The sequence below is a fragment of the Artibeus jamaicensis genome, unplaced genomic scaffold, assembly GCF_021234435.1.
Source record: "Artibeus jamaicensis isolate MK-2021 breed Jamaican fruit bat unplaced genomic scaffold, CSHL_Jam_final contig_559, whole genome shotgun sequence".
In the NCBI taxonomy this organism is placed as follows: domain Eukaryota; kingdom Metazoa; phylum Chordata; class Mammalia; order Chiroptera; family Phyllostomidae; genus Artibeus; species Artibeus jamaicensis.
The window spans coordinates 7,584,269-7,728,447 of NW_026521887.1; the positions used below are offsets into that span (position 1 = coordinate 7,584,269).

General features: G+C 36.7%; 1 protein-coding gene across 3 annotated transcripts; it reads right to left on the bottom strand.

Moving 5' to 3' along the window:
• Positions 1-7,449: 7,449 nt before the first annotated feature.
• TPP2 (tripeptidyl peptidase 2) lies at positions 7,450-112,574 on the bottom strand. 3 transcript variants are annotated; one of them, XM_037143621.2, is made up of 30 exons: positions 112,327-112,574; positions 104,689-104,817; positions 98,667-98,762; positions 96,830-96,934; positions 93,877-94,001; positions 84,537-84,700; positions 76,346-76,500; positions 75,670-75,746; positions 73,568-73,695; positions 71,361-71,460; positions 67,061-67,209; positions 63,528-63,643; positions 62,811-62,979; positions 61,972-62,129; positions 61,593-61,669; positions 57,334-57,440; positions 40,167-40,321; positions 38,603-38,719; positions 38,251-38,351; positions 37,562-37,658; positions 36,435-36,572; positions 34,859-35,103; positions 34,527-34,605; positions 32,659-32,697; positions 23,550-23,701; positions 15,829-15,925; positions 15,326-15,456; positions 12,780-12,987; positions 10,391-10,510; positions 7,450-8,378 (listed from the first exon to the last, which is right to left on the bottom strand). In XM_037143621.2, exons 1-30 carry the CDS (start codon positions 112,489-112,491, stop codon positions 8,289-8,291), a joined length of 3,789 nt encoding a protein of 1,262 aa, XP_036999516.2. In that variant the 5' UTR covers positions 112,492-112,574; the 3' UTR covers positions 7,450-8,288. The 3 variants fall into 3 exon arrangements, with proteins under 3 accessions (XP_036999516.2, XP_036999517.2, XP_036999518.2); XM_037143622.2 differs by lacking the exon at positions 32,659-32,697 and having other exon boundaries at positions 7,451-8,378; XM_037143623.2 differs by lacking the exons at positions 7,450-8,378; positions 10,391-10,510 and having other exon boundaries at positions 12,857-12,987; positions 15,315-15,456.
• Positions 112,575-144,179: the final 31,605 nt, after the last annotated feature.

Sequence of the window (144,179 nt, forward strand, 5' to 3'; positions counted from 1 at the left end):
AGGGATATCTCAGAAGATACCAGACCCTTATGAGGTAAATTTTACTTCACATGGTCAGGACCTGTACAGCAGGTTGTATACAGTGGTTGAGGATGACCCTTATGATAATCCCACTGCAAGGTTGACCCTATGCATAAACAGACCAGTAGAAATCAAGACTCAATTATACCAGGAGGGCCAGAATACCTACACAAGGGACATTCCTAGAACACACAGGACAGATAATCAAGGAAACTGTGCCACTGGGTCTCACAGGACATCTACTACATAAGGTCACTGTACCAGGAGTGGGAGTCATAGCAGATCAACCTAATACATAGAAACAAACACAGGGAAACACCCAAAATAAGGACAAAAACATGCCCCAAATGAAAAAACAGAAGTCTCCAGAAAGACAAGTGAAATGGAGGAAGCAATTTACCAGGTATAGAGTTCAAAACTATGGTTATAAGGATACTCAAGTAACTTAGAACTACAACAGCATGAAAAAGGACATAGAAAACATAAAAAGGAACTAGCCAGAAATGAAGAATGTCATATCTGAGATGAAGAATGCATTGGAAGGAATAAACAGTAGGTTGGCTGAAACAGAGGACTGAATCAGTGATTTGGAAGACAAGGTAGAAAACACGCAATCAGAGCAGCAAAAATAAAAAATGGAAAAAAATGAAGATGGTTTAAGGGACTTTAGGGACAACATGAAATGCAACATCCATATCACAGGGGTACCAAAAAAAAGAGAGAAAACAAGGGCTTGAGATCCCATTTGAAGAAAGAAAGACCAAAAAATTCATTAACCTGGTGGAAGAAAAAGACACACAAGTCCAGAAAGTGCAGATGTCTCAAACGAGATAGTAACACCAAAAATGTTTCAGGCCAGAAAGGAGTGGCATGAAATATTCAGAGTAATAAAAAGCAAAGACATCCAACCAAGACTACTTTACCAGAAAAGCTATGATATAAAATTGAATAATAAATAAAGACCCTCAGAGACAACAAAAAGCTAAAGGAGTTTGTTAACACCAAATAAGTCCTGCAAAAAATGTTAAAGAGCTTGATTTAAGAAGAAGAGAAAGGAAAAAATGGAGGAAAACAATCTAACAATAAAATGGCACTACATCTGTATCTATCAATAATCACCTTAAATGTAAATGGCTTAAATGCTCTAACCAAAAGATAGGGTAGCTGAATGGATAGGAAAACAAGACCCATATATACTCTGCTTCCAAGAGACCCATCTCATCTCAGATCAAAGGATACACATATACTAAAAGGGACTAATAGCTTCGCCTGAAAAAGCTATTTCATGCAAATAGAAAAGAAAAAATCTTGGATAGCAGTACTTGTATCTGACAATACAGATTTTAAAATCAAGGCCGTAGTAAGAGACAAAGAAGAACACTACAAAATGATAAAGGGATGTGAAGCAAATCTTGATAGACATAAAGGGAGAGATTGACAGAAATACAGTCATAGTCAGGGATCTTAACACACCACTGACTTCAATGGACAGATCTTCCAGGCAGACCATCAACAAGAAGACAGTGACCTTAAATAACACACTAAATCAAATGAATTTAATTGATATCTGAGGAGAATTTCAACTCAAAGCAGCAGAATATATGTACTTTTCAAGTGTACATGGAATTTGTTCTAGGATAGACAGATGTTAGGACATAAAACAATTCCCAATAAATTTAAGATCAAGCATCTTCTCTGACCACAATGCTATGAAACTAGAAATCAATCACAAGAACACTGGAAAACATGCAAAGATATTGAAGCTAAATAATAGGAAGTTAAACAATGAATGGGTCAACAAAGAGATCAAGGGAGAAATCAAAAGATAACTTGAAACAAATGAAAATGAGGACAGAACAATCCAATATCTGAGGGCCATGGGAAAAGCAATCCTGAGAGGGAAATTCATAGCATTCCAGGCCTACATCAAGAAACAGGAAACATCTCAAATGAACAATCTAGCTTCACAGTTAAAGGAACTTTAAAGAAAACTACAAAGTCCAAAGTGAGTAAAAGAAAGCAATAATAAAGATCAGAGCAGAAATTAACAAAATAAGAGTCTAAAATATCAGTACAAAAGATTAATAAACCCAAGAGCTGGTTCTTTGAAAACATAAACAAGATGACATATCATTTAACCAGACACATCAAGAAAAAGAGAGGACACAAATAAAATTATAAATGAACGAGAAAAAGTAACAACTGACATCAAAGAAATACAAAGGATTGTAAGAAAATATTACAAGCTATATGAAAACAAATTTGACAATCTGGATGAAATGCATAAATTCATAGAAACATACAATCTTTCAGAACTGAATCAGGAAGAATCAGAAAATCTGAAAAGATAGATAACAAACTAATGAAGTTGGAGCACTAATTTAAAAATTCCCCTAGGGGGAGGGGGAAAATACAGACAACTGTAATTGAACACCAATGTAATTTAAAAAATAAATTAAAAAAAAAAAAACTCCCCCAAAACAGGTGTCCTGGACCAGACAGCTTCACAGGTGAATTTTACCAAAACATTCAAAGAGGAACTAGCACCTAACCTTTTCAAACTACTACAAAAAGTTCAGGAGAAGGAAAGCCACCCCAAGCTTATCTTATGAGGCCACAATTATCCTAATTCCAAAACCAGATAAAGACACATCAAAGAAGATAAATTATAGGCCAATATTCCTGATGAACATAGATGCTAAAATTTTCCAACAGAATATTAGCAAACTAGATCCAGCAATATTCAAAAGATTATACACCATGATCAAGGAGGATTTATTGCAGAGATGCAAGGTTGGTACATTTGCAAATCAATAAACATGATACATCAAATAAACTAAATGGAGGATAAAAGCTACATGATCTTATCAATAGATGCAGAAAAAGATTAGAGAAAATCCAACACTCATTTAGATTAAAAATTCCCACAAAGTGGAAGTAGAAGAAACATACCTAAACGTAATAAAGTCCACATATGATAAAGCCACAGCCAACATCATACTTAATAGGCAAAAACTACAAGTATTTCCCTTAAAATTGGAAACAAGACAGAGATGTCTGCTTTCACCACTCTTATTCAAGATATTATTGGAAGTCCTAACCATAACAATCAGGCAAGAAGAAGAAATAAAAGGCATCCAAACTGGAAAGGAAGAAGTAAAACTGTCATTATTTGCAAATAACATGATACTGTGTGCAGTTAGGGGCATGTATGAGATCATGGCCACTTAATTTAGAGGTTTGGATTCGCAGACAATAAAAACCCCAAGTCGAAGGTGAATAAAGTACTTTATTAAGCGAGAACAAAGAGAAAAGCAAGAATCAAGCGCATACACCACCAGATGGGAAATCATCAACATCCAAACATAGACCCTGGGGAATCCCAGGGACAGCATTCAAGGTCCGAATGAGAAAACTTCTGATTGAAGTGGCCTTCCCTCAGGTGAGATTCCAAAGTCTCACTTTGGAGGCTATGGTTAAATGTGTTTTAGACAAAAGTGGTTACTCACCAAGGGCTTTGTATGACTTGACTAACCAACCAGTCCCTCTGGGAGAAGGGCCAATTCTCCCTGAAGCAACAGTTAAAGATCAAAGGTACGAATCTCCTGGGGAGAAGGGCCAGTTCTCCATGGGAGACAGCACTGTATTTCACTCTTCCAATGAAGGTCACAGCTCAGGCATAAACAGGGAGGGTTCTCAAGGTACCTTTAACTGGTCACAGTGTATACAGAAAACCCTAAAGAATCCATGAAAAAACTAATAGAACTTATAAATAAATTCAGCAAAATAATGGGATACAAGATAAGTATCTAGAAATCAGCTGCATTTTATGTCAGTAATGAATTATCAGAAACGAACACTAAGAAAACAATTGCATTTACAACTGCTTCAAAAAGAATAAAATACTTAGGAGTAAATTTAACCAAGAATGTAAGTGACCTGTATTCAGAAAATTATGAGACACTAGAGAAATTGAAGAAGCTACAAGTAAGTGGAAGCACATACCGTGTTCTTGGATAGAATTAACATTATTAAAATGTCCATACTATCCAAAGCAATCTATAACTTCAGTGTAACTCCTATAAAGATTTCAATGATGTATTCCAAAGAACTAGAATGAGTATTTCATAAATTTGTATCAAACCACAAGAGGCCCCACATAGCTACAGCTCATGGATAGAGAACAGTCAGAGGTGTCAGAAGGGAGGAGGGGTGGGTGGCTGGATGAAAAAAGTAAAGGGATTAAGCAAAAACAAAAACAAAAACAAACAAAAAACAAAACCAAAAACCCAAACCAACAAACCAAAAACTCAGACAACAGCATGGTGATTATCAGAGGGAAAGTGGGGTGGATGGAGGTAGAAGAGGGTAGGGAGACATAAATGGTGCTGCAAAGAGACTTGACTTGGGGCAATGAACACACAATACAGTATCCAGTGAATGTATTAAGAATTTTATACCTGAAACCTATATATTCACCAATGTCACACAAATAAACTCAATTAAAAATCTCATGTAAATTTGCTTTCAAATCTCCTCTCAAGCCCATTATGTAGAGAAATTTGTTAAGAACACTATAGCATTGGGACCTACTCTCTTAATCTTAGACTTACAAGTGGTTATCTTTCGTATTTCCAAAATAAAGTGGTATGATGATCCTATGTTTATTTTCTTATTTTCTAAATGGATACTCTTAGAAAAATCAGACTGACTGCAAACTGTAACTAACTAAATATATAAAAACAGATGAGTTGTACACTATACATGTGAAGTTTATTGTATGGCAACTGTAGCTCAATAATGCTGTTCAAGTAAACAGACAAAAGCACTAGGAATCCCTACCTACATAAAAATTTTCTACTTATGGCTAGTCTTATTTCACCTAAATCTCCACCCATTTCTCTGTTTCTGTATTAATTAGAAGTAATACATCTCTCTCCTTCTGTATATTTTCATATCTATGTGATATGTAACCACATTATCACATCTAAAAATGTTTATAAATTTTTTTAATACTATTAAAAATTGATGTGTTCCAATATCCAATTGTCATACACGTTATGATAAATTTGTATTTATTTTTAGAGTTTGAAGATCCAAGTAAAGTACATGTTTGATTAACAGCATGAAGCTGAGTTGTCTCTCCAGTAACATTTCTGTCTGCTGCATTATGCTGACTCCATCACCAGAATACCCTTTAATATGTCCCTGTATCTTCTGTTCTTCCTATAAATTATACATTTTCATGACTTGGGTGTGGAACCATACAACTGAAGCCTAGCTTAAATCAAACTCTAGCCAAGTTATACTTGAGTGAAAACTAGCAAATTTAAAATAAAACAGCTTGGTACACGGAATCATTGATACATGTTAATAACTTTTAAATTCATACATAAAATGAAAGTTATAGAAGATATTTCCAGTTGATCTGCATAACATTTATTCTGGATATGACCTGGCATACTCTGATTCTAGCATTTGGTTTATATGAGTGGAAATGCAGATAGTCCTATCTGCACAGTGAAAACAGTGACATCTAGCTTTGATATTGGAACTGTGGTTATTCACTTTTGACTCTTGAGAAGATATGGCTTAATTATACATGTGCTTAATTCTTTGAAATCCTCTCACACAAGCAGGGGCGATGTGATACTAAAACAATACCGTGGCAGAATGGGGTGCAGCCAGCTCACTGCCATGCAGTGGTCAGACTGTTTTGCATTATAGTCAGGCTGCCAATGACCCAACCTGTCAGCAAGGCCCATTCACTTACTGCACCTGGAGCTCCAAACCTTTCTGGGAGAGCATACCCAAAACTCACCATAGTTTTAAACTCTTACTTCCACATTAAAAAAAATATTGCAAAACAAACAAAACCCCCTGAGAAATAAAGTGCAAAACTTGGGGGCTGTGGACCAATGGTGGTTTTGTGTAAAAATAACTCATATTTGAAGTACCCTAAAATTTATTATATTTTGACATAACTCAGAAGGTAGTACTTCAACATAAATGTATTATCATAAAGTTTCTAATCTTAAAATTGGATATTAAATTCGTGTGCTACAAAGGAAAGTGTAATGTCACTGAAATGGCAGACCATTTCGTCGGTGCAGAACCACCTCTGAAAATTCTCTTCATTAAAGCTATGGGGAAGCTGGCAAAAATTATCTGAACTTTTCAGAATTCAGGAAATTAACCAGATACGTAGCAATCTGAGGTAGTTTGCTACCTAGTAAAATGACTGAATCTTAGTAAGAGCAGTGAGTGTATTTTGTGATGTTTTTAAACTGCCCTGTGCCCCTTCCATGGTAGTCTTGAAAAGCAGCAGCCTGGCAGTTAATGGAGAGAGTCAAAGAGGGTTGGGAGCTCCTCCAAACCTCTATTTCCAGAGAACTGTCATTATTTGACTTACATAGTTGTTCCCTAGAAGACACACCCAAGCGCAAGGCCATCTTTATTAGATTGGTCTCAGATCTCTTAGGACCAGAAGCCTTTTCTCTAGCAGTGGTTGTTCAGATAATTACAGGAAATCGTGTAACTTTGTGGCTGTCTGAGATGGTGGATAACAGCTGTAGTTCACCAAGAAGCTTAAAGGAAAGGCTGGGAAATATGTAGGAGCTTTAAAATCTGACATATTCCTGAGCATCTAGAAGGCCATGCAGATGGTAGAGCTGTACATATCCTTAGAAAAGACCTGAGAAGGACCCGAGCTCTTTGGCTGAACCACAGGCTCGGTGCAAGCAGGTAGTACTTACCAGAAAGGGCAAAACCTGTATTGTAAAACCTGTACTGTAATTATCAATCAATAGTCACTCAGCAGTATGACCTTGGAAAATCTCTCTTTCCTGAGCTTTTCCGTTTCTTTATCAGACTGAACCTGTGTACATAGAGACCTATATGTATGTAGGTGAAAGTACCTATGTTTGTGAGGAAACAGTTATGGAGCTATACATTGATGGACTTCAGACTCTAGATGGTTCAAAAATTATATGCAAAATGTTTGCATGCATATTTGTATTTTTTCATAAAGGCCCTATGTCTTAGTCATATAAAGGAATCAATTACCAAAAAGTAGTTATGAACAACTAGACAAGATTGCAGGTAGGTCTTCTATAGTAGTAAATTCTAAGGGAATAACATTAAAAATCTCTCTCACTCTCACCACACACACTTGCTATAAGTGAGTAGAGGCTTTTAATATTGTCTATGTGTCTGTTTATTTTATGAAGGATGAGAGAGGCAAGGATTATAGCCAGAAAGATAAAAATAATAGGTTAAACATACAGAAAAGTTCATCACAATAAGAACTGGAAACATTCAAAAATGATTGTAAGCCTATAAGAAACACTATAAAATAAATTATCTCATGTTGAAATTTTTGTCTATGGATTTAATATTACTTTTGTTGTAATTCCATATATTATTTATGAAAAATTAAGACCAACTTTAAGAAGCTTCAATATTCACTTTATTATTTATAAAAAAATTAAGGTATCAGAGTGTATATGATTTACTGTGATCTTGGTTTTGCACATTTATTCACGTGTTTACATTATTTCAACTTTAATAAACATGTGTATCTTTACAATACTTGATAAAGATTTATCAGTCTGGCACTTATACATGTATTATTAGTTCATTGTGATGCTCTGTGCATCAAGACGATGTTAAAAATGATTCACTTGAAATTATTTTCAAAGATTTATTGAAGCAGTTCTGCTCCAGCAATTGCCATGTATTTATTTGTGCCCCTTTAATTTTACCCCTTAATTGAATGTAAATGTTTGCCCCCAAAAAAAATCTGGAAGTGAAGTTCTGTTACTTTTTGTCCAATAAATAATTCAGCTACACTTCCTGTAGCTTTTTTAAGGCGTTCATTCAACTAAAAAAAAAAAAGTCAAGCATGTTAAAACTATTAATTTATAAAATAAAAAATAGAATTTTACAGGTTTGCAGTTAAAAGTTACTGTTCAAAACCTATCATGCATGTAACAGCTGCAATCCAAACAAAAGTCCTTGGTACTAGCAGTCAGGGCACAGCCCACTGCCAGCAATATGAGGCATTAGAAAAACACCATGATGTCAGAAGTATAGATTTACATGTATGAAGCCACAAGCCAGCAAAGTCTCTGATAAATACACATCATTTTAATCTGTATTTGATAGTGGATGAAAACATGCATTAGACTAAAAATGCCACAAATTTGTTTTTATATCCATTCACTATAAAATTTGCTTTTTAAAAATGTAAAGACTTGGTTCCCACTTTAGAATACACAATAATCAGGAGGATACATGATGGGGAGCCAGTTTTCAGTAAAAGATGCACAATGGGTCCATCCAAGTAACTTCATCAGCTGTAACAAAACAGAGTAATATAAAAAACAGATTTTCAAGTTCAGTATTTAAGGTAAATTCTGCATTAAATATTTAGTGGTAGCATGTACAACTCTCCTTCCATCCAACCCAGCTGCACTTTTCTACCAGCCAGTTTATCCTGGTGATATTAGCATCCCTGCCAACCTTCCTTCTTTCCCTTCTTCCTACTAGCCTTTCTGTTTTCCTTACCAATTAACTTACTTGCTCCCTTCCTTCCGACCAATCTAGTTTCCCTTCATTCATTTTTTTCTGAGTGCCCACTCTAATTCAAACAGTATTCTAGGCACTGGGAAAACAGTACTGAATGAACTCACTTCTCATTTTAGAAAATTTATGTTCTAGTCAGGAAAACCAATAAAGCAGCAAATTAATATATGAATAAATAAGTATATAATTAAGTTATATATCAGGTATACAGTAAAAATAAATATATAATACAGTGTGACTCGGAAATTAACTGGTCAAGAAAGGGATTGCTCTGGAGGTAACATTTAAGTTGAAACCTGAACAATAAAAAGAAATGTTCTCTGTGTAAATCTACGGAACAGCTTTCCATATAGCTGGAATACCTTTAGTTAGGTCCTCCTGTGGGAAAGGGTATGGCTGTGTTAAGCCTAACTGAAAGGAGGCTAGTGAGTGTGGCAGAAGCAGAGTGAATGGGGTAAGTACATTCTGAGACATGGCTTGAAAGAAAGGTAGGAGCCAGATCACACAAGGCCTTATAGGTCACATTAAGGAGTTTAGATATGATCTGAATTTTAAAGACTTTATTTATTTACTTTTAGAGAGAGCGGAAGGAAGTGAGAAAGAGAGGGAGAGAAACATGGATCAGTTGCCTCTTGCATGCCCCCAAGTGGACCTGGCTTGCAATCCAGGCATGTACCCTGATTGGGAATTAAACCAGTTATAATTCCCAATTATATTGGGAATAATTCCCTGATTGGGAATTATTCACAGGCCGGTACTCAGTCCACTGGGTCACTTTAGCCAGGGCTCGATTATATTTTAGATGTGATGGAGATTCGCTAGTAAGTATCTAAAGCCATCATTTCTGATTGCTGGTTGGAAAATAAGGGGAAGGAAGAGTGGCGGAGAGACAAGTTACAAATCAACCCTGAGGTGAATGCCTGGGTAGTTCGCTGGCTTTACAAATAGAAGAGTTTGCAGATTAGAGCCTACACAATGAAACTGGACTTATTAACAATTCCAGAGTTCTCCTAACCTATTCAAAGATCTGAAGGAGCTAATTTAAAATATCGTATAACTTAGAGTGACTGGTGAAGGTACAAAAAAAGGGTCTAAAGTAAAGATAACCTATAGTTTAATAAAAAATTTTCACAGGAACCTAATGGACAGTTTTATATCCAAAGAATACCTTAAATATAAAGAGCAGACCCTTGGCTGCATTTGACAGGGCCAACATTTCCCAACCACCCAATATCCTTTAAACATAAATAAACTATGCATGTACAAAGACAAGGTGAAGCTAAAATAATTTCTGTGCAATTCAGTTAGTTTTTATACTTGACAATTAGCTTCTGCAAAAAGGATAACCACAGAATTTCTCTGCATATAATACAATATATGGAAAAATAACATAATGGCCTATTATCTCAAATGAAGAATAAAATTAAATAGAAAACTCTTAAAAGTTAAACCATTTTAGAATTAGGCCAATATGCATTTAAAGGAATTACTTGTTTCTTTCATAAAGGAGAACTTCATCTTTCTGTACAAAATTCATAATGCATTGTGCCTATGCTGAAAACACCTGAAGCTAAATAAAGGTTTTCTTGACAGGAGTGCAAAATTTAAATAGCTACTGATTGTTTCTTCATGAATTTATTTTACAGTTCAAAGTACATTAATCAGTGTAATAAGTCACAATAAAGTCAGTACTATTATATCACTACCATGAGGCTTTTTAACTATCTTGTTACTATGCAGTACTGCATTGACCCTTAATGGTGACAATTTAAGCATCACTTACTTGAATGCAATTTTTCCAGTTTTCTTTTGTTGGTTTTTCTTCCACAAGTTTAGTTGCAAATTTAAGGCCTCTCCCATACATTTTATTTACTAATGCATGCTTGTAAGCAAAAGTCAAAACCTATAATGTAGAATAAGATAAAGCTTATCTATGAAATATTTACATTGTAAGGCATATAGCTTTAATAATGAAAGGGTTAAAGCTTTTACAGAAGTATTATTTCAAAAAATAAATGTCATATTAAGTAAATTTCAAAAAAAAAATTAAAAGAACAATTTATGTCTTCAAAAGAGGTGGATATTCCACAGAACAGATAATGTATGATAATTTATCTTGGGGATAAAAATTATTATAATAAATCACTAGCTGTTGAAATTCATGCTAAAATACCTCTTCAGGAAAAAGGAAGTAGGGCTAACCTAAATGATGGCTAAAATGCAAATTATGGTAGAATTAAAAACTATAGTCATTATAAATTACCAAAATTACAAAAGAGGATAGAATATATATATATATACATATATATATATATATATTCAGATTACATAAACCTTCCACTACTTTGTTTTATACAAGTTCTGTACCTTTAACTATTGTGTCTATCAAATATACTTGTAACCATTTATTTATATTTCTGGCCTCCACTTTTAGAATGTGAAGAATATTCTCAAAGAAAGAAATCCCATCACATTTACTGGTGTTCTAGAGCCACGCATAGTGTTCAACAATTGTTGCTATAAATATAAACAGGTCACTAATACAGTAATATTATAGAAAAAACAGAATTGTTTATAACAATTTTATTATGATGCTCATCAACTTTCTATTGGACCAGGATCTTAATTGGTCTTTTCTTTTTTTTTTTTAAAAGCAGGCTATTTTTTAAAAAAGATTTTATTTATTTACCTTTAGAGGGGAAGGGAAGGAGAGAGAAAGAGAAATATCAATGTATGGTTGCCTCTCGTGAGTCCCCTGCTGGGAACTGGCCTGCAACCCAGACATGTGCCCTGACTGGGAATTGAACCGCAATGGTGTGGTTCACAGGCCTGTGCTCAATCCACTGAGTTAAGCCAGTCAGGGCTTAATTGGTCTTTTTTCTGCAGCAATCTTTTTCTAGTGTTTGTTATAAACTAGATATACAATAATTACTTGTAAGAACAGCAAATATTGTTGAGGTTCTCCCGTATAGTTAATATTCATAAAAAGTTATGAAAAAAGGTGTCACTGACTATCCTCACTCAATAGAGGAAAAACTGAGGCATCAGAATGAGATCACATAGGTAAAAGTAGCAGAAGCAGGATTCAAACTCCAGTGGTCTGATTTCAGATCAAATTCTTCACCTCTGGCGCAGCTTCCCGAATATAACCAAGTTCCCCCTACATATACACTACTGTATTGTGGTAGAAAAATGGGAAGCACACAGGAAGAATTTTCCCCTTAATTCCAGAGTTCTTTCCTAGAAATCACCATAGTTCATCCTAAAACCAAGCATCTCTCTATTAAAACAACTGTTTCTGCTGGGTGAGGAGAATTCCACTGATTTCAATCATTTTTTAAAAAATTTCTAGAAGCAAAAAAAATGTACAAAAACTTGTAGTTATATAATCTCTACTTTAAGAGTTATGGTAGAGAGCTTAAAGGATTTAAAAATGTTTTTAGCCCTGGACAGGTGGTTCAGTTAGTTGGAGTGTTGTCACGTGTACCAGAAGGTTGCAAGTTCAGTCCCAGGTTGGGGTGAGGATAAGAGGCAACCAATCGATGTTCCTCTTTCACATCCATGATTCCCTTTCTCTCTTTCTCTAAAGTCAATGGAAATATCCTCAGGTGAAGATTAAAAAAATGTTTTTAAACCAGAATCCAAACATTTATCAATGTTACTTTTTCCAAACTGAGTTTTAAAATTAATCAGTTGTAAATCAAGATCATAATTATTTAGAAGTCAAAGAGTTTTGTAAAAAATAGTATCTAAACTAACCAGGATACCATCTCTCTCCACCCCTGAGAAATTGGCACATAAATATATGTGGGAAGGCATGAAGACAATTTCTAGAAGATGTTCTTAATTTTAGCTTAATACATAACTGGCTGGCTTAACAACTAAAAGACTACTCTATACATCCTTAAACTGTTTTCTAAATTAGTGTTGCTAAATAGCCAATTTGCACACAGATTAAAATAACAGTAAAAACCAGTTTTAAAACAGGTATGACAAATATAAGGCATCACTAACATGTCTTCTTCAGGACCAAGCTTAGCCTCATTACATTTATTCTCTTCTTCTTCTGGCCAGTAACTAAGAAACAGTGAACAGTAGGCAACAGGGCACAAGAGAAATCTGTAAAGTAACCATCAAAAAACTGTCCAAAAAATAAGAAGCAGAAAGGTTACCTTAGTGTCAAAAAGATCAGTCCATTTTGTAGTTTCCCAAAAAGTTTCTGTTAGAGAATCCAAAGTACTTTCTCCTTCCTCCTCTCTTCCTTCTGTATCACTTGAAACAGCCCCATCTTGATCCTGTGCTTGAAGAAGATGGTCAGCCAGGGCACATCCTTTTCTACAAAGAGCATCTACCAGGGTGGATTTTTGTTTGTCCATGTCACTGTACAGCAAGTCAAAAAAAATTTCACAGATAAGTGACATTTCTTTAAAAGTACAGCCTTATCTGAAATTAAATCCATGCATTCTTTTGCTTAATAGTTACAACTGCAGAAATCTTATGCAGCTATCTCTCTCTCTATATAGTACATCAAATAAAATTCCTTATTTCTAATAAACATCAAACAAGCCACTATTTTTATACAGATTAACTGAGTTAGGACAGCTGGACACTGTTGAAACAGAATGCCATAAGCAATAGGGCTTAAAATTCCTGGATTCTAATTTCTGTCAACTATATAACTCTTAATCAGAACAGTATTTTATAAGTATTTGGATTTTTGATAAAAATAAATTATTATGTATTTGTGTCTGTACAGATGTTCTTCTAGTCATGAGTATAGGACAAACAAATATAATGCTTACTGTGAACATGCCAGGAGTAACTGTTTTACCATTTTAAAATATTAACTCACTTGTACTCAAAACAATTCTATGAGTAAGATATTATTAATTATCCCCATTTTGTAAAGGAGGAAACTGAGGCACAAAGCAATTAAGCAATTTGTTCAGGATCCTATAGTTAGAAAGTGGCAGATCCAGGATTCTAAGTTACTTAGTCTGTTTCTGGAATCCCTGCTCTTAATCACTACTGTAAACTGCCTTGCTTCAGGGCAGGTATCTTTATTTTCTTCTAATGTATTCCAAATGCCAGAACAATGCCTGGCATGAAATAGGCAAGTCACTGTTGAATGAAATGTAGTAACAACCTATAATCCAGGGGGCACTGTTTATCTCTAGAATGCTTGCTTATTTGAACCATTTTATCCAACTCATGTCGGATGCTTGTAAAGACAATGAATCTGTGAGAAAAGATGAGGCATTATAATTGTTTCAAGATTAGGATAGCAATATAAGGATTTGCTTATCAAGAAATGAAAGGGCGCAGGCTGGGGAGACAGATCCTCAGATGAACACTAGCTTTGCCACTACCTAGTACTGTCCCCATAAGCAAGGCATTTAATCTCTCAGAGCATCAGTTTATTCTTCTGTAAAAATGGGATAAAAAATGGGATAAATATGTCCCTACTTTGCATGTTGTTTACAGGTTTAAATTTAAGACATTATATTTCATATGTCCCAGTAATCCCTTATACCTTATTGGCACTTCATAAATAGTGGCTATACTGTTCCCTACTATTGTTATTAATAATAACAATGACAAAATGGCAGTATTTTGAGACTGTTCTTTTGGAAAGTGTGAAAGGGTGCAGATGATGGCCAACAACCAACTTCGAATAAATTTTATTCCACTTGAAAAATATTACTTGTGAGATTCATAAGATCCCATAATATCAGTATAAACAATGTAATGCTAGGAGCTCTAGTGGTTTAGAATGTCATTATTTGATAAAGAAAAAAAATTCTGATGGAAGCTGATGGAATCTGTAAGGGAAATTACGGTACTATTAAGGAAGCCTGAACAGTTTCAGTTTATTACTTACAATAAACTGATTCCTACTACCATGCACATTCCTACTAGTAGGCACATTCCTACTACCATGATTACTATGAGAGATTAAAGTTATCTACCCTTATAATTCAATGATCCCCTGAGCTGAAAATAAACCAAAGTGAGAGAGAAAAAACTGATATTGGGAGAATCACTATGAAGTGTTGGTAAGAGTTCATGGAAAGTTAAAGGTGAAAAAGTTGGTGGACTATTGGACCAACATTTGGAAATCCACTCTCATATGCAGTGAATCATACCACTCACTAATACACCCAGCTCAGCTTCTGTTTTATCTATTATGTTAGGGTACATAAAGGCAAAACTATAAACTCTCTCCACCCCTTCTCCCCAAGTAATACTGTTCCATAAAAACAGAAGTTGCTAGGTAATGGATTTACTCTAATTTTAATTTTCATCATTTACTTTACTAGGCATTACAAAATAAACATGTTTTTTTTCATGCTATTGCCCAACTAACAGTTTGAAAATTAATTTTATAGAGTGTTATATGTTTGCCCTCTCCACAAAGCAGTTTCATATTAATCCCCACATAGCTGGATTGGTTGACCACAGCTACTCTAATCTCTCCACCAGGATAGCATCTGATGGTAAAGAAATCATGTTAAGATAATTTTCTTTCTCTACCATCTTAACATGATTAAAGAAAATTATTAAAAAGTATCTAAGGAAGGAGTATCTAAATATTGATAACTTTAATTATGAGGATATAACAAATACTAGGAAAAATATTCTCAATAATATCAATCCCTACTTTTAAAAAAGTAACTAAGAAATGAGATGCAAGAAAGATTATTTACTGGTCAGGTACTTTTTTATCGTAGCTGCATCAGGTCTGGGGTCAGTCTTCATTGCAATATAAACTGCTAGGGCCGTTTGATCTATGTGAGAAATAACAGCATTTGCAGCTTCAACAATTTCACTGAGTCTTTTCATTCGTTCCTGGAGAGGAAAGAAGGAAATAAAGAAAATGGGTGTATCAATGAGAACAATGAAGCATTTTCATTTCTATTGTCACACTGTCTCAGTGTGAGGGGTACTAGCTCAGGCAGCCTGCACTGTCTCCTTCCATGACCTTAATCACTGTCAGCATTTCTACAAAAGCTGAGCTTAGACAGGAAAATAGATAATTTATATTCCCCACTGTTAAATAAATGGTGAGAGTAAGCAAAAGAATATTAAACTTATAGTAATGACCAGGTTCCTTAATTAGCATAAATAAAAAGTCAAATATAACTGTCTTTTAATTCAAAATATTTTATCTAATATTACACACAAAATAAGATATTCATATTGAAAATGATCACAACCAACCTTTTCAGCATCCAATTGATGAAGTCGTGCAACGTATAAAGGAAGATAATTAGGATAAGTTTCTTTCAATTCATTATAAATGTCACTAGAATCCAGCCTATGTATATAAGAAAGAGAAAACAATGATTTCTTTTAGAAAGAAAATTTCCATCTTTCCTATTATTTAACATTATTTTAAAGTTCCAGTCATAATGTAAGGCTTCAATTTGAAATATAAGTATACCTAATGACAAGAATTATCATTATTTGCAGGTAGCATAAATATGCTTACCTAGAAAACTAATAAAATAAAAAATGAAAATTGTACCAAATAAGAGTTCAACAGGATGAAAGATAAAATAAGCATCAAGAGCTTTCCTATAAAGAGGAAAAACAATCATAAATGACAAGAAAAAATAAAGACCTGGAAGTGTCCAAGATACAGAAGAAAAATTTAAATTTTTGTGAAAAAAACCTACAGTCTTGAATAAATTAATGTTGGGAATTGTACTGCCTAGTTTCAGGAGCTGTCACCCTATAGACAAGCAACAAGGCCCCATGGCTAGGGGACCTTGGGACCATAAGCCAAGGAGACAAAACTTATCCTCCCAGCAGGGGCACAGCCTCTGCCCTCTTTACTTCATCCTGCTTAGTCCCTGGAGGATGGTTGGATAGTCAAAGATGGGTAAGATTCCTCAAGGAATGAACAACCTAAGACAGACACAATCATGAAGGGGGGCCATCAAGGAAGGACTTAGGGGATTGTGGAGAAGGGATAAAAAACCCTCGCCCCTCGGCTTTTTCATAGCCTAAGTCCTCATTCTATCTGTAAAAAGTTCTCCTAATCTCTTGGCTGCCTTGCTTCCCCCACCAGATTCACATCTGAAATAATGCCGAAGAGGGGTGCAGCCCTGTGCCCGAATGGGCGGATCCTAACAGGGGTCGATCAGGCCTAAAAAAAGAGGCCTTAAGTCCTATAAAACCTGCTTTGCTAAGAATGTCCTCAATTTAAATGTTAAGGGTCCAAGCACAAAATAAGTTTGTTTCCCAAGGTTTTACAGCTGATTGGCGTCACCCTGTCTACCAGACCCTGACTCAAAAGGACCCACGTGATCCCAGAATGTTACCTGTAAACCATACCTCCTTTCTTTGATAAGGAGAAAGAGTCTGCATCCCTATGCAAGCTAAACTCAATAAAAGCCCACTGATAGAGAGGCTAAATGCCTTTCTTTTTTGAGAGACTGGCCAGCCTTTCTTTCCCAAGCAGATCATGTCTTCATAGACTTATTCTCATCCCCAGTGGCCAGGGGAGTTCTATGGGTGGAGCACCCCCACAAATGAGAAATTCCATGTTCCCAGATGGGAAAACTGAATAAACCTACCTAAGTTCTTCATGATTGTGTGGAATGGGAAGCAGTAACCTGTAGTCCTCTTGGCTTGCCTTGCCTGACATGAAACCACTGCCTCCTGAGCTGGAGCAGGGATAACAGGGGGCTTCAGCAGTGCCATAACTAAGGCAGACAAGTAGGAGCTGAACACAGGAAAAGAGCCCCCACTTCTTGATCACATTTGCCTGGAATTTAGCCTCACCAACAGCAGCTGGGCTAGATGAGAAAAAGTGAAATACCACTCCTCCTAGGAAGAAAGACCTCTGACTGGGAGCTGAGGGGAACCAGCCTGGAATACAGTTTCTGCATCACTGTCATGACAGAAGTCAATCTCTACAATCTCACTTTTGAATGATTTACATGTATTTTACATGTTATAACTGTTTATAACATGCTATGATCAGCCAGATACAGACCTAAAGACTTTAACTCCTGGTGGAGAAACAACCTATTAATTTTAAGTGGCAAAGTCAGTCTGAATATGAACTGACATTATAATGGAAATTATTTTCAAAATATGATGTCTGCTCTTTCTGTAAGACCTCCTAACTGCAGGGGCACACACATATTAAACTATGAGGATTCCAACAGAAAATCAGTGGTAAAATAAATATTGTACAATACAAATGGAAAAAGCAATCAATTTGACTACATAAAATAAATTTCTATGTAATAAGTAAGCTGAAGTCAAGGATAAACTGGGAGAAAATTCTGTGACAAGTACCACAGAGCATTAACATCTTTTATATTAAAAGAAAAATCTTGAGGAACAAGTATGAAAGACACAGAGATGAGACTGGGGGGGGGGGGAATGGGAGGGAGGGGGGGGAGACCGGGGGGGGGGAAGAGAAAAAAAATGTACTTGAAAAATAAAATTTAAACCCCCCCCCCCCCAAAAAAAAAAAAAGAAAAATCTGATGTACCAATAGTAAAATGGTCGAAGAACATGGTTCAACTGCCAGAAGCTACATGAAGAATGAAATAATAGCATTCAAAAGCTTAAACTGAGAGAGAGCGGCAAGATGGTGGCAGAGTAGAAGAGTTTATCTTGCACGGCTTACCAGAACCACACTCAGAATAAAAATAAAGAAGGGAATATTCACCTGAAATAAATAACTGAGGAATACCTGAGGAGCAGATACTTAACCAAGGATGGGTGGAAACCACCTTGTGACCAGCAGAAAGGGCAGGGACTTAAAAAGGGCCAGCACTGCTGTTACAGGCAGCAATTGGCACCAATTTCCCGGATGGTGGTCCAGGAGGTTGCATGGCTGAGGGATTTTCCCCCAGAAAGGAGTGAGGCCCAGACATCAGACTGAGCTCATAAGCACAGAGTGCCAGTGTTGGGATCACTTGCTCACACAGAAAGGATTTTAAATTTTGTCCACCAGAGAAGGTTTGAAGCCTGTTGAAGACAAAGCCACCTTTCCCCCCCTTTTCTTTTGGTATAAGGGGCCAACACAAAGATTTTGTGTTCCTGGCCACTCACTTTTGGTTCAGTTGAAGGGTGGGCAGCATGATCTGCAGTTGTAGGGGGAAAGAGAGGAGTGGGAGTGTTGGGGGAGAGGCATGAGGGAATGGCTGCTAAGCTCCTGGGGCTGGGATATAATATCATACCAGAGCAAGCCCCTCCCATGGGAAAAGCAATGACCACATGCTGTGGGAAAACCACCCACCCCAGCCTCTGAAAGCCTCCTAGCCCAATACTGTAGGATTCCACCTGCCAACCCTTTGAAGTTCTGCTTGCCCCACACAGCATCTTTCTGACCTTCCCCCAATCTGCATCTTATCCCAGCTAGTAGACAGCAACACAGGCATATTCAGGGGTGTTAGAGACTGGCTTTAGGGCACAGCCATTCCATATACTTTCCTGGGAATGAAACTGATGCTGAGCCCTTATAGGAGAACTTGGGAACCCCACCCCATCATACCCAAACGCTGGTCTCTGGAGGCCCCACCTACTATCCTACCAGAGGCATTGCCCTGCTGAGTTCAGGAAAGTAATCTGAAATCATATCATGCATGTGCTCAGATCACAACACCTTGAAACTAGAAACAAATGTCAAGGAAAAAACTAAAAAAAATTTAAATACATGGAAGCTGAATAACATGTTATTAAATAATGAATGGGTTAGCAATGAAATCAAGGAAGAAATCAAAATGTATAGGGAAACAAATGAAAAATGAACACACAACAACCCCAAACCCATGAGACACAGCAAAAATAGTCCTGAAAGGGAAGTTCATAGCACTACAGAACTAAATAAAGACAAAAAAATCCCAAATAAACCACCTCATCCTGTATCTGAAAGAACTAGAGAAACAATAATAAACAGAACCCAGAGTGAGAAGAAGGAAGGAAATAATCAAGATCAGAGCAGAATTAATTGACATATAGATTAAAAAAACAATTCAAATGATCAATGAATCCAGCAGCTGGTGCTTTGAAATTATAAAAAATTGATAAACCATTAACAAGACTCATCAAGAAAAAAGACAGAATCTAAATAAATAAAATGAGAAATGAAAGATGAGAAGTAACAACTGATACCACAGAGATACAGAGGATTGTAAGAAGTTACTATAAACAACTATATGCCAAGAAATTGGACAACGTGAGTGAAATGGATAAATTTCTGGAAACATACAATCTTCCAAAACTGAATCAGAAAGAAGCAGAAAACCTGATTAGACCAGTAACACATATCGAAATTGAAGCAGTAATGGAAAAACTCCTGACACACAAAAACTCTAGACCAGATGGCTTCACAATGGAATTTTACCAAACATTCAAAGAGTTAACTCCTATCCTTCTCAAACTATTTAGTGAAATTCAGAAGAGTGAAGATCCTCCAATTCTTTTTATGAGGCCAATACTCTCCTAATTCCAAAACCAGGTAAAGACACAAGGAAGAAAGAAAATTACAGGCCAATATCACAGATGAACATAGATGTGAAAATCCTCAAAAAATATTAGCAAACCAATCCAGCAACACATCAAAAAGATCTTATATCATGATCAAGTGCAATTTAATTCCAGGGATGCAAGGACGGTACAATACTGAAAATGTAAGACAAAAATCACATGATCATAACAACAGATGCAGAAAAAGCCTTTGATAAAAATCCAGCACCTGCTTATGATAAAAACTCTCAGCAAAGTGGGAATAGAGGCAGCATACCTCAACATAACAAAGGCAGTATATGACAAACCCATTGCCAACATCATACTCAATGAGAAAAACTTGAATTTTCCCCCATAAGATCAGGAATAAGACAAGGGTGTCTGCTTTCACCACTCTTATTCAACGTAGTACTGAAAGTTCTAGCCACAGCAATCAGACAAGAAAAAGAAATAAAAGGCATCCATATTGGAAAGGAAAAAGTAAAACTGTCATTGTTCACAGACAACATGATAGTGTAATAGAAGCCCTAGAGGCTCCACCAAAAAAACTACTTGACTTAATAAGTGAAGTCAGCAAAGTAGCAGGATACCAAGTCAATATTCAGAAATCAATGGAATTTTTATACACTAGCAATGAACGATTAGAAAGAGAAATCAAGAAAAAAACCCCATTTACTAATGCAACAAGAAAAATGAAGTACTAAGGAACAAATTTAACCAAGGTCTTATAAAAGACCTATACCCAGAAAACTATAGGACATCAAAGAAAGAAATTCAGAAAGATACAAGTAAATGGAAGTATATTCCATGTTCATGGATAAGAATTAACATTGTTAAAGACCCATACTTCCCAAAGCAATCTATTGATTCAATGCAATTCCTATTAAAATATGAATGGCATATTTCACAGATCTAGCACAAATACTCCAAAAAGTTATATGGAACCAAAAAAGACCCTGTATAACCTCAGCAATCCTGAGAAAGAAGAATAAAGTTGGAGGGATCACAATGCTGATATATAAGTACATGACAAGGCCATTATAATCAAAACAGTCTGGTACTGGCATAAATAAAGACACATGTATCAACAGAACAGAACCTGAAAATAAACCCATGTCTCTATGGTCATTTAATATTTTAGAAAGGTGGCATGAGCATATGATGGAGTAAAAATAGTCTCTTCATATATGCTGTTGAGAAACTAGACTGGTACATGCCAAAAAATGAAACTAGACAATCAGCTTACACTAAAATTACTCAAAATGGATAAAAGACTTAAAATATAAGTCATAACACCATTAAAGTCCTAGCAGAAAATATAGGCAGTAAAATTTCAGGTAATATTTTTGGTAATATATTTCCTAGCGTAAGGGAAATAAAAGAAAAATAAAAGTACTTACATTAAATTAAAAAGCACTGCACAGCTAAAGAAAACATCATCAAAATGAAGATAACCAAACTGTATGGGAGAACATTTGCCAATGGTACATTGGACAAGGGTTTAATCCCCAAAATATATAAAGAGTTCGACACCAGGAAGACAAACAATTAAGTTAAAAAATAGGTAAAGGACCTAACAGACACCTTTCCGAGGAGGACCACAGACACATGAAAAAATGTTCAACATCCCTAGCCATCAGAGAAATGCAAAATAAAACCCTGATGATATATCACTTCACATCTGACAAAATGACTATCATTAGTAAATCGATAAACAACAAGTGCTGGCGAGGATGTAGAGAAAAGGTAACCCTGGTGCACTGTTGGTGGGAATGCAGACTGGTATAGCCACTGTGGAAAACAGTATGGAATTTTCTCAAAAAAGTAAAAATGGAACTACCTTTTGACCCAGCAATTCTATTCCTGGGAATATACCCTAAGAATTCCAAAAGATCAATTCAAAAAAATTTATGCACCTCTGTCTTCATAGCAGCACTATTATAATAGCCAAGAGCTGTAAACAGCCTAAGTGACCATTAATAGATGAGTGGATTAAAAAACTGGTATGTTTACACAATGGAATACTACACTGCAAGAAAAAAAGAGAGAGAAGGAATTCCTACCTTTTGCGACAGCATGGATGGAACCAGAGACAATTATGCTAAGTGAAATCAGTCAGTCAGTGGAAGACAAACACTGTATGCTCTCACTTATTAGATAAATCTAATGAACAAAATAAACTAAAGAGGAAGAGAACCAGAGGTACAAATTCGTGAAATCGACTGACAGTGGTAAGAAAGGAGAAGGGAACTGGGGACTGTTTAAAAGAAGGTGCGAGAATTCTAAAAGAACATATATGAAGAACTCATGGAAATGGACACTGGCGTGGGGACTGACTACAGAAGTGGGATTGGGGGCCAGCTGGGTGGAGGGTGGTGAAGGGAAAAAGTTGGGATAACTGTAATAGCATAAACAATAAAACATTATAAAATAAAAACAAAAATCTTGAATTTAACAACTAAAGAAATGCAATAGTGGCCTTTTTACTTTGTGCCCCCTATAGTAGGAAGGCTTTATTTATTTATTTTTTTACTTTGTTTAAAAGGGGGGAAGTGAAATATCAGTGTGTGGCTGGCTCTTGTGCACCCTCCACTGAAGACATGGCCTGCAACCCAGACATGTGCCCTGACTGGGAATTGGACAGGCGATGCTCTTGTTTGCAAGCCACACTCAATTCACCAAGCCATACTAGCCAGGGAGAGCAAGGCTTTATTTTTAATTAAATGGCTCATGGTTAGCAAAGGTACAAGGAATAACACAGGCCTCCCTGTACACTGCTCAGTGGAGTATATATTGTTATATTTACTCTAGAAAGTAATTTGGCAAAACATAAGATGATTTTTTAAAATTAATTTGATCCAATAATTATACTTTAATGATGCTATCTGATGGAAATTAAAAATTAAACCTCATGTACAAAAATTCCCATCACGGTATTACAAAGAAAAACTATAAGTGTATGTATGAAATGGAGTACTTAAATAGGTTATATTTCATCCACAGGACTATTTACTACATAGTTATTAAAAATGGTATTTTAAAGGATTGTTTAGATGACACAGAAAATACTTATAATCAAACAGTAATTGGAAAACTAGGAGATAATATCAATATAATTTACACAGCTACATTTATAAATATGGAGATAAATAATAATAGCACAATGATTATCTTTGGAGAGTAGGCAAAGTGATTTTTATTTTTTCTTTATACTTCCCCCCAAAATTATCTTCTAACAGTAAATCAGAATAAGTTATTAACATAAAACTTGTAAAAATTCTTATCATAAAAGGGAATTAAAAATATAGTTAGAAGAAAATTTAAAAGCGCCTTAATCCTACCACCTACAGATAAGGTTTTTGAATATAGCCAGTAAATATACATACAATATTGTTGTAAATGGGAAAATGGAAGTAAACTTAGAGGATTACAATCCATTAAAAACTTACTTTGTCATCCACTGAATTTTAAGATCTCGTAATGCTTCAGTAAATTCTTCTTTGAAATCTTTCTCTTTTTCTAAATCTTTTTCTTTATCTTTGCTGCCATTCTTAGTCTTTGTTGGTGGAGGTATTAGGTAGTAATGAACAGGGGTTACATCCTATAAATGTGGACAGATGGTCTTAGATTAGCATGCTTAATTTCACATATTTTAAAGTCATCTCTAATAACTGAATAAGGCATCACAATACATAAAAATATTCCAATCTGCAATCAAAATAATTTTCTACCCAACTTTAAAGCACCATCGTTTCTGCTATCTCCTTTAAAATAAGGGAGAAAAGAATGCACTTTCTGTGGGTTTGGTAGTCTTAATTTTTTTTACTTGATAGACTAATTACAAAAGTATACTGAGTGTTCCACATTTTATATCTTACAAAAGGAGAAAATAAGTTAGAACAACAAAAAAATCCTCTTTTCTAAGTACATTTAACAAGAAATTTATTTCTTCACTTTGCCAACAGGACTCTTTGAGTCCTAGATATGCCAGGTAATGCTCTGAAGGGTAAAGAACAAAGCAAACAAGGCCCTTTCTTGTGCTCAGGGAGCATATATTCTAGTGGGGGAAGACAGAAAACAAACACATAAATAAATAAAGTCATATATTGATGCACGACAAAGAAAATAAGACTGCTAGGTAAGGTGGGAGAATCACTGTAGAGAAAGTCGTTATGGAAAGCCACTCTAAAGAGGTATCAACCAATCTAAACGAACCTAAATGACCTAAAAACACAAACCACAAATAAATAAGAGGAAGAAGTGTTTAAAGGTAGAAGATGTGCTTGTACAAAAACCTGAGTTTCATGCATGGAGAGCTCAGCATGGAGAGTACTGAGCAAATGGAGAGCAACCATATTAGATTGCGTTGATAAAATATGGTAAATAATATATAGATTTTATTCGATAAAATATGGTAAATAATATATAGATTTTATTCTAAGTGCAATAGGAAGTCTACCAGAAGAGTTTTACGCAAGGCAGTGACATGATTTTGCTTTTTGTTTGATGAACCCTGTATGAATTAAAAGTTTTGGTTTGCTTTTAGAGGGCAAAAGTAGAAAAATAAGTTAGGCAACAAACCTAGGCATCCCAACACTGCCTTCAACTAACAGGCTGTATAAAAAATGATTGGACTTAAGGTATCTGGTGACACTAGAATCAATAGTGCTTGTTGATGATGTTTAAAACTAGGGGATGAGTAAGACTTGGTAGGGATGGCGGATGGGGAAGAGTAAGCCTGGGACTTGGTCCAAAGCATTCTGTAGTATTGGCCAAAAAGTCCATTTAGATTTTTGGTAAAATAAAAACACATTTTTCATTTTTACCAATAACTGTATTGATTTGGATATTCTGAGTATGTTGGCTATCTTCTGTTTTATACATTATAATGTAGATTGTTGTCAATTTATGTATTGACTTGATTGCTATCAAAGTTAACTGGTCTACCTGACCATGGAATATCATCCAGCAAGAAATCTCTAGCCTGAAACTTAGCAAACCACTTTTGATATATTCAACAAGTCACAACACCTTCTCCATATACTGCACAAATCTTTTTTGCATTTCAGTTGTGTTTTTACTTTTCTTGAAACAATAAAGCATAATATGCTGAAAATGTGGCATATTTTCTTCAATATTAAAATGGCTGCACAAAATCATTGCCAATTTTGATGCTTTTTAAAATGCACACTTATATACATTTAAAAAAACAATACAATCACAATACTGTCACAATATAATCTAACAAAATTGTTTCAAATCAAGTAGACAACTAAGCCCTACTACAGCCATCTTACAAAAAAAACCCCAAAAAACAAACTTTTTGACCAACCCAATACTTTCTAACAGCTCTGTGACTGAAGGAGACAGAATCTAGAGAAAATATGAGGTCACAGCAGCCATGAGAAAAGCCAGTGTGAAGAAAGAGAGGTCAACTGAGGCCTGTAGCTGAGAGGTAATGTAAGACAGGAGGATGAAATAGCTGGAAAGCCTGGCAGCGGCGGCCGCTGATCACTATAACAGGACCAGTTATGGCCGACTAAGAAAGAAATAGAAGCAAAGTAAACAAGCATGACAGATCTTTTGAAAAGTTTTGCTTTGTAGAGAGAAGAGAAATGTGCAACTATATCTAACTAAATCTATTTTCATTGATTTTATTAAAGAAAGAAAAACAAGTTAGGTAACAAACCTAGGCATCCCAACACTGCCTTGAACTAATAGGCTGTATAAAAAATGATTGGACTTAAGATATCTGGTGACAGTAGAATCAATAGTGCTTGTTGATGATGTTTAAAACCAGGGGATGAGTAAGACTTGGTAGGGATGGGGGATATTAAAGCACATATGTCTTATGAAAAGTAATGCATTATCTGGGAAATAAAATCATATGTTACACTTACTAGTTCTGTTTTTAACACAATAACTATGTTTCCTTAATTAAATCATTATATATTAAGACAATTTCTCAAATTCTATCTTCAGGTTTACATTAAAAAATGTGGCTAGATTAAATTCTTATATTTGTTTTAATTTTAAAAATTTCTGAAAAGGGAACAAGTTTTGTTACCAAATTATACTCTAATTACAGCAGAAAAACCTTTATACAGATTGAGTCAAAAAATAATATTATAAGCCCTCATTTTTTCCAAAATAGAATTTTTAGCTGTAAATACCATATAACAGGCCCATTTAAAAGTTTTCACAATTAAGCTTTATTTGGGGGTATAATTACAATAGTAAATATAAGGAGCTACTGTTATAGCTGTGCTAATAGTATTTCAACATAAAATAATTACTATTTCAGTATGATTCATTTTAAGGACAGGAAACCACTGATGCAAAATAACCACACAAATCCATTTTTAGCCATTTAGCATTTAGGTGTCTCTCTCTTTCTCTCTCAGGTCAGGGAGCCAGAGCCTGCAAGCTAAGATCTTGATCTTATGTGAAGTGTGAGACTGGGAAAACAGATTATTTTGCTTGCTCTAGCTCCTCTGGACTCTACTACCCACCCTTTTCTCTTTCTTGAGGTTCATTCTCCTAGGTGGGCACTGCCCTGGGCAAAACCAAGTTAAAGTGTTTGCACAATCTGAGTTGATAATTTATCACCAAGTTCTTACCTGAACAGACTACTTAGTATCACTTGTATAGCACAGATAACATCATTGAGAACTGAAGGTATAAATGGTCTCCAACTATCACTTTCCCATTCTCTCTGGAATCATGGTTCTGAACTATCTAATATGCTAAAATATGAATGACACTTGCCTGGAAAAGGAAAGCTGGCAGTCTACATTGATTCTAACCTAATGTGAGCCTTCCATTAGTTTTCCATCCTTCTTGCCTGATTAAGAAGAGAGACGAATTTCTATATGGTAAGCCTCTGTTGTGGGCCAATTCTTCCTCTAGCTCAGGGACAAGTCCAAGAAGCACAGAGAATCCCAAACAAATTGGACTCAAAAAAGACCACACCAAGACACATCATAATAAAAATGCCAAAGATTAAAGATAAAGAGAGAATCTTAAAAGCAGCAAGAGAAAAGTGGAGTTACCTACAGAGGAAGTTCCCATAAAACTGTCAGCTGGTTTCTCAAAAGAAACTTTGCAGGCTAGAAGGGACTGCCAAGAAGTATTTAAAGTGATGAAAAGCAAGACCTAGAACTTATATACTTCATCTGGCAGAGCTATCACTAGAATTGAAGGGGAGATAAAACGGTTCCCAGACAAGGTAAAGCTAAAGGAGTTCATCATCACCAAGCCCCCATTCCATGAAATGTTAAAGGGACTTATTTAAGAAAAAGTAGAAGATCAACATTGTGAACATTAAAATGGCAATAAATTCACAACTATCAAAAGCTGAATCTAAAATACAAACTAAGTAAACAAGGAAAACAGAAACAGAACCATAGATATGGAGATCATTTGGATGGTTACCAGTTGGGAAGGGGAAGGGGGGACATCGGGGAAAAAACACAGGCATCAAGAAGTACAAATTGGCAGTTACAGAATACACAGGTAGGGTGTTAAGCATAGTGTAGGAGATGGAGAAGCCAAAGAACTTAGATGAATGACTTAGGGACATGAACTAAGGGGTGAGGACTGCTGGACGGCATTTGGGGGTGCTGAGTGGAGGCAGGCAAAGGGGAAGAACTGGGACAACTGTAATAGTACAACCAATAAAATATATTAAAAATAAATTGTAAATGTTAATGTAATCCCATGATGCATATCAGGACAATAACTTTTTATTACTAAGAATTATAAGCATGGTAGTTTTAATTCCTAATCCAAAGAAAACTAAAGTTATTTTTCATTTGCTTTATCATGGTCAACTGCTCTTTTTGACAGTAAGTATTTTTACAACTGACGTCTAAGGTCTCAGAATAGGGTCAATTTAATAGAAATGATTTTGTACCAGTAAATCTTGAGAAGTTTTGATTATGATTTTAAAACATAGTCAAGAATAATCTTCAGAGCAGAAATGCTAAATTTCTCTATACTTAATAGTAAGTTTTTTTAACATACCATTCCTGCTACTCACAAAGTATTTCAACAATGTATGCATTGAACACTAATATTTAGGAAGTCAAATATACCCCCAAAATCAGTAATGAATTATTCTTTGGGTGATATAAAATAACACCATTGAAATTTTAGTTTAAAAAACAATTTCCTTAATTTTTAATTTTTTAACAACTAAACTTAACACTGTAATACCTTCACAGAAACTAAAATAGCTATTTGATTAATATCATATTTGAATATAATGCTCTGTTAAAAGTAACATGTTTTCATACTACAATGAGTTAAAAAAAGTAAAACATGGATCGTGACAACTTATGGCCAAGATGGAGGCGTAAGTAGACACACTGTGCCTCCTTGCACAACCAAAAGAAGGACAACAACAATTTAAGAACAAAAACCAACCAGAACTGACAGAAAATTGAACTATATGGAAGTTCGACAACCAAGAAGTTAAAGAAGAAACATTCATCCAGACTGGTAGGAGAGACAAAGACAGGTAGGAGGGGCGGAGTTGGATAGGAAGGGCGGAGTCTGGTAGCTGGGTGGAGAGGACTCACTGCAAGGTAGTGGCTGGTGGACCAGGCAGTCCCCCATTCACATGCAGATAAACCAGGAGGAATAACTGGGGAGCGAGACAGACCACAAAACCCAGGGTTCCAGCACAGGAAAATAAAGCCTCAAAGCCTCTGACTAAAAACACCTGTGGGGGTTGGCACAGCAGCAGGAGTAAGTCCCAGCCTCACAGGAGAGTTCGTTGGAGAGACCCAAAGAGACCTAGAATATACACAAAACCACATACCCAGGAATCAGCACCAGAAGGGCCTAACTTGCTTGTGGGTAGCAGGAGAAGTGACTGAAAACTGGCGAGAGCAGAGCAAGCATCATTGTTCCCTCTCTGACTCCTCCCCCACATACAGCATCACAACACAGCAACCTGGGTTGCCCTGACCTGGTGGACACCTAAGGCTCTGCCCCTTACTATGTAACAGGCGCACCAGAGACAAAAAAAAAAATTGGCCCAAATGAAAGAACAGATCAATGCTCCAGAAAAAATACTACTAAGTGATGAAGAGACAACCAACCCATCAGATGCACAGTTCAAAGCACTGGTAATCAGGACGCTCACAGAATTGGTTGAATATGGTCACAAATTAGATGAAAAAATGATGGCCATGTCATCATTTTCCTAAGTGAAATAAAGAAAAATGTATACGGAACCAACAGTGATGGGAAGGACACTGAGACTCAATGGTGTGGACCAGAAGGAAGAAAGAAACATTCAACCAGAATGGAATGAAGAAACAAGAATTCAAAAAAATGAGGAGAGGCTTAGGAACCTCCAGGACATCTTTAAACATTCCAACATCTGAATCATAGGGGTACCGGAAGGCAAAGTGAAAGAGCAACAATTGAAAACTTACTTGCACAAATAATGGAGAACTTCCCCAATCTGGCAAAGGAAATAGACTTCCAGGAAGTCCAGGAAACTCAGAGAGTCCCAAAGAAGGTGGACGGAAGGAGGAACACATCAAGGCACACACATCATAATTACATTACCACCCAACATTAAAGATAAGGAGAGAGCAAGAGCAGCAAGAGAAAAGGAGATAGTCACCTATAAAGGAGTTCCCATCAGACTGTCAGCTGATTTCTCAAGAGACTTACAGGAAAGAAGGGGCTGGACAGAAGTGTTCAAAGTCATGAAAGGCAAGGACCTACATCCAAGATTACTCTATCCAGCAAAGCTTTCATTTAGAATGGAAAGGCAGATAAAGTGCTTCTCAGATAAGGTCAAGGAGTTTCTTCTCAGTTAAAGGAGTTTATCATCACCAAGCCCTTATCATATGAAATGTTAAAGGGATTTATGTAAGAAAAAGAAAAAACATGAACAGTAAAATGACAGCAAACTCACAATTATTAACAACTACATTTAAAACAAGAACAAAAACAAACTAAGCAAACAACTAGAACAGGAACAGGAACAGAATCACAGAAATGGAGATCACATGGAGGGTTATGAGCAGGGGAGTGGGAGGAGCAGAAGGGGGGAAAAGGTACAGAAAATAAGTAGCATAGATAGTAGGTAGAAAATAGACAGGGGGAGGTTAAGAACAGTATAGGAACTGTAGAAGTTAAAGAACTTATATATATGACGTATGGACATGAAATAAAGGAGGGGGGAAATGTGTGTAGGAGGGGGTGTGTGAGGAAAATGGGACAGCTGTAATAGCATAATCAATAAAATATATTGAAAAATAAAATAAAAAATGTATAACACATTGTGAAATAAAAAGTCACTGAAACCCAAAGAAGAAATCCACAGAAAAATCTAGTTCATATTTTATTCAATGAATAATGTATTTCTGTAATGTGACTATAAATCTATAATAGTTATTATTTTTAAAATAAGAGCTTCACGTGTACCTGCACTGAAGAGAAAGAGAGCAATAGGAACAGGTTATTTTTTTTAGGTTTTGTTTTGATTGTATTTTTCCATTACCATTTACCTTCCTTACACCACCCCCTACCCAACAATCACCACACTCTTGTCCACATCTGTGAGTCCTTTTTCCTATTGCTTGATCTCTCCATTCCCACCCCTGCACCATAGCTGCCATCCTGCTCTGTTTTCTGCTTGTCAGTTCATTTTGTTCACTGGATTCCACATAAGTGAAATCATATGGTAAGTTCTTAAAATAAAGCTTCACTGGCCATCAAATAATAATAATCTTTGTATTCATTTGGTAGTTTTCTATCTCATACAACCTTATGCAAACGAAGTCCACCAAAACTTCCAAAAGATCAACCAAAATATATAATAGGGAGAAAAAAACCCAGCTATGCCTTTGTGATATGCATCTTTAATTTTTAAAAATTATTTTATCTATTTATTTTTTTAGAGGGAGGAAAAATGGAGAAGAAAGGGAGAGAAACATCAGTGTGTGGTTGCCTTTCATGTGCCTGGTACAGGGGACCTGTCCCACACCCCAGGAATGTGCCCTGACTGGGAATTGAACTGAAGTCCCCTTGGTTTGCAGACCAGCTCTCAATTCACTGAGCCACACCAGCCAAGGCTGCAAATTCTGTTTTAAATAGGCTCCTAGAATACCTTTCCCTCATTCTGTAGAGCAGTGGCTTGCAAGCTATGTTCACACCACCCCAAAGGATAATCTATAGATAAAAATTTATGAGTCTGGTGAATGAACATTTCCTACTTTCTTCTGTTTTCGTTTTAATGCTGGTTATGTTTCATTAAATGAATGTACATAGCATAGCCCACAAATGGATCAAGAAGCTCTGCTGAAAAATACTGGTCAACAGAGAAGCAGATATTTTTATTTTTAAATCTGGAAAGGTGATTATCAGTGGTATAATCTGCTTGAACAGAGTATTTATCTTTACAAATAATATAGACATTTCAGAGGACTTTTTAATAAAGGAATTTAACCTATTATAAAATGGTGAGCCCCAGTTTTACATCACTATGAATTAAGAAACAAAAAGGTATCTTTTATTTATACCTTAAATTATTAATTCTCTCACTGCAATGCTTCCTGCTTGAACACACAAAATCACTAAATGCTAAATGATGCGAGATTTTCACTACAACGCTCATCAATTTTGTATCTCTTTCTCTAAAGTACATCTATAGTAGAATTTTTCTTTTTTGAGTTTTAACCCTGGCCCTAGTAGTCAATCGGAGATTATCAAATAAGTTGCAGGAAAACAGATTAATTACTTACTAGTTATTCCTTGAAAATTTGTTTATGCTCTTAGTGTAAGTTTTAATTTTGGTTCAACAGTCCTTACTTTTGTTCTTGCTTTGTCCATTACTCTGTTTGTCTCTGCCCTTTAAGAACTAAGAAGACACAAGAGCTAGGAATAAACTTCACTTGTAATAATTTAAAAATATTTTTGCCCTGGCTGGTGTAGCTCAGTGGGTTGAGTGCGGGCCTGCGAACCAGACAATCGCGGTTCGATTCCCAGTCAGGGCACATACCCGGTTGCAGGCCGGTTCCCTGCAGGCCAGTTCCCAGCAGGGGATGCATGAAAGGCAACCATACATTGATGTTTCTCTCCCTCTCTCCTTCCCTTCCCCTCTAAAGATAAATAAATAAAATCTTTAAAAAAAAAATAAATAAAAAATATAAAAATATTTTTAATGAATCATCCAATTTAAGAATGTTTTTAGATTTAAAAAATAATTCTTTGGCCTATATAGCTGAAAATAAATCACATTCTCTCTATAAGATTTTACATATGCAAAATTTAAAATATTATTACTTATCTGTAGTAAGAACTGAATAGTGTTAAAAACTTTTATACACACATAAAACAGGGGTGCTTCAGCAATTTATGGTAAGAAAAGAAGCTTTATGTCAACATTGATAAGAGCACTATTCTGCAGAACTTAAAGAAAAGAAACTAAGGGAGAGGTTTTTTTTAAAAAAAAGATTTATAATAGTGACATAAAAAATTTTAATATGCAAATAAGGCTTTAAGACGTCTTTTTTAAGAACTGACAATCAGTACCTTTTTAAATTTTCCTTGTCGTTTTGCTGCAGACTGCCCCTGGGAGTCAGAATGACATTCTGTAAGACAACATGCATAATCTACACAGGATGGAGACACCACCTCTGTCTAATTTTCTCCCAGTTTATATTCCACCTGTATGTGTCAGAGTACTTAGAACGGTCAGGTCTGTGATCAATTTGGCAAGCCTTAAGAAAGCAACAATGCCACTTTCATTTTTTTTAAAAATAAAAACACACTGAAATGTTATTCCTAAGGGTGAATGTTTTTCAACTGTTTATTTCAAAAATTCAGTAGAGAAAAATTTTTATCAAAACACTTTTGGAAACATTAAATTAAGCTGACAGTCTACAAAGTCTGATTTTTAAGGACACCATGACAATCACACAAATCCATGCTCTCTTAGAAAAGGCAGCAATCAAGTCAAAGAGCAGTAAAATTAACCTTCCCAACTACCAAAATAATAAGAAATGTAATATTACTGAGGTAAGATTAAATAAACAATGTGTTGGGAATTATAATTAACTCTATAGTTTTAGATTTTTGCTTGCCCTCAATAAAATCTATCCTGATTAAGAAATAACTACAGTTAATCCCACAAGTTTGTAATTTCACAACTGCCTCTAAAACAATGCAGCCAGGACTCAGTAACTATTTCTGAATTGCTAAAAACATAATACTTTTAAAAACAATGCTTTCTGTCACATGCATTACAAGGAAGTAGACACTTCAGAAGGGCTACATGGTTGTGGAACTCTTCACTGAAGGCTCATTGCTGAAGCCCCACAGAGGAAGAAGCCATGCAACCTGGGAAATGAAGTCTACAAAAAAGACTACTGAGACTTCTTAAATCAGCGCATCCATTAATCCAATACAATTAACTAATCATTCACTTCAAATCATACTAAAGAATATGTAAATAAATAATAGTATAGACTGGGATGAGACTCAAGAAATGTCTGGGGCAAACAACTTTTCCTAAGCACAAAATTCCTAAGTTACGCTTCTGTGACAGCAAATAAATCATCTTTGGTCCAATAGTGAGAAGAAATGAGTGTACTTGTTAAGATGTATGAGATCTACTCATTTTGATAACAGCATTTATTAACTGCAGCATTGGTGATAGCTTAGTTTGTAAGAATTAATATTAAAGAGAAATACAAAATTGTAAGAATGACAACTTGTACTGGTTTTGAGTGAAAATGATATGACAAAATGTGATAGAGCTATACAAACACTATTCTTATAATAAATTGGTAATGAAAATAGATAGAAAAGCTAAAACAGGTACTTATAAATACTGAACTCTAAAATATAACAACCAGAAACATGATTTTAACAAAAAAACCCCATAATTTTGAAATTTTTGGTAATGCCTTGAAGGCATTACCAAAAGAAATTTTACAGAACCCCTTATAATTATCAGCACAGGTAAAACGCCAACAAGAAATTGTACAAAGTGAAAATTTTCATTCATTAGTAATTGTTCTGACTAGTTTTTATAGGTAACCCCAAAATATCTACTATTATATTGGTTAAATTTCTATAAAATGTTCTAATTTTAAACATCCTATTCATTTAAACCAACCTTAATTTAGATGTATATCAAGATAGGACAGGTTCAGGGTCATAGTAACTCATATTTGGCCAAAATAATATTCAATATTTTAAAATACAATTATTAACTGACCTCTGGTAGTAGTGAGAAAAATATATAATTAAAATAATTTTTTTTTGCTAGTGAGATATTCTCTTTTATCCATCCTGAAATGTAGAATTAATTCCCATCTTTAAAGACAGGGAAATTTTATAGTAGGTAATTTCAGTGTAAAAATAAAAAAACAAAAACAAAAAAAATTAGTACTTACAGCTTTCTTCCCAAGTTCAGTCTTTGATAATGTTAAGGATCCTGCAAGGTAGCATCCAGGTCCTGCCCCTTTAGGTATCCTAGTAAGAAGATTCAGAAGAGAAAAAGAACAGAAGAGAAAGCTTCACAGAGATAATTAGGGGGGAAAACAACAAAACAACTGCATTCTGAAATAATTCCTATAGCTAAGATTTCAAAATCTTAGGGAGAAATAATTTCTGCATAAAATGGTAAATGACAACATACGACAAATTTAGCCTAATGTCATGAACTACCATTAACATGTTATAGTGTAGAAGATGGGCATTAAGTGTAAGCAATGTCATCACTTACTTGTCATCAGGTAAGGAAGTAACAAAGAATGGCTGGTTGTATTTGGGTGGTAGTGTTAAATTACTACATTTCTTCTTTCCTAGAAGTGCAAGGTTATGATTTTCATGAATATCTAAGCTCAAGGTATTAGACAACCTATGAGAAACAATAAATGGAAGATCTTTAAGACGTTCCAAATCACTGATTTGCTCATGACGAATCTGTAGTCGAATTGTATAATCTCCTTTCTCCAGTTTCAAAGAATACTAAAAAGAGAAAAAATATTTAGAAAAAGTTTAGCCACGTATACAGAAATTACAGTAAGAAGATAAATAGAAAGTTACAACTTAGTGCTTACATTACATTACATTATATGACTGTTACATCATAACAGTACTACCTTTACATACACACAAAATCCCAATACTGCATGTGAACAAGCAGGACCAGAGACATCAGTGAGCTATCCAAGGTCACATATAGAGGACAAGAGAGCTGAAGGCAGGCCTGACTCCCAAGCCCTCATTCTTCCCGCAACTATACACTCTCAGCTAAATCAGTCTGTTCTAGACTGAGAAAAATTATGATTTTCTAGCTTATGGTTACTTAAGACATGTATAAAACAACATCTAAAATAGCAAAACTGAGGTGCTGTATATTACCTAAAAAGGATATACACAAATGTATGTCTAGACATGACTGGAAATTTTTCTATTATAATCAAAATGTTACATCCCTTTATTGCTGATAGGAAAAACAGGAAGCCAAGAGTGATCGAGGAATATAATATAAGTCTATTATGTTCCATCTAATTAACCTGCTAGAGAGGACAGGACACTCTTTCTGCATTGGCAGTTATATCTGATGAGATTTTAAAAGCAACCAAAGTAATGGCTCTGCAATAATTCAGTCTGTACTGGGGACATGTGACTGGACCTTGCTCTGAGAATGAAAGGAAATCATTCCTTGAAACACTAACCAAAATAACTTGCATAAATTATTTCTATTATTTAAATAAAATTATAAATGTTATAGGATTTACCTCATTGTAACAATATTCAATTGTGGATAAAGTTTCTGTAAAATATCATTAAAAGTTTTTTCTTCAATACAACAGTAATAAGCACACTTCTTAGCATTTAGGAAAGGCCCAATACACAGTTGTCCAATGAAAAAATAAATTAGAAAATTCTAATAAACTGAAGACACTGGGCACTGCTGCAGTGCTCTTTATCCAGGTAAGGCCTAGGATCATTTCCAGGTGCTCATATATATTAGATGATTTGTTTTTAACCTTCAGATGAGAGAAAGGAGTGTGTAGGAACAAGAAATACCAAAAATAAAAAGCTATGCTGGGCAGTGCTATGTCATCCTTGCCCTCCTCTATTCCAACACTCAATTCAGCTAAACAGCATGGCTGAAAACTTGTCCCAGTCTGTTCTACAACAAACAACTGAGCTACCAGTGATGTGTCAAAGTACTAAATGCAAAACTATGATATTAAAAAAACCCAAATGTTACCATAACAAGAAATCAGGAATTCATTAGTTCAAAAAATATGTTCTGCTAATTCTAAAAATCACTGCCAATTTCATACCTGATGTGGATAGGCATCGCCTGAACCCATCTGTCTTTTATTCTGGTCAAATATGATCCACAGTTGGCTGTCATATTCTGATTCATATAATAATTCACAAAGTAGTGGGCAGCTTGGAGTTACTTCCCCACTCTTAGGCTATAAAAAATAAGAATAATTACTTGACATGGTTTACATAATTTCTAATGTAGATTTATAATACTATTATTGATAAGATTTTTACAATAAAAGTATTAAAATATTTTCTGGTGGTAGCCTATTATAGAAATGTAGAACATCCAGTATTTGGCCACTAGTAACAGGTACTTCTCTTTTACAATTTAAAAATACACACATTTTTTAAGGTTTATTTTCATTTGAAAGAGTGGATAAGGGGAGTGGGGTGAGAGAGACAGAAAGAGAGAGAGAGAGAGATGAAAGAAAAACATTGATTTGTTGCCTCTGCAGGCACCCTGACTGGGGATCACACCTGTAACCTAGGCCTGTGCAGACCAGGAATCAAACTTATGACCTTTCACAATTACAGGATGCACCAATCGACTGAACCACACTGGCCAGGACAGCAATACATATTTTCTTTAAAAACTAAAAATTTTATAATTCACTGAAGTCAATCATCTCCTGAACATTATAATCAAATATTATATATATTAATAAGAATTTTACTGAAATCTTATGGATTCTACATAAACTCTTTGTTCCAACATTTATCATTCATTCAACCTAGGAATTATTCTAATGTCTTGCTGCTTTGATGCCTGCTTTTCAGAAAATAATTATGCCAACTAGTATCATAATCAGAAGGTATCTGGCACTCATGAAACACCTAACCACTGGACAGCTAATACTAGATAGGTACCACTGAACAGATTCAGTAATTACAATAACTAAGGCTCAAAGGCCAGAATTTGTAACTTCAGATTTGAATGGTACTTAGATCACTGCAAATCATAATTTTCCCAAAGAAGAGTTTCAAATGAACCACTGTTGATTAGTAACCAACATTAATTCTACTTCATATATATATATATATATACTGAATATACCATCCTTCCATTTAAAATTATATGATTCATAAAAACACAAAAGTTCATCGTAAAAGTATATTTTATTATAAAGACACTTACTTGATGAAAGTTATAGGTAAGGATCATCTCATAAAGTTGACGATTATTTGGCAAAATATCTCTTGATCCTAAAGGTTTTGTTTTTGCACTCAGTGGGCTGTAATTAGACAACTGCATAAATGATTTGATTCAAGAGTTCATTTAATGAGATACAATTATAATCAACAAAATCTGTAACCTATTACAAATGACAAACAAGCATTTCTAAACACTGTCCTTTTCAGTGCATTTTATATTTTAATTACTAACTTACCTAATTCTTTACTCACTTAACCACAGCAATAAATATAAATTTTGCAATATTACAAAAGTAATCTTTTTATGATAAAAACATTTTCAAATGTCAACTAAAAGTTGTTAATATAAGCAGGTCCCAATGCCAGGGCAACAATCACTAACAGTGCTGAAGGACGGGTTTTTACTGCAGATGGTGCTGGCTTCTCACAGGATGAGTCCTGCCAGATACACCGAGAATTTTACATCCATGTCATTTAATGCTAGAAACCACTGCCAGGCTTGCCTCTCAGAGACCTGCCAGGATTCCTAGGCTTGACTGTCATATGCTGATTTTTCATTTTCAACATTTAGATGGATTTAAGAAAATGACCTTCTCTTCAAAGTGTAAGAGATCCTCCCACCCCCACCACAGGAATACCTGACATTTATAGCACTAAAACATTTAATGATACCGTAGTGTTTGGACCCAGCTCTTCAAAGTTATACAGGGAGCCAGATCTTCGTATTTCAAGGAGGACTGAACATCAAAACGGTTGATTCCTTCTGATGCATGCTATGAAGGATATTCATCAAATTAGTTTTTCAAACTTAGCTGAAAATGAACTATTTTAAAACAATATTTGGACCTTAAATAAACATCTAATGCAAAGTTTATAAGCACCCACGAACAGGACTACTTTTAAATTACCTGTGGTTATTTTTAGAACCAGAAGTAATTTCCCCAACAAAGTTTAAATTCAACAAGTGAGATTTTTCAATAACATGAGTAACTGATATTAAAAATAATGAAACTGTGGTACTCACAATGTTTAACTGAGGAGCAGTACACACTATACCATGGAAAGAAATGGTGTAATCAATATTGACATCACTAAGACTTGCCCACCAGCGAGCAATGCAAAATTCAATTGCTTTCCCACTCTGCAAAGAAAATTATATATGTGTAAATAATCTGTTCTCAATTTCTTTCAAATTACAGAAAATAATAGGTGTGTCAAAGTAATTCTATACTTTCAAACTTTTCCTATTTGTACAGCAAGAAAATGCAAATAAATAACCTTTATCAGCTATGTGTGGAGTTATGAAAATTACAGCTGCATAGGTACAGTATAAAAATTTAAATATATGGTTATTTACTCATAATCTTACACTGCTTGTCATAAAAGATCTGAGGCAGCTTTTGGAAACATACACAATGAAATAATGATGAGAACAAATTGGACTAAAACCTAGGTCCAAAGGAAAAGTAATTAAGAACAGTAACAGGAGGAAAGGTATGACAGCTTTATAAGGCATATTCAATAGCCACAGCTGAGTTTCAGACTCAGAGATGCCTGGAAACCAGAGCAAAATGATATTATGGTCACTTATAGCTTTCTCCCCATTAAAATAATAAAAAACAAAAACTGTCCCTAGTGCTCAGTTTTATACTAAGTTTTCCAGAAATCAGTATTTTAGAAAGTTTAAAGGTGAATCATAACACTGATTCATACATGAATGGAAGTGAAAGTAATCGGAATCATAAGACATAGGAAAGATCATATGACCAACTGAAAACATGGCATAGTGAGTTTAAGAAAGAACAACAGTACATTCACCTTCTATGGAGGAAGGTGAATCATTATTGTTAACACTATAGGTAAGAATGGAGATCTGCCATATTTAAAGTGATTTCTGTAGGAAGTAGTAGCAGTTTCACCTATAAGGTAAATTATCCTCATGGATTCTTTACAACAGAGCAGTAATAAAATAACTTAAGTGACATGTAGAACTGTCTTAACTAAGAAAATATTCTACTGTGGAATGAGGAAACAATACCAAAGACAGGTGATCTAATTAGGGTACTTGAGACCAAGTCCAAGGTAAATATTAATCTTTTTTTTAAATTTCTTTTTATTTATTTTTTTAAATTTTATTTAGTTATTTTTCAAGTACAGTTTTTTGTCTATTTCTCCCATCCCAGCCCCCCGGCCCCGTCTCCCATATCAATCTTTTTTTTTATTCTTAAATAATTTAATCAAAATAAAGTTTTGGTCTGCTAGATACTGGTGCCTTGCACCCTGATTGGTATTGTTTCCTCATTCCACAGTAGATTATTTTCTTAAATATTCTAGCAGTATCTAGCAGACCAGAACTTTATTTTGAAAAAATAATAAAAATTAAAAAAAAAAGATTAATATTTACCTTGGACTTGGTCTCAAGTGCCCTAATTAGATCACCTGTCTTTCTACTTCATTTATTTGACACTAACAAAATACACAGACCCAATTAACTATGAATATAAACTATAAAATCAAATTAAAATCCTTAGCCCATACCAAAACCCAAAAAATCGCTTTAGGATTTTGAGTTGTTAATTAAAACTTACTAAGACAGGAAAGGCTTCAGTCAGTGTTCCTTTTTCTGGAAGGGAACAAAACTTATAAAATTCATGGCTTCGATATGCTCTTTGCTTTACAAGCTGTACTGCATGAAGAACAAACTTGGCCGACACCTCTGAAGAACATGAACACACTGTAACTTCTACAATAAAAAAGAAGCAAAATTTTAAACTGGTAAGATTTAAAATGGACATAAAATAGTTTCAAGAATGCTTACTTATCAGGGAATAATATATCAATAATAAAATGATATATTCAAATGAAATCTGTGTATTTCCTTAAAAACAAAGCATGGAATACTGTGGCCCAGTCCCCTATCCATGAAAAACCACAAGAAGGGAGAAAAGCAAAGCCCACCCCCGCCGCCCGCAGCATCCAGGAAGACTATCAGAACTCCCTTCACCAGTTTAAAGTCAGTAGGAGGCTTCCTCCAACTCCCCCTTTTTTCCCAAGTGAGACAGTAAGACCTGGAGTTGTGAAGAGTCCAGAGACAGATGAAAAGAGGGAACACGAGGCTAACCCCAACAACTGAGAAACGGAGACAAATCTGACTTTGTTATCCTATAGAATTTGCATTTTATTATCTGTATTATTATTTTTCATTATTTTTATTTTTTAATTTTATTAGTATTTTTATTCCTTTTCTTTCTGTTTAAAACTTCTTCTTTGTTTAAATGCATTGTTTGACTGGTTTTCTTTGTTCTCTCTTTCTCAGAATATTTTTAATTTTCCTTCTTTCACTTCACTTCTGTTCCAATAACACGCTACTCTTGGTTCTGTACTTTCTATTCTTATTCAGATCATATATTTCCTGTCACATTATTGTTAGTCCAGTATTATCATAAATAATTGTTGTTCCATACAATTGTAAATACTACACAGCACACCTCCCTGGTTTTAGCCCATTTCATTACCTTCCTGAGCTTTATTACTGTTGTAGTTAACTCTATTCTCTCAAACCCTAAGCCTACTTTCTATCCTTTACTTTCACCTTTTCTCATTATCAAACCTCCCACAGGTGGTACAAGCAGTGTTTTCTGGATTCAGCTCACAATCCTTCTCTTCTCTAACAAGGGTCTTATCTCTTATTCACCTTTTATTAAAAGTGGCTACTTGGTGAAATAACATGGTTAATACTATACTTATCCAAAGGATCTCCTATCCCTTCTCTACTTGTTGGCACTTTAAATCCAATAGAATACTCTCCCACTGCCTTAACCCATTTTGCCTTTTCCTTGCCACTGATCACACACAAGATTAAGTGGGAGCTGTGAAAACCAATATACCTGCTGATGGAGAGAACCCACCAACAAAGGAACCACCAACAGGTAAAAACCCAAGCACAAAAAGAGAACCCACACAAACAAGAAGAAAAGGCAACCCTAGAGCATCTAGACAAGGATATCAAAGAGACCACACCACTGAACCCATAGAACTCCTATCATAGAATCTAGTTCACCCTGATGTTCCAGCGAAACATCAGGAAGTATGGAAACAAACAAAGTCCCCTAAAATGGGGAGACAAAAAAAGAACCTGTAATCAAAAGAAATGAAAGACTCCACAGTAAATGGAGGTAAGCAAACTACCAGATATAGAATATAAAATAATGCTTATAAGGATGCTCAAGGAGGACTCACAGACAACTACAAGGAACTGAGTGAGAACTAGAATAGTATGAAAACGGAAACAGAAACTTTAAACGAAAACCAGGAATAAATGAAAAATACAATTTCTGAAATAAAAAACATACCAGAAGGAGTTATAAGCAGGCTGGATGAAGCAGATTACGGAATTAGTGGTTTGGAAGGCAAGGTGGAAAGAAACACCCAGGAAAAGCAGCTACACAAAAAATGACTCAAAAAATATGAAGACAGATTAAAGGAACTCCGAGATAACACAAAATGCAACAACATTCAAATCATAGGAATACCAGGAGAAGAAAAGGAACATGGGATAGAACCCTGTTTGAAAAAATAATGACAGGAAACTTTCCAAACCTGGACAAAGAAAAAAACATGCAAGTTCAGGAAGCACAGAGGGTCCCACTCAAGATGACCCCAAAGAGGCCTACCCCAAGATCCGTCATAACTAAAACACTAAATTTTAAAGACAAGATAGAGAATCATAAAAGCAGCAAGCGAGAACCAAGAAGTGATATAGAAAGGGGATCTGAGAAGGCTAGCAGCTGACTTCGCAACAGAAACATTACAAGCCAGGAGAAAATGACAAGCAATATTCCAAATAATGAAAAACAAAAGCCTACAACCAAAATTACTCCATCTAGCAAGGCTCTTGATTAAAATGGAAGGCCAAATAAGGAGCTTCCAGACAAAAGAAGGCTGAAAGAATACACTTCCACTATACCAGCATTGCAAGATATGCTAAATAAACTGCTTTAAGAAATGAAAGAAAAAGAATGAGAGGAACACAGGTACAAGTGGAGAAAATGAATAAATACTTATCAATAACAACATTAAATGTAAATGGATTGAATGCTCCAATCAAAAGGCATAGGGTAGATGAATAGATAAGAACTCATGACCTACACATATGCTGCCTACAAAGAAACCCACCTCAGGACAAAAGACCTACACAGACTAAAAGTAAAGGGCTGGAAACAAATATTCCAAGCAAATGGACAAAGAAAAAAAAAAAGCTGGGGTAGCAATACTCATATCAGACAAAACAGACTTCAAAAAGGGGGCCATAAAGAGAGACCCAGAAGGTCACTTCATAATACTCAAGGGAAGAATCCACCATGAAGACATAAATATTGTAAACATATATGCATCCAACATAGGAGCACCCAAATAAGGTAAATCCTGGAGGACTTCAAGAAAGATATAGACAGCAACACAGTTATAGTAGGGGATTTTAATACCCAACTTTCTTTTTTTTTTCTAATTTATTTTTTTATTGATTATGCCATTACAGTTGTTCTATTCCCCCCTTCATTCCCCTCCACCCTACCCTCCAGTCCCCATCATTACCCCCCCTTTAGTTTATGACCATGTGTCTCAAGTCCTTTAGATTCTATATTTCCCATACTATTCTTGCCCCCCCCATCAATTTTCTATCTACTGTCTATGCTACTTATTTTCTGTACCTTCTCTCCCCTTCTCCTCCTCCCACACCCCTATTGCTAACCCTCCTTGAGATCTTCATTTCTATGTTTCCACTCCTGATCTAGCTGTCCTTTTAGTTTGCTTTTGTTTTAGGTGTGGTTCTTAATAACTGTGGGTTTGCTGTCCTTTCACTGTTCATGTTTTTTTAACTTCTTTTTCTTAGATAAGTCCCTTTAACATTTCATATAATAAGGGCTTGGTGATGATGAACTCCTTGAATTTGATCTTATCTGAGAAGCACTTTATCTGTCCTTCCATTCTAAATGAAAATTTTGCTGGATAGAGCAATCTTAGTTGTAGGTCATTGGATTTCATGACTTGGAACACCTCTTTCCAGCCCCTTCTTGTCTGTAAGGTCTCTTTTGAGAAATCAGCTGACAGTTTGATAGGAACTCCTTTGTAGGTGACTGTCCCCTTATCTCTTGCTGCTTCTAGAATTCTCTCCTTCATTTTAATCTTGGCTAATGTAATTATGATGTGCCTTGGTGTGCTCCTTCTTGGGTCCAACTTCTTTGGGACTCTCTGAGCTTCCTGGATTTCCTGGAAGTCTATTTCCTTTGCCAGATTGGGGAAGTCCTCCTTTATTATTTGTTCAAATAAATTTTCCACTCATGGCTGTTCCTCTTCCCCTTCTGGTACCCCTATAATTCGGATGTTGGAGTGTTTAAAGATGTCCTGGAGGTTCCTAAGCCTCTCCTCATTTTTTTTTAATTCTTGCTTCTTCACTCTTTTCTGTTTGGCCATTATTTGCTTTCTTCTGGTCCGCTCCATTGATTTGAGTCCCAGTTTCCTTTTCATTGCTACTGGTTTCTTGTGCAATTCCAATCATTTCAATTAGTTTTGCCTTCATATGTTTGTCTAATTTGTGGCTACAATCAACCAGTTCTGTGAGGATCCTGATCACCAGTGTTTTAAACTGTGCATCTGAGAGTTTTGCTATTTCTTCATCGCTTAGATTTATAGGCTCTGGGGCTTTGAGATCTTCTTGAGCCATTTTTGATCTGTTCTCGCCCCTTAAGTATGAGGAGAGGAGCCTTGGACTCTCAGGTTGCTGGGTTGTGACACTATATGTGGGTGCGTGGTGAGAGTGGGGAAATGGCGACCCCCTCTGCTGTTTCTCTCCGCTGGGTGAGGAGCAGAGCCTTAGGTGGTTCAACGGGGCGGGGCCACTCAGGTCACTGGATTATGATGCTGTATGTGGAGGTGGGGTCAGAGCGGGGAAATGGCGGCGCCCTGTGCTGCCCCTGCTCAGTCCTGTAGTCTCACCGCCCACTCCCTCGCTTGTCTATCTGCGCATGAAAGCGCGACCACAGTCAACCGTGTGGTCTGGCTGTGTTTTCCGTTGCTAATATTTAGTTGTCCCTAAACTTGATTGTGAGAGAAAGCATGGCTTCTCCACCTATGCCTCCATCTTGGCGGAAGTAATACCCTACTTTCAAAAATGGATAGATCTTCTTATGTATATTATTTAATAGCATGCTATTAAATAATGAATGGCTTAAGAATGAGATCAATGAAGAAATCAAAATGTTTCTGGAAACACATGAAAATGAACACTCAAAAGTCCAAATCTTATGGGACACTGCAAAGGCAGTCCTGAGAGGGAAGTTCATAGCAATACAGACCTACTGAAAAAAGACAGAAACATTTAAAATAAACATCGTAATCCTACATCTACATGAACTGGAGGAACAACAACAAAGACCGGCCAGAGCAAGTAAAAGGAAGGAAATAACTGAGATCAGAGCAGAATTAAACTATATAGAGACTAAAACAACAATCCAAGTAATCAATAAATGCAGGAGCTGGTTCTCTGGAAAGTAACACAAAATTGACAACCTTTAAGCAGATCCATCAAGGAAAAAAGAGGACCAAAATAAACAAAATCAGAAATGAAAGAGAGATTACAACAGACAACACAGAGATACAAAGGATTGTAAGAAATCACTACGAACAAAATATGCCACAAAAATTGAAAACCAGGGTGAAATGGACAATTGTCTACAAAAATATAACCTCTCAAAACTGAATGAAGAAGCAGCAGAAAGCTTGAACAGACCAATAACAGCTGAAGAAATTGAAGCAGTAACCGAAAAACTCTTGACACAAAAGCCCTGGACCAGATGGTTACATAGGAGAATTTTACAAAAGATTTAAGGCAAAGCCAACCCCTATTCTTCTCAGATGATTCCAAAAATAGAGAAGAGGGAAGACTCAAAAACTATTTTTACAAAGTCATCACCACTCCAATTCCAAAATCAGATAAAGATATATCAAAGAAATAAAACTACAGGCCAGTATTGCTGACAAACATAGATGTCAAAATCCTCAACAAAACATGGACAAACTGCATCCCATAATACATTAAAGAGATCATACATCATGATCAAATGGGATTCATCCCAGGGATGCAAGGATGGTACAACATTCACAAATCTGTAAACATAATACATCACATAAACAAAAGGAAAGACAAAAATCACAGGATCATATCAATACATGCAGAAAAAGCATTTGATAAGGTACAGGACCCACTTATGATAAAAATACTCAGCAATGTGGGAGTTGAGGGGCCATTCCTAAATATGATAAAAGCCATATATGAGAAACCTACAGCCAGTATCTTACTCAATGGGCAACAACTAAAAGTTTTCCTTTTAAGATCAGTAATAAGACAAGAATGTTGACCTTCACCATTTCTATTCAACAAAGTATTGGAAGTTCTAGCTATAGTGATTAGACAAGAAAAAATAAAAGGCATCCTAATTGGAAAGGAGGAAATAAAACAGTCATTATTTGCAGACTGTATCATAGTGAAAACCCTACAGAATCCACCCAAAACACAAGAGGTAATAAATGAATGTGGCAAAACAGCAGGGTCCAAAGTCAATATTCAGAAATTAAAGGCATTTTAATACACCACCAACAAAAGATCAGAATCAGAAGTCAAGGAAAAAATCCCATTTGCTATGGCAAAAAGAAAAATAAAGTATGTAGGAATGAACCTCACCAAGGAGGTGAAAGACCTGTACTCATGAAAACTACACAATATTGAAGAAAGACATTAAGACAAAAACAAATGGAAGCGTATACCATGATTGGAAGAATCAACATTATCAAAATGTCCATACTACCCAAAGCAATTTATGAATACAATGCAATCCCTATTAAAATACCAATGACATATTTAATAATTTAGAACAAACATTTCAAAAACTTATATACTATAATCAAAATAGCCTGGTACTGGCATAAGAACAGACACATAAACTAACAGAACAGAACAGAGAATGCAGACAGAAACCCAAGACTCCATGGTCAATTAATATTTGACAAAGAGGTAGAAGCATAAAATGGGAGTAAAAATAGCCTCTTCAACAGACAGTGTGGAAGAGAAGGAAAGTTACATGCAAAAAAATGAAACTCGACCACCAACTTACACCATAAACAAAAATAAATTCAAAGTGGATAAAGGACTTAAATGTAAGTCTTAACACCATAAAAGTCATAGAGAAGATAGGCAGGAAAATCTCAAGATATTCCTCACAGTAATACTTTCTAGGGAGAGCAATATTATGTCCCTAGAGCAAGGGACATAAAGGAAAGAATAAAAAAAAATGGGAGCTCATCAAAATTAAGTTTCTTTATGGCTAAATAAAATATCATTAAAATCAAAAGAGAACTAACTGTATGGGAAAACATATTTGAGATGATACCTCAGACAACAGTTTGATCACCAAAATATATAAAGAACTCATACGACTCCACTCCAGGAAGATGATCAGCCCAAATAAAAAAAAGGGCAAAAGAATTGAACAGCCACTTCTCCAAGGAGGGCATACGGAGGGCCCAGAGACATATGAACAGATCACTCAGCATCACTAGCCATCAGAGATACAAATTAAAGTCACAATAAGATACCGCTTCACACTGGTCAGAATGGCCATCATAAACAAATCAAGAAATAACAAGGAGAGGTTGTCGAGAAAAGGGAACCCTAGTGCACTGTTGGTAGGAATGCAGACTGGTGAAGCCACTATGGAAGAGTATGGAGTTACCTCAGAAAACTGAAAATGGAATTGCCGTTTACTCCAGTAGTACCAATGTTGGGATTGTACCCTAAGGATCCTGAAAAGCCAATTCAAAAGAACTGATGTACCCCAATATTCATAGTTGTACAATTCATAATAGCCAAGAGCTAGAAACAACCTAAGTGCCCATCAGTAAATGAGTGGATCAAAAAACTATGGTACATTTACACATGAAACACTATGCAGCAGAAAGAAAGAAGGAGTTCCTACCCTTCATGAGAGCATGGATGGATCTGGAAAATATGCTAAGTGAAACAAGTGAAGTGATGAAAGAGAAATACTTTATGATCTCACCTATAACTGGAACCTAATTAACAAAACAAATAAGCAAGCAAAATACAACCAGAGACAAATAAAGAACAATCTGACCATAATCAGAGAGGACAAAGAGGGATAACAGGGGATAATGTGAAAGTGGGGCAGGCAGCAAGGAATATGTATGAAGGACACATGGGCAAAGCCAAAGGGGGTGGGTCTGAGGTTGGGAGGTAAGTATTGGTTTGGCAGGGTGGAGACATGGTAGGGTAAAAATGGAGAAAATGTACTTATTTGAACAAAAAATAAAAAAAAATAAATAAAAAATATTGACCCTAAAAAAAGAAAAAAGCTGAAAAGGTAGAAGACTCAGCTATGGAAAATAAATAAATCAGTATTAAAATAAACTATGGGAGAGAAGAAGATGGCAGAAGAGTGAATGGAAGTCATACTAACTTCCTCCCTGTACCAATTTGGAATCACAACTAAATTATGGAGAAATCACCTAGAACAAACAACTGAGCAACAGTGAGAGAGTAGCCTTATAACCTTGGGCAGACAGAAAAATCAGCTGTAGCACAACCAGTCTGGTAAGGAGTGCAATACAGACTTAAGAGGGCTGGCTGGGTACCCACAGGCCACAGTGCCAGAAGGATAATTAAGTGGCTGGATGGATTGCCCTGAGATGAACTCAGTCTAAACTCGAAGCTAGGATCCCCAGCCTAGAGCACCAAGGCCCCCAAAAATACACAGATAAGAACCAGTAGTGAAAAGCAGCAGGGTTGCTCTGCCAGAGACAGCTAGAGACTCAAAGAGCCATTTAAAGGGCCAACGCACAATTTTCACTTGCAGCTGCTTTCACTAGGTTCTGGCAAAAGTGGGAGGGGGGAGAGGGGGTAGAGGTGACTAGAGATGCTTTAGGAGAGACTAAGGGTGGAGGCTTTGGCGAGACAGGTAGGAGAATAGCTGCCAGAAACCTGATTTTGAGTCACCACCACTTGCACAGCAGCTATTCTGCTCAGGCAGACCACTCCTCTTTGAGGGGCAGCAGCCTGAGGGAAAATAGCCTTGATCCCAGGAAGGACTCCACCCCACCCTATGGTACTTAAGCCTGACAGCTGACCACAGAATGACTAGATTAACAACTAAAGGAAACACCCAGGGACAGGAGATGCCTGGAAGTCTCTGAACTGGCTGCCTAAGGTCAGATGGGGTCAGCATCTGACATCACCAAAGGTGGATCCAGAAATAAAAAAAACAGTAATAAATACTAGAGGCTACTGAGACAAAAATCCACCTTTGTCTTCATGATTTGTGATATTTTCTTTCCTGCATAGCTTTTAACATTCATTTCTTGTCCAGCAAGTTTTATACACATTTACTCACTAGATTTTTTACTACAGTTTATTTTAATTCACATATTTTGCCCCTCTGTCCTCTTACCCCTTTTTACCATCTTCTTTCCTCTAATTATTTTCATTTCAAACTTTGTTTTCTCTCTGGCTACAACCTCTTTCCATTCCACACTCTCACTATTTCTCCCCCATCCAGACACACAAAACCAATTTTCTTGTCAATGATCATCTCACATCCTTTCTCTTGCTATTAAATACTGGCATTCTCTCTCCACCTTTAGCAGTCTTTGCTAGTCAGTTGTGGTGGAGTAGATGTACTTTTTTGTTTATCTCTAGATCTTCACTAATTTTGTATTTCAAATATCAAATTTTACTGGTCCCCTCTCCTATTTTTTTTTTAATCCCAAACTGTTAATTTTGCCCTGTCTTAGCCTGTTTTTTTTTGTTGTTCTTCAATTTCTCTTTTATCCTCCCCTTTTATTTTTCTTTATTCTCTTTTTCCTTTCTTTTTTCTTCTTTTGTCTCAAATTCTACTTTTTCCCTGTCTCAGCCTGATTTTCGTTCCTCGTTCTTTCTATTCCCTCTCATTCTATCATTTTAAAATCACTCCTGATTCCTCAAGACATCTCTTAAGCTTTTCTTTCTTTTCCCCCTCTTATTCCCATACCACCTATATTAATTTTAGCTCATTTGTTGTTGATAGTTCTGTGGCAGATCTTTCTAACTTGGCTCTTATATTGTTATTAATTATTTACTATTTTTCCATTCTTTTTCTTTCTCTCTCAACTTGTTTTATCTTATTTTAATTTCTGTTTAAACCTAATACTATATGCTTCCCTTCCTCATTCCTCCATTCCACATTCCTCATTCCCTGTTCTATTCATTATGTAAATTTTACTTTCTCTCTTTGCATTGTTCCGACTTTGAACTCTTATTAGGTCACCTCCCTTTCCACTCTCAAAATCATTTTTCTTTCAGTAGGCCATCTCAAATCTGCTCTCCTTCCTTATAACAGTCTTAATTTCCTTACACCCGTATGAGTATTGGTTCATTTCCTGTTGATAGTGGGATTGCACAGACAGTTATTTTTCCAGGAGTGGGTTAGTTTCCTGGGCTTTGTGGTTTTGTTCTGGCAGCACTTGCACAACAGAATATAAGACATGGTGGTTGGAGTGACCCTCAGTAAAACAGCTGAAGGGAAAGATCCAACAACAGTCATAACCCAGTTTCATCCAGAGAAACAACATAAATGGCAGGCATAAAGGGCACTCCAAGAGCAACAAGTTCAGGACATCAAGGAGACCCCGCCACTGAACCTCACAGGTTGCCTACCATAGAAGATTACACCACAAACTCAGGAAGTTAAAACGGATTAATTTAAGATACAGAAGCAAACAAGAAGACTCTCACAAATAATGATAAGACAAAGAAACAACCCCCAAGTGAAAGGAATGGAGGAAGCTTCAGAAAAGAGTGCTAAATGAAATAGAAGCAATTCAACTATCAGATACTGAGTTCAAAACAATGGTTATAAAGGAAGCTCAATGAGATCATTGAGAATTACCAAAAACTACAGGGAAACTAGAAAGAACTTACTACAAACTTTATCAGCATGAAAAAGGAGAGAGAAACAATCAACAATGGACAAGAGGAAATGAAGAATACAATTTCTAAATTGAAAAACACAGTCGAAGGAATCAAAATTAGGCTAGATGAAGCAGAGGACTGAACCAGCGGGCTGGAGGACAAGGTAGAAAATAACTCCCAGTAAGAGCAAGAAAATGAAAAAAGACGGAAAAAGAATGAAGAGGGGTTGAGAGAACTGCAGGACAACATGAAATGTAACAATATCCATATACTAGGGATACCAGAAGGAGAAGAACAGCAAGGAATAGAAAACCTGTTTGAAAAAGTAATAATGGAAAATTTCCCTTGTTTGATGAGAGAAAAAGTCACACAAATCCAAAGGGTTCTAATCAAGAGGAACCCAAAGAGGCCTACTTCAAGACACATCATAATTAAGTTGGCAAATTTTAAAGACAAAGAGAAAATCTGTAAGGCAACAAGGCAGAAACAAAAAGTAACATACAAGGGAGCCCCAATAAGGCTAGCAGCTGACTTCTCAACAGAAACACTATAAGCCAGAAGGGATTGGCAAGACATATTCCAAGTAATGAAAATCTAAGGCCTGCTACTAAGACTACTTTATGAAGCAAGGCACTCAATGAAAATGGAAGGGGAAATAAGGAGTTTCCCAGACAAAAGGAGGTTGACATAACACATGTCCAATAATCCAGTACTGCAAGAGATACTAAAAGGATTGTTTTAAGATGAAGAAAAGAGAGAGAGAGAAAGAGAAAGAACAGCAGAAGAACAAAGAGGGTGAAATGGCAATGAATAAGTACCTATCAGTAATAACCTTAAATGTAAATGGATTGAATGCTCCAATCAAAAGACACTGTGTAGCTGAATGGATAAGAAAACATGACCTGCACATATGCTGCCAACAAGAGATCCACCTCAGAACAAAAGACCTACACAGAGTGAAAGTGAATGGTTGGGAAAAAGTATTCCAAGTAAACAGACAGGGAAAAAAAGCCAGGGTAACAATACATATATGAGACAAAATAGACTTCACCCTGGCTGGTGTAGCTCAGTGGATTGAGCTTGGGCCTGCGAACCAGACAATCACGGTTCGAATCCCAGTCAGGGCACATACCGGTTGCAGGCCGGTTCCCTGCAGGCCGGTTCCCTGCAGGCCAGTTCCCAGCAGGGGATGCACGAAGGCAACCATACATTGATGTTTCTCTCCCTCTCTCCTTCCCTTCCCCTCTACAGATAAATAAAATCTTTAAAAAAAAATAAAAAAAATAGACTTCAAAACACAGGTCATAAAAAGAGACACTGAAGGACACTTCATAATACTCAAGAGAAAAACCCATCAAGAAGACAAATACTGTATACACATATATGCCCAACATAGCAGCACCCAAATATATAAGGGAAATCTTGAAGGGTTCAAGAAAGATACAAACAGCAACAAACTTATACTACAGGATTTTAACACCCCACTGTCAACAATGGATAGGTCTTCCAAACTAAATATCACAGAGGAAGTGGAACTGAATGATGCCTTAGATCAATTGGACTTAACTGATATGTATAGGACCTTACATTCCAAATAAGCAAAGTTCACATTCTTTTCAAATGCATATAGAATATTTCAAAGATAGACCACATGACAGCACAGAAAACAAGCCTCAACAAATTCAAGAGAATTGAAATGATATGAAGCGTTTCATCAGACCACAAGGGACTGAAACTAGAAACCAATCTCAAGGAAAAAAATTCAAAAATACTCAAACTCATGGAGAGTGGATAGCATGCCATGAAACAATGAATGGGTTAATAATGAGATCAAGGAAGAAGTCAGAAACTTTCTAGAAATAAATGAAAATAAACACACAACAGTCTAAAATCTACGGGACATAGTGAAGGCAGTCTTGAGAGGGAAGTTCATAGCAATATAGGCCTACCTCAAAAGTATAGAAACATTTCAAATGAGCAGTCTAACCCTACATCTACAAAAACAGAAGGAAAAGCAAAAAACAAAGCCCAGAGTGAGTAGAAGAAAGATAACAATCAATATCACAGCAGTTAAATGACACAGAGACTAAAAGAACAATTGAAAGGATCAGTAAATTCAGGAGCTGGTTCTCTGAAAAGATAAACAAAATCAACAAGAATTTAAGTAGATTCACCAAGAAAAAAAGTAGAGACCAAAATAAATAAATCAGAAATGAAAGAGTAGAATCTATAACTGATACCACAGAAGTACAAAGGATTGTAATAAATTACTATAAACCAATATATGCCAAGAAATTTGAGAACCTGGATAATATGGACAAACATATAATCTTCCAAAACTGAATCAATAAACAGAAAACCTGAACAGATCCATAACAGTTGGTAAAACTGAAGCAGTAATCAAATAAATCCCAGTACACAAAAGTCCTGGACTGGACTGTTTCTCAGGAGAATTTTACAAAACATTTAAGGAAGAGCTAATCCCTGTCCTTCACAAACTATTCCAAATAATCCAAGAAAAGGGAAGACTCCCACATTATTTATATGAGACCAACATCACCCTAATCACCAAATCAGACAAAGACACAACAAAGAAAGAAAACTACAGGCCAGCATCACTGAGGAACAGAGAGGCTAAAATCCTCAACAAAGTACTGGCAAACTGCATCCAGCAATACATCAAAAAGATCATACACCATGACCAAGTGGGACTCATCCCAGGGATGCATGGATGGTACAATATATGCAAACCAATAAATGTAATACATCACATAGTCAAAAGGAAAGACAAAAATCACATGATCATATCAAAAGATGAGGAAAGAGCATTTGATAAGGTACGGCATTCATTTATGATAAAAACATTCAGCAAAGTGGGAGCAGAGGGACCATTCCTCAACACAATAAAGGCCATATATGAAAAACCTATAGCCAACATCACACTTAATGGGCAGAAACTAAAAGCTTTCCCACTAAGATCAGGAATAAGACAAGAATGTCTACTTTCAGCATTTTTATCCAACAAATTACTGGAAGTCCAAGCCACAGTGATTAGATAAGAAGAAATAAAAGGAATCCAAATTGGAAAGGAGTAAGTAAAACTGCCACTGTTTGCAGATGATATGATAGTATACATAGAAAACCTTACAGATAATACCAAAAAACTACTCAACCTAATAAGTGAATCTGGCAAAGTAATGGGATACAAAGTCAATATTTAGAAATCGAAGGCACTTTTGTATGCCAACGAAATATCAGAAACAGATACCAGGAAAAAACCCTATTTGCTGTAGCAACAAGTTAAATAAAGTACCTGAGAATAAACCTAACCAAGAGGGTAAAAGACCTGTACTCAGAACTGAACAATACTGAAGAAAGAAATTAAGGAAGACACAAACAAAGGGAAGCATACACCAAGTTCATGGACTGAAAGAATCAACATAATCAAAATGTCCATACCACCCGAAGCAATTTATAGATTCAACACAATCCCTATTAAAATACCAATGACATATTTATATAGAACAAACATTTCAAAAATGTATATGCAACCATAAATAACACTGAATAGCCTCAGCAATTTTTAGAAAGAAGAACAAAGTAGAAGGGATCATAATACCTAACATCAAACAATATTACAAGGCTATAGTAATCTAAACAGTCTGGTAGTGACATAAGAACAGACATATAGATCAATGGAACAGAACAGAGAGCCCAGAATTAACCCAAATCTCTATGGTCAATTAATATTTGATAAAGGGGTAGATGCATAAAATGGAATAAAAACAGACTCTTCAACAAATGGTATTGGGAGATCTGGGCAGCTATATGCAAAAAATAAAAATCTGATAACCAGCTTAAACCATACACAGAAATAAATTCAAGATGGATAAAAGACTGAAATATAAGCCATGGTACCATATAGGTCCTAGAGCAGAACACAGACAGGAAAATCTCAGGTATTCCATATGGCAATATTTTCACTGATAATTCCCCTTGAGCAAGGGACATAACGGAAAAAGTAAATAAATCGGACCACATCAAATTAAAAAGCTTCTGCATGGCTAAAGAAAAGTTCAGCACAATGAGAAGGAAACAAACTGTATGGGAAAATATATTTGCCAATGATACCTCGGACAAAGGTTTGATCTCCAAAATATGACTCTACTTCAGGAAGAAAAACAACCCAATTAAAAAACAGGCAAAGGAACTGAATAGACACTACTCCAAGGAGGACATACAGAGGGCCCAGAAACATATGAAAAGATGCTCAGCATCATTAGCCATCAGAGAGATTGCAAATTAAAACCACAATGAGATACCACTTCACACCAGTCAGAATGGCCATCACAAACAAATCCACAAATAATAAGTGCTGGTGAGGATGTGGAGAAAAGGGCACCCTAGTACATGGTTGGTAGGAATGTAGACTGGTGAAGCCACTGTGGAAAACAGTATGGAGTTTCCTCAGAAAACTGAAAATGGAATTGCCTTTTGACCTGGCAATTCCACACTGGGATTATATCCTAAGAACCCTGAAACACCAATTCAAAAGAACTGATTGTTCAGCACCCCAATGTTCATAGCAGACCAACTTACAACAGCCAAGTGTTGGAAGTGCCCTAGGTGCCCATCAGTAAATGAGTGCATCAAAATGCTGTGGTACATTTACATAATGGGATACTACGAAGCAGAAAGGAGTTCCTACCCTTTGCAACAGCTGCATGGATCTGGAGAGCATTATGCTAAAAGTGATATAAGCCAGGTGGGGAAAGGCAAACACCGTATGATCTCACCTATAAGTGAAACCTAATCAAAGAAAGAAACCAAGTAAGCAAAATATAACCAGATACATTGAAATAAAGAACAAACTGACAGTAACCAGAGGGGCAGGGGAGGGGAATAACAGGGTAAAGATGAGAAAGGGTCATCAAGGAACATGTGTAAATGACCCATGGACAAAGTCAAAGGGGTAAGGATTGAGGGTGGGAGATGGGGGTGAGCGGGGTGGGGGAAAGTAGTGGTAGGAAAATGGAGACAACTGTAGTTGATCAGCAATAAAAAAAAAGTTGCCACACACAAAAAACAATAAAATAAAATAAGCTATGCTGCAAACACCATGAAACAGCTTTCTGACAGTCAGACACAGAATTATCCTAGTCAGGTACTTTTAAAAAAATCCCTCCCTCCACTGCTAAGCTCAACCAAGCAACTCCTATTAAACAGGATTTTAATTTCAGAAACCTATTATTTGTCATCATGCTTAAATTCCATTAGTATCTATTTCTTCAACTTCATTGATAACTTTTCCTAGTCTCTGCCTCTAGGTTTATTTGTGTCCTGTTTACTTCTAGAAGGCATGTCAGGACTACATATGCTTAACTTCATTCTGAGGCAGAAGTAGAAGTAATCACTTCTGCCCCAAATCACTGTGAAATAAGATCAGCAGCTTATCTACTGAATATCCATACTAATACAGAGAACTAAGCAAACAAGGTCAAGCTGGCACAGAGCTCTGTGAATCTAATCAACTGCTGAGAATACAAAATTTGGTGTTGTAACAGTATTTCTAATTATTTGAAATAGGAATCAACTGTAGTACTTTGCTCTATCCCTCCCTTTCTTCCTTCCTATTTATTCCCCCATCCCAGCCTGAGATAAAAATAACCAATAAAATTGTGTAAGTTTTAAGGTATACAACATGATGATTTGATAAATACATATACTGTGAAATGTTTATCACAATCAGGTTGGTTAACACATACATCGCCTCACAGTTACCAATTCTTCTGGTAGTTAAAACATTTAAAATCTATGCTCTTAGTAAATTTCGAGTATATAATACAGTACTGTAAACTACAGTCATCATGATAGATATTAAATCCCTCAAACTTACTCATAACTCAAAGTTTGACCACTTTGACCAACATCTCCTCCACCCTCCTCAACCCCCCATAGTAGATTTCTAATCAAAGACTGTTAAATGCTCTGATCTACTTCCATTCTAGATCATATGATGAATTTTTATTAAAAATAAAAAACTATATTCAATACCAGCTTAAACAAATGTTAATTAGGGCATTATAATCACTGGCATTTAACATTAAAAAGATTTCAGATTCAATATTAACTGTAGATTTTTATTCTTTAAAATGATTAGTGTATATTTTATCAGTCTCATGTTAGATAACTGAAAAGGGCTCTATGGACATGCATGGCAGCCCAGAGTTGTTCAACAGTGCAAGCAATCATTAATAAATAAGGCATTAGTCTAAATTTAGTTAGAATCTTAAATATTAAAACATCTTAAGATGGCCTAGATGACTGGATGTATAAGCCAATGCAAAATAGAAGTAGATCTTTAAAACATTTTAAACCTAGCCCTGGCTGATGTGGCTCAGTGAATTGAGTGTCAACTTGCAAACCCAAAGGGTCGCCTGTTCCATTCCCAGTCAGGATGCATGCCTTTGCTGCAGGCCAAGCCCCCAGTAGGGGGCATGTGAGAGGCGATCATGCATTGCTGTTTCTCTCCCTCTCTTTTTTCCTTACCCTCTCTCTGAAAATAAACAAAATATTTTTTTAAAGTTTTATACCTAATAGCAATTCTAGAGTGCCAGATATAGTTGCTGTTATGAGAAAAATGTGCATTAAAAATATATGAACTCTACATAGTCATAATAATAAGAGAGATAGGATGTACATAAAAATAAGGGGCCAATACAGACTTTAATTTTACTTACCAGCCCATGTTGCACCCTCAGGAACCTCAATAAAATGCCTTCGAATTTGACCAGGTTTAAAATGTACATCTGTAAAGGCTAGATCATAATGTGATGATTCATTTACTCTGAAAATACAAATTAATGATTAAATGTGATACTCTTATAAAAAGGTTATATATTAATTATAAACCCACTGGGAATCTAGATTTTTAAGCTGGTTACAAAACAGTATGCTTAATACAATCTCATTTTTGCTACATGCTAGCAGAAATAAGCTCTAGCTAGGCCAGTACAGATGACTTTTCTACTTTTTACTTGTCTACTTTGTAATCTGTAAAACACACAGGCACACATGTATGCACACACAAAATAAGAAAGTTCACTTTTTTAAATTAAAGGAATTGTGCAACATTCAATATTTTCCAATTAAAGAGAATCTGGGCTCTAGTGAGTTCTAAATATTAAAATCAAAGGAAATGTTTCATGTAATTGATACTGATTGTAGCTCTAAGACTGGTATTAAATAAATCCCTTTTTTGTAGTTTCAAAATGCTTATATACCATAGTGACACAGTAAAGAAACTACTTTCAGAGCATTTTTGTAAGAAGTCAATGAAACATAAAGGTCAATGTATAATTACCCACATAAAAACCTCAAATACATGCTAATGACAGATTCTAGTCAGTGTGACAAAAATATAATGAGAGACTACTATGTTATATACAGGCACTATTATTAGAAGTTACAAATACAACAACAAATAAAATATTTTCCTTTGTCATAGACAATCTAAAGGGCACAGAAAAACCACCTGAGACATTTAATGTAATATGCTTTAGGTAGAAGAGATTTACTTCATGCAAAGGGGCCAGGGAAAACTTCCTGAAGGAGATAATGTCTCAGCTGATTCCTGAATCACACACATTACCATCTCTAAGCTTGTACTGAACTAGGAAACACTAAGGCTAAGAATTAATTTAACTGTACAACAATTTTTCATGCATATGTCACTTTTTATCTTCTTTCATCGTATGTTTCGTATGAGTTAAAACCTATTGGGTATTTAATATTTACCAGTGTAACTAACTCCACAGAAATTGTTAACTTAGAACTTTATTGTTTCCAATGCTCGAGTAATCTCAATCTTGTCCTACGCCTATGAAATAATTTGTTTTTTGTAAATACTGTATAATGGGTTCCATATAGAAATATGTAAGATCCAGCCTGTGTCTTCAGTGGGTAAATTAAAGAAAGAGATGACAATATACTCACTGAAGTCTGTACCACAGGCATGTAAAAAGCACTAGGAAGCAGCAAGAAGGGACTCATTTCACCTGGGTATGACCAGGAACACACCTGGTCATTAAGTTAAGAGACAGGAAACTGAAGCAAAGAAATCAGCTGTGCAAATACAACCAGTCAGCATCTGTAACCTCAGGGAAATGTGTAATTTGCTGTACAAATGGCAGAAAACACTAGCTTGTAAAGGATCATCGTTTGCTATTTTAAGGAACAACACTTAATCCTTGAATGTGCCACTGATGTATTCAGGCAGGAAGCAATACAATCAGAGTTGCTTGGTTCCGGGTGAAAGAAAAGATGGACAGTGAAGAGTTTGGAAACAGCAGCTGACTGGAAAAGTGGAAGAACCAGGAGAAAATAGTGATCCCAGACACAAGGGGGTTAAAATGGAGTAGAAGCAGAAGAAGATGAAGTCATATATCAAACACTGCGGAAGGACTGGGCAAAATGAAGGCTAAATTGCCTCTGCATTGGGTGAATAGAAGGGCATCAGCACCCTAGCGGGGAAGCAGTTTCAGTGCAGGGCCTGCCTTCAGTTCAGGGCAGAGAACTGATGCCATCACTTATTCTCATAGTGAACAAGGAGGAATAATGTGATTGACTGTGCCACCTTGAATATTGAGCAAGAAGCAGAACGAAAGCCTGGTTATCTGGTTCTTGCCTATTAACCCTGTAGAAATTTACATTATTTCCATAAATTATTTCCATAAAAAAATTAAAGTTGAAGGAACTTCCGCCAAGATGGAGGCATAGGTGGATGTGCCGTGCCTTCTCACACAACCAAGATTAGAGAAAACTAAATATTAGCAACAGAAAACACAGCCAGAACACGAAAAATTGAACTTTTCGGAAGTCCGTTAACAACAAATTCTTCAGCCTGACCGGTAAGGGGCAAAACCAGCAGCTGGCAGAGCAGGGTTGCACAGGAGGACTCGGCCAGACGGACTCAGGCCCACGGAATCCAGGCGCAGGGTCAGACCTAGTGAGCGACCCAGCGAGCGACCAAGCGAGCGACCGCGGGGAAGACAGCCGGGCAGCGGGGCTGCGTGTTGACTGAGGTCGCGCATTTGTGCGCGGGTGGACAGGCGAGGGAGTGGGCGGTTGGACCGGGCCGGCAGGTCCCCACGCAAGTGGCAGTGGAGGGCACCGCCATTTCCCTGCTCTGACCCCACCTCCACATACAGCGTCATAACCCAGCGACTCTGAGTGGCCCGGCCCTGGTGAACCACCTAAGGCACTGCTCCTCCGCACCCAGCTGTGAGAAGCAGCAGAGGGGGTCGCCATTTCCCGCTCTGGCCACGCCCCCACATACAGCGTCACAACCCAGCGACCTGGGAATCCAAGGCGCTGCTTCTCACACTTAAAGTGCCCGAACAGACCAAGAATGGCGCAGGAGGATTTCAGAGCCCCAGAGCCAATAGATCTAAGCGATGAAGAAATAGCAAAACTCACAGACGCACAGTTTAAAACATTGGTGATCAGGATCCTCACAGAACTGGTTGATTATACTGACAAATTAGACAAATATATGAAGGCGAAACTAATTGAAATGAATGGAATTGCACAGGACACCAATAGCAATGAAAAGGAAACTGGGACTCAAATCAATGGAGTGGACCAGAAGAAAGCAAATAATGGCCAAACAGAAAAGAGTCAAGGAGCAAGAATTCAAAGAAATGAGGAGAGTCTTAGGAACCTCCAGGACATCTTTAAACGCTCCAACATCCGAATTATAGGGGTACCAGAAGGGGGAAAGGCACAGCCACCAGTGGAAAACTTATTTGAACAAATAATAAAGGAGAATTTCCCCAATCTGGTAAAGGAAATAGACTTCCAGGAAATCCAGGAAGCTCAGAGAGTCCCAAAGAAGTTGGACCCAAGAAGGAGCACACCAAGGCACATCATCATTACATTAGCCAAAATTAAAATGAAGGAGAGAATCCTAGAAGCAGCAAGAGCTAAGGGGACAGTCACCTATAAAGGAGTCCCCATCAGACTGTCAGTGGATTTCTCAAAAGAGACCTTACAGGCAAGAAGGGGCTGGAAAGAGGTATTCCAAGTCATGAAATCTAAAGACCTACAACCAAGATTGCTCTATCCAGCAAAACTTTCATTTAGAATGGAAGGACAGATAAAGTGCTTCTCAGATAAGATCAAATTCAAGGAGTTCATCATCACCAAGCCCTTATTATATGAAATGTTAAAGGGACTTATCTAAGAAAAAGAAGTTAAAGAAACATGATCAGTGAAAGGACAACAAACTCACAATTATTAACAACCACACCTAAAACGAAAGCAAGCTAAAAGGACAGCTAGATCAGCAGTGGAAACATAGAAATGAAGATCTCAAGGAGGGTTAGCAACAGGGGAGTGGGAGGAGGAGAAGGGGGGAGAAGGTACAGAAAATAAGTAGCATAGACAGTAGATAGAAAATAGATGGGGGGGGGCAAGAATAACATGGGAAATATAGACTCTAAAGGACTTGAGACACATGGTCATAAACTAAAGGGGGGGTAATGGTGGGGATGAGGGGTAGGGTGGAGGGGAATAAAGGGGGAATAGAACAACTGTAACAGCATAATCAATAAAAAAATTTAAAAAAAAATTAAAGTTGACCCTTGAACAATGTGGGAGTTAGGGACAGTAACTTTATAAGCAGTTGAAAATCCATGTGTAACTTTTGACTCCCCCAAAACTTAGTTGTCCCTTGCTATCTATGGAAGATTGGTTCCAGGACAACCCATGGATACCAAAATCTTCAGATGCTTAAGCCCCCTGTATAAAAAGGGTATAGTTCAGTGCAGACTCATCAGCCCTCCGCATCTGCAGACTCCCAACTGTAGATTAGAAATGGTCCAGACAGTTATTGAAAAAATCCACTTATAAGTGGATGCATAAGTTCAAACCTCTGTTGTTCAAGGGTCAACTGTTACTGTACAAGTAACAGTGAGCTGTTAGGTAACTTGTTACTTACTTTGCTGCTATAATTGCAGTTATTGGAACTCTGAACAGAGGACCTGCATTAGGGGATGCTATATCATAGCCACATACCTTAAAAAGAGAATGACGTTAAGTTTCAGTATCCATAAATGAACTCTTAACAGAAAAAAAAAGAAAAAATGCAACAGATACACAGAATAAATTAATCTAATATTAAAATCTAAGGGACCTAAGCACAAGCTGACATCAATTTCCTGATGTCTAGGTCACGTAATTGATGGCAAATAGCCTAAACAAATACATGCAGGACAAGCCTTGACAAATTCAGACTAAAGGGGGAAAGGACTGCCACACAAAGTACTTTTAAGCTTTTTAATGGTGAAGAAAGTAAAAAAGTGAAGATACAGGAATACCTCTGTATAATGTAATCCTTCTCTTAAGCCCCTGGGATCCACACGTATATTTATGTGTCTGCATTGATTCATGAGTTCCAAATGGCTCGGACACTGAACCCAAGATGAGTTTGAAGTTAATGCTAAATGAAGCTGAAGGGATATTTTTTCAGAGTTTTCTGGCATTAAAGAGACCAAAAAAAAAAATTTCAAGATTAGTCCTTTCTTTCATTAAAAAAAATTCTAGCTTCTCTCAAGAATATTTAGTAAATTTATAAAAGGCATTAGGCATGAGCTTCCAAAACAGCTTAAATAAAAATCACAGAATCTTCCTTATGCTTTAGTACACTTGTGATCCATTCCCACTTGCACCCAACACTACTATAACCTTAACATAAGGAGTTTTTGTGGCTATTTCTCATTACTGCCTGTGGATAACAGCGTCTCGCCAACATGACTGGAAAATATATGGTGATGATGACTCTTTTGTTCAGATCTCATTAAACTGAGATTCTCTTGGCTGCTTCTACTTCCCACTCTCCAACTGGAAACTGTCTTACAGTAGTAAAAGTGGGAAAGAAAAGAGAGCTGATATCTTATTATCCATAATTTAATAAAAATGTAGGTTACTGAAGGCCCATTTTATTTTCTTTGGTAGTTAGAATGCTAACTGAATTGCCATAGTTCTAGAATCCCTAAGTGCCATCATCTTTTCCCTCAAATCTACAAGATTTTAAATAACACTGTCAATTTATGTTTTCTATTTAGAATATTAGCCCAAACAGCATTTTTATATTATGATGCTACTCATTCAAACCATAAATGTGAGTACTTCAAATGACCATCAATTTATTACTTACCAGTATTTTCTGGAAATACAGGTTCAATGCCAACACCATGATCTGAAGGTGCAGCCACCTGAACAGGATCTCGGAGGTAGATGCCACGGTTATTTCCAACAGTAACAGTGAAACCTAATTTATTAGCAAATGATGTATTCTGAACGAGGTAGTCATAGGCTTTATCAACCTAATTAAAAGAACACAAAGAGTAAGATATAAATGGTTAGGTCAAGAAAATATTTTGTTGCAAGTTACCGATTTCATTTCATTTGTGGCAGAGTACAAGCAAAAAGTTTCTGCATTCAACCTTCTGAAATTCAGAAGGTAATTTTACTTTTTGTTTTTTGGGTTTTTTTTTTTTCAAATTACTAGTCTAACTACTGAACTCACCTTTTCCTCCATTCTCTTGATTCACACTATTATTCTCAAGTAACCAAAGTTAGGAAGTCTTCCACACACCATTATGATTTAACAGTTTTTGTGTTTTAACCATGCTTTGAATTTCTATCCTCTGTGTCACTGCTGTGTAGTAAAGCAGTGAAATATAACATGTTATATTTACTACAACAAATCTGTCTTAACCCACAAATTTGTTTTCACATTAGTTCAGAGAACACTGTGATGCTATAATCTAGAATTAGATACAGTCAATCATCATTGTAACAGGAAATATTATCCCAAATAGCTAAGAGATTATCTTAATGATTTTAAACATACTTTTCATACAAACAATACCTGAATAATACCATGTCCTTGAGCAAACACTTCTATATTGTCAGCTTTCACTGCAGTGTTCTCTAGAGCTCTTCTGACGGAATGAACTGTGTAGTTACCATTATTGGCCTTCAGACCTAAGATTTAAAAACAGCAACAAGAAAAAATGTCAAGGAGCTCACTACTTGAAACCTTTCCCCCTTCACCAGTATAGATAATATGTATATTCCCAGGCTTTAATGTCCTGTGCTTCAACACTCATTTTAAAATCCTAAACAAAACAAAACAAAATTCAACTAGTCTGAGAAAACCCACTGACATCACACAAAGAAACTTATTTAAGAAAAATTACTGTGTGCTCATTATTATGCAATGGCACTAATGAAAGCTATACAGAAATAATGTAAAGTAGGAAGCAGATAGACACATAAAGGCACTGGAATAACATTTGCTTTAAGATACTGCTGGTCAAACAACACAAGGTAGGGCAGGCAAAAGTAGGTTTACAGTTGGGAGTACATGCAACACAGAATTTATTGTTATCATTATTTATTAATTATTGTATTATTTTCCATATGAACAACTGTAAACCTACTTGTGCCCACCCAGTATTTTTTCAACCTGTTTGCTTATTATATAAACACCAGGGGAGCTTAAACAAGCCAAAGGATGCAGAGGCATCATCACAGACTAATTAACTTAGCATCTTTGAGTCTAGATGCACTGACAGTGCACTAGATCAGTCCCATGCACTGATATGGATTAAAAGCTTCCCCAGTAAATGCTCGGGAGTACCTAGGCTGAGAATGACAGTTCTGTGGGAAGGATATGGAGGCCTCCAATCTGTGAACCCTGCATTAATACCTGTGGTTAAAGATCGAAGACAAGTAATATAGTATTCCTGCCTTTCCAGAGCTCAACAAACATGTAAACATTTATGATAGTTAAGAATGAGCAAAATAAACCTGGAAATATAATGCTGCTATAAGAGCAAATAAGGTGAAGCTCTAGCAGATGAACAAACACATGAGTTGGATCTTTAAAATGCAAGTTTACAAGGCCAAAAAATGGCAGAAGGAATTCTAGGCAGAGAAAGCAGTATGACCAAAGACAGAAGGCATGAGCAACCTCAAAATATTTGGTAAATATTTAAGAACATAAATCTCTCAACCATACATATTCCTCCCAATTTCTGTATCTCTTTATAATTCAGTATCTCAGTATACTTGTCTATATAAATATTCTCAAAACATTTTAAAAGAATTCTGAGAAACTACATACCCCCTGCCACATGTTTCAATTATTTCTTTCCATTATAAGCATAAATATTTTCAAAAAATAAAATATTTGCATTCACATTTTAAAATAAATCATCAATAATTAGACATGTTGACATTATGTACTTCTTCATATGATGCCCTGAGAAGGACACAATAGAAAATTCTGTTGTATTTTTGCCCAAAATACATAAATTTAATTATGAAGAAATATCATATAAACCCAAATTGAGAGACACTTTACAAAATAAGTTTCAACAGTTTCAAGATTATGAAACATAGGAAAAGACTGAGGAATGCTCTTATATGAAAAGTGACTAAGGACAGAATGCAATATGTGATCAAGAACTGGATCCTGGACCAAGAAAAGGACATAAGTAAAACCGCTAGAAGCTACCTGAATTTGGGCTATTGATTAGCATTGAATCAATGTTAATTTCTTACTTTTTTCTATTACACTGCTATTATATATGAGATTAACATTTGGGAATGCTGAAATAAGTGTGTGTAGGGTTTATATTTACTATTTGTAATTATTTTTTCAAATGATTTCAAAATAAAATGTTAAAATTAAAAAATTCTTAACTTTTAGTTTAGTGAACAATTGCACATAATTGACTAACAACTGTAATGTCAGCAGTTTTGATAAATATATATTAAACAGTACTTGAAATGCAACTCTAATTAGACAAAAGAATTTTTCATTAGTTTGTATATTTATCAGTGGCTATTACTCAAATCTAAAAAGAGATTAATTTAGCATCAGCTTTGCTCCTTTTAGTTTTATTTTTATTTTATCTAAAAATGAAAGCAGTGAAATATTCTGTTTAAATAAAGAGAAAGACGAAAAAGGAAAAAAAGAAATATCTAGTGAGGTTGAATAGGAGTAGAAATAAGGGTAGAGAGTTTGGAGAATTAGATTAGATTCAGGGACACTTCTAAGGTAGAACTGTCAACTGTTGCCATAGTCTGGCTACCCTAACTTTGAGTCCTAATCAATGTCAATGCCACCCTATTTAATACTGTAAGCCCCCTGCACACCACCCTAGAAATTCATACTTCCCTTTCCACTTCATTTTGCTTCATATTAGCATTCATTACTTTATTACATATTATGTAAACTACTTCTCATTTTGCTTATGGTCTGTCTCCCCCAACTATTGTGGGGGGAATGCCCCAAAACCTGGAATTTACCTATTTAAAATTGTGTATTTATTCTTACATGTTTAAACATCAATCATCTTCAAGGTACTCTCCATTTGATTCAATACACCTATCGAGATGTTTTTACCACTGCTCAAAACAATTTTTAAATTTGTTGATTTTGAAGCCTTTTAGTGCTTCTGCCATTTTTTTGTTTCACCTCTTCAACAATGGCAAAATATTTCCCTTTGAATACTTTTTTCATTCGGGGAAACAAACAAAAAGTCACCTGGGGTAAGACTGGGTGAATAGGGAAGGCGGGACATGTGGGCTATGCCAATTTTGGTCAAAAATTGCTGAATACTCCGCATGGTGTGGGTACATGCACTTGTAAATCACCCACTATGAAATGGGCAAACACGTTGAAAAAGTCTCCAAAAAAAATCACTGAAGCCAAATATAGCTTCTCATAACACACCAGCTGGTACACTGATAGAGATGGGTCCCCAGAACACTCACATGGGGAAGAAGCTTGTGCGACATGGGCCCATCCCCAAGAGATAACTCCAGGTTTTTTTGATTCTCCCTTTGCAATATAAACTCTACATAGACAGGTATTTTTCATGTTCTGTTGAATAATTTAGCCCCAGAGCTAAAATAATGCTTGACATAACAGCCAATAAATAAATATATTTGTTGAATGAATGAATACACAACCAAATCATTATTATCACATAAATTATTCTCCACCTTAAACTTAACTTCACAATTTTAGCACATTTTCTTACCACAAGAACTTCAGAAAATGAAAACATCTTTCTGCAATAAGCTATGATAAACTTAATTATTTTTTATGGTTACTATATAACTTTTTAGTGCTATAAACAAAAACCTGTTTAGATACTTAACACCTACTTACCTAACCTTATAAATAAATTATAGATTTGCAGAACCAGGACTAAGGTAAATTATAAAATGATAACATTTAAAATCCATTTTACAATGCTACTTCTATCTAATTAAGAAAAGTAATAAAATTCTAATTGAAATATATGCAGAATAGCCAACAATTCACCATCACTGTATTGGAAATTTAGAATGAGTACCATGTACAGCACTAAGAAACATTCTTACCTGAAAGTATCAGGGCAATACCTCCACATGCATTGGGAGAAGACATTGAGGTGCCATTCATTAGCTGAGTTCCTCTCAATGTCCAATTAGGAACAGAAGCAATGGCTCCTCCTGGTGCACTGATACTCACTCCAAGGGCCCCATCGGCACTGAACAAAAAGCCATTAGTTTGCTTACAATGGTTAAAACTGGATAAACATGGGCATTCACAACAAGGCCACTGGTCAAACACAATACCATGGACTATTTGCAGTCATTCGAATCAGTGGGGGAAATATCCAGCATAACTATTTCGCCATTAAGCAGCACTTTTTTCCCTTGTAAGTGAAAAAAATCTGTGTGTATTGGGCTTAGGTGTAAAAGATTATCAGGTATATTCAAAGAGGAAAAATAAATTAATGTCACTGCTCAGACTCCTTAAGGAATGTACTTTTCTCTTGTCCATAATAAGTATAAGCTTTGCCTTTCTCTGAAGTTTAATACAAATTCAATACAAGTTTAATACAAATTTAATACAAGTTAAATACAAATAGAAATAGAGGGACACGTCATTCTGTATTTCCTAAAAAGCTCACTAAAAAACAAGGTAACAAGAATTTGGTGAAGTTATTTTTAATAACATCTTTGATTTAACCTACCATATCCAAAACATAATTTCAATGTGTAATTGATAGAAAAATATGAGTTAATATATTCTTTTTTTATACTAAGTCCTAAAATCTGGTGTTTAGTTTGTACTCACAGTGCATTTCAATTCATACTAACCTAATGGAATTGAGGCTGCCATACTGGACAGCTTAAGTCAACAGGGCTGCATTGTTTAGCATTTTGGCTAAGCAAGATTTAATCAGTTAAAGTCTATAAAGTTGATTACTGCACTGTCACCTAACACAAGCTCTGTCTTCTGCCCTAAGTAAAGAATAACATAAAGGGACACTATACTTCCTTTCACCTGCAAGAGTGGCCATAAATTCCCCACAGAGGATTTTGGCCTCTCCTTTCTACCATTCTTCCTCTGACTAAATTATTTTTATTCTTGGGTAGGAATACTAGTACAACTTGGTTTCATAATTTGACACAGAAAGCTAAAAGCAGCACAAATTATATCTCCCTCCTGAACTGGGTTAGTGGCATTCTTTTTAGTGACTACCTTAAAACAAATATTATGAGGTAAATACCTGTTGACCTGTAAACAATGTCACACATTCCATACAGTATTATCAAGTGACAGAAGGGCCTGAATAGTCTGATCTTGCATTTATGCACATAATGACTAAAAGGCCGTTCATCAAAACATCACTGAAGTATTATTACAGATAATGAGATTTAGAGTAATTTTTACTTTTTTCTTTGCAGTGTCTATACTGTCTATTAATGTTCACAATGAGCACTCAATATCTTATTATCAGAAAAAATAACTAAGAGCCATTAATTCTAACAAACTTACTTCCTACTGCTCTGTATTAATTTTCAACTAGTTTTTTACAGTGGCTAATAATGAAGCATTTCATTAGTGTTCTAAAAATGGTTTCTATAAAGTGTAAATAAAAATTTTACTTAAGCAAAAATAAAATTTTCCTTGAAGAAGATGACGGGATTAGCCAAAGAACATATATATACATGCAATGACACAGAAACACAGATAACAGTGTGTGAATTGCCTGAGTGGGGTGGGACTAAGTAGTGGTGGGCAAAGGGGGAAAATGTGGGGACACCTGTAAGAGTATAAACAATAAAATATAATAAAAATAAATAAAATAAAGTTTTCCTAATATAAACCTCACATATCCCTTATTAAAACCTTCTATGCACCCTGGCTGGTGTAGCTCAGTGCATTGAGCATGGGCTGTGAACCAAAGGGTCGCCAGTTTGTTCCCAGTCAGGGAACATGCCTGGGTTGCGGGCCAGGTCCCCAGTGGGGGGCCACATGAGAGGCAACCACACACTGATGTGGTTTCTCTCCCTCTCTTCCCCAGTCTCTAAAAATAAATAAGTAAAATCTTTAATTCCCCCCCTCCCCAAACCCTTATATGCCCTGGCTCAGTTGGTTGGAGCATTGTCCTGTACACCAAAAGGTTATCTGTGGGTTTGATCCCTGGTCTGGGCATGTATGGGAGGCAAATGTCTGATGTTTCTCTTACATGGCCATCTCTCTCTCTCCCCTGGCTTCTTCCACCCCTTCTTCTCTTTCTAAAACCAATAAACATTTCCTGCTTCAAAAAAACAGGAAATGTTTATTGACCTTTGAATAAAAAAGCACTTGATATTTTTCTTCAAAAATATAGCATGTAACAAAAATTCAAAACATGTTTATGTAGACATTTGGTAATCTGCCTTTAAAATAAATGCTACACTTGCAAATAATATGACATGAAGTCAATATTTTGACAGTGTTCCCTGATAAAGAGGACTTTAGAAACAGTACTATATAATATACACATTTAGTCATCATTAGTCAATGTTTTATACTTCATGACCTAATAATTAAAACCATGTATTTGCTACAGTATGAAAGCAATTCTCTCAATCATTAGAAAAACTGGTTTGTGAACCATTATCTGTTCAATCCAAGCTTCCCTGAAAATTCATGAACTCATTTTCTTAAAGTAATTATTTAACTGTGCTACTATATGCAAATAAGAGTAACAAAGGCTGGTTTAAATTTTCTCTACTACTTTGTTTTTACACTGACTGTAACATGAAATAACATTTTAAAATCAATTTTAGAAAAGGACAAGTTTAATAATTAATACATTTATTAACTAAACAGAAAAGACACAAACCTTTGCCAACTTTAACTTAGTCTTATTCCTAGCCACTCTTATTCAGTGATGTGGATGGAGTTTTAGGCCAGTTAGTTGGGCTGATGAGAGTAGTATATGGACTACATGGAGATCCACATGGTGATCCATAAATTACATTTATGACAGTTATAAACTACTGAAATAAGTTTGGTGTTTTTTTGTTTTTTTAAAAAAAACTTACCTAGACAAGGCTAGGAAGGTATCTGTAACTCAGAGAATTATAATTACCATTACCACATTTTATATAATCCCAACTGATGTTATCTTCTAATATTCCCTTTAATATGTTTTATACTTTAGACAAATCCAACTAGTAATTCTTTTCCCCAAACACTTATACTAAAACCTGCTAATCTTTGGGTTCATGCTATTCTTGACATATAAAACCTCCTTCTTTTCTGAAAATCCTATCTATACTTCAAGGCCAACTCCAATACCATCCCCTCCTTGAGGGGTTCCACTCAAAGGAAAATGATTGGTTCCACCTATGTAATCCCACTGTCCTACAATGGAATTGTGAACTCAGATCACAACCTGTTTATGTATGCCTTGACTTCCGCAGGCAGTAAGGTATTTGCTGAAATAAATTCAAAGTCAATTTTCTTCTTAAAAAATAACTCCAAAGAGGTAAAGAAACAAATTATAATAGGCGCTATTTTTCAGAAGGTACCCAATGATATCATAATGAGGGATGATATAAATCGGGACTTAGTATAACTCTTGAGAAAGATAATCAGTTTCTTGAAGCAGGTAAGTATAGTCCATTGAGGGGCTTCAGGGAACCAAAATAGATGAACTTCATTCATCAAATAGAACTTGCCTACTATAGATTGTACCTAAAATTGTTTTAATAGGTTATAACTTCAAAACCATAAACACAGGGTATGCAGGCCTAAAACTGTGACATATTACAAAAGCTTAGGGCTCTTATTTTACCTAAGTTCAAATGTGAAAAGTATCACAAAGCAGGCCTTCACTTCTGTAAATCATCCAGTTCTTACTTTGTATATAGATCTTCATAAATGAAGGATTTGGAGTACAGGCCTAAGAATTTACACTCAGAATAGTTATATACATATAATAATAAAATAACAACATTTTACTTCTTTAATGATCAGTTTCCCTGAGATGAAATTCTTTTTTTTTTTTAAATATTTTCTTTATTTATTTTTGGAGAGAGGGGAAGGGAAGGAGAAAGAGTGGGAGAGAAACATCAATGTGTGGATGCCTCTCATGCGTCCCCTGCCGGGAACTGGCCTGCAACCCAGGCATGTGCCCTGACTGGGAATCGAACTGCGATACTCTGGTTCGCAGGCCCGTGCTCAATCCACTGAGCTACGCCAGCCAGGTGAAATTCTTAATCAAAATTAAAATGCAACAAAAGTTAAAAACTAACAGAAAAAAAATCAGTAAAAGTACCAAAACTCTGCCTTACTCTATTATGTAAAGTTTGACCAAATATTTTTAACAGTCCACATGTCCTACTCTCAACCTACCTGGGGCCTCTAGAAGACCATGTATATTGATTTGCAGGTAATTTCTCTCTCAGAGAATACTCAGCAACCATCATATCAGGTGAAACATAAGCACCAACACCTGTGGGATAGATGTTATCATTAACAAAAGGACACAAAATATGAACCTTAACTTTTATCCACTATTCACTTGGCTGTGTAACCTTGGGTAAATTGCTTGATTCCCCTATGCCACAGCTCTGTCATAAAATAAAAAGACAAAAAAAACCAAAAAAACTTTACCAAGAAAAGTTTACTATATGTACTGCCAGACATTACATGCCATATGCCTAATTTGGGGATATAAAAATATCAGGATTATTATGTGAATTAAAAATAATAACATACCTAAAAGTGTGTAGATGTATAAAAAAAAGTGTTTTCAACTTTAAAATATAACACTAGAAAAATAAAGGAATTAATTGACTGGTTATTTTTAAATGACCTTCTATCCATAATTCTACCCATAAAGTTGGCAGTATCCCTCTACTCAAAAATGGCTAAATAAAGAGCAAAAAACAAAGACATAACTTGTTAGTCTTCAGAAAAACATGCAAAAAAGGTCTAGTAAGATTCTGAAACAATACAGAGATCAAACTTGGTTCTTTCATTTTAGAAATTTGGAAATATGGACTACAGAGATTGAAAAAAGGTACAAAATTCACATGTATGACTAGCAGAGAAAAAATTTAGAATCCAGGTCTACCAGCTTCTAATTCCTCTTTACAACATACACATACTCAGAAGACTGGGTAAAACATATGCAAGTTAAGAGGATTTAGGTTGATAATACTGCCACATAACACTGCAATTATTTTCGTAAAATTTTGTTTAAAATTTTTAGTGAGTATGGGGATAAAAATACAACAAAAACACTGAGTACTACAGCAGAGTACTATCTTTGATCTTTACCTTTCAGATCTATTCTTTGTTTTTGTGTACACTTAAAATATCTAGAACACTGAAATATGCAATGAATATATCACTAGTAGGCACTGTTGTCTTAACACATGATTTAACAAAATTATTTCTGGAATGGGAGAAATAAACAGAAAACTGTACTTGAAAAATAACTAAATAAAAATTTTAAAAAAGAAAATTTTTAAAATTACATAAAGTTATATCTTAAAATGTAGAAGCTATGAATACAAACATATTTATATTTATCTTTATATGTAATATCACTGTTAGTTTAAAACAAAATTTTAAAAAGGACCAATTTTGAAACTTTGATACCCAAATATTATATATACATCTATAGTATCTACACACCAATAATATCTATAATATGTATATATTTATGCAATTATTGATATATACATCAGAAACATTTGGAACCAAATAGTTTTTATAGCCATTTACCCAATGACACATGTCAAGAAGCCTTATTATGATCTCAAACAAAAAATTTTTAGGCATCATTTACTACATACATATTTCTCTTAATTCATCTTCCTCATACTGCATATTTAAAAAAAAGGAGGTAGTTTTTATATTTTGTGGGTTTTTCTGCAAAATTGGCAGCTACTGTATGTTATGTAAGCTAACTTTATTATTCTCATACTATGACTGCAATTCTTGATTTAGCTTTCCCATGAATTCTTGGTGATGGGCATTTTTTTCCCACTAGAGTACACTGGAATAGACAATACCGCATTATATGTAAAGACCAAAAAGTCATGGAGAAGCCACATTCATGAAACAAATGTGTTTCAACTGCTTTTCTCACTAACAAAGCTTCCTTCCTCTACACCTCATTCTTTCTGCATATCCCAAAAGAAATTAAAGGAGGAAACTATATTATAAATAAGTAGTCGTACACTATAAATAAAAAGTAAGGCAAGTGTATTAATGTTGTTCACTTAGTCTGAAAAGCCCTTTCCTCAATCATTTCTACTGACTGAAACCTTCAAACCCATCTACTCTTCCAGAAAGCCTCACCTAAATTCTCAAATCTGAAGTGGCTGCACTCTTGTAACCCTTAGCACTGTGTCTATACTTTCATTAAACTATTTACTTCAGTCTACTATAAATTCAAGATCAGCAGGACCCTACCAGATTTCAGTTTCCTGGGGGTTTAAGGTTTACAGTGTCATGTATACCTAGAGATGCAATTAACATTGAATTAACTAACGTGTTTTTCGTTTCCTTTTTTTGAAACAAGTCCACTTCTAAAACAGGAAACTAACCTATTACACTTGATGTAGTTCCACCTGGACAACCAACTGTAGAAAGGCACGGGCCATTATTTCCAGCACTTGAAACATAAATTATATTATGCTTCCACACTGCTTCATTAATTATTTCACAAATTCTCCTGAAAGAGATAGAATTTCTTTGAACATAAAAAACTGACCTGCTTTTAAAGAACTATATTATATTATCATGTGAAAATATTTGCAAACATGGTTTATAAAAAAAAAGGCTAAAATATGGTTCCAAGTAGCAGAACTAAAGCAGTGGCAATAAATAAGAAAGTGTGCATCAGAATCACTCAGGGGACATTCTAAAACTATAAATACTTAGCCTCTATCCCCAAAGTATTTATAATACCAAAATATTGTTCAAATGCATGGTTAAGTAACTTATGGCACCACCCACCACTGGTGGGACATGATATAGTCATTCTAGGAGATACACCCTAGATAGGTTTTAGTGTTGGGAAACAGTTATGAGGTCAGGTTAAATGTGGAGAAATGCTAGATATACAGGGAAAACTACAAAAGGACTGGAAGCAAATACTGAATGATTAGCAGTGATTGGGTAGGGAGACAATAGAGGGTTTCACTTTCATCCCGCACTTGAAATAACATATTCAGAAATAACTCCTTGGGGGTTTCCTATATGTATATATTTATGATTAGTGACAAAAGTGAAGGGAAAATAAGCCAGTAGGGAGAACCTAAGGGTAAGATTTAAAATATAAGCAATCCGGTTAGAGCTTGATAGCAAACAAGAAAAACAGTGCTATGAATTGAAAGAGATGAAGTTAGACCATGAAGAAAATAGTCAACATAACAATGGTATGGAGCTAAGGGCACTCCCAGTGTAAAAGAAGGGAATGAGGCAAAGATGACTTTAAAAGGATGAATATTTAAAAACAGGAAGAGAAAACAAAACACTCAGGTAAATAAAATATCAAAGCAAAGGAGGGGCAAGACTTCATTCCCGAATGAAGGGCAGGAAAGGGATGTATAACAAGAAACCTAGTAGCACTAGTCATCTGGTACTACTGGTAAATTTAATTTAAAAATCAAATTATGTGGTAACAGTAAACTAAAGGGTCTGGGCTTGGTAAAATTGGGTTTTGGTAGGAGTTTATTAAAGAATTTCAGACACTGGATAGTAGGTATATGGTAGTGGGGGAAGTGATCAATAAGGTAATTTCAAAGTTATTACTATAAAGAAAACAAGGCAAAGTAACATGAGGTCAACACTAAGCCACTAGATGTGGCAGCAGGAAGATGATGACACAGGGAGGAGGGGATGGAAGAGAATCAGAAAGTGAACATACATAACTAAGTTTTGCTGGAAAAGTGAGTGAAAGCAGTATAAAATGAAGAGGGTTTGTGTCTGTTTTAAAGCTGGTGACTCTAGAGAATGTATGTGTAGTGATGATAATCCAGGATAGGAGAGAGGAAACCGGAATCAGATCACAAGTTTTTGAATAACTTCTGACCCAGGCACTTCTTTCATTACTCAATAGGGAAGGCAGAGAAGATTGAGTTTGAGTAGTTCATAGGAAGGGCATTGGTCCCCTGCTGAGTGCTTTTATTTTCTCTGAGAAAGTAAGAGGTGAGGGCTTTAGTGAGGGAAGAAAGGGAAGGACACTGAAGGTCGTCAAGAAGAAAAGGTGTAAAATGGTCATATAGGAGTCAGAGGGTAAATGCAGTGTGATTAAAGACAATGCTGTGTAAACATTTGATATCTGTGGTCATAAACTTAAAATGGATCAGTGTGTACTTGTAGCAAAGTCTGGCGGATCAGGTGCATGATCCTTGAAGGGAATGACAAGATTTCCACAAGTGCAGAGTTATTTCTGGTAGTTATACCTGGAAGAGTTTAGGTTGCTTGTGGATGAGGAATTCTAGTGATATATGGGTTGTGGGGCCTCCCTGGGTAGGAGGAAGAGCCATTGGAATGAGAGCCAAAAATATGGCAGACATACAGTTATCATCTAACCACAGCAACTGCTTTTTTCCAATCATGATTTTCAATCCAGTTATGAAAAGCATTACATATGCTTCATTAGCTAAGTTTCTATGGCTAACAAGTATCAAAGAACACTCACCCAGAATTTGGCCAGTGAGTTGCTTCTCCATAGCTGTAGTTGACAAGATCACACTTATGATTTATAACTTCTATCATCTATTAAAAAAATGAAGAGTCTAATTTAGGCAGCAATGTACAGAAATGATTGGGCGGGGAAAAAAAGGGCACAGAATCCCACAGTTAACCAATCATATTCTACTTCAAATCTGAAAATATAAGTTACTTCTAGGCATATGGTTAATAAATTTTTAAAGAGGTGGAGATAGACAGAATATAGTCTATAGTCAGAATATAGTAAGTAATCTATAAAAAACAAAACTAGTATTTGCAGAATGGAGTAGGGGAGAGGAAGAGGAAAAGAAATGGTTCTTACTAAATTCTAAAAAAACTAAAGTAAAATATAATTCATATGTTAAAATGAAATGTAGAATATTAGTTAAATTCTTCTTAGGCTGAAGGAGCAAGCTGCCTGGGGCTTATTTTGTTTTTTTAAAGTATCTCAAAATAGCTTGCTAGAAGACTTATTAGAAATGAGAAGTATAACATAAATAATATTTTTATATTTTCCAATCCTAGTAATTTTAATAAAAACAATTTAAAAATATTCTTGGTAAGCCCAGAGTACTTCATAAAACTAAAAATATCCAAGATCATCAATTATTAACCCTTTAAATCAACAATTCACAAACACTCACAGCTCTTATAAGGCCTGTGCCTGTTTCCATAGTGCTCAGTCTTGTATCACCAATCTTGATTGAAAGAATCTGGGCACCTGGAGCTACACCATTCCGTTCAGGTTCTTCTGGAAAATGTCCAGCAGCTATACTAGCTACATGTGTTCCATGAGCACCTAGAGGAAAAAAGAGGGGCATATGAAAAAATAGCCTCACATGTTCAAATTTTTAATCATTCAGTTCAATTTATATATTAATCATGGTGAAGATAATCAAATAAAAATATACCTTAACCTTAATATTTAATAATATATTAATTCTCTTATCAATAATTCACAAAAAATGAAATTCAATGAATTCCATATACTACTCTGCTGCCTGGAACTCTAGCCTTTTCACTGACATCAAAAAATGAAGATTACAAGGATGAGAAGGTATTTGCAATATATATAACTGACCAAGACCTTATATCAAAAATAATGGAAAAAACAAAGATGGATGAGTAAACAAGGCTCTTTGTAGAGTTACCTACAAATGAGTTCCGTTAAGACTGTCAGCTGATTTCTCAAAAGAAGCTCTGTAGGCAAGAAGGGACTGAAAAGAAGTATTCAAAGTGATGAAAAGCAAGGACCTTCAACCTGTATTACTCTATCCAGCAAAGCTATCACTAGAATTGAAGGGCAGATAAAGGTCTTCCCAGACAAGGTACAGCTAAAGGAGTTTATTACCTCCAATCCATTATTACATGAAATGTTAAAGGGACTATTTTAAGAAAGAAGAAAGCTTTTCATAAAGGTGGAGGAAGGCAATGGGGGAAAATTAGGACAACTGTAATAGCATAATCAATAAAATATACTTTTTTTAAAAAGGAAAAAACAGTGCAAAAGAAAAATGGGTAAAAGATCTGAGATCATTTCACAAAAGGGGACAACTAAATGATACATAAAAATGGAATGTTCGACTTTACTGGCCTGTCTGGGAAATGCATATCAAAGCCACATAACTTTCACATTAGCTTAAACTTTAAGGTCTGCAACAGCAACTGCGGATAGGAATGTGCACTCACATACTACTAGTGGGAGAGAAGAATGACATTTGGGAAAGGTGAATATAGGCATACCCTACAATTTAGCAATTTCACCTCTAGCAATATGCCTAAGAGAAACGTGCAACATGTACACTACAAGAAAAATGTACAAATGTTCATGGCAGCATTGTTTGAAAATTCAAAAACTAGAATGGATACAGTACATTCATAAAACTGAATATTATACAGCATTGTACATAGTGTACATGTCTATATACTATGAGATGAAGCATGCAAAAATAAGACTGACTTAAAGAAGTCAACATTCAAACAAATGGAGACTGAACAACATGTTATTAAATAATGAATGAGTCAACAATGATATCAAGGGAAGAAATAAAAAAGCTTCTGGAAACAAATGAAAATGAACATATAACAAAACCTATGGGACACATCCTGGGAGGGGTGTTCATAGCAATCAATACAGGCCTACCTAAAGAAGACAGAAAAATCCCAAATAAATTACCTAACCCTACATCTGAAAGAAATAGAGGAACAAAAACAATACCCACATCAAGTAGAAGGAAGGAAATAATCAAGATCAGAACAGAATTAAATTACACAGACACAAAAAGAACAAAATTCAAAAGATCAATAAATCCAGGATCTGATTCTTTGAAAAGTTAAACAAAATTGACATGCCTTTAACCAGACTCATCATGAAAAAAAAAAAAAAAAAAACAGAGAGGACCCAAATATTATTTTAGAAATGAAAGAGGAAAAGTTACAACCAAAACAACATAAATACAAAGGATTGTAAGAAATTACTAGGAACAACTCTATGGCAAGAAATTTCACAAACTAGGCCAGGGGTATCAAAATCATTTTCACCGGGGGCCCATTAACTTTGTGGTTGCCTTCAAAGGGCCAAATGTAATTTTAGGACTGCATAAATGTAACTACTCCTTAACAGTTAAGTGACAGGTCAGCGCTGCTGCTGGGTAGAAACAAGGTGGAGGGCCGGATTCAGCCTGCAGGCCTTGTGTTTGCTGCCTGTCACCTAGACGAAATAGAAAAATTTCTTGAAACACACAATCTGCCAAAACTGAATCAATAAAAAGCAGAAAGCCTGAAAAGACCTATAACAGCTAGTGAAATTGAAGCAGTAATTAAAACACTCCTGGCACACAAAAGCCCTGGACTGCATGACTTCACAGGTGAATTTTACAAACATTTAAGGAAGAGCTAACTCTTTTCATTCTCAAACTATTCCAAAAAATTCAAGAAAAGGGAAGACTCCCAAACCATTTTAAAGAGGCTAGTGTCATCTTAATTTCAAAACCAGGTCAAGACACAACAAAGAAAGAAAACTACAGGTCAATATCTCTGATGAACATATATTCTAAAATCCTCAACAAAATACTGGCAATCTGCATTCAGAAATACATTAAAAATATCATACACTATGATCAAGTGGGATTCATCCCAGAGATGCAAAGATGGTACAATATTCACAAACAATAAATGTAATACAGCACACAAACAATATGAGGGACAAAAATCACAGGATCGTAGCAAGAGATGCAGAAAAAGCACTTGATAAAATCTTGCACCCATTTATGATAAAAACATCCAGGAAAGTAGGAATAGAGAGAGCATACCTCAACTAATAATGCCCATATATGAGAAACCTATAGCTAATATCCTACTTAATGGGGAAAACTAAAAGCTTTCCTCTTAATATCAGGAACAAGACAAGAATGTCCAGTGTGACCACTCCTATTCAACACAGTACTGGAAGTTCCAGCCACATCAGCCAAAAAAAGAAAGAAAGAAAACGCATCCAAATTGGAAAGGAGGAAGTATGCCTGTCATTATTTGCAGATGACACGCTAGTGTACACAGAAAACCCTATAGGCTCCACAAAAAAAAAACCCTATTTGACCTAATAAGTAAATATGGCAAACAAACAGGATACAAAGTCAATAACCAGAATTCAATGGCATTTTGGTACACCAACGATGAAGTATCAGAAAGAAAATTTGGAAAGATGTCTCATTTACTACAACAGCAAGAAAAATAAAGTACCTAGAAATAAATTTAACCAAGAAGGTAAAGATCTGTACTCAGAAAATTACACAACACTGAAAAAACAAATTAAGGAAGACACAAATAAATGGAAGCATGTATCATGTACATGGATTGAAGAATTAATATCATTAAAATGTCTACACTACCTAAAGCAATCTACAGATTCAATGCAATTCCTATTAAAATACCAATGGCCTATTTCCCAGATCTAGAATAATTTTTTTTCAAAAATACATATGGAACAAAAAAGACTCCAAATAGTCTCAGCAACCTTAAGAAAGAACAAAGTAGGAAGGATCATAAGACTTGATAACAAGCTACACTACAAGGCCACCATAATCAAAACAGTCTGGTACTGTCAAAAGAACAGACACACAGATCATGAAACAGAACTGAGAACCCTGTAATAAACCCAGTTCTCCACAGTCAATATGACAAAGGGAGCATGAGCACACAATAGAGTAAAAATAGCCTCTTCAATAAATGGTATTGGGAGAACTGGAAAGGTACGTACAAAAAAAAAAAAGAAACTAGATCTCCAACTTATATCATATATGAGAATACACTCAAAATGGATAAAAGGCTTAAATATAAGTCGTGACACTATAAAAGTTCTAGAGGAAAACACTGGGAGGAAAATTTCAGATATCCCATACAGCAATATTTTTGCCTATATATATGTCCTAAGGCAAGGGAAATAAAGGAAAAAGTAAACAAATGGGGCTACATCAAATTAAAAAGTTTCTTCATTAGCTAAAGAAACCATAATCAAAATGAAAAGGGAACCAATACTATGGGAAAACATATTTGCCAATGATACACAAACAAGGGTTTGATCTCTGAAACATATAAAAAACTCACACTAGTCCCCTCCAGAAAGACAAAAAAACCCAATTAAAAAATGGGCAAAGGACCTGAACAGACACTTGTCTAAGGAGGACATACAGATGGCCCAGAGACATATGAAAGGATGCTCAGCATCACCAGCCATCAGAAAGGTACAAATTAAAACCACAATGAGATACCACTTTGCACCAGTGAGAATGACCATCATAAACAAAGCAACAAACAAGTGTTGGAGAAGATGTGGAGAAAAGGGAACCCTTGTACACTGTTGGTAGCAATGCACACTGGTTCAGCCACTGTGAAAAATGGTATGAAACTTCCTCCAAAAACTAAAAATGGAACTGGTTTTTGACCCAGCAATTCCACTGCTGGGATTATATCCTAACAATCCTGAAATACTAATTCAAAAGATCCTGTGCACCCCAAGGTACATAGCAGTTCAATTTACAATAGCAAGTGATGGAAGAAACCTAAGTGCCCATCGGTAAACGAATGGATCAAAAAACTGCGGTACATTTACACAATAGAATTCTATGCAGCAGAAAGAATGAGCTCCCACTCTCCACAACAGCATGGATTCATCTCGAGAGCATTATGCTAAGTGAAATAAGCCAGGTAGACAAATACCACATGATTTCACCCATAAGTGGAACCTAATAAAAAAAAGCAAACAAATAAGCAAAATATAACCAGAGACATTGAAATAAAGAACAAATTGACAGTAACCGGAGGGAAGAGGGAGGGGATAACAGGGAAAAAAGGGGAAGGTTCCTGAAGGAACATGTATAAAGGACACATGGACCAAGCTAAAGGAGAGTAGTATCAAGGGTCAGAGGTGGGGATGGGTGGGTTGGGAGAAAATGGAGACAACTGTACTTGAACAATGACAAAAAAATTTTTAAAAGAACTTGATAATTAAAAAACAAAACAAAAGACATGCACTGACCCCTGGCTGGTGTTGCTCAGTGAGTTAAAAGCTAGCCTGTGAACCAAAATGTCTCTGGTTCGATTCCCAGTCAGAGTCCATTGCCTGGGTTGCGCCAGGTCCCCAGTTGGGGGCATGCATGAGGCCACCAGTCAGTGTATCTTTCACACATCGATGTTTCTCTCCCTCTTTCTCCCTTCCTTCTCCTCTCTCTAAAAGTAAATAAGAAAACCTTAAAAACAATAAATGAAATAAAACCACATTGAGATATCACTTCACACTTGCCAGAATGGCCATCATTAGTCAATCAACAAACAAGTTCTGGCAAGGATGGGGAGAAAAGGGAACGCTAGTGCACTGTTAGTAGGAATGCAGACTGGTGCAGCCACTATGGAATTTCATTTAAAAAACAAAAAACAAAAAAGGAACTGCCTTTTGACCCAGTGATTCCACTACTGGGAATATCCTAAGAATACCCAGTGGCCAATTCAAAAGAACTTATGCCCCCCTATCCTATGTTTATAGCATTGCTATTTACAATGGCTAGTGCTGGAAACAGCTTAAGTGTCCATCAGTAAATGAGTGGGTCAAAAAACTGTGGTATATTTACACAATGGAATACTATGCAGCAGAAGGAAAGAAGGAACTCCTATCCTTTGTGACAGCATGGATAGACTGGAGAATATTATGCTAAGTGAAATAAGCCAGTCAGTAAAAGACAAATACCATATAATCTCTTCTATAACAGGAATCTAATGAACAACATAAACTCACAAACAAAACAGAACCACAGGCAAGGAAACATGGGTCCTTGAAAATGATTAGAGGGAAAAAGGCAGGGGGTTAGTGGTGGAAAGAGGGGAAGGGACTAGACAAAGAACATGTATGAATGACCCACTGACAGGGACAAGTATGGGTACTGACTGTGGCAGCAGGGCGTGGGATGAGCAGAAGAGGGCAAAAGGGGGAAAAATTGAGACAACTGTAATAAAATAATAAAAAAATAAAGTCACACACAAAAGTATACACACACACACCCACACACATCATTTACATACATGGAAAAATCACCATAGTAGGTTGAGCCATGTATAATTATCACTAATCATTTCTGACCTATAAATACAACAATACCAGATGGTTCAAACTAATGTGCTAATAGAAATAACGACAATAGTTAACTTTGGGGGTAGGGAGAGTAGACTGGTGGTTAGGAAGAGACATGACAGGGACTTTGACAAGCTTTATTCCTTGTCTTGGGTAAGACAAGTAGTGCCTAAACAGAAGTGTCCATCCACTCTGTAACAATTCAATGCATGTACAATTTGTGATTTATATACTTTTCTCTACATGTTATGTACCAAGGAAGTAAACAAACAAACAACTCCCCATGTCTTTTTAAGGAACTTTGAAAAGTTTCTGCCTGACTTATATTTCTGTTTTTTAGTCATCAGTAAAGATTAGGTAATACAGCTTCACAAAACTCTAGGGAGAAATCCTTACAGCCACTTAAGAAATTAGACCAAGCTTAACCTAGAGATTTAGAATGTTTAGGATGATTTTTGGCCCACAGCCTAGGCCTTACTTCCTGCTTCATCTAGAACTGGCTTCATGAATCCAACAATATATGCAAGCTCCCTGAAGCAAACTTTGAAAAAGTTTCTTAAAAAGAGAGAAATATCCCAGTTCTGTCAGATAAAACAACACCGCAAACACAATGATGAATGACAACCAGCATTGGGCTTTAATGTTTGCATGACACCAGAGTAGTTGGAACTCCTTGAGAAATGAGAGCATATGACTCTTCCAGCTGAGTTTGCTGTAATGCTGAGACTTCTCTGTTCTAGGCAACTGTGGTCATGTAAGAAGACGGACCCAATATTACCAATTCTTCCAATAAAAATAGGAAAGCTGTAATCATCTACCCCCAAACAAACAAACAAAAACCACTTTGCCACCACCACCTACCTATTAGAGCAGCTAAAACTAAGCAGACTGACCCCAGTATGAGTGGGTAGGAATGTGGAGCTCCTGGAGCAGTTACCCTCTACTCTGCTGGTGGGATGCAGAAGGGTGCCGCCAATATGAACGACAGCTTGCAAGTCTCTTAAAAAGTTAAAATATATACCTACTATGACTTACCAGTTCTCTTAGATACCATTCCAAATTAAACCAAACATATTTCCACAAAAAGACTTGTACACAAATGCTGAAACAATCAAGTGTCCATCAAGAGGTGAATAAATGAATCATGATTTATTCATACCATGAAATAATACTCATTAATAAGGAATAAGCTATTTATAATTATAATATAAGTGAATTTCAAACCATTACTCTGGAATAAGGCAGGCAACAATACATTTTTATTCCGCTTACACAAAATTCTAGAAACTGTAAAATAATCTAGAGTGACAAAAAGAAGTTCTGTTGCTACCTGGGGATGTGGGTGGAGACAAGGCTGATTTACAAAGGAAGATAAGCAAACTTGTGGGGGGTTATGGGTATAATCATTATCTTGATAGTGGTGATGGTTTCCTGGGAGTATGCATTTAACAAGACATATCAAGTTCATAAACACACACACACACAGAGTATATATTACTGTACTTCAGTTATTCAGCTATGCCTTAATAAAGTCCAGGGAATGGTGATAAAGAGTTAAAGTCTTCCTATTTCATTGTCCTTGCTCCCTCACCAGGAGTAACCACTATCCAGAAGCTGATGTGTATATTCTTCTCATCTACATTTTTACCATATAAACACATATCCATAAATACTGGATAGTATTATTTCACATATTTTACAATTTTATACAAATGTTTTATCATTAATATTTTAATTATAAATTTATGCACTTGAATAAACATATGTATTTGTTCTGAATGCTGTATAATATTCCACAGTGTGAATAATACACAATTTTTAAAAACCTATTCTTTTGTTGATGGCTATTTAGATTGTTTCACCCTAGAGTATAAAAAGTCAGGTAAAAAGACCTTCACTGTAGCATTCTGTGTCATTTCAAAAAAATAGAATTTCTCAAAATTAATATTTGGAAATAAAAGTACTGTTCACTGGATGAATTATGCTCATGGATTTTTTTTTGTGGTTGGACTACACTTGTACTCTTGGAATGCATCTTACATGACTATGACTTTAAGAAACAACACCTTGCCAGGGAACCACATTACATTTATTATTCCAGACCTAGTTCTTCATTTGGAATCTCTAGATTAAATTCTCCATAAAGCTGCTTTCGCTATAGGAATTTATCATCTTGTACTTTGTAAATTTAACTCTAACAAATATGAACAGAATACCTCCACTGGTCACAATAGAGAGCAGGTTTCCATCGTCATATATATTAACAGAGTAATTCAACATCTCAGCTGTGCCAAAAGAGCCATATTCTTGGGCTTCTTTGTAGTTTCTCAACACAGTAGCTTTACTCAAGTCCCCGTCTTCATTCGAATCAATGCAGGCTCTGTAAATCCAGAATATAGAATAGTCAACAATACAGAATACCTCAACAAGTGAGGTATTTTCTTACCTCACTTGAATCCTATAATATTGCTTCTCAGGTCTTACTACCAGATCCACTTCTACCAAGCAAACACAGTAACTACCTGGCTTATATTTCTGTTTTATAGTCAGCAGTAAAGATTAGGTAATACAGCTTCACAAAACTCAGGGGAGAAATCCTGGGGACTTCTGCCAAGATGGAGGCGTAGGTGGAAGCACAGTGCCTTCTCACATAACCAAGTTTAAAAACAACAAAGTTTTAGCAACAAAAGCACAGCCAAACCACAGAAAATTGAACTATATGGAAGTCTGACAACAACGAACCCTTCAGCCAAACCAGTAAGAGGGGCAGAGCCAGCAGCAGAGCGGAGTCAGGCAGGAAAGATCCACCAGATGACTCGGGCGTGCAACCCAGGCACGCAAGCAGCCATGGGTGGATCCCAGGTGTGGAGTAGCAACAGGAGGACCCACTGAGGGCTGACCATGATCACACATTCGCACACAGATAAACCGGTGAAGGAGCGAGCGGTGAGACAGACCATGCAAGCCGCAGTGGCAGGAAGCAGCAGAGGGGACGGCCATTGTCCCTCTCTGACCCTGCCCGCACATACAGAGTCACAAACCAATGACCTGGGTGGCCCCACCCTGGTGAACACCTAAGGCTCCGCTCCTCATACATAACAGGCATAAACAGATCAAAACATGGCTCAAGAACAACTCAGAGCCCCAGAGCCAGTAAATCTATGCAACCAAGAAATAGCCAACCTATCAGATGCCCAGTTCAAAACACTGGTGATCAGGATGCTCACAGAACTGACTGATTTTAGTCACAAATTAGAGGAACATATGAAGGCTAAACTAATTGAAATGAAGGGAAATGCACAGGAAACCAATAGTAATGGAAAGGAAACTGGAACTCAAATCAAAGGAGTGGACCAGAAAGAGGAAAAAAATGATCAAACAGAAAAGGCTGAAGAAACAAGAATTCAAAAAAAATGAGGAGAGGCTTAGGAACCTTCAGGACATCTTTAAACATTCCAACATCCAAATTATAGTGGTACCAGAAGGGGAAGAGGAACAGCTACGAGTGGAAAACTTACTTGAACAAATAATAAAGGAGAATTTCCCCAATCTGGCAAAGGAAATAGACTTCTAGGAAATCCAGGAAACTCAGAGAGTCCCAAAGAAGTTGGACCCAAGAAGGCACACACCAAGGCACATAATCATTACATTAGCCAAGATTAAAATGAAGGAGAGAATCCTAGAAGCAGCAAGAGATAAGGGGACAGTCACCTACAAAGGAGTTCCCATTAGACTGTCAGCTGATTTCTCAAAAGAGACCTTACAGGCAAGAAGGGGCTGGAAAGAAGTATTCCAAGTCATGAAATCCAAAGATCTACAACCAAGATTGCTCCATCCAGCAAAGCTTTCATTTAGAATGGAAGGACAGATAAACTGCTTCTCGGATAAGATCAAGTTCAAGGAGTTCATCATCACCAAGCCCTTATTATATGAAATGTTAAAGGGATTTACCTAAGAAAAAGAGGATGAAAAAGATGAACAGTGAAAAGACAGCAAACTCACAGTTATTAACAACCACGCCTAAAACAAAAGCAAACTAAGAGGACAGCTAGATCAGGAGCAGAACCATAGAAATGAAGATCACATGGAGGGTTAGCAACAAGGGAGTGGGAGAAGGAGAAGGGGGAAGAAGGTACAGAAAATAAGTAGCATAGACCATAGATAGAAAATAGATAGGGGGAAGGGCAAGAATAGTATGGGAAATATAGAATCGAAAGAACTTGAGACACATGGTCATAAACTAAAGGGGGGGAATGGTGGGGCAGAGGTGTGCAGGGTGGAGGGGAATGAAGGGGAGAAATAGAACAACTGTAATGGCATAATCAATAAAATATATTAAAAAAAAGCAATTATTACAGCCACTTAAGAAATTAGACCAAGCTTAACCTAGAGATTTAGAATGTTTAGGATGATTTTTGGCCCATAGCCTAGGCCTTACTTCCAGCTTCATCTAGAACTGGCTTCATGAATCCAACAACATATGCAAGCTCCTTGAAGCAAACACTATTACCAAGCCTCCATCCCACAGGTGCCTCAACTTTAGGCAAACACTTATTTTTTACAAAAAGCATTTTCTACAGAGTTTCATGGCTGTCCTCCAGTCTGCTCTTTCCCCATCTTAGCTTGTTGATTATACAGAGGGCATTATAAATAATAATAAATATATACCTTATACTTAATATGTACCATGAACAAACTAAAACAAATTGGAAAGAAGGATCTCAAAAACTGTCTTTATGTATATAAGGGGGAACCACTCAAAAAAAATGAAATTTGTTTATAAAAATTGTGTATTTATTCTTACATATTTAAACTTCAGTCACCTTCAAAGTATTCTTTATTTCATGCAATACACCTATTGAGACATTTTCTCCCAATGCTCCAAACAAGTTTTGAACTCATTGACTTCAATGCCTTTCAATGCTTCTACAACTTTTTGTTTCACCTCTTCCACACTGACAAAATGTTTCCCTTTGAGGATTTTTTTCATCTGGGGAAACAAACAAAAAAAGGCACTTGGGGTAAGATCCAGTGAATAGGGAGGGTGGGGCAGCACAGGGTCATACTGTTTTTGGTCAAAAACTGCTGAACACTCAGCGCAATGTGGGCAGGGACGCTCACAAATCATGAAATGGGCAAATGCATGGAAAGCGTCTTCAAAAAAATTCACTGGAGCCAAACTTAGCCTCTCACAACACCAGTTGGTACACTGATACATATGGGTTCCTAGAACATTCATCTAGTGGGAGAAGCCTATACTACCAGGGGCCCCCCTCCAGAAGATAATTCTGGGTTTTTGGGGTCCCCTGTCATAAACCTCACTCAATGTATAGCTGAAAGGTTTTATAACATTTCAGAAAGATATATAATATAGCAAGATACTGAAGACTAAACACTTAGGAGGAAAATTAGGCAAAGAGAAAACAAGTAGCATGTCAATTGGAGTTAGGACTGAGGTTACAAAGTAAAATGCATGCCATCAAATCCTCCATATTTGCTAGACAGAGTGGCTTTTTTGGTTCCAAAACGGATGGCCAGTATCCATCCTGGAAATAAGCTCTGACTGAAGTCCTCATCCAGCCTTTTTTTTTTTTCATCCAGCCCATAATACACTCTAAATTTCTAACAGCTCCTCCATTGTTTTCTGGATCTTTCCCCTCACCTTCAGCCTCCCTTTTCTATACTCTTAGCTAACTTTTGCTAATCCTTCAATGAAATCTTTCTTGATGCTTCCTAGATGGGTTCAGATGTTCCTAATACTTGCTTCCACAGGATCTACAGTCCATGGAGTAGCTTCTAGAAAGTCTACATGGTACAAAGAAGCTACTTAAATATTCACCAAATGATGAAAGAATGAATGAATCAACACTTTAACAACATTCTCATAGCAATGGTAGTCAAGATGGTGGCATAGGTAAATACAGACCTTGTATCCTCCCACAACCACATCAGAATTACAACTCAGTTACATAGCCATCATTCAGAACTGCCTGAAATCCAGATGAACAACAGTCCTACAACTAAGGATATAAAGAAGCAGCCTCATCAATCCTGGTAGGAGGGACAAAGACAAAAAAACAACAAGCTGGTCCTACAACCACATGTGGCAGATAAAAATCAGGAGGCATACCTTGGTTGTTTATGTGAGGACCTCCCGAAGAGTGAGGGATCTCAGCCCTCCCACCAAGTACCCCCCCAACCCCCCTACCCTGGGTTCCAGTGCCAGGAAGTGATATGACCACAACTTCCAGCTGTAAAAACCAGTGAGAACTGTGGCTGAGTGAGATAGAGGGTGGCTGGAGTCCCCAATGTTCCTCTTAAAGGGCCTGCACACAGACTTACTCGGACTGGCTCACTCTGAGCTTCAGTGCTAGGGCAGCAACTCCATAGGCACCATAGACATACTGGGAAGAAATGAATTGTCTGTATAACACCAGGGTGAGAGATGCAGAGGCAGCTTTCTCCCAGACAGAAATGCTGGCAGAGGCTACTGCTCCTTTTCTGAGGAGCCCACAGTTGGGAGTCATTCCTAGGACTCCCATCAACCTGGCTAATAAACATCATTTGCCCCACCATGGTGACTCCCCGAGACCTGCCACACCCAACTTACAGGCCCACCAAATTGTTTCTAGTCGTTTTTCCATAAGAATGGCCTGTCTTGGCTCATGCTTCAGAGTTTCCTAACATCTCCCAAACAAGTAGCACCTGGCCTCAGTGAGCTATGTACTGCTAAGTGGCTCCAGGCCTTGCTTCACAGCTTGGACTCTTCTGGACACCTCCAAGGCCAGCACAAGTAGCAGCCATCTGCAGATTACTTTGTAGTTCACGCCAGATGGCTCTGGACAGAACACAGGTGGTGACAGACCTTGGCCTGCACCATTCACAGACCCCAGAGCACCTGGTAGACATCTTCAGACCATGATGAAGCACTACCCAACCACCTTCACAGGTGACACTCAAGGGGCAGAATCAGTGGGCACCAGAGCTTAGCTAAAGTAAGTCTTGCTCTTTAGGGTGGGCCCCGACACAGCTAATCCACCATGCTTGTCAAAGACAGTCCTTGAAGCTGAATCGACCTATGAATAAATCCCTCTCATTGATGTACCCACAGCAATCAAGGCTCAACTACAATAGGAGGGTGAACACAGCCCACATGGTGCGGGGCACACTGAAGTGCCCAGCCTGAGTGAACAAGGAGGCTGTACTTCTGGACCCTACAAGAGCTTACTACATTAAGCCACTCTACCAAGTCAAGGAGACATAGCAACTCCACCTGATACATAGAAGCAACTCCAACTGATACATAGAAACAAACATAGGGAGGCTGCCAAAATGAGGAGACTCAGAAACATGTCCCAAATTAAAAAACAGAAATGCAGAAAAAGAACTAAACCAAATGGAGATAAGCTATTTACTAAATGCAGAGTTCAAAAACAGTGGTTTGTAAAGATGCTCAAAGAACTGAAGGGAAGAGTCATTAAACTCAGTGAGAACTCCAACAATCAAAAATAAGAAATAGAAACCACAGAAAAAGGACCAGTCAGAAATGAGGGATATACTAACTAAATTGATGAATAATTTACAGCAGGGGTGTCAAATTCATTTTCACCAGGGGCCACATCAGCCTCATGGTTGCCTTCAAAGAGCCGAAACAGTTTTAGGACTGTATAAATGTAACTGTTAAGGAGTTGAAATTACATTTGGTTCTTTGAAGGCAACCAAAAGGCTGATGTGGCCCCTGGTGAAAATCAGTTTGACACCCCTGATTTACAGGGACTCAACAGTAAAGTAGATGAAGCCAAAAATTAAATAAGCCATTTGGAATATAAGGAAGCAAAACCCACCCAAACAAAAGAGCAAAAAAGAAAAAATACAAAAAACCCCCACCTAGGATAGTGTAAGAAGCCTCTGGGACAACTTCGAGTGGCCAACATTTGAATCCTTCTGGGGGTGCCAGAAGGAAATGACAGGGAGCAGGAAATTGAAAACCCATTTGAAAAAAAATGACAGAAAATGTCCCTAACCTGACAAAGGAAATAGACATACAAGTCTGGGAAGTGCAGAAAGTCCCAAACAAAATGAACTCAAAGAATCCCAAAACAAGACACATAATTAAAATGGAAAAGGTTAAAGACAAATAGAATCTTAAAAGCAGCAAGAGAAGAGCAGTTACCTACAAGGGAGATCCCATAAGACTGTGAGCAGACTTCTCAACAGAAACTTTGTGGGCCATTGTGGGCCAAATATTCAAAGTGATTAAAAGCAAGGATCTACAACCAAGACTACTCTATCCAGCAAAGCTATCATTTAGAATCAAAGAACATATAAAGAGCTTCCCAGACAAGAGAAAGCTAAAGGCATTCATCACTACCAAACCAGTAATTCATGAAATGTTAAAGCGTTTAAGAAGAAAATGTTAAATGTTAAATGTTTAAGAAGAAAAGGTTAAAAATATGAACAATAAAATGGGAATAAACACATGTCCATCAACAACTGGATCTAAAAAACCCAAAATAAATGAACAAAAACAGAAACGTACTCATAGATACAGAGAACATTTTAACAGTTGCCAGATGGAAGTGGGGGGTAAGGAAGATGGGTGAAAAAAGTGAAGGGATGAAGAAGTACAAATTGGTAGTTACAGAACAGTCATGGTGATGTAAAGTACAGCACAAGGAATTTAGTCAATAATATTCTAATACTATGTATGGTATCAGATGAGTATGAGATTTATGGGACGATCAGTAAGTTATGGAATGTGCAATTACTGGGTGGTACATCTGTAATGTAATACTGAATGTCAACTGTGATTGAAAAATTAAAAAATGATTAAAAAATTCTCACAGCAAATGTAGCGATGCACTTCACAGATCAGTTTCTTTTAACCACTATCAATGTAAAGTGACTGAACAATTCAAGCATGCTATCAAAATAAGTATAAAATTTAGTGACTTCATTAAATAACTCCACAGACAGCAAACGTGAATGTAGTGCAAGGTTATAACTCTCTGAAGGTCTGCTTAGCTTAATTCAAGGAACATTTGTTATAATACAGAGAAAGGGAATATGAAAATGAGGTTGATGGAAAGAAATATGGTGTATGTGTGATACAAACGGAAGATGGAAGAAACAGAGTTTTGAGGTTATAAATTTCCAAACATTTTAAATATATTTCTTCAATTTTCTATGAAAAAAATCTATAGCTTTTATCAAATCTAAAACAAACAAACAAATAAAAACAACAAACACAAACCTGAGATAGCAGGATCTAAAACCAGCAAAAAGAAAATAATGTCTTTGCTTTACATAATCCTCTATAAATATTTGTATGTACTGCTTCTCTACACCAGTTTCTGCTCCATAAGCAGTGATAATCAGTTTGACATTATACATCCTGGTAAATATTTAAGAATATTGTTATAGTAGGTTACTTACTAAAGGTAGAGATGTGGGTTTAACAATTGCTACAAATGTGGCAGGGGGAGGGCAGATTTGACATTCTTTGTGAAACAAAAACAAAAGAAACACATGATCCTTAAGGTCACTTTACCCTTTCTCAGAAATGGTTGGCATTTCTGAGATGACAGCGCCTAGATTTGCCTCAGGTAATGTGGAGTCTTTAAGATTCTCCTAAAAAAAATTTTGGATCTTACTCTGAGATGAGATGAGGAAATTAAAGCTCTATGTGACATATTATGATGCAAAAAAGTTATTTCTAATAGTACCTGAAGCATAATTCTGCTGTGCTTTTCACTTACTGTAACATTTTCTAAAATGTTTCTCTAGTGACTTCATATTATATTTCATTTAATGTTTGAATAAGTATCATTTCCAACAGAAAAATTCTAAAGGTGTCATGGAATGCTGTTGACAAACTGTTATAATATAGCACTTTGTCAATTGCCTTAAGGAGCAAATAAAACTCTTGGAAATATATACTGACACCTGGGATATCCTGATCCCAAATTCCTTTCTCTTAGAACAAAATATCTAGCAGTTCTCAGTCATGCCTGGAAAACACTTTAATTGAAACCACTTATTGCTCTGCTACCCAACCTCCACTGATATAGTATTTCTTTAAGTCCTTTCGTAATATATTTTATAGTACATTTTCCCCACATATACTCAGTTTTGTATCTGGTATTTTTTTCAATTTTAACCTTGCCTTCTCTCTCCCACACTAATACTCACTTAAGTCTTATCACTGGGAATGACTTTATCATGGTACACTACATGTTGGATGTAGCAAAATTTGCTAAACAATGTTTGAACACTTGATATAAACACTGTGACCAAAGATTTCTGCATAGCTTTTAGAAAAGAACTGTTCACAAATGTGTGTACACATACATGTGTACACAAACCCAAACAACATACTTGAGTACATTCAGAAACTATATTAACATTTAATAACATCTGATAGAAAAATGCAAATATCTTATTAACACTTTCAGTCCTAAAGGGAGCAGAGATTTCTCATTCAATTAAAAATTTACACCCACTGTCCCAGATGAGTACCCACACCCAAGGGAGGACAGCCCTCCTTTAAGAATGGTACATTGTAATGTAAACAATCTGAGAAAAGTAGCCAGTCATTATATCTTGTTCTGTATCTTGGGAAATGATTCTCTGCATATGAAGAGGGACTCAAACTATAAACCCATACTTGATTTCAAGGTAGAGGGATAAAAAAGTAAAATATAATTCTATCAAAAGCAAAAATAAGTTTTAAAGAAAGGTTCTTGGTTTACTGCGAATACCTTAAAATACACATATGCCTAAATATCTATATTATTAGGAACATATTCCTATTTCCATGCACATAGAATTCAAAAAATCGTACCACCCAATTCCAAGAAAATCGTACCACCCAATTTCAGTGTACAATTCAATAAGAAAGAATCTGAAAATGTACAGAACAGGTAACTTGGTATAAATCACCAAGATTACTATTATCATTAGTAGCAGCAGAATAGCTTACATTTATTGAGTAAATACCAACATGAATTTTTACAAACTCCCTTAGGAAGCTAGTATTATCATCTCAACAGATAAGGAAACAGGCTTAGAGAGATGGAAAGCATTCAAGGTTACATAGCTAGGATTCCATCTCAGAGACTGAATAGTGCTTGTACTATATATACTGCCTCACTGCAACTTAGCTACTTTACCTCTATTGAGAGATCTTCATTCAACTTTCCTCCTTTGCTCAAAGTTTGCAACAATCTTTTGCAGTTACTTTCCAAACTGCCCAGCTTCAATCAGAAACATTTCTACATATATCAATGATTAACCTGCTAAAATCAGGTTAATGATAACTATCTGCTTAGTAAAATAACTTCTTTAAAACACATTAAGAGTCAGGTTTAGTATTTAAAGTAGTAAAAAGTTCAAAAGGCTTGTTGAAAACCACCCAAAAGCCAATCTGGCTTTCAAACAGCTTTGCTTAGTGATGTTAATGTCATAATAAACCAAATCTCTGACAGTTCAGTGGGTTTAATGTCCTTTAGAGTAGATAAAAATATTCTGCAGAGCTATAAAATATACAAAGTTTACCTCCAGACTTCACCATCGTGCCATACCAGGCAGTCATATACAGGGCCAGGATCACTATATTTTTTCTCAAAAGAACTGAGCAATTCCACTTGACTTTGAAGCTCCTCCTTGATTAGTTTATTTGCCTAATCAATTAGAACATATATTAATATTAGTACATTTTGTAATCTTGAAAAGTTATATTAACATATGACCAAAGACACAGTATGACCCAATTGTAAAGTCATTTTATCCTGGAAAAATGTAAGAAAATTTTCTTTTTATATCTATGTAACCTGTAGCTCAATTTAATGATGTAGGTATCAATTAATATTAAACATTACAAATATTTCTTTTACTCAATTTCTCATTCAGTCACTCACTCTGCCCACTTTGAAAAAAACACTATGTTATATGCTGGTAGTATCTTTTGGCCAAAACATGTGTTGGTCACATATCTGTAATTTGTATAACTGATTTCTAAAATTAATTCTAAAATTGCTACAAAATAGGTTACCTGTACTGGCTATTTTAGATTTTTGTAACAGGGCTGTTTCCATTTAAAACCTGTTACTTAAGAACCCAAATATATAATAAAATCATCAGCTATCTTACCTCTTTTAGAATATGCTAAGTTAAATACCCACTATATTCATGACCATATACATATAAGCTTCTATTTAACCATTTTGATCTATAGAAACGAGAATTTAAAATGCTTCAACCTAAGTATTTAACTACATACTACATTAGACTGCGCTACCCCAATAACCCTAATAAGTAAAAATTTAATTTTCACATGTTCCAAAAATCTTAAGCTAGACTTTGTTTTTAATTATTTAACATATTGAACATTTACTCTCCTTTAAACAAAAAAGACAATTATATAGACATGTTTGGCCTACAATAAGATATTAAACCAGCTCCCTCTTTTATCAAGTTAGCCATATATATGTAGCACCTGAAAACTACTGTATTTTTCAGAGTACAAGATGCACTCCCCCTCCCAGATTTGGAAGGAAAATGGGGGTTCGTCTTATAGTCCAAATGTTTGTCTTATAGTCCTGGATTGCTGGGGGGTGGGACAGGCACATGGCAGTGGAGCTGGGTCACAGTTTATTAAATATTTTACAACATTTTTTGCTTCAAAAATTTTTTTCCTAATTTCCTCCTCTAAAACCTAGGTGTGTCTTATGGTCCAGTGCATCTTATAGTCCTAAAAATATGGTACATTTATTGTGTCCAATAAAAGGATGAATCAGGACAAATACTGACCTAATAGCAAATTACACAGCTGTTCAGAAAAGAATGCTGTACGTTGATTAAGTAAATATAAATTAAATGTGTATACAGATCTATGCAGGCCAGTGGTCTTCAACACTAAATGCATGTTAATTAAACCTCACAGGAGCATATAAAATGTCTGCCTTCCTGTAAGGTTTTGATTTAATTGGTTTCTAGGCCACAAGCACTGGCAGTTTTAAAGTTCTTCATATTATTCTAATATGCAGCCAAGGTGGGGAATCACTAATATGATTCCATTTTTGATAAAGAAAAGGTACATTCATGCATTAAAAGAAAAATTCAGAAGGATAAACATTGAGTTGCTATTACCATCCCTGAAGGGTGGCATTTTTTAGAGGTTTTCACTCACTATTTTATATACCTGTGTTGTCCAAAAGTTTCTGCAACTAGCAAATATTTTCTACATAATAAATCAGGACATTATTTTTATCTTATAAATTGATTTAAAAATATACTGGCTATTTAAGGATGCAGAACACTGGAACACCCATATGGGGGGGTTAGTGACCCCACAAAACCCCTGGAATTATCTTCTGGAGGCTGGGCCCCAGAAGATAGGCTTCTCCTGCTAGGTGAGTGTTCTAGGAAACCATCCTCATCAGTGTGCCAGCTGGCATTGTTGTGAGAGGCTGCACTTGGCTTCAGTGAATTGTTTTTGAAGACTCTTTCAACATGTTTGACCCTTTCATGATGGGTGATTCATGAGTGCTCCTGCCCACATCGCACTGAGTGTTCAGTAGTTTTTGACCAAAAATGGTATGACCCCTGTGTCCCACCCTCCCTATTCACTGGATCTCACCCTGAGCAATTTTTTTTTTTGTTTCCCTGGATGAAAAAAATACTCAAAGGGAAGTATGTTGTCAATGTGGAAGAGATTAAAAAAAAAATAGCAGAAGCACTAAAAGACATCAAAATTGGTGAGTTCAAAAACTGTTTTGAGCAGTGGAAAAAATATCCCAATACATGTATTGCATCAAATGAAGAGTACTTTGAAGGTGACTGAAGTTTAAACATTAAAGTATGAATATACAATTTTTTAGTAAATAAATTCAAGATTTTGGGGGGTTCCCCCCTTGTGTGTTTCTTGTAGGCATGTGAATTGCAATGACCAATTATGACCCCCCCAAATGCATGAATAATGATCAAAACAGTATTTTTAATAATAGCCAAAAATTAAAAATAAAGAATATATCAATATGCAGAATGGATATATAAATAGCAAAGGATGTGAACAACTATTTCAATACCACAAATATAGATCAATCTCACCAACATACTGAGAGCAGCTACACATAAAAGAATGCACATTGTATGATTCCATTTTACAAAACTGGAAATCAATATAATCATTCAGTAGATTTAGAAGTTAGGATGGTGATTGCCTATAGGGAGGGGTAAGTAGGGAGACACATGAGATGATGCAGCTAATATGCGAGTATTCACGTTTGGATCATTCACGAGCACACACTTACGATTTAAGCACTTTTACATGCTGAATAGAAAGTCCTAAAAATTATACATATAAATTGATTTTGGATAAATAATAAAGAAAAAATTAGTAAAACTACACAACTTAAAACCTGTGGGAAAAAGTCTATTAATAATTATCTCAGAACTCTATGGTACATGGTCCTACAGTAATGTGTAGATAAAAATGATGAGCACCAACTTGAGAAGGGCAATTGTTGGCAACATCAAATTCTTCCTGTTTTCTACAAGCTTCTGCCAGGGCCACTCTGTGAATAGGGTCCCAGATTTTTTCCTTTCGTTCTTTCTGTAAAGACAGAAAAATTACCTCACTATGAGGCTGAAAAATATTCAGAGGTAAACCCAGACAGTCATTTACATGTAGACCTAGTTATTATCAGCTGTGATGCCACATGATTCTCATACAGATGCTTAAAAAAGCCCATTTATAATCAAGTTCATAAAGCAATGAATCAATGATCAAAAACTATTTAGTTCATTCTATGCACCTAGGTTTTAAGAGAACAACTTTACCAAGGCAAACCAAATATATTTTTATACATTGTATGTCCCAATTTAAATACTTGAAGAGGATATAAATAATACTATGTCAGATAACTAAATTCCCAGTAATTTAAAGTAAAAGAAAATACTGTATTTTGGGACCTTGCAGAGCAGATTAAGTGAAAGCAAAGGACAAAAGTAAGACTGCAGCTGCATGTTGATGGACATGCAGACTTCCTCAATTTCCATACCCCCAGCTTATTTTTTCCTGATTTTCTTTGACTTCATAGGCTTCTTTGTTACTCAAATTGATCTTACCTTCATCTCCACTGTCTTTAACACAGAGTGCCTGCCAACAGAAAAATCCTTTCTAATAAAATAATCAGCTTGACTAAGTTAAGGCAGGGGAGGGAGTCAACTTTAATTTAATCACTCTATATCTGCATGTTAATTTATACCTTAGCAACACAAATTAAATTTAACAAGATGCATAAAAATACTGTGCTATATATATGTATTTCAGCTTAAAATTTTAAAATAAAATAGTACCCAAAAAAGTTATGTGCATTACTTCTTTGTAATAATGATTGGAATCTGACTAATAAATAATGGTTATTATATATATAACTTCTTATGGTTTATAAGAAGTTATGACCCCTGGAGAAGCAGATAATATTATGATTAGATAAAAGAGCCCACAGGTCTTTCCCCTCAGGCTCATTTTCAAGGATTATATCTCATTTTGCAGTTGAAACCCTGAACCTGTCTACATCAGCAACTATTGTCATAGCAATATTCAAAATTAGCATTGACAAGTACAGGAACCACTAGCCCCACTTTGTTATTTAAAGTGAATTCTAAAAAATTTCATCGATAGAAATTTCAATTACGTAGTCACCCTAGTCACATTTCAAATTTGCAATAACTACCTGTGCCTAGTGACTACCATAATGGACAGATATCAAACATTCTGAATATTTCCATCATCACTGAAAGGTGTATTGAATAGTGCTGCTTTAAAGCAGGCTACGTATCACTTCATTTACAACTCTACTTTTCTTATGACAGATTTGTGTTTCATATACAGCAGTTGCTTTAGGTGCGACCCTTTCCGTAATAGTAAATAACTAACTGAGGCCAAGGATGGTTAAACAGAAAGAAAAATAGGACAAATTATCATAAAAGCTATAAAGTCTGGACTTTAAATCCACTGTCCTTAGCCTTTTTGAGGTTGTCCTTTAAAAATCCAATGAAAGCTACAGTTCCAGTTCCCAGTTCTCAGAGAAACACAAATATCCAAACATTTGAAATTAATTTCAGTGTATCCACAAATTCCCTAAGTTTATGCATGTATTCAAGATTAAGAACCATGACTTTAAATAGACAACATTCCATTACAGCATCTTCCTTTAAACAGTCATTGATTGAAAGTCTCCCATCAACCAAAATAATTAAGCATTAGTGAGATTTTATGAATTTTTCTTCAAATAAAATTTGAGAAAGAAGATAAGTCAGTGATACAGATTGAACATTACCTGTATCCTCTCCTTGAGGGCTTTTGGATAAAAGTCATAGGCATTTTTTATGCCAATATGATATCTGCCTGAGGGATTTGTCCAACTCACAGGAATCTATAGAAAAATAAATAAATTACCAATTCACAAACTGCTTCCCAATTCCAATGATTTCCTGCTGAAGAAAAAGGTATTTCACTTTTATCCCAATGGCTCAATGTAGATGAGCAGGTTCACGTATTAGAGTGCTATTTTTAATGTTCTAAGGTGTCACTTAATATCTCTCTGGCTCCTTTTATCTCCACCATAAATAAGATAGTTCAACTAGAATACCTTTCATTTATATAATGATTCACAATTTATAAAGTGCTTTCAATATACACAACCTAATTAAACCACTAAGATCTTTAGTTTTTAAGCACCAATAACACCTTGCCTTCCTTCACCATCCTATAGCCTATCAACCACTGGGAAGGGGAAGGAATTTACAGAAATTCTGAACCTTAGATATCTTGTTAATAACAAGAACTTTAATCAGCTCCAAGATACAACAAGAATAATGTCTAGAAACTAAATAACAGCTCTTGAGTTTGAAGGAAAAAAGTTCTATAAAATCATTTTAATTACATGTAACACTTTATAATAGTCTTTCAACTATCTCAAAGTATTTAAAAATAAAGTTTTTCATTAACAGAATGATGTAAAGAGGATGCGCAGTTTACAAATGAAAAAAGCAAAAAAAAAAAAAAAAAAAAAACCCAAAAGGAAATTAAATAACTTGCCCAAACAACAGAAAGAAAATTGGAATCTAGCTCTATCATTGACACCAAAAAATTCAGTGTAAATGATATGAAATTTAAAGTCATACAGAAACACTTCCAGTCAAGATGGAGGCATAGGTAAACATGCCTTGCCTTCTTGAACAACTACAGAAAAAATTACAACTAGACTACAAAACAAATAGTACCTAGAATAGTAAAAAAACTGAGCTGTATGGAAGTCTGACAAGCAAAGATTTAAAGATGGCACATTCATTTGGACGGGTAGGTGAGGCAAGAAGGGGCAGACACGAAAGGGGCAGTCCCACATCCATATGTGGTAGATAAAAATCAGGAGGGATATACCTCAGGAGCCACAGATCCCAGCCCCAAACCAAAATACCCAGCCCAGGGTTCTAACACCAGGAAGCTAAACCCCATAACTTCTGACTGTAAAAAACACTGGGGGTTGGGGCACTGTAACAAATAGCAGGATTCTTAGAAGACTCCTCTAAAGGGCCTGCAACAGACTTAGGACTTTCATTCCTTCTGGGATTCAGCACCAGGGCAACAGCTGGAAGAGCACCAAAGGCATGCGGGGAAAAAAATGAAGGGACTGGCAACAGGGCGAGTACCAAGAGACAGCTTCCTCCCTGGTAAAACTCTAGAGGCCAGTCAGAGGCACTGTCCCCTGAGGCCTCCCCGACACAGAGCTAGAGTGGCGACATGGATTATTCTGCCCTGGTGATTACCTAAGGCTCCTCACCATACAACTTATAGGTGCACTTTTCTATAATAGGCCACACTACTAAAACAGGAAGTCAACGCAGCTCTACCTAAAACACAGACACAAACACAGGGAGGCTGCCAAAATGAGGAAACAAAGAAATACAGCCAAAATGAAAAATCTGAACAAAGCTCCAGGAAAATAACTGAACAAAAAGGAGAAAAGCAAAATATCAGATGCACAGTTCAAAACACTGGTTATCAGGATGCTCAAGGAACTCACTGAATACTTCAACAACATAAAAAAGACCCAGGCAAAAAAAGAAGGCTATGTTAAGTGAAAAAAAGAAAAATCTATAGGGAACCAAGAGTGAGGGGTGAAGCCTAGAATCAATCAAATCAATGATTTAGAACATCAGGAAGAAAAAAACATTCAACCAGAACAGCAAGAAGAAAAAAAAAAAAAAAAACAATGATAGGCCAAGGAGCCTCTGGGACATCTTCAAATGTACCAACATCTGAATCATAGGGGTGCCAAAAGGACAAGAGGAAGAGCAAGATATTAAAAACTTATTTGAACAAATAATAAAATTTCCCTAATTTGGTGAAGGAAACAAACATATAAGGGAGCACAGAGTCCCAAACAAGATGGACACAAAGAGGACCACAACAAGACACATCATAATTAAAATGCCAAAGGTTAAAGACAAAGAGAGAACCCTGCCTGGTGTGGCTCAGTGGATTGAGTGTCAGCCTGTAAACCAAAGGGTCGCTGATTTGATTCCTAGTTGAGGCACATGCCTGAGTTGTGGGCCAGGTCTCCAGTGAGGGGGGCTGTGTGAAGCAACCACACATTGATGTTTCTCTCCCACTCTTTCTCTTCCCTTACCTCTCTCTCTGAAAATAAATACATTTAAAAATATTTAAAATTTTATTAAAAATTAATATATAAAAAGAGAATCTTAAAAGCAGCAAGAGTAAAGAAGAACGTTACCTACAAAGGAGTTCCCATAAGACTGTCAGCTGATTTCTCAAAAGAAACTTTGCAGGCAAGAAGGGACTAGCCAGAAGTATTCAAAGTGATAAAAAGCAAGACCTACAACCTATATTACTCTATGCAGCAAACCTATCATTCAGAATGAAAGGGCAGAAAGACTGCTTCCCAGACAAGGGAAGGTGTTCATCACCACCAAGCCATTATTATAGGAAATGTTAAAGGGAATCACAGAAGAAAAAAATATCAAACTATGAACATTAAAATGGCAATAAACTTATAGCTATCAACAACTGAATCTAAAAAAACAAACTAAGCAAACAGAGCAGAACAGAAACAGAGTCACACATATGGAGATCATTTGGAGGGTTATCAGCTGGGAGAGAAAAGGGGGAAAATGGAGGGTAAAGGTGCAAGGATCAAGAAGTACAAATTGGTAAGTATAAAAAAGATAGGGGGATGTTAAGAACAGTATAGAAAATGGAGAAGCCAAAGAACTTAATGTATGACCCACTGACATGAACTAAGCAGGGGATAGTTAGCAAGAATGGGGGTAGTGGGGGAGGGGGGTAAAGGGGGAATAATTGGGACAACTGTAATAGCCTAATAAATAAAATGTATTTAAATAAAGTCATATAAACTTGGCTATGAATCCAAACTCCTCTATTAACTAGGTGAGATCAATCCACTGGCTTCTAGCTCTTCACATGTAAAAGGAAAAAAATAATTCCTACTTTATGATTCTCATAACAAAATGCACTAGATATCAACTAACTTGAAATGTCAATGAAGAAAATGTGGAGGTGTAGCCAGGTAGCTCAGTTGTTAAAGCACTGTCCCAATACACCAAAGTTGTGGGTTCACTCAAGAAGCAAACAATGAATGCAAATATAAACAGAACACCATATCTGTTTCTCTTTCCCAAATCAATCAATAAAAATAAAAATAAAAATAAAAATAAAAAGTGGAGGATTCACACTCTTTGTAAACATAGGACCTATAATCATTAAAAACAGCTTTTAAATGTATATAAATTATCAAGTTGAACTATCAACCAATCAGAGTTGGTTCACTCATCAATTCTCCTTTGAAAAACATCTTTAACCAACTGGCCCCCAGGTCCCTCATCAAATCATTCCCTAAGTAGGAAACTTCTGGATGAAATTTTCTCACAACAAAATGGAAGAAAACAATCATTCACAGAAGTTCAAAGATCTACTGACTTTTTAAAATCCTGCACATCACTAATCATTTCTGAATGAAATGGGTGTCTGGAGTATGTGAACTTTCAACTATGTTGGCGTATAAACTCATGCTTTTCATTCAAAACTTAATCAATCTTCTTTAGAGAATAGAGTTTCTTAACTCACATCGATGTTCCTCTCCCTTTCTCCCTCCCTTCACCCCTCTCTAAAAATAAATAAAATCTTTTAAGAAAATGGGGATAATCTGTAAAAGAAAAAAGATCCAAAAATAAACAATGGTTCTGCTATCTAATTTTAACCAAATTAGAATAAAGTTAACTTTTCTCTATGAGGCAATTTTGGAAAATGTCATTGTATCCACTTGAGAATTTTTTACAAATGAACATACTTTTAGTCTCTTTAGGAATCAAAACTTTATATTTTGACCATTTTAAGTTATCTTTAAAATCACTTTAATTACATGGTAACTACAATGTAATAACACTAATTGTCACAAGAGAAACACAATCTCTTTAATTACCCACTCCCCCTCTTTTCCCTGAGTCTTTTATATATGCCTAGCAGGGAATTGAACATTTTCTTAAACAAGCCAAGTGCCATCCTTAGTGTTAATGTTCCATGCAGTAGAATCCTGTTAAAGAGGTCTTTTTTGCCTCCAAACATCATCACATTGGGTGTTAGAGCTTCAATGTATAAATTTTGGGGGCACACATTCAGTCCACAACACATAAAAAAGGCAGTAAAATATTAATGCCTGCTGTTTGCCTGTAGTAGGTACATTCTAAGATGACTGATGCCTTTATATAGTCCTCTCCACTAGTGAAGGCAGGATCTGTGAATATCATTCTTATGATTATGTTAAGTAATATGGCAAAGGTGAATTATATTGCAGAAACAATTTTGATACCTCATCAGGTGACTGAGTTAATCAAAAGGGAGATTAGCCTTGTGTTTGTGACCTAATAAGGTGAGCTCACCAAAAGAGAGACTGAGGTCATCCCTGAGGTCAAAGAGATTCTTCTGTTGGCCTTCCATAAACAAGCTTTCAGGATAAAAAAAAATTATGCCAACAACCATGTTAACTTAGAAAAGCAGCCTCAGATGAGACTGCAATCCCACCCAATACTTGACTGTAGTCTGTTAAAAATCCTGAGCTGAGAGCAACAAAGAGCCATGCCTGGACTTCTGACCCACGGAAACAGATAATAAATGTAGGAACATATGTGATGCGATTTTAAGCCATTAAGTTTTTGTTACTTTGTTAGCACAGAAAACTAATTCATTGCCACAAATATCTTATCTAGTAAACCATACCTAAACATAATTCAGAGATGGTAAAAGAGGAAAAAAGTTAAATATAGTTCTTTACACACATAAAGAACCAAAATTTATTTTCCAAACTAATTCTACTTATTGCTTTAAAAGGTGAGAATGGAATCACAAATTCTTGCCATGTAACAAATTCATTAGCTAATTTCTCATGAACTGCACTCACTGTTTGCTTTCTAATTGCTTTTCATGTTAGCTTACTCCAGCCTCTTTACCAAGTACAAGGAATAAGACAATGCTAATCACTTAAGTCCATAATTATTAAAGCCTAAATATTTCATGTTCAAGTTTCCAGAAAGGCCAGAAGAAGATGAAGGCAAAACCATAATCTGGTCACTTTCCCCAACTATCCATTCAAAACTTAAAATTTTTAGTATTTGGAACCACATTGAAAAACAGAACCACCCAATTCTAAGCCTACTATCAAACAACAAAATGACTTCCTCTAACCGAATGAACCTCACATCCTCGTATTCATGCCCTTGTAAAATCCCCACCGCTTAAGTGTGTGCTGGATTTAATGACTTGCCTTTCAATGAAAAGAATATAACAGAAGTAATAGGATGTCACTTCCAAGATTAATTTATAAGACCATGGCCTGTATCTTGGGTACACTCTCTTGGATTCCTGCCCCCACAGGCAGGGGGAAGACGGCTGGATGTTGTGAAGCATCCTGGTAGAGTGGTCTTAGTAGCAAGGAACCAGAGCCTGCCAACAACCATCTGAGTGGGCTTGGAAACAGACTCCCCTTCCCCACCAAGCTGAGCTTTTAGATTAAACTGAAACCCTGACTAACAATAAGCTGAGAAGAGATCTTGAATGAGAGGCACCCAACTAACTCACACACAGATTCCTGACTCAAACTGTGGTAATAAATGTTTATTGTTTTAAACCATGAAATTTTACAGTAATTTGTTAAACAGTAACAGCTACTAATACTCATCATATCATCAAATGTAAGCTAAAAACATTAGACGGTTTGAGGTAACAACACAAAAGAAAAAAAAATTAAATAAGATAAAAGCTCCAACCTTAAGCACTCTTCCTGAAAGGCCAACAATTTCACCATCCTTTGGCTCTACTACTGTAGTAGTATTCACATCACCACTTCCTGTTGTGTCAACGATATCAATGATTTTTGGTTTTCCATCAGATGTAACCTAAAAATTAAAGAAAATTAAAATGAGTTAAAGATTTAACTTTTTATGCTTAAAAGAAAGCAATGTCAATCCCCATGTGTGCACATGGACACATATATAAAACATCCCTCCTGGCTGGTGTAGCTCAGTGGATTGAGCAAAGACCTGTGAACCACACGATCGTGGTTCGATTCCCAGTCAGGGCACATGCCCGGGTTGCAGGCCAGTTCCCAGCAGGGAACACACGAGAAGCAACCATACATTGATATTTCTCTCCCTCTCTCCTTCCCTTCCCCTCTAAAGATAAATAAATAAAATATTTTTTAAAAACTCTAAAACCGAGGACTTCCGCCAAGATGGAGGTTTAGGTGGATGTGCCGTGCCTCCTCACACAACCAAGTTTAGGGACAACTAAATATTAGCATCAGAAAACACAACCAGAACACGGAAAACTGAACTTTTCGGAAGTCTGCTAACAACAAATTCTTCAGCCTGACCGGTAAGGGGCGAAACCGGCGTCGGGTGAGGAGTTACAAAGGAGGGCTCGGTCGACCCGGGCGCGGAATCCAGACGCGCGAATCCAGTCGCTCGGGTTCCAAACCCAGGATTGGACCTAGTGAGCGACCGAGCGACCCACCGGGTGAGCGACTACAGAGGAGACAGTGGGGAGGCAGTGCAGCGTGTTGACTGTTGTTGCCTAATTGCACGCGAGTGAGGGAGTGAGCGGTTGGACCGGCGGCGGCGATAGAGGGCGCCGCCATTTCCCGCTCTGACCACGCCCCCACATACAGCGTCACAACCCAGCGACCTGGGACTCCAAGGCGCAGCTTCTCCCACTTAAAGGGCCAGAACAGACCAAAAATGTCGCAGGGAGAACTCAAAGCCCCAGAGATAAATCTAAGTGATGAAGAAATAGCAAAACTCTCAGACGCACAGTTTAAAACACTGGTCATCAGCTTCCTCACAGATCTGGTGGATTATAGCCACAAATTAGAGAAACATATGAAGGCTAAATTAAGGGGAAATGAATGGAATTCCACAGGAAACCCATAGAGATGAAAAGGAAACTGGGACTCAAATCAATGGAGTGGCCCAGAAGAAAGCAAATAATGGCCAAACAGAAAAGAGTCAAGGAGCAAGAATTCAAAGAAATGAGGAGAGTCTTAGGAACCTCCAGGACATCTTTAAACGCTCCAATATCCGAATTATAGGGGTACCAGAAGGGGGAAAGACACAACCACCAGTGGAAAAACTATTTGAACAAATAATAAAAGAAAATTTCCCCAATCTGGCAAAGGAAATAGACTTCCAAGAAATCCAAGAAGCCCAGAGAGTACCAAAAAAGTTGGACTCAAGAAGAAACACACCAAGGCATATCATAATTACATTAGCCAAAATTAAAATGAAGGAGAGAATCCTGGAAGCAGCAAGAGCTAAGGGGACAATCACCTACAAAGGAGTCCCCATCAGGCTGTCAGCAGATTTCTCAAAAGAGACCTTACAGGCAAGAAGGGGCTGGAAAGAAATATTCCAAGTCATGAAATCTAAAGACCTACAACCAAGATTGCTCTATCCAGCAAAACTTTCATTTAGAATGGAAGGACAGATAAGGTGCTTCTCAGATAAGACCAAATTCAAGGAGTTCATCATCACCAAGCCCTTATTATATGAAATGTTAAAGGGACTTATCGAAGAAAAAGAAGTTAAAGAAACATGAACAGTGAAAGGACAACAAACTCACAGTTATTAACAACCACACCTAAAACGAAAGCAAACTAAAAGGACAGCTAGATCAGGAGTGGAAACATAGAAATGAAGATCTCAAGGAGGGTTAGCAACAGGGGAGTGGGAGGAGGAGATGGGGGAGAAGGTACAGAAAACAAGTAGCATAGACAGTAGATAGAAAATAGATGGGGGGGGGGCAAGAATAGTATGGGAAATATAGAACCTAAAGGACTTGAGACACATGGACATAAACTAAAGGGGGGTAATGGTGGGGTTGGGGGGGCAGGGTGGAGGGGAATGAAGGGGGGAATAGAACAACTGTAACAGCATAATCAATTCAAAAAAATAAATAAATTAAAAAAAAAAAAAAGGAAAAAAAAATCATCTGTACCCTGGCTGGTGTAGCTCAGTGAATTGAGCGCAGGCTGCAAACCAAAGGGTCGCCAGTTTGATTCCCAGTCAGAGCACATGCCTGGGTAGTGGGCCAGGTCCCCAGTGGGGGCCAAGTGAGAGGCAACCACACATTGATGTTTCTCCCTCCCTCTATATAAATAAATAAAAATAATAATAATAAAATAAAATAAATAAAAACTCTAAAACCCCCACCCCACCCCATAAACTCTGCTTTCCTTATAGAAAGAGAACTGTTTTAGGCAAAAGCATGACAACCCTAAGAAGAAAAGTCAGTCATGGAAAACACCACAGAATCCTTCAAGTGGTTTTATATATTTAGTTAACAAATATTTACTGAGCATTTACTATAGGTCATACTCCATTTAAGATGTAGGGGATATAGTAATGATTAATACACAAAAATCCCTGACCTCACAGATCTTGCATTATATAGTCAATAAACAGGTAAGTAAAAAACATAAATGTCAGATAGTGATAATTACTATTAAGAAAAATTAAGCAGGGAAAGGAGACAAGAAGTATAGGGCTTTTGATTTAAACCAGGATGGTCAATAAAGTTCTCACTGAAAAGGAAACACCTGAGAAAAGACCTGAGAACATGAGCTTGGGGGGAGACAAGTACAAAATTTTAGAGGAAAAATGTTTAATAATATTTATTAGATGCCACAATAAGCACTCAAACTTCATGTAAATCCAAATTCAAACTCAACACTAAAACTTGTTTTTCTCCAGGCTTTGCCACCTCAGGAAATCAACACAGAGACAGTTGCTCAAGCCAGAAACTTAAAATTCCTTCTCTCTTTATTTAATTTACCCCTCATATCAAATCTGTCAGGAAGTCCTCTTAATTCTACTTCTAAAATATAGTTTAAATCTATCGTCATTTTTTATTTTTATTACTAGTACCCTCCACTACAATCCTCTCTTGCCTTCATGATATGATGATGCCAGTGTCTCCTAGTGTTCATTCCTGGCTCCACAAAAATCAATAACAAAACAAATTGTATTACACCACTCTTCCACTTAACACCTCACCAGGGATTCACTGAGTGCTCAGTACAAAAACCTTTGCCAGATCTGACCCCTGCTACTCTCAGCCACTCATAACTCCAAGCACTCTGGCCCTTTTACAATTCCTGGAACACTCCAAACTTTTGTCTGCTTTACAACTTATTTGCACAGGGTTCTTCTGCTTAGAATTCTCTGTCCCTTCAGTCTTTCCACAGGAATTTCAATATTATCTTAGTTTTCTACTAAAATGTTACCCTTCAGAAAGGTTTCCCTGTGACTTCCTTTAAGTAGCTGCCATCCTAAACCTGATTATTCTTTCTCAGTGTACCTTGTTTCCTTCACAGAACTTAACTCAGTACATAATTATACAGTTAGGTGACTCCTCTATTCCCACTATTAGCAGATAAGCTCCATAGAGCTAGGACTATAACTATTTTATTCACCAAACCTAGCAGTGCCTATAGATACAAAATATATATTTAATTATAGGATGACCTGATACTAATTCCTCAGTATTAAGACTTATTTTCCTAAGGTCTAGTTTCTTAGGCAACCCATAAACTTTCATTTGGGCCATGATGACTGATACAGGTTAACAGTATTAGATTTTCATACTGTTTTGGTAAGAAAAATCACTTCTGGGATCTTCCTGGACTAGGGAATCTGTAGCATTCAACATGTATGTACTGAATTACCAGCAAGAATCATGGCTGATACAAAGAGAATGAAAAAAGAAAATACCTTACCCTCAAGAAAAAAAAAAGAATATAAAAAATGCCAAGTGTGACAAGAGCACAAAGCCTTCAAGCTCCTTTTCCACCTGGAGAATTCATGCTCCTTAAGCTTAGTGTCCCTTTCTGAGTCACCTGCCTCCCTCCCCAATACCAACTGCCCTGTCCTTAAAGCTCTTTAGTTAAGGTATACCTGAAAAGAGGACAGGGAAAGTCACTATATGGAGGAAACAAGGGTACACACTTTTTTTCTTTATAAGGCAAAGGGGTGGTTGATGGACTCCAAATCTCACTCCAATCACGTTGCCATCAAACATCCAGGGGCTAATAGCTTTGTGATGGGCTGTACAGCTGTGATATTTATGTATGGTAGTTCTTAATCTGGATGCTTATTCTTCAGGGGCTGTCTAAACAACTATTGCAATAGCACTAGGAACACAAATCACACCTATCATTCTCATTCAATGAGTAAACAACTTCAGAGACTTGAGATCAAGTAATCACAAGAGATCACTAACAAGTCAGACACAGATCCCTCTCATTAGCAACCTCATTATCAGTACGTGAGCAATGGAAGAAGGCCTAATGGGATTTAGTGGCTTACCATCTATAGTACTACTGGCACGGCTTTACTTATTAGGATCTCTCTTTCATTTCTTATATATGCAATTTTCTATTTATGTACTTCTTTTTTCACCATTAGGTGAAAACAACCACTGCACTGGAGATAATAAGACAAAAGAGGAAATTTAGAGTTAGGAAGAAAGGGGAGTGGAGCTAAATCACATCAGTAGATATTCTAAAAGGTAATGGAGTCAAGACCCAGCCTGGTTTCCAAGTATTAAGCAAGAGTGTACAGGTGATGGTAGAAGGCCTGCAGGCAGATTAAACTCTACCTGCAAAGAAAGATATGTGTTGGGAAAAGACCTGAAATATTTGGGTGAAAGAAAAAGAGTGATATGTTCCAGGTTAGAGCACAAAGTAAATGTGGATATGGACAGAAAAAAATGATGAGATAAGAACTGGGGCTATATGAGGAGGTAGAGTTGGATGGTAAAGGGCCACATACATGGTTCAAAGTTTTGGATTTTTATGCAAAGGCAATTAGGTTGCCAAAACAGCTTTATTTTATATTAGACCTTAAGCCTTGTATTTTATATTAGACCTTAAGCCTTATATTAGACCTTAAGAGCAAATGGAACTTTTTTTTTAATAAAGGAAAATAACTTTGGCAATGTAACACATGGAAGCTACACTGGTGGCTAGGGATACACACTGGCTATTGCATATTTATTTCCAGGTCCAGTCCAAGTACCATCTCTCATCTGTAAAGTCTGATTGGTCTAGCTCTAATTGGTCCTCTCTGATCAATCTCTGTAACAGAGACTGCCGGACTACAGTATTTTTTCCCACAACATTAAGCTCCTATCAGATACCTGAATATTTGCTGAGGAAAGATTTAGTCATTTATGTGATTATTACTCTTGTCATGCTGTCCACTCTCCCAACAAGCCCACACAACTATTGAACAAAAGAGAACCAGGCCCAAGGCAGTTACCAAAGAATAAGACAGTCCACTGTGTTCTTTAAAGTTTTCATTTGTGCCACTAGTCCTCTATTTAGACCCCACTAGGCTTTCCAAACTTCCACTTTGGCCTCTTCCTCCCCTATTTCACTCCTTCCCTCCTTTTCACTTCTATCCACTTTCTTATCTTAATGAGGTAGGTATACATAGATATACAAAATTAATTTGTTAAAGATAAGGTAAAAAAAAAAAGTCACTATGTTTGCAAGCCATAAATCTCTTAACTAACCATGTTTAGGTCAACCTCTCAAGAGTTAAAAGTTGTTAGAAGAATTATGTTTTTATTTTACTTCAATATTTCATTGTTTAAACATTTGCTATTACATGCATATTTATCTTTCAGATAGTTGGGTGATTTAAGACCCAGCATACACTCCTTTAACTAAATTTCTTTGCTTTAAAAAAGTAGTGTTTAACATATTAATTATATGTGACACTTGAGCACTTAAAAGAGTCACATGTAATTAATCTCAATCAATTTTCATAATGACACTGTGGGATGAGAGTTACTTTACAGAGAGTTAATGAAATAATTTGATGAGCAGACATGGGAAATTCTACAAAAGTATTTTTACTAAGACAGCACTCCTCCAAACTCTTCTGATTCTCTTATTATCCCGACAAAAGACCCAGTGAACCACTTACCCAGCTATACTCCTCCTACTTATCCCCCCAAAATTAAACATACAACACAACAGAATGGAAAACATTACTAATCTGTAATAAAGCTTCAATGATATGAGAGCTGTTTTAAGTCTTCAGAGTTTTTAACATAACTGTACCACTAGAGCTACCAGGAGGGAACTCATCACCTGTTCCTCTTATGATTCACCAAAGATGCCTGGCAGGACCACCATAGGATGTACTGTACTCCAGAATGCTGAAGAATTAACAGGAGGAATCAGAGAGATTCTATACAGTCAGACTAGTTCCCTTTCCCAGCTTAATTACATTCTAATTTCCAAAATGCTACCTCAAATGTTGGAGAGCACAATAGAGGGTCCAGAGGCAGGAGAAGTATGGGGGAGGGAGGGGAGATGATTATTAAATTTCAGCGTTTAGTATAGAAAGAAGGATAAGATACACAGATGATGCACTGAAATGAGAGATTAGCATACAGGAGTTGATCTTGAACAAGATCAGTGAAATTTTATTACTGGATTTCAGCAACAGGCTAAGGCTAAATTTACAAAAGTCAAACTTTGGATACTTTAAGTAGAAGATGCTTCAGAAGAACATCATTTAAAGTTACCCTTTAATATGGTACCTTGATCTAAAGGTGTCTAAGGCAAAACTAAATAATTTTTAAAATTGTAAATAAAGTATGTTGTCTTATATTTGAAGGCTAAAAAATTACAGAAGTATAATTTAATACAGTCTGAAGTTCGCCAAAACCAAACTAAAAAACTAAGACATGCATTTCAATGACTCTAAATAAGTACACTGCAGAAGATGATTTAAAAGTAGAATACATAAACTACCAAAGGAAATAATTCCGGAAGTTGACCGAGTTATCTTCATGAAACCCAGCTTTCGTGTTTAAAAATAAACAATCCTTTCCAAAACCAAATCTCCCTAACTCAGCAATAAAAATAAGTTCTGATAGGTCATTTGCCCCTCCCCCCGCAACATATAATAAAAATTGTAAAATCCTCATTTGAAAATAGGCACGGGCTGGTGCAGGGGACACGAGGGATCAGTGGAGGAAGATAGTGTGACGGAAGGAGCCGGAGGGCCCGGGCCTGGCAGCGCCTAGGTGGGAAGGGGCTTCCTGGGTGAAAGGCAGATCCACACACCCGACCAGCCGCAACCGCCACTTTTGTCTGGGCCGGGATCACCTCCCAGCCCGGGTGCCCGGGCTGGGGGCCGGGGTGCCCAGGCTGGGGGCCACGCGCCCCTGGCACCCCGCCCGGCCTCCGCGCACGCTCTGCCCTCTACCTCCCTCCAGCACCCAGCTGCCGCTCGGCCTCGGAGTGGGCTTCGGCCTCCGGGCTCGAAGGCTACTCCCCTACGAGGCCAGGGCCCGCCGGCCGCCCGAGCTCGAGCGCCCCACGGCTACCGCACCTGCATGCCCGGGGCACCGGGGTCAACCCCAGTGTCCAGGACGGCGATGAGCACCCCTCGCCCGTCATACTCCGGGTAGCGACAGAGAAAGGAAGCGGCCCCGGTCTCTTTCTTGGGCAGGAGGCCGTGGAAAGGGAAGGGCTCCTCAGTGGCAGCGGTAGCCATGAACGCAGGCCGGAGGACGACGAAGAGGCAAACTGCCAGGCTGCGCGCGGAGCAGCGGCGCGAGGACACCCGGGCTGCCACGGGCCTGGGCGGAGGCGAGGGGCGGAACCTGCTGGCCGCCAATCCCAGCCCGCACGGAGGAGGTTGGCCAATCAGGCTCTGTACGTAAGCTAACGGCGCTCCTCCTGGGAGCGCCGCTGAGTGTTTCCCCGGCCGCAGTGAAGGAGGCGGAGTCGGAGATACTGCTGGAGGATTCGGTTCTGGAACCTGGATCCTTAAAGAGGCTCGCCCTGGGAATTTTTAGGAGAGAGCCGGCCTCCAAGCAAAGAGTTCGTGATTCCCGGACTTCAAGCTCTGCCCTAACGACGGGGAAAGAAATGAGCCAACATCCTGGGGTAGTGGAACGCGCCCCCACCTCCCACGCTGCAAGTGATGGTTTCCAAATGAGGTTGTGGAAGAAACTTTTCTGTCTCGGCTGAAGAAGCCCAAGCCAATCCGAAGAAAGAGGGTCAACTCACGCATGTTAACCCAGTAGTAGTCGTAGGGTATCAGCAACATGCCCGGACATAAATTTTGAATGAGAGTTCTTCGACTCTGTGGTGTATATTCATTCACCTGCAGGTGCTCAGTGTAGCCCTTTGGTCAGGGCAAGGGAAGAATAGGGTGGGATAGGTCTTAGCTTCAGGCAACAGAAAGTGGGTTTTTGGCCCTTCAGTCCTAGTAGCCAGCCAGTAACAAAACATGAAATCCAAGTAGGGTCTTGGCTGATACGACTCAGTGGATTGCGATCCACGTTTCTCTCCCTCTCTTTGTCCTTCCCTTCCCTTCTCTCTAAAAGTGAAGAGAGAGAAAGAAGAGGAAAGAAAGACAGTCTTAAGAAAGAAAAAGAAACTGAAGTGGCCCCTTCTGTTCTCATTGCTTACCCGTAGCTTTTGGGATTTCTGAAAAACTTTTTTTTCTCTTAAAATTGCAGTTCTTGGCTGCTTCTTAAGTTTCTCCACTCAATTACTGAGCCATAATTTGCAGTTTTTCAGATTTACAGTGGCCACTATCAATTGTTCCATGATGCACTAGGGGCCCTTTAATGATATATACATCTGTATTCATGCCAGGATAATCTTAATGTGTGTGTGTGTGTGTGTGTGTGTGTGTGTGTGTGCGCGCGCGCGCGCGTGCATGCCAAAGATTTCTTTGACAATCCGGTGAGGTTTATGGGTTCCTTCTCAGAGCAATGCTCTTTTTTAAAGATTATTTATTTATTTATTTTTAGACAGAGGGGAAGAGAGGGAGAGAGAGAGAAACCTCAATGTGTGGTTGCCTCCCCGGGGCCTCCTACTGGGAACTTGGCCTGCAACCCAGGCATGTGCTCTGACTGGGACTTGAACTGGTGAGCCTTTTGTTCTCAGGCCAACACTCAGTCCACTTAGCCACACCAACCAGGGCTCAGAGCAATGTTTTTAAACACATAAAATGTATGATAACAAAGGAAATTATGTTGAAATATAGTTATCAAAATGTTAAAACCATTTTTATTAGCTAGCAATAGTTTTTATATGTGTGTATAGTTATATGTGTGCTTCAAATAACAGGAGCTAGAGCCAAATCTAATAAACTCCCATAACTTCAAAATAGTGAAGAGCATAAATTACATTTTGAGACATCTGTAACAACTGAGCTATAAGAAACTGATTTTTATTTGTAACAGAGTAATAAACAATAACTGCTAATATTCTGGTCATTAACTACATTACTAATTAAAGGAAACTATTTCGGAGGTTAGTGAAAACAAAGATGTATTTTTTCCTACACAGGAAAAAATACATAGTTAGAATCCATGGGTTCTATAATGGATCTTAGGTGTAAGGGGAAGCCTTATGTATGTCTGTTTGTAATACACAGGATTTAGGAGATACTCCATAAAGCCTCAGAAATTACTGTAATGGCTGTGCAATTGTTTTTAATTTAATCCTTGACCATTTCATCCATTTCGTAAGTCTTAGAGAAGCATGTTCTTTTTAGTGGAGAGGAAAAGGAAAGTAACAGTAGTTAATGTTTTCCTTCCTATTCCCAACTGCTTGTGTTACTTCTAGAAAAGAACTTCAAACTAACAGGAAAGAAAAGAGAAATTCTTAGAAGATATTCAAAGATAGCTTATAGTGACAGAGTAGAATAGCTCCCAGTTTCGAATGAACCACACTCCAATCATTTTATTTTACAGATGAGGAAACAAAGCTAGGCAGGTTAATTATTGCTGGTTACAAAATGAGTTAATGAAAAAGCCGTATTTCTGTTCTCGCAGTCTGCCCCAGTATTTTCTACTATACCAACTGTGCTCCCCTCCCAGAGTATCACCCAATGAGTGCATGAGGAACTGTCCATTATGAAACTAAAGTAACAGGCTTTTTTCATTAGACTCATGGAACAGTGTCGTTCTTTTTTTTTTGCTATGGATCCTAAAAAACGTTTTAGAAAAGTTTTGGATGGACTCCATAAAAGAAGCAATATCATGAATCTACAGGAGCTGAGTAGGGCTGTTCAGAACTGAACATTGTGGACACCAGTTATTGGGTTGCCAGGAGTCAAGCTGACTCAATTGCGCAGGACACACACATTTTATATAGTAACCCCTGAAATCACATTATATATTCAGCCATTAATTCTTTGTCAGCAAGCCTCAGTATTCTTTACATTATTCATTTATAGCTCTTTAATTTAATGACATTCCCAGCTAAATGCTAAGTCAGTTTGTGCTCATTGACAAACGGCTTGATAGTTCATTGGATGTTGGAAGGAAACAAGGGGATACTTGGAGTAAACAATGAAGACAGATAGATAAAACAAGGGTTTAGGAACATCAAGAGAAGGAAGGGGAGAATAGAACACAATAGGGTTAGTCACTCTATCTGGGGTAAGGTAATAGGCTAGATGCACTGAAACCTCCCACGTTGTATTGTCAAAGCAGGAAGTGCCAAGACAGCTGTTCTTGTCCACTTCCCTTTCCCATCACCTACCAGGTTTGAGGCTGCATGCCAATGCAGAGTTAAGGAGGGCAGAAGGTTTCCATGAGTCACCTTTGTCACTATTACTGTGCCATATCATTTAGAAAATATTTTTAAATAAAGTTTCCAAACCATGTAGAGATTGTGAAAGTACCCTGTCCCATGAGCTGCGCAGTGAAATCCTACCCAGAATTTGCAGTGAGGCCACTTCTCCCATAGACAGCTTCCAGGCAGTGATTGAATGAAGTAGGATAATGAGGGTAAGTATGTTCCTGGGAGATGGGGGACCTCTTTAGCAGTAAATTCAGGCAGTAGGACTCCCCCCCACCTGCTTTGCTAAGCTTTTCTTACACTTTATATTTTAGTCTAGGATGCTTCCACTTAACCTTCACTACTGTCTTCTTTACTCAGGGTCAGACTTGCATAGTGGCCTGATGGCTCTCCCAGAATTTTGTGGACCCTTAACTATTTTTCCTTGCATGAACAGTTCCCCTAATAGAATCCTTGCTCATTTAAGCTGCTCTCGATATCTGCTTCTTAAAGGGCCCGGACTGAAATAGCTCACACCAAAGAAACGGAGCTTCAGATGCTTACAGCTTTACCACTGTTGACCCTTGAAGGCAAACCATTATTAGTGTTCCTACCATTTCTCCAGTGCAGAGCCATATGGGCAAACATATTTAGCAAAATATAAGTCACATTCCTGTGCCTAGCTGTAAAGGAGGCTGGAGTATTAAATTCTGACTTCTTGAATGGACAAGTAGGACTGATATAATGTGGGGAATTCTGTAAACATAAGAAAATGTGTATATAGGGAGGCTTTTCAAAAGATGCCTGATAATTTAAAAGATTTGTTAATCATGACAAATTATATACATACATATATACACATATACTATATATAATTACTTAGGTATTGCATATATTACTTATATATGTGAGATACATCATATATTTTAGGAATATATATATATATATATATATATATATATATATATATATATAATACAAGTATACAAGGTCTGTCCAGAAGGTATCCAGTCATGTAATATGAAAGAGACATTTATTGAAGAAGATACAAGAAATATTGTACATAGGACAATGACACCTTGGTCCCCTTCAAAGTAGGCACCTTGGGACCTCACTCAGTTCTCCCAATCACCATCAGCTGTCCTGTCGTATTTTCCTGAGACTCATCAAATATCTGAAATCTCTTCCCTTTCAAAGGTGTTTTTTGTTCTGGGAAAAAACAGAAGTCACAGGGCAACAAATCTAGGATGTAGGGGAGCTAAGTCACCTGGGTGATTTGATGTTTCACCAAAAAACTCTGTACAAGATGTGGTGGATGAACAACTGTGTTGTGATGAAGCTACCAATCACCAATTGCCCATAGCTGTAGCCTTCTGAATCATCCAAATAGTTTCTGTGGAGGAATGTTCAAGCTTAATGTAAAATTGCTCAGTCATTTTGAATGGGATGGCTACACAGTACACAAGCCCACTCAACAGCATCTACCACCCCCACTGACTAATACAGTAAAGTTGTCATTGTTCATGCATGCTCATTGCAATACACTCTCCTTGGCTGCCAGGTTACATTACTGTCGTGCAAACCATTCTCAGTATACTAGCAATGGCTGGACTTTTTCTGGACAGGCCTCCTATATCCTCTTAGTAACATACTGCATTGCCCTGCACCTTGTTTTGTTTGTGTGTTTGGTTTCTTTTTTGCTTTTTTCTACTTTAGAATATTTCCTGATAGATATTAGTACATATAATTCTTCTTCTTTCTTTTTAATAACTGCATACTATTTATTTGTTTGGGCATGTCATCATTCCCTTAACCGTGTGTGTTTTAAAATCTCTTCTTTGTGAAGTTGAAAATGGATACTTCCTTGCAATTATAGTTGTGTCCAAAACATAAACCTTTTTGGCTATAAAATGCTTCATTTTCTTTAGTTCTCACAAAATCAGCTATCCATAGATATAGATATAGATATCTATATATCTCTCTCTATATATATCTTATATCAGCCTCTTTCCATCTTTGGAGGAATTCAGCCCTCAGTTCCTAAGTGGGCAGGAAGTATGTACAGCACATATGCCACTTATTTTGTTTCACCCCAATTCCTGACATATATTCATTATCAAAAACATACTCCCACTGAATTCTAGGACAGTAAATCATGCTTATGTTACAGACACGAATTAAATGGTGCAATGCAGTAATTGTTCAGGGAGTGGTTCCTGCTTGCTATTACTTCACTGACATAGAGTTGTGGGTCTCCGGATGGATACAGGCCTAGGTCAGCCTGACTGTTGTTATCTGCAGCACTGGCATAGGATTTCATAAGTCCCACTCATCTGCCCAAACCTGAAGTACCAGAAAAACATGTCAAATTTAGGATTCCCATTCAAGTCTAATGCTAATGATGATATTGAATACATTGGCTTGTATTGCCACAGTGGCAATAAATAATTGGTATTACTATAATGTATCTGGTAGGTACTGGAAATTCAATGCACTGAAGCTGCTCATGTCATTTGGCATTAGGTAGTGGGCTACCTAAAGTTAGGACTTAGATAAAGTAGGCAAACCAATTTAAATTATTATTTTTTAGTTTTCAAGAAATAATTTATAAAAATCAATTTAGGGATATATTAATAAGACCATATTAGCCTGTTTCCTTGATGTAAGTAGATCAAACAATTTACTCCATAATTTGTGAAACATAATACAGACAATAAGTTTTTTAATGTTTCTAGAACTTATTTTTTAAAAACAAAATACATCTCCAATCTCATTGAACTATACTTTTTTTCCTTTAATGAAAGAATGACAAATGGAGGACAGGTTATAAACATAACTTGTGTGTGTGTCCACGTATAATGGGGTGGTAGCATATGGAATGACAAACAGAATTCTCTGAAGTCTTCTGAAACTGACTAAGTATTTGCTTACAAAAAAACAATTTTCATAAATACATAAAGTTTTTTTTTGGTGTTCTGGGGTGGGTTCAGGAATGTAGAAGACATTAAGGAGAAGGCAGGGAGGAAAGAGAAAAGACTTCATTAAAATAAAGTCTTTATTAATTGAGTATTTGAATATATATGTGTCAATTTAAAACAAACAGTTTAACAAAAATTTCAGTATTTGTGTATGTATAATATACATACATATCACATTGAGAATTAAGAAGCAGTTATCACTTGAATACTGAGGAAAATATTTCCTCAAACAGTGTCTCCATACTAGCCCAGTGATCTGAATCACCTGGTGCTCTAGTTAAAAATACAGATAACCTGGGGCTCTACTTCTGACCTACTGAATCAGAATCTTTATGGGAGGTTCGTGAGAATCTATACATTTAACAAAGATCCAGGTGATTCTTTTCCTTTGGACATTTCTAAAACTGCTCAACTGAACTGATTTGCTGTATCCCATCCTAAGATAGCTCTGTAGTACAGAGAATTAAAATCGAAAGATTTCTTTAACACTTGTTTTTATTCCACTGGGTAGAGTGCATGTTTCCAATGTATTGCCTCTCAGGTTCAAATCCACTCTCCTCTGCCCTGCTTTGTGATAATGGAGATGGATCCTGTGAATACATCTCCCTTGCCAGAGGGCACCCTTAAGCTTTGCCTGTTTTCTATAGTTCTTGTTTCCCAATTAACTCCCCCATTTTTTTAAAAGAATCCACTGGGATGAATCTTTCTTCCCTACCTTTGAAATTCTTTGAGCACATGGGTAAATTGAAAGGCTGAGTCTCATCTTTTTACTTGACCATTATCAGCAGTATTTGACAAAACTGAACGCTGCTTCCTCCTTGATAAACTTTTTTTGATTTTCAAACCAAAATTGTTGGTTTTCTGCTCGTCTTCCTGTTTCACTGCTTCAGTCTCCCTTTCTGGTCCCCCCCCCCCCCCTTTCTTCTGCCCTCTGAATTGGAGCATGCTCTATGACTCAGTTCTTGGACTTCTCTTTTTCCATCTACACTTAATTCTCAGATGATGAAATTTTGGTGCATGGCCTTTAATATCATCTGTATCCCAAAGATTCCAAAATTTGAATCTCCAACTTGTCTCTCTTTCCCAAATTCCATCTACCTGTTTGATACCTAGTATATGATATCTACTTGTTTACTTAATAGGAATACCAAATTTAGAAGCTCTGAAACTTAATTGCTGATCTTTCCCAAACCTCTTCTTCTTCCGGTGATCCCTTTCTCAGTTACTGGAAACTTATATTTCTAGTTCCTTAGGTCAAAAATGTTGGAATCATCCTGTCTCCTCACTCTTTTATCACGAATCACTTCATTAGCAAAACTATTGGATCTGTCTTCAAAATATACCCATAATTGATTACATTTCATAACCTCTACTGCTAACTCTTTCACCTAAGCCAACAGTATGTTTTGTGTAAATTATACAGTGGCTTCCTCTATCAGGATAGGCTAGATTATGTTGTCATCAAAATGACCTTCTATCTCGGCCTATTTAGGATTCTATAACAAAATATTGAAATTCCGTAGACTGGTGGCAAAATGGCAGTGACTTCAAAGCTAAAGCAGAGGTGTCATACTTATTTGATGCTTAGAGCTCATGTCACTACTGCCAGTGTCACTCTCTTTTAATAGGACAGTCCACTGCTAACAAAAAATGCTTTACACTAACAAAGGTGCTGCACATAAAAGCAAGGGCGCAGTACTTGGTACATAGTAAGTGCTCAGGAAATGATAGTTATTATTAACAACGAAGTTGGAACTGAAACCAAGACTGCTAGTTTTCTCTATTATCACTTCATTGTGGGGCATCCTGAGAATCTCATTTAGAGTTGTTCACAGTGTCAGACTTTTCAACAACTGTTTTCGGTTGTCCATTTTCCCTACTCAAAACTAAGCATTAACTACATAAATTTCTCCAAAAACTGGTTATTTGGAAATAGACAGTCAAGAGAAAAAGCTGTAAAATATATTTTTCTTATTCTATTCCTCAAATAAATATATTTTACTCCATTTTCAATAGAATTTATTAGGCATCGAAATATTACTTTCACAATAAAAATACAGATAACAACATTGCTAAAACAAATAATGAAAAGTAGATTTTGGTGGTGCAAACTTTCAATTAGAAAATAAATTAAGTTATGGGGATATAATGTTCAGCATGGAGCCTATAATTAATAATACTATATTACATTTTTGAAAGTTGCTAAAAGATAGATCTTAAAAATTCTTATCATAAAAAAATTGTGTAAACATGTATGGTAACATATTTACTAGACTTCCTGTGGTGATCATTTTGTAACCTATATAAATATTGAATGATTATATCATATATTTGAAACTAATAAAATGTTATATGTCAATTATATCTCAATTAAAAGCAGAGTACACCATAGCATGTCCTCTTTGGCTGTTATCACACCACTTTATGAGTTATATTGAATGTCTAATACCTTAAATTTCATTTTTTCAGTTTTATTGAACTATAATTGATGTACAAAAAACTGCATATATTTAATGTATACAATTTGGTAGGTTCACCATATCTATACACATATGTTACCATCGCCACAATACAGGTAGTAAACATACCTATTACCTCCAAAAGTTGTCTTGCACCCTTTTTGTGTATGTGGGTATTAAGAATTCTAACTTGAGATCTAGCCTCTTAACAAATTTATAAATATACAATAACTTATTGTTAACTATAGACACTATGTTGTACAGTAGATCTCTGGAAGTTATCTCATATAATTATAATTTTATACACATTGAACAACTCCTCATGTCTTCCTCCCCATCCTCTGGCAACCACCATTTCATTGTCTATGTTTATGCCTTGATACTTTACATGTCCATATAAGATGATTCATGCAGTATTTGTCCTTCTGTGACAGAGTTATTTCTCTCAGCCTAGTACCTTTCAGGCCCATCCATATTGTCAAAAATGTAGAATTTCCTTGTATTTTAAGGCTGAATAATATTCAATCATATGCATATACTAAATTTTCTTTATTCATTTTTCTATTGATGGACATTTGGGTTATTTCCCTATCTTGGCTATTATGAATAACGCTGCAGTAAACATGGGAGTGCAGATATCTCTTGGAGATCCTGGTTTTAAATCTTCTGGATATATACCCAGAAGTGGGATTGCTGGAGTATATGGTAGTTCCATTTTTATTTTTTTAATCATCATCCAAGAGTATGTTTATTTTTTAGAGAGAAAAGAAGAGGGAGAGAGGGACAGTGGGGGTGCAGGAGAGAGAGGGAGAAACATCAATGTGTTGCCTCCTGCCCATGCCCTGACCAGGGATCGAACCCCTAACCCTTTTGTGCATGGGACAATGCTCCAAACAAATGAGCCACCTAGCCAGGGCTATTTTTATTTTTCTTTAAATTATATTTATTGATTATGCTGTTACCACTGTCCTGATTTTTCTGCCCTTGCAGCCGCTCCACAAAGCATCCCCCACTCCCTCAGGCAGCCCCCCCACCGTTGTTCATGTCCATGCATCGTGCAATAAGTTCTTTGGCTACTCCATTTCCTATACTGTGTTTTACATCCCGAGGGCTATTCAGTAACTACTTACTTATACTTCTTAATCCCTTCACCTCCTCATCCATTCCCCCACGTGCCCCTCCCACCTGGCAACCAACAAAATGCTCTTCTGTCTCTGTTCCTATTTGCTTAGTTATTTTTTTTAGATAAAATTATTGATAGATTTGTATTTTTTGCCATTTTATTGTTCATAGTTTTTATCTTTTTTTAAAGTAAGTCCCTTTAACATTTCCTATAATAATGGTTTGGTGATGCTGAACTCCTTTAGTTTTTTTTCTTGTCTGGGAAGGTCTTTTTCTGCCTTTTGATTCTAAATGATAGCTTTGCTGGGTAGAGCAATATTGGTTGTAGGTCCCTGCTTTTCATGACTTTGAATATTTCTTTCCAGTCTCTTCTAACTTGCAAAGTTCTTTCAGCTGACAGTCTTATGGGAGTTCCCCTGTAGGTAACTAACTTCTTTTCTCTTGCTGCTTTTAAGACCCTCTCTTTATCTTTAACCTTTGACACTTTAAGTATGATGTGTCTTGGAGTGGGCCTCTTTGCATCCAGCTTGTTTGGGACTCTCTGTGCTTCCTGGACTTGCATGTCATTTTATTCATTGAATTAGAAGAGTTTTCTTTCATTATTTTTTCCAATAGATTTTCAATTTCTTGCTCTTTCTCTTCTTTTTCTGGCACCCTTATGATGTGAATGTTGCACCTCTTGAAGTTGTTCCAGAGACTGCTTATACTATACTCATATGTTTGGATTCTTTTTTCTTCTTGTCCCGATTGGTTGTTTTTTGATTTCTTATGTTCCAAATCATTGATTTGAAACTGAGCTTCATCTACTCTATTGTTGTTTCCCTGTAAATTGTTTTTTATTTTAATTAATCTATCTTTCATTTCTGACTGGATCTTTTTATGCTGCTGAGGTCCTCGCCAAGTTCCTTGAGCATATACCAAATATTTTGAACGCTGCATCTGGTAGATTGCTTATCTCCATTTTATTTAGCTTTTTTTCTGGAGTTTTTTTTTGTTCTTTCATTTGGGCCATGTTTCATTTCTTTCTTCATTTTGGCAACCTCCCTGCATTTGCTTCTATGTATTAGGTAGAGCTGCTTTGACTCTATGTCTTGGTACTGTGGCCTAATATAATAGGTGTTCTATAGGTTCCTGGGACACAGCCTCCCCTATCACCCAAGCTGGGTACTTTGTGTGGACTGAGTACACCCTCCTCTTCTAGTTGAGCCTTGGTTTCTGTTGGCCGATCAATGGTGAAAGGATAAAGTCAGCCCCATTTGCTATTGTGGCACCATTTGCTGCGCAGGCTGTGACCTTGTTAAACATGACTGTCATTTTACTTTTCTGAGCTTTTGTCTCTAGGACTGGAAATTACTGGAAAGCAAGAACAGAACTAACTGCTCCTTATAGCCACAGGCAGAAGATAATGTTGGAACAAACTGTAGCCTTTTGTTATAAGGTCCCAACAGCCCAGGGGCCACACAACAGCAACCCCACCCTTTTTTAATCCAATTACAATCCAATAAAAGTTCAAAAGCACCACCCCTCAAGGTGTATCTCTCCACACTATGTCCCTCTCCTTTCTTGGAGAGTGATTAAAAACTTTATTTCCTACACTTTCTTCTCTTTGTGAATTCTTCACAGCCCAAGTCACTGACCACCCTAACAAATGGGAGGGATTTACCCAGGCCAGTGAGCTGCAAAGATTGGCTGTGACCACTTACCATCAACCTCTGCCCTCTAAAGAGGATCAGCTGTGCCGGGGCAGTGTAGTGGTGCTTTGATGTGGCTTATAGCTCTCCACTGGGAGTGCTGACCCTGGTTTTCCTGGGTGATACAGGCTAAGGTCAGCCCCATCAGGGGCTGCCCAGGTTTTGCCTGGGGCCCTCCTTCCTAAGGTATAAAGCAATCCAAGATGGCTTGTGCTCGGCTTGTAAATTCCTAGGCAAAACCAAACTGTGAATCAGTGCACACCTGGGGTTCACTGAGGCTAGCTGTTGTTTGTTTGGTAGGATTTAGAAAATTGTGAGGCATAAGCCAAAAGCAGCCATTCATGTGGAAAAGCAGCTTGGGTGGGCCCGTAAATTGGATGGGGTGGAGTCTCTGGGGATCTCCAAGGGGGGGTCAAACAGTGTTAGCCAGGTTGATGGAGACTCAGATATGGCACTAGCTTGCTGGCTCTGTGGGGGGGAGAATTTAGAAAAGGGACAATCTGCTTGCCTTACTGCCAGATACCTCAGTTTCTCCCTTTATGCTACTGGTGCCTTTCAAGCTGCTACCTCAGTGCTGCAGCTCAGAGGGAGTGAGTCTAAGTAGGTTAGTACATGTGTGGGTTCTTCTAAGATCAGATGAGATGGTGTGTGTTCAGGGTGGTATGGCTGTAGACCCTGTGTAAGTTCTTTGAAAGGAACTGTTTGGGGCTCCAGAAGTTTCTTCCATTGATTCAATCCCCACTGGATTTTTAGCTACAAAGTTGTGCGAACTAATTTTCCTGGCCCTGAAACCTTAGAAATCTGGTTTGGGGCTGAGATTTCTTGGTCTTGAGACATCCTTCCCAACTTTTTATCCTCAACACATAGATATGGAACCACCCTAATCCATGTCTGCCCTCCTCCTACCAGTCTCAATGGATGTGGTTTCTTTAATTTCATAGTTCTCACACTTCCATTCAACTTGATTTCCAATAGTTCTGAGCAATGGTCTTCTATATTTTAGTTGCAATTTTGGCGTGGTTGTGTGAAGAGAGGAGCTCTGTTTACCATCTTGACCAGAAGTCTGGCCAGGGCTATTTTTAATTTTTTTAATGACATCCTTAATGTTTTCCATAGTACCTGCAACATTTAACATTCCATGAAAAGTGTGTAAGCGTTCCTATTTCTTCACATCCTTTCAACACTTTAAAAATATATTAGCCATCCTAATAGGTGAGATGATATCTCACTGTGATTTTGATTATAATTAAAAATATCCTAATTCCGGGTTCAGGAAGATGGTGATGGAGTAGGACGAAGCGGATTCTAGCTCCCGTACTCATGGGTGAAAATCCTGGCAGATCTATAGAGAAGCAGCGCACTAATCCATTGGTTATCCAGTATTTGTGAAATTAAAAAAACAGAGATTGTGAGGGACGTTGAAACACCAGAAAGCGGAAGGTAAGTGGGGTCTTGGGGACTGGAGTAAAGACAAATTGGCGGCGGGGGCCGGTGCCCCTGGCCAGGTGGCCCTGGTGCTGCCTCTACGGCCAGGGACCAGAGCCATCAGTCTGAGACCAACACCAGAGGTGTCTGCCAAATGACCCTGGGCACCCAGCAGCCCCAGTGGCCACCAGCGCGGGCCAGCAGCTCCCCCACTCCCTGAATAAGCAAAACTGGACAACGCTGGGCAGAGACCTGTCTGCTTGCCTGGTTGCATTATCAGGGAGGTTTACAAAGACACAGGGCCTGGTTCAACTGCAGACTTTGTGGTCACAAGCCTGAGAGAACTGAGAGACGCATTGGCCTCACTGGTCTCACTGGGGACTGGGCTGGACTGAGAGGCAGGCTGTTGGAGAGTTTTTTTTGTTTTTTTTTTGAAAGTGGACTGAGGTATTCTCCTGCCAGGACAGCTTGGCTTGCTTCCTACCCGGCCTTGCAGCGAGCCAGGGGGAAAGCGGAGGAATCTGGGGACTCGCCACAGGACTGGGAAGCACCCTGCTGGTTTCCCGGGTCCGGAAGGCCTGGGGAGTGCACGCAGGCACGGAGGCTTCTGGGTCCCCACCACGGGGCTGGGAGGCACCTTGCTGGTTTATCGGATCCCAGACAGCTTGGCGGGTGCACACAGGTGCAGAAGCCTCTGAGTCCCTGACACAGGCACAGAAGTGGTAGAGTCCTGCCATAGGACTGGGAAGGACCCTACCAGAAACCGTGGGACCCAAGCAGCTTGGCGAGTGTGCGGGCACCCACACCCCAATCTGGTAGCCTGGCTGGTGCGCACTTGCTCCGGCATCCCAGCCCACAGAGAGATCCTGCTACAACCAGAAAAACCAGTCTGGACAGTTTGAAACAACAAGGGAAGGGTTTCTCTGTCGTTGTTGTTATTGTTTTTGTCAACACAAAAATTTGTTGTTGTTTGTTTGTTTTTTGGGTTTTTTTTCCTTTTTTTAGTAACTTTTTTGTGTGTTTAGTAATCTTATATATTTTTAAATTTTATCACTGATTTATCTTTCTATACTTTGTTCCTCTCCTTTCTTTTTCCCTGTTTTAGTCCTTCTTCCTTTCCTCTTAAACTCATCGCTTTCGCCTCCCTTCTCCTGCTTTTTTGTTTGATTGTTTATTTGTTGCTTCTTTTCCTTTTACCCACAAGAGACACAAACAACTACGACCAGAATGCGACCCAAAGTGGGGGCATCTCAACAGTAGAGACAGAGAGACAAATTTCACCTTCCTATACCAGAGAAACCATGAGGCGTTGCATATTTTTTCATTATTCTCACTTCTTTTATATTTTGATAATATCTCTGTATTCCTGCTCTTTCTGTATAGGCTTCTCAGTCTTGAGTAGTTATATTGTATTATTAGACAGGCTCCACCTGTCCTTTCCTCCACAGTGCTTTGCTAATCCTCTAAACTCCAAGCCACTTGTTTTCCTTTAGCACACTAGCTAAAGCTCTATGCCCCCTACTCAGACAGATCACACAGAGTTTGTTATATGAGTGCTGCTCTAATATTAGTGTAAATAATAGCTGATCTATACAACAGTAAATACTTCACAACACATCTCCCGGATCTTAGCCCATTGTGCAGGTCCCTGAATTCTATCACTGTAGTGATTATCTCTATTTGCTCACACACTACACCTATTTCCTATTCCTTACACTCACCTTACCTCAAAATCTGACTGTCTGAAACCTCCCTGCTTTCTAGTTCCAACTAACAAGCCTTCCCTCCCCAACAAGAAGCTTATCTTTTGTCCATCCTTTCGTAAAAGTGGCAAGTTGGGCTGAAGAATACGGTTAACACTATATATAGGCTAAAGATCGCCTATCTCCTCTCTACTGGCTGTGACTGTAAATATAAAAAACTCTTCTGCTGTCATAAACCATTTTGCCTCCTCCTACAAATGATTACACATACACGACAAAAGGAGTAGGTGGAAATGGAGAACATAAAGATATCTGAAGGAGTCTGCACCACTGAAATTCACAGGTATTATACCACAGAGATTCACAACATAAACCCAGGGAGTCAGAACAGATCAATTTTAGAAGCTGAGGTTAACAAGAAGAGTCTCACAAACAATAGGAAGACAAAGAAACAATCCCCAAATGAAAGAAAAAGCAGAAACTTCAGAAAGAATGTTAGATGAAATAGAGGCTAATCAACTATCAGATAGTGAATTCAAAGCACTGGTTATCTCGAAGTTCAAAGAGCTCACCATGAGCTACCAGAAACTACAGGGGAGCTATAATGATCTCACCGCTAACTATATCAACATGAAAAAGGAAATAGAAAATATCAGCAAGGGACAAGAGGAAATGAAGAATACAATTTCCGAATTGAAGAACACAGTAGAAAGTTTCAAAAATAGGATAGATGAGGCAGTGGATCAGATTAGAGAGCTGGAGGATAAAGTAGAAAGCATCTCACAGAAAGAGCAGGAAAATGAAAAGAGGCTCAGAAAGAATGAATAGGGATTAACAGAAATACAAGACAATATGAAACGTAATAATATCCGAGTAACAGGGATACCAGAAGAAGAAGAAGAACAAGACATAGAAAACATATTTGAAGGAGTAATGAGAGAAAATTTCCCTAATTTGATGAGAGAAAAAGTCACACAAATCTAGGAATCACAGAGAGTCCCAATCAAGAGGAACCCAAGGAGGCCCACTTCAAGACACATCATCATCAAAATGGCAAAATTCCAAGACAAAGAGAGAATCCTAAAGGCAGCAAGGGAGAAAAAAGAAGTAACATACAAGGGAGCCCCAACAAGGTCAGCTAGTGACTTCTCAATGGAAACACTCCAAGCAAGAAGAGAATGGCAAGAAATATTCCAAGTAATGAGAACCAGAGGCCTACAACCAAGGCTAATTTACCCAGCAAGGCTCCCAATCAAGATAGAAGGCCAAATAAAGAGCTTCCAAGACAAAAGAAGTCTAAAAGAATATGCCTCCACCAAACCAGTCCTACAAGAAATACTAAAAGGATTGCTTTAAGAAAAGGAAGGAAAAGTGAGAGACAGAGAGGAACACAGGTACAAAAATGGCAATGAATAAGTACCTATCAATAATAACCTTAAACGTAAATAGATTAAATGCTCCAATCAAAAGACGCAGAATAGCTCAATGGATAAGAAAGCATGACCCACACATATGCTGCCTACAAGAGACCCACCTCAGGACAAAAGACCATCACAGACTAAAAGTGAAAGGCTGGAAACAAATTTACCAAGCAAACAGACAAGAAAAAAAGCTGGGGTAGCGATTCTCATATCGGACAAAATAGACCTCAAAAAGAGGGCCCTAAAGAGAGACCCAGAAGGTAACTTCATAATACTCAAGGGAAGAATACACCAACAAGACATTAACATCGTAAATATATATGCATCAAACATAGGAGCACCAAAATATATCAAGAAAATTTTAGAGGACTTCAAGAAAGATATTGACAGCAACACAATTATAGTAGGGGATTTGAACACCCCACTATCAAAAATGGACAGATCTTCCAAATAAAATATCAGCAAAGATATTGCGGCATTAAAAAACACCCTAGAGGAAATGGACTTAACTGATACATATAGAGCCCCTTCATCCCAAAGAAGCTAAATACACATTCTTTTCAAATGCACATGGAACATTTTCAAAGATAGACCACATGATAGGACACAAAACAAGCCTCAACAAATTCAAGAATATTGAAATCATACCAAGCATCTTCTCTGACCACAAGGGACTGAAATTGGAAACCAACCCCAAAGGAAAAAACCCAAAGCACTCAAAATCATGGAGACTGAATGGTATGCTATTAAACAACAAATGGGTCAAGAATGAAATTAGGGAAGAAATCAAAACGTTTCTGGAAACAAATGAAAACGAACTCACAACAACTCAAAACTTATGGGACACAGTGAAGGCAGTCCTGAGAGGAAAGTTTATAGCAATACAGGCCTACCTAAAGAAGATAGAAACATTTCAAACAAACAACCTAACCCTACATCTATAAGAACTTGAGGAACGACAACAAAGAGAGCCCAGAGCAAGCAGAAGGAAGGAAATAACGAAGATTAGAGCAGAACTAAATGACATAGAGACTAAAAGCACAATCCTAAGGATCAATGAATCCAGGAGTTGATTCTTTGAAAAGATAAACAAAATAGACAAGGCTTTAAGTAGGCTCATCAAGAAAAGAAGAGAAAGGACTCAAACACAATCAGAAATGAAAGAGGAGAGATTGCAAATGACACCACAGAAACACAAGGGATTGTAAGAAATTACTATGAAGAACTATATGCCAAGAAATGTGAAACCCTAGGGGAAATGGACACATTTCTAGAAAAAATATAATCCTCCAAAACTCAATGAAAAAGAACGAGAAAATCTGAACACACCAATAACAGCAAAAGAAATGGAAGCAGTAATAAAAAAAACTCCCATCACACAAAAGCCCTGGGCCAGATGGTTTCACAGGACAATTCTACAAAGCATTTAAGGAAGAGCTAACCCCTATTCTCCACAGACTATTCCAAAAAATCCAGAAGGATGGAAAACTCCCAAATTCTTTTTATGAAGCCAGCATCATCCTAATTCCAAAACCAGATAGAGACACAACAAAGAAAGAGAACTTGAGGCCAATATAGCTGATGAACATAGACACTAAAATCCTCAACAAAATATTGGCAAATCGCATCCAACAATATATCAAAAAGATCATACACCATGACCAAGTGGGATTCATCCCAGAGATGGAAGGATGGTTCAACTTTCTCAAATCAGTAAATGTAATACATCACATAAACAAAAGCAAAGACAAAAACCACATGATTATATCAATAGATGCAGAAAAAGCTTTTGATAAGATACAACACCCATTTGTGATAAAAACACTTAGCAAAGTGGAAATAGAGGGAGCATTCCTCAATATAATAAAGGCCATATATGAGAGACCTACAGCCAATATCATACTCAATGGGAAAAAACTAAAAGCTTTTCCACTAAGATCAGGAACAAGACAAGGATGTCCACTTTCACCACTTCTATTCAATATAGTATTGGAAGTTTGGCCACAGAGATCAGGCAGGAAAAGGAAATAAAAGGCATTCAAATAGGAATAAAGGAAACAAAATTGTCACTGTTTGCAGATGACATGATAGTGTACATGGAAAATCCTATAGACTCTACCAAAAAACTGCTCAAACTAATTAACGAATTTGGCAAAACAGCAGGATACAGAGTCAATATCCAGAAATCACAGGCATTTTTGTATACCAACAACGAATCAGCAGAAACAGAAATCAAGGGAAAAATCCCATTCGATATAGCAAGAAGAAAAATAAAATATCTGGGAATAAGCCTAACCAAAGAGGTAAAAGACCTGTATGCAGAAAACTATACAGCACTGAAGAAAGAAATCAGGGAAGACACAAACAAATGGAAATATATACCTTGTTTATGGATTGGAAGAATTAACATAATCAAAATGTCCATACTACCCAAAGCAATATACAGATTCAATGCAATACTTATCAATGTACCAACGGCATATTTCACAGACATAGAACAAACACTTCAAAAATTTATATGGAACCATAAATGACCCCGAATAGCAGCTGCACTTTTGAAAAAAAGAACAAAGTAGGAGGGATCACAATACCTGATATCAAACTGTATTACAAAGCCACTGTAATCAAAACAGCCTGGTACTGGCATAAAAACAGGCACATAAACCAATAGAACAGAATAGAGAGTCCAGAAATAAGCCCAAGTCTCTATGGGCAACTAATATTTGACAAAGGGGGCAGTACCATAAAATGAAGTAAAGATAGCCTCTTCAACAAATGGTGTTGGGAGAACTGGACAGCTATGTGCAAAAAAATGAAACTTGAGCACCAACTTACACCATACACCAAAATAAATTCAAGGTGGAGAAAAGACTTAAATATAAGCCGTGACACCATTAAAGTCCTAGAGGAGAACATTGGCAGGAAAATCTCAGAAATTCCACGCAGCAACATTTTTACTGATATGTCCCCTAGAGCAAGGAATATAAAAGAAAGAATAAACAGATGGTATCTCATCAAAATAAAAAGCTTCTGCATGGCTAAAGAAAACAGTATTAAATTAAAAAGACAACCAACTCTATGGGAAAACATATTTGCAATGATACTTCAGACAAAGTTTTAATCTCCAAAATATACAAAGAACTTACAAGACTCCACTCTAAGAAGACATCTAACCCAATTAAAAAATGGGAAAAGGACTTGAACAGATACTTCTCCAAGGAGGACATACAGAATATCCGGAGACACATGAAGAGATTCTTAATATCGCTAGCTATCAGAGAGATGCAAATTAAAACCACAATGAGATACCACTTTACACCAGTCAGGATGGCTATCATAAAAAAAGCAACAAACAACAAATGTTGGAGAGGTTATGGGGAAAAGGGGTCCTTAGTTCACTGTTGGTGGGATTGCAGACTGGTACAACCATTATGGAAAACAGTATGGAATTTTCTCAGAAAAATAAAAATCAACCTGCCTTTTGACCCAGCAATTCCACTGCTAGGATTATATCCCAAGAATCCAAAAACATCAATTTCAAAGAACCTATGCACCACAATGTTCATAGCAGCACAATTTACAATAGCCAAGAGTTAGAAGCAGCCTAGGTGCCTGTCAGTAAATGAATAGATCAAAAAATTGTGGTACATATACACAATGGAATTCTATGCAGCAGAGAGAAAGAAGGAGCTACTACCCTTTGCAACAACATGGATGGAACTGGAAAGCATTATGCTGAGTGAAATAGGCCAGGTGTTGAAAGACAGATACCATATAATCTCACCTTTAACAGGAAGCTAAACAACAAAACAAACAAGCAAACAGAATAAAAACAAAGACAGTGAAATAGAGAACAAGGGGACAGTGACCATAGGGGAGAGGGAAGGGAATTTAAGGGGGAAAAAGGGGAGGGATTTGGAGGAACAAATATAAAGGACACAGGGACGAGAGAGAACTAAGGAGGGTGGAAATGGGAGGGAGGTGGGTAGCACAAGGCGGGGAGGCTGGGATGGGAGAAATAGACAAAAAACTGTACTTGAAAAATAACTAAATAAAATTATTTAAAAAAATATATCCTAATTTCACTGTTCTGAAATAGAGAACAATGACCCAGTTCACACATAAATGTACTTTTTATTTAACATTATATCTTTCACATTTTCTGTGTTTAAAAACTTTATAAATATGATTTATACCTAGTTTAATGGATATATCAATTTTTTGAACCATCTCAAATCTTCAAACAATTTAAATTGTTTCTAAGGTTTTGCTTTTGTAAGTAATGTTATATCAAACTTCCTTACAAATGCAAATCTTGATTTTATCTTTGATTATTCCTTTAGAACAATTCCCTGAATTTTGGAATTTCTCAGTAAAAGTACATGAAAATTGTAGAGGTTTTTAGTCATACTGTGTGAAAAAATTTAGATTTGAATTCTGAAAATCTAAACTTGTGAAAATAACTGTTCATGAACTGACAAGAAATAAATAAGACTATGTAAGCAAAGAGATTCTAATCAGGTGACTTTCTCAAAAGAATCTAGGTGGCTAGCTTTTTAAGAGAATTTCAAGGCAAATGACCCAAGGGCATTTTCAGATACTAGAATATAGCTCAGCAGATATACAGGGGAGCACTTGGTAGAAATCAGTCAAAGAGGGTTCTCACACAAAGCCTCTGAAAGGAGTGTTCTCTGCAGTTGTCCATTCTAAAGATGCACTGACTTTGTGTAAAATACTTTGAGCTGCACCTGACACAGCATGAGGGATAGGAGAGTATTTGCTGTTTTATTTATATGCTTATAATATCTACAATGAAAAATTGACTACGGTAGGAAATAAAGTGCAAATCTACATGCTGCTTAAAAGCATGCTAGTGTGGTCAAAAATGTGTTCACTTTTTAAATTATAATCCCATTATAATTATCTCTAACAAAAGTAAAACTTTCTAAATTATTTTACCTATGTAAACGTTCATTTAATATCTGTGTGTGTGTGTGTAAATCCTAGAAAATGTAGATAATGAAAAACAATTTAGGTGTTTATCTCACCATTAGTTTTGCAACAGTGTCACCTTCTGGTTGCAGCTTGTCTTTACAAGCTGGCACGTCCAGACTCGTTCCACCCTACTTCGTGTGATTTTGTTCTAGGGGATATTGTGAGAGCCTTGATAGCAGACTACTCGCTAAAGATGCTGGCAAGATAGATGCTGGCAAGATAGATGCTAGAGGTCAGAAAAGCATACAGAATGCAGGAAACATAAAGAAAAGAGTATTAAGTTATGCCAAGCATCTAAACAAACCAAAAATGTATCTAAACTTAGAAAGCTTTTTGCTTCTGATTGACCAATTCTCCTCTGGAAAGATACAATTGAACTGAAAGAGTTGCCGAAGAGGTCAAATAAAATGATTTTGTCTAAGAGACTTTCTCTCTCTGAAAAGTTGGGGTGTAAGTAAGTCTGGAACCACTCAGATGGATCTTACAGGCCACTAGACACCTCTTTAGCCTTCATTTAAGCATTTGAATGTTGTCAAAATGAAATTGAGTTAATATAAAGCTATACATCTTAAGCCTCAGTCCCCTTTACATTTTTACATTGTAAGTATGAAATTAAAATTTGAGACAACTCCCTTAGCATACCCAGACTAAATTAATATAAGCTCTTTTCACCTTTATTTTGGTAAAAATCATACATTATAGCAATTTGTATTCAACAGAATTGTTCAGATGCAAGAGTAAAAATTCCTTGTTCTAGGGTACATGATATGTACAGTTCCCCATCACCACTGTTCACTTTCTCACTCAGAGAAGCTTGCAGACATGAGTGAGAATCTCTTCCTTATAAGAAAACCCTTGAATTCTCTTTAATGTATAAACTCATGGACTTCCCATTACGCCACTTCTTGGATTTAATCTCAGGATAAGGATAAGAAAATTCCCATCCCTCAATTACTCTTGTTTAACAAAAAAAGTGGCACTATATTTGTAGCAACAATTTACTTGAAGTAACCTCACAAATGATCAACAGAATTTAAATTGAGACTCTCTGGTTGAGAATTCCCATCTAAATGTCTCAAATTCAGTGACTGTAGGTGCACTATTTATTATCATTTATTCAGCCTTTCAAAATGTACATAAAGCAAAACCTCCCTAAGCCTAGGGCATTAAGAACTCACTAAACTCATATGTGGATGCATGAAATCCTTTGTTGTACTATGATACCTTTATGCAAGAATATATATTAATTCTTAATCATGGAAAATAATATAGCTATTTTATGAGATAAAAATGGTCACCTAAAAGAGTAAACTGGGCATCTCTTCATATGTCTATTGGCCATATGTTTGTCCTCTTTAGATAAAACACTATTCAGGTCCTTTGCCTTTTTTAAAAATCAAATTGTATTTTTTGGCATTGAGTTTTATAAGTTTTTAAATAAATTTTGGATATTTGGAGGGGGGGCTAAGCCCACATAGCATCCCCCTGACCCCACCGTCTGCCATGGATGAGAATAAATCTACCAAGACATGATCTGTTGAGGGGAGAAAGGTGGCTGATCTCTCAAAGGAGAAGGGCCTTGAGCATGTTCCTCAGTGGGTTTTTATTGGCTTCAATTTGCACAGAAATACAGGTAAAGCTCTTTAATCATTGTCACGTGGTAATGATCAAACAGTAGATAACATTCAAAGAACTATGAGGGATTATTCTGAGTCAGGGTCAGTTAACTAAAGGGCCATAAAACTTTGGGAAACAAACTCATTTCATGCTTGGAACCCTATAAAACATATTGAGGGCATTCTTAGTGAAGCAGGTTTCATAGGATTTCATGCATTCTTTCTTAGGCCTGATTGCTTTGGCGAACCACCCTCCAGCACAGGGCTGCACTGCCTCCAGCTTTGTTTCAGGCTTATGTAAGGCAGGGGAAATGAGGCAGCCAAGAGATTAGGAGACATCTTGCAGACAGAATGAGGTCTCAGGCTATATCAAAGCTGAGGAGGGAGAGTCCATCTTCCTCTTTTCCTATAGTTTCCCAAATTCTTCCCTGATGGCCCCATCATGACTGACGGCACCATTGGGTCTTTCTTAGGTCTTCCCCCCCTTGAGGAATCTTACCCATCATTGTATAACCAGTTGTCCACCCGGGGCCAAGCAGGGTGAAGTAAAGGGAGCAGAGGTGGTACCCTAACTGGGAAGATAAGCTTTGTCTCCTTAGTGGCTTATGGTCCCAAGGTCTTTAACTTGGCCTTAGCCATGGTGGGTTATAGGTTCTGAAACCAGGCAGAGAACTTCCCAATAGATATTAATGCTTTATCAAATGTATCAGCAAATATGTTCTCCCATTCAGTAGGTTGTCTTTCTCTTTTGTTGATGGTTTCCTTTGCTATGCAAAAACTTTTTAGTTTGGTGTAGTCCTATAGAGAAATGCAAATTAAAACTACAATGAGGTATCACCTCATACTAGTCAGGATGGCTATCATCAATAAATCAACAAACAAATGCTTGTGAGAAAGTGGAACCCTTTTGTACTGTTGGTGGAAATGCAGATTGGTGCAGCCACTGTGGAAAGCAGTATGGAGATACCTCAAAAAATTAAAAATAAAACTGCCTTTTGACCCAGTAATTCTGCTTCTGGAAATTTATCTAAAGAAAGTTAAAACACTAATTCGAAAGAACATAAGCATCCCTAAGTTCATTGCAGCTTTATTTACAATCACCAAGCTATGGAAGCGGCCCAAGAGTCCATTAGTAGATGAGTGAATAAGTCAACAGTGGTACATTTACACAATGGAATACTACTCAGTCAAAAAAGAAGAAAATTTTACCCTTTTCAACAACATGGATGGACTCGGAGAACATGATGCTAAGTGAAATAAGCCAGACAGAGAATTAAAAACACCATATGTTCGCACTCATATTATGTAATTTAACAGACAAACTGAACTAAAAAGCAAAACAGAGACAGATTCATAGATGGAGAGAAGGCTGATAGCTCTGGTGTTGGGGGCAGAGTTAGGGGGTGGAGGGATTGAGCAAAAACTAAAAAAAACTCATGGACATGGACAACAGTGTGGTGATTGTGGTTGGGGGAGAGGGGCACAAGGGGAATAAATGGTAACAGAAAAATGTAATTAAAAAAGAGATCACTGGCTTTTTTGTTTGCTCATTTGTTTCTGAAATTGTCAAACTTCTTAATAAAAAGTAAAAGCAGACTTAAAGGGCCTGTTGACCTCATCTGAGGCACACAAACCAAAACTTAGTCCTAAATTGATATATGTAAATATTAAGAAACTGATATAATTTTGTTTCTTTTATTTCTTTTCTAAATCTGATGGCACGCTAATTCGTGAATCACACACACATATTTATATATTCACTTGCAAAAACTGTTCATGTTATCTGGATGTCAGTCATTCACAAAAATTAAAAGTAGATTTGTGAGACCAGATCTGGTGGCTCACAAATTTAGATTTTCCTCAGAGAACAAAGGACCTGAACAGTGTTGCAAACAAGGAAAAGCCTATGGATGCTACAGGTTCACCTGCTATATTTGGACCTGTGAGATCATTAGGCAACTGCATTATTCATCTCCTGCACAAAAGTATATCAAGGTCTGTGGGAGTCTTCACCAGCTGAGGTTGATTAATCTTTATTACTTTCGATTTATAGCTTCCCAGATGCTCAAGTTGGAAAAAACTTTTAAAGACAAATTAGTTTCTTGATTATAGTTAATAACACTGTGTTTTATACTTGAAAGTTGCTAAGAGAATAGTTCTTGAGTGATCCCGCCATGAAAAGTTATGTGACGTGATGCAGATGTTAAGCAACTCTAAGGTGATAATCATTTTGCAATATATAAGTGTATCAGATCAACACATTGTACAACTTAAACTCACACAGTGTTATGTGTCAGTTAAAAAGAAGAGAAAATCAAGTTCCTTATTTGCCCTCCCTTAAACATTTTCAATGTCTTGAATTCATATAGTTATTAAAAATGAAAAATAGAGACTTGAGATTTTCTTTGAAAGTCTCTGAGAGCTTCTATACCATAGCATAGCATAGCATGATAAAATAAGTGAGGGGCAAGTGTTAAGAGGTTTAGGCTTTTAAACTCTTATTGCTTCCCTGGACCTTTTGGAAATCCAGAAACTTTTTTTTTCATCCTCACCTGAGGAAATTGTTTTTCACTGTTTCTAGAGAGAGACGAAGGGAGAGAGAGAAACATCAACACAACAGAGAAGCATCAGTCAGTTCCCTCTGTATATAACTGGGCTGGGGAAATGCTCACTCCTGGACCAGGGACAGAAACTGCAACCTAGTTATGTGCCCTGACCAGGAATTGAACCCACAATCCTTTGATTCGGGGATTGACACATTCCAACCAACTGAGTCACATTGGTCAGGGCCAGACTTTATATTTTTATATTTAAACTGAGAACTACAATTTAACTCATCTAGTTAAATAATTATTTATACAGGTGGAGATATTTTTTGCTAAGCTCTAATTTATCATAAAACAATGAACCATATTTCATATAACTGTAGTTCCATTGGAAATAAGATCTCTCCATAAATTCTATGTTAAAATAAATTATTAGGCTAGTCCTTAGGCTTCTACGTAACTGTAGCTTGTTCCAAGGTCTTCATATCACTAAACTGGATTCCTTTTCTGTCACTGCAAATCTGATTTCCTCAGCTGGCATTGTTATTCTCAAACATTACCTCTGCCAAAATTTTCTTCTCTATTTCCCAACAACAAATGATGCAAATTCTTTTGAGTAGTAAAATAAACAAACCATCACACCAATGGTTCTTATACAGATCCTTACGTAAGGCATTGTGACTTTGATTGGTTGGTTGTTTTTTATCTCCACCTGTGCTCTCAATTAAAGCTCTCAATTAAAATAGAAGGCCAAATAAAGAGCTTCCCAGACAAAAGAATCTAAAGGAATAAACCACCACCACACCCCTTATTTAAGAGATGTTAAAGAGATTACTTTTAAAAAAAAGAAAGGAAAGAGTGAGAGAGAGAGGAACACAGGTACAAAAAATAGCAATGAATAAGTACCTACCAATGGTAACCTTAAATGTAAATGAATCAAATGCTCCATTTGAAACACATACAGTAGCTGAATGGATAAGAAAGCATAACCCATACATATGCTGCCTACAAGAGACCCACCTCAGGACTAAAGACCTACACAGATTAAAAGTGAAGGGCTAGAAACAAAATTTTCAAGCAAATGGACAGGAAAATAAGCTGGGGTAGCAATACTCATAACAGACAAAATAGACTTAAAAAAAAGAGCCATAAAAAGAGACCCAGAAGGTCACTTCATAATACTCAAAAGAAGAATCCACCAAGAAGACATAGACATTGTAAATATATATGCACCCAACACAGTAGCACCCAAATACATAAAGAAAGTCTTGGAGGACTTCAAAAAAGATATAGACAGCAACACAATTATAGGGAGAAATTTCAACTTCCCACTGTAAGAAATGGATAGATCTTCCAAACAAAATCAAAAAAGGGGGGGGGGGGAAAAAAAAAATAACCAAATAAAATTATTAAAAAAAAAAAAAAAAAAAATATCACAAAAGATATTGCATCATTGAACAATGTCCTAAATCAAATGAATATATATATATATATATATATATATATAGCCTTTCATTTCAAAGAAGCTAAATGCACATTCTTTTCAGATGCACATGGAACAGTTTCAAAGATAGACCACATGACAGGTCACAAAACAAGCCTCAACAAATTTTAGAAAATTGAAATTATATCAAGCATTTTCTCTGACTTCAGTGGACTGAAACTAAAAACCAACCTCAAGGAAAAAACTCAGAAACGCTCAAACTCATGGAGATTGGATAGCATGCTATTAAACAATAAATGGGTCAAGAAGGAGATCACAAAACAAATAAAAAAGTTCCTGGAGAAAATGAAAATGAACTCACAACTATCCAAAACTTATGAGACACAAAAAAGGCAGTCCTGCAAGGGAGGTTCATAGCTATACAGGCTTATCAAAAAAAATAAAGGAGAGAGAAGAACATTTCAAATAAAAAATGTAATCCTACGCCTACAAGAACTTGAGGAACAGGAAAAAAGATAGCCAAGAGCAAGTAGAAGGAAGAAAATAGCCAAGATCAGAGCAGAATTAAATGACATAGGGACTAAAAGCACAATTCTAAGGATCAATGAATCCAGGAGCTGGTTCTTTGAAAAAATAAACAAAATTGACAAGCTTTTAAGCAGGCTCATCAAGAAAAAAAGAGAGAGGACCCAAATAAACACAATCAGAAGTAAAAGAGGATAGATTACAACTGATACCACAGAAATACAAAGGATTGTAAGACATTACTATGAAGAACTATAAGCCAAGAATTTGAAAACCTAGGTGAAATGGACAAATTTCTAGAAAAATGTAATCTTCCCAAACTCAATGAAATAGAAGCAGACAGCATGAACAGACCAATAACAAATGAGGAAACTGAAGCAATCAAAAAACTCTTGGCACACAAAAGGGCTGCAACAGACGGTTTCACATGAGAATTCTAGGAGCTAACCCCTATCCTTAACAAACTATTTTTTAAAATCCCAAAAGATGGAAGACTCCCAAACTCTTTTAATGAAGCCATCCTCATCCTAATTCCAAAACCAGATAAAGACATAACAAAGAAAGAAAACTACATGCCAATATTGCTGATGAATATAGACACTAAAATCCTTAACAAAGTGCTGGCAAAATGCACCCAGCAATACATTGAAAGATCATACTCCATGACCAGGTGGGATTCATCCCATGAATGCAAAAATGGTATAATAATTGCCATTTTAATCAATAAATATAATACATCGTATAAAAAAGCAAATATAAAAATCACATGATAATATTAATAGATTAATAGATTAAATTATTTGATAATGTACAGCACCCATTTATCATAAAAACTCTCAGCAAAGTGACAATAGAGGTAGCATTCCTCAACATAATAAAGCTTGTATAAGAGAGACCCACTGCCAAGATCATACTCAATGACCAGAAACTAGAAACGTTCCTTAAAAGATCAGGAACAATACAAGGTTGTTCACTTTTAGCACTCCAATTCAACATAGTATTGGATGTCCCAGCCACAGCAATCAGACAAGAAAAGGAAATAAAAGGCATCCAAATCAGAAAGAAGGAAACGAAACTCTCTCTGTTTGCAGATGACATGATAGTGTATATAGAAAACCCTATAGACTCCACCAAAAAACTGCTTGACCTAATAAACGAATTTGGCAAAACAGCAGAATATAAAGTCAATATCCAGAAATGAAAGGCATTTTTGTAGTACAACAATGAAATATCAGAAACACAAATCAGGAAAAAACTTCCACTTGATATAGCACGAAGAAAAATAAAATACCTAGGGATAAACCTAACCAAGGATATAAAAGATCTGTACTCATAAAACTACACAACACTGAAGAATAATTTAAGGAAGACACAAACAAATGGAAACACATACCATATTTATAGACTGGAAGAATTAACATCATCAAAATGTCCATACTACCCAAAGCAATTTATAGATTCAGTGCAATCCATATTAAACTACCAATGGCATACTTTATAGACCTGGAATAAACACTTCAAAAATTTTTATGGACCCCAAATAGCTGCTGCAATTTTGAGAAAGAAGAGCAAAATAGGAGGGATCACAATGCCTGATACCAAACTGTATTACAAGCTGCAGTAATCAAAACAGTCTGATACTGGAATAAAAACAGGGACATTAATCAATGAAACAGAACAGAGAGCCCATAAACAAACCCAAATCTCTATGATCAATTAATATTAAACAAAGGGGGCAGCAACATAAAATGGAGTAAAAATAGCCTCTTCAACAAATGCTGTTGGGAGAACTGGACAGTTACATGCAAAAAAAATGAAACTCGAGCACCAACTTACACGATACACAAAAATAAATTCAAGGAGGATGAAAAATTTAAATATAAGTCATGACACCATTAAATTCCTAAAGGAGAACATTGGCAGGAAAATCTCAGATATTTTATGCATCAATATTTTTTACTGATTTCTCCCATAGAACAAGGCATATAAAGGAAAGAATAAGCAAATGGGATCTCATAAAAAAATTAAAAGCTTCTGCACAGCTAAGGAAAACAGCATTGAAATGAAAAGAGAACCAACTGTATGGGAAAACTTATTTGCCAATGATACATCAGACAAGGGTTTTATCTTCAAAATACATAAAGAACTCACACGACTGCACTTTAAGGAGACAAGCAACCCAGTCAAAAAATGGGGAAAGTAGCTGAGCCAAAAGTTCTCCAAGGAGGACATACAGAGACAGAGGGCCCAGAGACATATAAAAGGATGCTGAGTATCACTATCCATCAGAGAGATGCAAATTGAAACCACAATGAGATAACACTTTACCAGTGAGAATGGCCATCATAAACAAATCCACAAACTTCAAGTGTTGGAGAGGATGGGAACCCTAATTCAGCACTGGTGGGAATGCAGACTGGTGCAGCCACTGTAGCAAACAGTATGGAATTTCCTTAGAAAATTAAAAATGGGCCTGCCTTTGACTGACTTATTCTACTGCTGGGATTATATTCTAAGAATCCAAAACATCAATTCAAAAGAATTTATGCACCCCAATGTTCATACCAGCACAATTTACAACAGCCAAGTGTTGGAAGCAACTTAGGTACCCATTAGCAAATGAATGGATCAAAAAACTACGGTACATCTAACAACAGAATTCTATGCAGCAGAAAGAAAGTAGGAGCTCCTACCCTCTTTGACAGCATAAATGAACTGGAGAGCATTATGCTAAGTGAAATAAGCCAGGCGATGAAAGACAAATATCATATGATCTCACCATTAACAGAAACCTAATCAACAAAACAAACAAGTATAGCCAAAGACATTGAAATCGAGAACAGGCTGACAGTGATCAGAAGGGAGAGAGGAGGGGACAATGGTGGAAAAGGATGAAGAGTTTACAGGAACAATATTAAGGACATATGGACAACAACAAGGGGGGTTGAAATGGGTGAGTGAGGAGGGGAGGGTTGGGGTGCTCGGGAGGGGTGAAGGGAAAAGCCAGAAAACTGTATTTGAACAATAAAAAAATAAAATAAATTAAAATAACATATGAAATGGGAGAGAATACCAGTTATAACAGAAAAATAAAGGATTGTAGGAAATTATCACGAAGAACTATATGCCAAACATTTTGAAATCCTAGGTGAAACGGGCAAACTTCTAGAAAAATATAGCCTTCCAAAATTGAATAAAGAGAAGCAGAAAGCATGAACTTACTGATAACAGCTAAGGAATTTGAAGCAGTAATCAAAAAACTCCTGGCACAAAAAAGTTCTGGACTAGACAGTTCCACAGGAGAATTTCACAAAATATTTAAGGAAGAGCTAGTCCCTTTAGTTCTCAGACTATTCCAAAAAATCCACAAAGAGGGAAGACTCCCAAACTCTTTTTATGAGGCCAGCATCATCCTAAACACCAAACCAGACTAAGACACAACAAAGAAAGAAAACTAGAGGCCAATGTCACTGAGAAATATAGACACTAAATCCTCAACAAAGTACTGGCAAACCACATCCAGCAATACATAAAAAACATTATACACAATGATCAGGTGGGATTCATCCAAGGGATGCAAGGATGGTACAATATCTGCGAGTCAATAAATGTGATACACCACATAAATGAAATTAAGAACAAAAATCACATGATCATATCAATAGACCCTGAAAAATAATTTGATAACGTACAACACCCATTTATGATAAAAATGGGTTCTCAGCAAAGTGGGAGTAGAGGGATCATATCTCAACATTATAAAGTCCATATATGAGAACCCTACAGTCAACATTATACTCAATGGGAAAAACTAAAAGCTTTTTCATTAAGATTAGAAACAACACAAGGATGTCAGCTTGCACCATTTCTATTCAACATAGTATTGGAAATCATAGCCACAGTGATAAGACAAGAAGAAGAAATAAAAGGCATCAAATGGGAAAGGAGGAAGTAAAACTGTCATTGTCTGCAGTTGACATGATAAGGTCCATAGAATACCCTACAGTCTCCAACAAAAAAAAATATTTGACCTAGTAAGTGAAGTTGGCAAAATAGTGGGATACAAAGTCAACATTTAAAAGTCGATAGTACTTTTTAAACCAATAATGAAGTATCAAAAAGAGTAACCAGAAAAAAATCCCACTTACTATAGCAACAAGAAAAATAAAGTATCTAGAAATAAGTTTAACCAGGGAGGTAAAGGATCTATACTCAGAAAACTATAGAACACTGAAGAAAGAAATTAAGAAAGATACAAATAAATGGAAGCATATTCCTGTTCTTAGACTGGAAGAATGAACATAATTAAAAGAGGTAGTGTTCATCCTATCCAAAGCAATCTATAGATTCAGTGCAATTACTATTAAAATACCAGCAGCATATTTCATCGTGCCAGAGAAAATACTTAAAAAATTTATATGGAACCAAAAATAATCCCAAATAGCCACAGCAATCTTGAGAAAGAAATATAAAGTAGGAGGAATCACAATACCCAATATTATACTGTACAACAAGGTCACTGTAATCAGAACAATCTGGTATTGGCATAAGAACAGATACATAAGTCAATAGGATAAAATAGAGAGTCCAGAAATAAATCCAGGACTCTATAGCCAATTAATATTTGATGAGGGGGCATGAGCATGCGATGGAGTAAATATAGCCTCTTTAATAAATGGTGTTGGGTGAACTGGACTGGTAAATGCAAAAAAAAAAAAAAAGAAAGAAAGAAAC

What these genes read in the sequence shown, in the direction of transcription:
- TPP2 (XM_037143621.2), bottom strand. Translation starts at nt 112,491, where the DNA reads ATGGCTACCGCTGCCACTGAGGAGCCCTTCCCTTTCCACGGCCTCCTG. An exon ending in TGTATTTCCAGAAAATACTG is followed by an intron (nt 62,130 to 62,810) that starts GTAAGTAATAAA and finishes CTTTAATGCCAG; the next exon opens with AAAACTCTGAAAAAATATCC. An exon ending in ACTGGAAAAATTGCATTCAA is followed by an intron (nt 8,379 to 10,390) that starts GTAAGTGATGCT and finishes GTTTTGTTACAG; the next exon opens with CTGATGAAGTTACTTGGATG.